General features: G+C 37.8%; 1 protein-coding gene, 1 long non-coding RNA gene and 4 other non-coding genes across 7 annotated transcripts; 1 reads left to right on the forward strand and 5 right to left on the reverse strand.

The window, feature by feature from the left end:
• Nucleotides 1–11,797: 11,797 nt before the first annotated feature.
• Nucleotides 11,798–86,947, reverse strand: Smim14 (small integral membrane protein 14). Of its 2 annotated transcripts, none has more exons than XM_027938585.3 (5): nt 86,644–86,947; nt 57,083–57,192; nt 33,954–34,002; nt 18,179–18,321; nt 11,798–15,084 (listed from the first exon to the last, which is right to left on the reverse strand). In XM_027938585.3, the coding sequence occupies exons 2-5, from the start codon at nt 57,155–57,157 to the stop codon at nt 15,052–15,054; spliced, it is 300 nt and encodes a 99-aa protein (XP_027794386.1). In that variant the 5' UTR covers nt 57,158–57,192; nt 86,644–86,947; the 3' UTR covers nt 11,798–15,051. The 2 variants fall into 2 exon arrangements, with proteins under 2 accessions (XP_027794386.1, XP_027794380.1); XM_027938579.3 differs by lacking the exon at nt 86,644–86,947 and adding an exon at nt 81,409–81,988.
• Trnas-cga (transfer RNA serine (anticodon CGA)) lies at nt 16,488–16,560 on the reverse strand. The gene has a single exon. It is a non-coding gene; the product is annotated as a tRNA-Ser (tRNA).
• LOC114101000 (U6 spliceosomal RNA) lies at nt 39,740–39,846 on the reverse strand. Its single transcript, XR_003584199.1, has one exon. It is a non-coding gene; the product is annotated as a U6 spliceosomal RNA (small nuclear RNA).
• Nucleotides 52,205–52,312, reverse strand: LOC114101063 (U6 spliceosomal RNA). The gene has a single exon (XR_003584212.1). It is a non-coding gene; the product is annotated as a U6 spliceosomal RNA (small nuclear RNA).
• LOC114100806 (small nucleolar RNA SNORA31) lies at nt 67,775–67,899 on the reverse strand. The gene has a single exon (XR_003584140.1). It is a non-coding gene; the product is annotated as a small nucleolar RNA SNORA31 (small nucleolar RNA).
• Nucleotides 86,948–87,119: 172 nt separating the features above from the next.
• On the forward strand, nt 87,120–88,879 carry LOC139706403 (uncharacterized). Its single transcript, XR_011707965.1, has 2 exons — nt 87,120–87,302; nt 87,527–88,879. It is a non-coding gene; the product is annotated as an uncharacterized lncRNA (long non-coding RNA).
• Nucleotides 88,880–123,819: the final 34,940 nt, after the last annotated feature.

Here is a 123,819-nt window from a genome sequence, read left to right on the forward strand (position 1 = left end):
AGCTTTGACAAAAACACAGAAATCTTAGAGCAACTACTCCCGTAAGACACAATGATGATGGTACTCAGGCCAGACACAAAGAGGAGCTCCATGGACAGAGCTCAGTGGTATTCCTGACTTCTCTGCAAACACTTTATCCTCCATCTTAATGAAACAACAATAACGAAAAAAAAGTTATCTTTCCCACTCTATGTCCATATCTCACTTAAATGACTACCTGTTCTCTGCTGTCATTCACTGTAAAACTCCTCCAAAGAGTTGCTTGTATTGTCTCTCCTTTCTTATCCCCAATACCAATTCTTGCTAACTCTTCCAGTTGGGTTTTCATCTCCATCATTCCACTGACACAATTTATTAAGTTCACCAGACAAAATATTCTATTATTTTTTTAAAATATTTTTTTCATAACATCTTTATTATTTTTTAAAAACATTTATTTTTTAGTTGTCGGTGGACACAATACTTTTATTTTATTTTTATGTGGTGCTGAGGATCAAACCCAGTGCCTCACGCATGCTAAGTGAACACTCTTTCCTCTGAGCCACAACCCAATCCCACAACACCTTTATTCTATTTATTTATTATATGTGGTGCTGGGGTAAAAAACCCAGGGCCTCACATGTTTTAGGCAAGCACTCTACCACTGAGCTATATTCTGCCCCAAATACTCTATTCTTTATCCCCATTATTTGATTTCCCAGCAGAATTTGACAAAGTTAAACCTTCCTTTGGAAATTTGCTTTCTTTTCTGGACTCCCAAGACATTCACTCTAATAGTTCTTTTCTTTCACTGGCCATTTCTTCTTAGTCTACTTGTTTGGCTCCTCTTCCTTACCAGAGTTGTACATATGTAGCAACTCAGGGCCCAGTCGAGGGATTTTTTTCTCTTCTCTGTCTTAACTCTCTCCTTAAGTGATTTTGTCCCATTTGAGATTCAAATACCATCTAACTTCTTTTGGTTCTTAAATTTACTGAGTTCAATCCCCAGTACCTCCTTCCCCCTAAAAAGAAGTCTTGTTGAGTGCAGGGGTGCACCCCAGTCTGTAATCCTAGCAAGTCTTGATGCTTAGCTCCACATGTCTCTATCCAACTCCCTACTCGTGATCTCCACTTGGATGTCTGGCACTACAAAATCATCATAGCCAACACTGAATTATTGAAAGAGACACTAGTCACTTTCTTCTTTAGTAATAGATTTCCTAAATTTTAGCTGAGCAGGTGTTTCCCAGAATGAGAATTACATTGTGCAGCCTCCTTTAGGTTTGTTCTGAAGTTCTAAGTTCTGGCTAAGGTGATGTGAATCAAAAGGATATGCACAGCTTCCAGAACAAACACAAACATTGAGGCAGGTTCACCATGTCTCCTCTCCCTACCACACCTCAGGCTGGAGTACTGACCCCGTGGGTGCTTGTGCACTGACCATGATAGAAGGGCAACATTGGCTGGAACGTACAGCAGTTTGGGAAGCACTGCTCTAGGGGTTGGTAGAGAACCAACCAAGGTAGAAAGAATCTGGATTCATTTCAGCCCTAGATCACTTATATTCTTGGCCTGTCACATGCAAGAGAACTTAAGTCTATGTAGTTTAAGTCATGGGGTCTTTTTATTCCAGCAAGTGAATCTGTGTTCTAACTCATATTTACTTCCGGTTTTCTCCTCTAACCCCTCAGTCTCTTTCCATGAAATTTTCCCATCTCAGCTTGTATCAGCTTCCACTCAGTTGCTCAGGCCCCAAATCTAGATATCATTCTTGTTCTCTCTTCCCTTTCATTCTTCACTAGGCCATCATTGTGACCTGTTGGCTCTATCTCCAAAATATATCTCACATCTGGTCTTTTATAATTCATAGTTCCACAACCTTAGTCAAAGCCATTAACAACTTTTATCTGAACTCCAAAAGGTTTCCCACTTTTCTTTTTTCTTTTTAATTTTTTTGGTACTTGTAGATAGACAGCATATCTTCATTTTGTTTATTTTTATGCAGTGCTAAGGATTGAACCCAGCACCTCACATGTGCTAGACAAGCACTCTGCCACTGAGCCACAACCCCAGCCCCTTTGCCCTTCTCTTGATTCATACAATTCATCTATATAGCAATCAGAGTGTGATTATAAATTTACAAACAGATGATAAAATCTCCACCCCCTGCTCCAATGGCTTTCTTATATACAGAATAAAGTTCAGAGTCCATATTTGGCTTCCAAGATCCTATAAGATGCAGACCTTACTTCTTTTCTTTTTAATAGATTTAGTTGTAATAACTTTATTTATTTTTTTAATGTGAGGCTGAGGATCAAATCCAGTGCTTCATGTGTGTTAGGCTCTACCACTGAGCCACAACCCTAGACTGACTTCTTGGGTATCATTCTCATGAGTTCAAAGCAGCCGCAGCAAAAGTGAGGTGCTAAGCAACTCAGTAAGACCTTGTTTCTAATAAAATACAAAATAGGGCTGAGGATGTGGCTCAGTGGTTGAGTGCCCCTGAGTTCAATCCCCGGTACCTCCTTCCCCCTAAAAAAAGTCTTGTTGAGTGCAGGCGTGCACACCAGTCTGTAATCCTAGCAAGTCTTGAGGCTGAGACAGGAGTATCACAAGTTTATGGAGGATGGGCTCAAATAGAGTTCTCTGAAATATAGGGCTCTTTGTAGTTTAAAAAAAAAAAAATCTTGTCATGGTTTAGATGTGAAATGTCCCTTGAAAGCTCATTTATTGAAAGGGGAGCTTCATTTATGAACAATGAATCAAAAAGCTTTCTGCTGATTAGAACTAATAAAAATAAAAGAACAGATATGCATGTATTTACTTGATGCTATAAATTAAAAAAATGCTGGGGGGGAGGTGGTATTGGATCACGAGGGCTCTAATCTCATCAATGGGTTAATCCACTGAAGGATTCCTAGCTTACAAGGCTTTTGGGAGGTGGTGGAAACTTTAGGAGGTGGGGCTTATTTGGAGGAAGTAGGTCAGTAGGAGCATGACCTTGAAATGTATATTTTGCCCCCAGTCCTTTCAATAATCCTCCTCCCTTTCTGCTCCCAGCCACCATGAGATGAACAGTTTTGTTCCACCAGAAGTTCCTTGCTATGATGTTCTGTCACGTCACTGGCAAAAAACAGAAACAATGGAGCCAAGCCCCCTGTGATGGCACACACCTGTAATTTCAGCAATTAGGGAGGCTGAGGCAGGAGAATTGCAAGTTTGAGGCCATTCTTAGCAACTTAGAGAAACCCCATCTCAAAAAATAAAAAGGACTGGGGATGTAGCTCAGTGGTAAAGCACCATTGGGTTCCATCCCTAGTACAGAGAAAAAAAGAAAGAAAACAAAGGAATCAAGCGACCATGAACTGAACACTTCAAAACTGTGAGCCATAATTCTGTAAAGTATTTTGTTACAATATAAAAATGACTAAATAACTTCTGCCTTTGCCTCCATTCCATTATTTAGGTGTGAAATACAATTTTGGGATTAGATACATGAAGTAATTTTTAGAAAATGGAAGCTTTTCATGCTTATAAAAAACCTCTCTGGAATCTTATAATCATTGTTATTTCAGTTCTGCCAAATTCTGCTTCTGTGAACTTGACTTTATTTCTGCTTTGGGTTCTGTGCTTCAGTGGTTATTTCTTAGCCTAACAACATATCAGAATCAACTAGGATGTTATTTTAATTTTTTCAGAGCCCCACCCTCCAGAAATTGTGATTCAATAGTTTGGAGTTGAATATTTTCCCTGAATTTCTTTTTATTATATGCTTAAACATTTTTCCTTTTAAATTTTTTCTTTGTAAAATTAAACCAAGATTTAGATTTACAGAAAATAGTACAGATATTATAAAAGAGAATACAGAGTTCCCATATATTTCATGCTGTTTATTTTTAATATCTCATGTTAGTATAATACATTTGTTACAATAAGCCATATTCTTTTAGTCAGCTATTCATTGCTGTGGTGAAAATACCTGACAAGAACAATCTGGAAGAGGAAAAATTTATTTTGGCTTAAACTTTTAGAGGTTCAACCCATGATTGATCATCTACATAGCTCTGGGTCAGAGGTAAGGCAGAACATCATGGCAGAATGGTGTGGAAGAGGAGAGCTGTTCAGTCCTTGACAGCCAAAAAGCAGAGAAAGCTTGAGTATAAAGAGTCAGGGATAATATAATATAATCCCCCAGGGCAGGACCCCAATGTCCTACTTCCTCCAGCCATGCCCTACCTGCCTACCTACCTACCTACAGTTATCACCCATTAAACCATTCAAATTGTTAATATAACAAATGGATTAATCCACTGATTAGGTTACAGCTTTCATAATTATTTCATTTCTGAACATTCCTGGTTTATCTTACGCATGAGCTTTCGGGAGTATACCTCATATCCAAATCATAACACATACATACACAACTAAAACCCATACTTTATCAGATTTCCTTAGTTTCCTTTCTTTGTTTCAGATTCCCATCCAGAGCATCACGTTACATTAATAGTCTTGTCTCTTTAGGTTCCCCTTGGCCATAACATTTTTTCTGATTAATGAAGACCTCAACAGTTTTGAGAACTGGTCAGATATTTTGTAGAATGTCTCTCAATTGGAAATTTCCTGATATTCTTATGATTAGACTAGAGTCATGGTTTGGGGGAGGAAGATCACAACAGTAAATTGCCATTCTCATCATCTCATATCAAGTATACATGATACTGACATGGCATGGCAACTCTTTTTGTTTTACTCTTGATTATCTGGCTGAGGTAGCATTTGTCAGGCTTTTTCACTGTACAATTACTCTTTTTTTTTTTTTTTTTTTTTTACAATACTGTACTCTTTGGAAGGAACTCACTATGCATTTAGGGAATTATGTTCCACCACTTTGTGGGTAGAGTATCTACATAAATTACATTTCTGCACAGGAGACTTCTCTGCTATTTTTAAATTCAATTATTTAGTTATATAATATGGGTTCATGGATATTTATTTTGTACTTTGGGATATGACTCTATACCACCTTATTTCAATGTTTAAATTGTTCCAGATTTGGCCATTAAGAGCTCTTTTTTTGTTGACTCTTATGTTCTTTTGGCATTCCCTTATTAACATAGGGTTTCTTGTTTTTTATTTTTGGTGATTGTTTCCTCACTTCCTGGCACTACAAAAATACTTCAGGTTCATCTTGTATTATTTCCTGCCCCAGTCCTAGAATGCCTCTTCTCCAAAGAGAGTTGGTACATTTTATTAGAGAATTTTATCAGAAGCCCAAATCTGAACATGAGATTCAATCTGTATCTTTATAACCATTGCAGATGAGTTTGATGCAGCCAGGTCTGGGTAAAACTTGCCTTTGTGAACCACTGCTTTTGGTAACTTTCTTCTTGGAAGAGTTTTTAGTAGACAGTGAGAAGTGGCTGCATTATTTTGCTTGCTTTCTTACTGTCGTCCCAGGAGTAGAGAGTTCTCAGTAGAACCCAGAGCAAAATGAAATCCTCAGTGATAAGCACAATGGGGTCCTTTTGTACAAGGTGGAATTTTAGAGAAAGGAAGAGATATTATTGGCCACTGGACATGATGAAAAGACACAGGGGCAAGGGGTAAAGCTCAGTTGTGGAGAATGTGCCTAGCATGTGCAAGGTCCTAAGTTCAATCCCCTGCATGAGAACCACAAAGAAAGAGATGCTGAACTTTGAACTATATTATTGAGCAGGCAGAAAATATCTAAAGAATTTTGTTCTTATCAGTGTTGGGAATGTCTCTCACTGCACTTACTTAGCATGCAGAAGGTCCTGGGTTCAATCTCCAGCACATAAAAATAAGAAAATGAGCTTTCTATAGTGGAAAACAGACTTGGTTCAGGCACAAAATATAACAATATCTATCATTCTCTCAATTTTTTGCATTTCTTCCCTTTGGGTTCACTGAGGTTTGCAGCTCCTCCAAATGTTGGCCCATTTAATTTTACAACACAACATGGGATTTATTATACTACATAACTGACTGGTGGGGTGTCCAGTTGTGGTCCACGTTCTTGGGGTCCAGAACAAAGAATTGAGCAAGGCACACAGAAGTAATAGGCAGAGCTTAGATTTATTGAAAGTGAAAGTGACGTTCTATAAAGTAAAGCAAAATGGGGGGAAGAGGGAAGAAAAAGGGGTAGGAGGAGGGAGAGAAGCTCTAAAGGTCCCATGTCTGAACAAGTCTTGTCTTTTATATATTGAGCTGTGCCTTGTTCCTCTACCCACAGAGAAGGGAGAGATTTGATTGAAGATCTTGCCACATTTGTTCCCATTGGTTACTTGATTTTTGCCGGATTAGAATACAGAACTTGTGGTGGGAGTTTCCATGGCAATAAGCCTCAATGGTGAGAGTTGTCATGGTAATGGGAGTGATCCTGAACAGGGACATGGTGATTCATTTCTCTGTCTTGTACTCCATCATATGTTTTTCTTGTATCCTGCCTCTGCCATCTCGATGCCCGTGAACTCCTACCTCACTACCTCATAATCAGACACTGACCTAAAGGTGAGACAGAGATCATCCTGGGGATAAAGGGCAAAAGAACTCCTGGGCCTTAACTTATGGCCTGACAGCCATTAAAGATAGTTACAAGCCTTTTTTCTCTGCTGTCTCATCTTAACTCTTAGCCTGTTAGGTATGTGCCTTAAACAATCTGATCAACTTCAGAGACCAGATGCATACTTAGGGCCAGGATGTTCTTACCAAGACAAACATAAAGGATAAAAACTGTTGCAGAGCCATCAAAATGGCAGATTCCCATGATTTGTGTTCTCTTCCATTTCCACCTAGTATTCACTTAATAGCTGCAGCAATTCATCCTTACCACAAGGCCAGAGATGTGAATGCAGAATGCTGCATCCAAATTACATTTGGTCCCAGGATGACGAACTGACCTTACCTTCCTCAAAGTTAAAAGTGCCCGCCTAGAAAAAGAAAATCACATCTTTGACAATTATCATTCCTAAAAGTGCACTGCCCCCACCTCCCACATGGGCAAACAATTCTTTCGCATGAATAAACTTAGCTCTCTACATTTGTTAGGGGAACCAGCCTTACACTCTGGTTAGTGCTGCATCTATCTCCCTTCTCTTACTAGAAGCTCTAATAAAAGCCTTGTCTGTATGTTCTCTTGCCTGACTTGTTTTCGTTTCTACCAACACCAAATCAAGAGTTCTCTGGCATCAAAGGTGCCATTGTCCATTCCTAGTTGGGTGAGTTCCTTCCAATAGGAACTCAAAAGAAGTGTCTTGACTCCATACAACTTGGGTTTTAAAAATGGAAGGGGTTGTAGCTTAGCGGTAGCCTAGCATGTGCAGGGCCCTGGGTTCGATCCTTAGCACCACATAAAAATAAATAAAATAAAGATATTGTATCCAATTACAACTAAAAAATATTTTTAAAAAAATGGAAGGGGAGTTGTTTTTGGGATGGTGACTGCTTCATATAACAATACAGTTGAGTGCATTGGTGCACACTCCTGTAATTCCAGGTACTCGGGAGGCTAAACAGGAGGATTGCCAGTTCAAGTCCAGCCTGGACGACTTAGCAAGATCCTTTCTCAAAATAAAAAAGTACTGGGGAGTGAAGCTCAGTGGTAGAGCAACTCTGAATTCAATCCCCAAGAAAATAAAAACAAAAACCCCAATATTTATGTAGGGGTTTACAAAATATTATTTACGAACATTGTAATTGATTTTCAGTAGTATTAAATGCTGCTCAAGGGTCACATAGTTATTGGTGAGTCACGGTATGGGTTGCTCAAAATACCAATAGTCTTTTTTTTCTTTTTTAAAAGTAAGCAGGGTGACTTTTTAAATTTTTTAATATTTTTTTAATTGTAGATGGACACACAATACCTTTATTTATTTATTTTTATGTGGTGCTGAGGACTAAACCCAGTTCCTCATGTGTTCCAGGTGAGCGCTCTACCACTGAGCCATTACCCCAGCCCCATCAATACACCAAGTCTTTTAGTATTGACAACTAATGTATAGTTTCATATGAAGAGAACATATTGCAACAGACTGATTGCAAAATAGATGATTATCCAGCTGTTGTACAGTAAGTCAGAAATCTGCAAAAATGTAAAATCTGCCATGAACATATATTGGGTTTATTGTTATTTTAAAATACTTAATAATTTCACATGTCTTCAGTTTTAATTTTGGCTATAGTAAATACTGGATAGATATAACCAAAATAAACAAAAGCTCTTTGGGGTACTGACATCAAAGAGGTTTGAGATTCATTGAGTCTTTGGTATTAAATACATTTTTATTATTTTTATGTTTTCTTCTTTGTAGTGCTGGGTATCAAACACAGACCCTTGCACATGCTAGGCAAGCACTGTACCACAAGTATATCCCAAGTTCTTTTGGTGTATTTTTTAGTTATGAGAAAAGCTAAAAACCTGAATGAATTATTTACATTGGTGATTAGGCCTGGCTCACATAAAGCTAACTTATTTTTGTCCCAAGTCTAAATAATATTGATAACATTTAAAAAATGTTTGGTACTAGGGATTGAACCCAGGGGTGCTTTACCACTGAGCTACATCCTCAGCCCTTCTTCTTTTTTTTAATGTTGTCAGTGGACCTTTATTTCTTTTGTTTGTTTGTTTTAATTAGTTATACATGACAGTACAATGATCTTGACATATCATACAGTTGAATCAGATGGGGTATAATTTCTCATTTTTCTCAGTGTACAGGTTGCAGAATCACATTAGTCATGCAGTCATGTATATACATACAGCAGTAATAACGTCTATTTTATTCTGCTGTTCTTCCTTTCCCCCCTGGACCTTTATTTTTTATTTATTTGTATGTGGTGCTGAGAACCCAACCCAGCGCCCCACATATGCTGGGCAAGCGCTCCACCACTGAGCTACAACCCCAGCTCCCTCAGCCCTTTTTTATTTGGAGACAGAGTCTAAATTGCTTAGGGTCCCCCTAAATTGCTGAGGCTGGCTTTGAACTTGCAATATTCCTCCAGAGTTGCTGGGATTACAGATGTGCACCATCATTCCTGGCAACAAAATTAAACATTATAATGTACATGACAAGATGGCTATGATGAAAAAATAAGTTTGAGAACTACATGAAGAGTTGATTATGGGGACTGAATCATTGTGTCAGGGTATTTATCTTATGAAAATTACAGGATAATAAAGAACATTAAGCCGGGCACAGTGGCACATGCCTGTAATCCCAGGGGCTAGGGAGGCTGAGGCAGGAGGATCGCAAGTTTAGCCTCAGCAATTTAGCGAGGCCCTAAGCAACTTATCAAGATCCTATCACTAAGTAAAATATAAAAAAGGACTGGGGATGTGGCTCAATGGTTAAGCACCTCTGGGTTCAATCCCGATATTCCCCCCCCCCCCCCGAGAAAAATAATCATCAGCTGTCTTTCTTTAACCCAAAATTCTTTACATATATTTAATGTTTTCAGAGATTACCATCAAGAAAATTTAATATGAGAGCACAAGGAATTCAACCTGTTGCCAGTGGGCACTTATCTATGTGACTTGCCGCAGTCTGGCTGGGCACAATCAGGAGCCACTCACTTGTCAAAAGAAACTAACTTTATTTTTAGAACCACATACGCCAAACAAAACAGCCTCTCAGGAAAAACCCTCAGAGCCTCAACTGCCACCACCGGCTTTCCACAAGCCTCTCTCTCCCCCACAAGCTTCTCTTCACCTCCCACAATCCTCCTGCTCTTGAGGCCGATTGGCTGGGTCACGTGGGCGGAGCCAAAAAAGTCCCCCAATGAGCAGCTCCCTGGTCTGAAAGGGCAGGGAAACAGCCCAATGAGCATCACCGCAGAGGAGCCAATCAGCTAGATGTTGCTGGGGCCGCTGTGAGCCAATCATCAGCCGGCAGCTGGAAGTTTGCTGGGGCCCCTTCCGCTGTGGCTCTCAACAGTGACTGTTGAGTTCTTGAAATACTGGGACACAATAACAAAAAAGAAAATCCTGGGATGTTGTAGAGGAGAAAATTGTAGCCTTCCCAATCTTTTTTATTCTGTAGTGCTAGAATTATCCCATGAAAGTTGCTTTATTCTCTTCTTAAGAAATATTTTTTAGTTGTGGTTTGACACAATATATTTATTTTTATGTGGTGCTGAGGATTGAGCCTTGCACGTGCTAGGCGAGTGCTCAACTGCTGAGCCACAACCCCAAACCAAGCTGCTTTATTCTTCAAACTAAAATTGCTTTTCACTTTTACATATGCCCTTGCCTTCCAGACATCTCCCTACCCCTTCAATAGACATCCATTTTGGCATGTGAGTTTCAAAATTGTTTCAGTAATCTAATCCTGAATAACATCCATTTTAAAATATACATAGTTAAGCAATAATCAAACAAATGTTGAAATGTTTATTGAATGAATATAATCCATTTGAGAAGATATTCACATTAAAGTTTCATGAAAACCAACTAATGGGAAAAGATTTCACTGTTAACCCATTTTATTTTTAACTTTTTGGTACTGGGGATTGAACGCAGGGGTGCTGTGCCACTGAGTTACATACCCTGCCCTTTTTATTTTGAGACAGGGTCTTGCTAAGTTGCTGAGGCTGGCCTTGAAGTTGCGATCCTACTGCCTCAGCCTCCTGAAATGACTGGGATTACAGGTGTGTACCATGATGCCTCGTTTTTAAAAAGTCTGGTTGTGGGGCTGAGAAATAGCTCAGTGGTAGAGTGCTTGTCTAGCATATGTGGAAGTACTGAAAAGAAAAAAAATCTGAATGTGAAAAAGAATCCTGGCTGGCACAGAAGCTAACATCTGTAATCTCAGTGACTCAGGCTAAGGCAGGGCGATTTTAAGTTCAAAGCCAGACTCAGCAGTTTAGTAAGGCCAACAGCAATTTAGTGAGACCTTTTCAAAATATATTTTAAAAGGCTGAGGATGTAGCTTAGTGGTAAAGCACCCCTAGGTTCAATCCCCAGTACCAGAGAGAGAGAGAGAGAGAGAGAGAGAGAGAGAGAGAGAATATCATGGTTGGTGTTTGTGTAACATCTTTTAGGGAGTGGTGGGACTTCACAAATTGAGATACAGAACTGAGAAAATCATCAGATGAAATGGCAAGAAGCAAAAAATTTATTCTATTTGAATTTGATTTTCTGAGAGAAAAACTATTATTTCAGAGTCATTTAATGAAACCTTAAGTTTTATCATGAATTCCTTTACCCACTGACATGTAATGATAAACTTCAGACTAAAATTATTTCACAAATTTTGCCATTTTAAGTAACACTGAAGATATTGCACAGACATTGACACTAGAATGTCACAGCAATTGTACCATTTTAACATGCATCTGGATATTAATGATCTTTAGTATCTGGACACATTCCAGGTCAGAGCAAAAGCATATCATCATTTTTGTATTTTCTCTGTATAATTACAGGTCTCACTCCTTTTAGGTAACATGTAATTACATGTATAATTATGTATATTAACATATAAAAGCATATAACAAGCTCAAATATTTAACACTATTGAATATTACTCCCTAAAAGCAAATGTCAATTTGACTCTGTATTCTAGGAAGAAAGAAAATAATGAAGAAATGTAATTGTAATTTAATATCCTGGGGATTCTTATAATCTCTTCTGAATACTGGCCCTATACCGCTATTATATAAATATTGTTTCTTATAATTTAAAGTTCTCTCTTTAGTTAGGGGTAAGCAGTCTTACAAAAAAACTTTAACATAAATGTTAACATTTTACTAAATGAAAGTGCTTCTCTTTCCACAAAAGCCAAACAGAAAACAAAAAGCGTTACTAACATTTTCTATTTATTCATTGATAAAAAGTGCATAGTACAAGCCCTTAATCCCAATCCAAGTACTCAGTAAAAGATTAACAATAAATCCTGGATGGCACAGACATAATTTGTTTGGCATGATTTAAACATTTAAAAACAGCAATTTACATTTAGTATATCACATGACCACTTTTGCTTTTAACAAAGTAATCATCAGACATGGTAACAATACATATGATTTTTCATTTAGAAATATAAGACTAACCCTACTGTTACAATAATAAAATTTAATCCATTAATTGTAAACTCTCTTCATTTTTCCTTCTTCAAGTTGCTGTTTTGTGTCTTAAACTCAACTGGTCAAATTTGAGCACATACCCATTTAGAGTGACAGATTTTCATTCAGAGCAATAGATTTTCAATGTTCCTTTGAAATTTTAAGATGTTGGTAATTCCATACACAGTATCATATCACATACCATAAAGATACTAATAGAAAATCTCTGCAAATTGTAAAATATGACTTGCTGACAATGGGGGCAGTGCTTAGATAGATACATGATAAAATCTTTCACTATAAAGAGTTCCAACGTTAACTTTTTCCATATGAAAAGCAAAGCCAAAATTACCATTGATTTAAGAACATTAAATGACTCTAAAACACAATAAACTCTTTTTTTTTTTTTCTTTTGGTGGTGCTGAGGATAAGCCCAGGGCCTTGTATATGCTGGCAAGCATTCTACCACTGAGTTACACCCTCAACCCTCAAAATAAACTCCCCTTAATAGCATTTGCAGAATGTTTAAGAGTCCAAAGTAATAAAAATGTAAGCCTCATCTTTCTTTTATGCAGATTATTTTAAAAGTATTATAGCCATATTTCAAGTGAATGTTTACAAGGTAAGGAATGATTTAAGAATGTGCTCAATTTTAAAGGCCACATGTTGAAGCTTTAAGAATTAAATATAATAACATAAATCACTAGTTAGGTTAACAAGAACACTTTATGTGCAGTACAATGACTTTTCAGAAATGCAAAGAAATTTTAAAAGCAAAAACCCCAGGACTAAACAGTTCACTAAGAATTTCTATTACTAACTTAGTAGTAGATTCATATAGGAAAAGCCTAATGTATTTAGATACAATGCCAATTAAGTGTATGTGACAAAAATGAAAGAATTCAAAAATTTCAGGTCTCTAATACTAGACATTTTTATCCATATTTTGGCCACTTGAACAGAAGCCAATTTTAAAATATGATCCACAGACTCAGTGAATATATTAGCATCTCTCCCGGGATTGGTTTTCTAGTGAGTTAGGAACAGATGTTAGGATATATGGGTGAGCCTTCTATGTTCAAGAGGCACAGCAGATAAAGGACTGCATCAGGCAGTTAGCTGATATATGCCATTCAACACCTTTCTGCTTTAAATACTTTACTAGCTATGGATAGAGATGGGAAAGCTTCCAGTGGGCCACTGCAAGACAAATCTTTACTCTGTGGTGTTCATTTATCCAAGATTTAACTTACCTGTGTTAATATTACCACTTTATCAGCATAAGTAATTAAGAGCTGGTTATATTATTTCAAGAAGTTGAGCACAAAACAAAGATGCACAAGAAGGAATGCAAGCATTCACATTAGATTATATAATGAAATGATGCCTTTACAATGTTTATGGCCTCTAATGTAATCATAATAAAGGGGGAAACACCCTATGAGTGTCACACAATTGTATCAGAGACTATTAAACAGTACAATAATATAGAGAAGTTTATTTAGTTCACACAAATAGTTTCTCAGATCTGTACAATGAAAAGCTAGACTGACCTAGGTAAAAATCCTTACATTTGATAACAAAGTATCTTCTAGCCCCATAAATCATATGTAATCACTTGTTAAGGAAAAAAATTCCATAACCACATGGGTTGTGCAGACATTTTTTAAAGCAATTTGTATTTACTTTTTTGCCAAACTCAGCAAAAACAATGTAACCTTTTACTTTTTTATGCATTTCAAACTTCACTTATATCAATGTTCTTTTCCACCCCAATCCATCCCATTACCAAACAGGAATGAGGTAAGGGGTGGGAAAATATTCTTGATTGTTTCTAATTTTCTTCCTTTTCCCTTGGAATAAAACAAAACTTCATTAAAATTTTTTTGAAGTTGGAAGGATAACAAAAGTCTCAAAATTTTCTTCAAATAGAGTAAATAAGTAAATAGGCATTCAAATGTCAGTAAGCTATTAAGCCCCGATATAGATGTAAGAAAATTTCACTTTAACAGGGAAGTGTTAGAACAAAGAGAGGTGTCCTGAGAGGCACTCATTTACAAAATAAATTATAGTTTAAGTTATTACTAGATAGATTATTCCTGGCAAAGAGAAAAAGAATAAACTTTTCCCCTCCTTTCACATGAACCTTGTAAGGCTAGGGTATGGCTTGCAAATGTCATACTGGACTGTAAATTATCTACCATATTGATTATTCATGTTTATTTAAAGTATTCTTGGGCTAGGGAGATAGCTCAGCAGTAGAGCACTTGCCTAGCATGTACCAGGCCCTGGATTCAATGCCCAGCACCGCAAAAAAAAAAAAAATTAACATTAGACATTTTTAAAGGGAGTAAAAAAATTATTAAAACAACCATTTCACTTCTCCTCCTGGTCTAGCCACATAAGTCAGTTGCAATATATGATACAGATTTCAGCTATAATTTGTAAAATATTCCAAGAGTTGCCACAGTTCCAAGAACTAGAGAAAACTGCCACCCACTAATAAACTACCAAAGTAAATGTAAATACAGTGTGGTTCTCATTTTCTTTCATATAATCCCAGGTAACCCCAAATAACTTTATAAATACCTTATGAATAAAAAAACCTTAAGAGCCTATCAAAACTATTTAAAATATTTAAATGCAGAAAACTCAAATTTCCTTCAATCAGGTCACACATCACCCAAAAATTATGGTCACAGTTACAAACAGAATGAGTGGAATGTTTAAAGTTTAGGACAACCAAAAAAGCCACATGTGACTTTTTAAATATAATCATTTACTCAAATATACTGTAAATGGGAATGGTGATAAACACAGGAAGCAAAAATAAGTTTGCAAGTGAAATTTCTAGAAGCTCATGAAAACAATACCATCCCATATTGCAGATGCAAAAGGAAAAACAGTTCTAATGGGGTTAAAAGTACTCTGGTCATCTTCGTTCATTTGGTCTTGCAAGGTGTTAACTATTTCACTTCCCATATCACAAAGTTAGTCCACAGGAGGAGCTGGTGGATCCTGTCCCTGGCATTGAAAAAAAAAAAAATTATTTGAGGGACTCCTTAGATCCTAGTGCAACCAATCTAACACAAATAAGTAAGAACTGAGTAGCAATGCTCCCACCCTCCAATCCCAAACTATAAACTTATAAACTCATTTGGACTCTTCATATGTTCTGCAATGTTTGTCTCATTCTTCCCTGTGGTGTGGAAGAAAGGGTGATCTTCAAGCTAATAAAGTTAGTTTGATTCTTCTTGCTAAAGTGATGGGTTCAGTTAGTGCATTCATTATGAAGCTTCAGACTTTTGTTTCTCATTACAGGATCTCATTGAAGAAGCTTGAGGCTCTATTTGTTCCTGGCAGCCATCCTGTAGCCACAGGGAAGCCCACCTTGGAATAAGCTAATGATAAAAGAAACTGTTAACCTTCTAAACACGGAACCTATCTTTGGATTTTTTATGTGTAAACTAATAAAGTCACTTATTCAAATCACTTTGAATTGTTTTTTGTTATTTGAAATACAAAGTATCTGAACTAAAGAGAATAGAGAGCTTTTACAGTCTTCAGAAAGATTTTATTTATTTACCCTGACATACCCAGTTAAGGGTGATCAATATTTCTATCTGGAATCAGAATTAATATTGTTCTTGCTTATTACTAGGACAGAGGGACTACTATTCCTAGAACCTGCAGTCTTTAAGGAACTGAGGTTAAGGCGTTTGTCATTTTTAATGGCTTCTACTAAGTCAGGTTAAGATGGATTTTTGGGGGCTGGGGCTGTAGCTCAATGGCAGAGCCTTTGCCTTGTACATGTGAGGCACTGGGTTCGATCCTCAGTCCCACATAAAAATAAAAAAATAAAGGCATGCTGTCCATCTATAACTACAAAAACAATTTTTAAAAAAAAAAAGATGGATTTTTTTTTTATTTTTTATTTTTTTAGCTCCAAACACTGGGAAAGTTACTTTTTGATACAAAAGTAAGAAAGCTGCACACACAGTATAAGAAAAAAGTCTATGGAGTATAATATGCAAATTTTATGAACTCTTCCCTCTCTCCAAGAAAAAGTACACTTAAAACTTTTTATATGTGCTATTTTTTTTTTGGTGGTGCTGAGGATTGAATCCAGGGGCATTCTATTATATCCACAGCCCCTTTTTAAAATTTTTTAAATTTTGAGACAGGGTCTAAGTTGCCCATGCTGGCCTCAACTTGTAATTCTTCTGCCTCAGCCTCCTGAGTTACTGGGATTACAGGTGTGAAACCTGGTGCTGGTTTTGTCTTCTTTCTTAAGACAGCATACAATATATCTAAATGTTCTGCTCCTAAAATCAAAGCACTGACCTATTAATACTGCACATTTGCTTTCTCCTTATATACAAAATTAGTCTTAACTGAATTTTTTGTTTGTCATTTGTTTTTTGTTTTGGTGGTGCTGGGGATTGAACCCAGGGCCATGTGCATTCGAGGCAAGCACTCTACCAACTGAGCTATATCCCCAGCCCTGAATTTTTTTTAATACTTATTTTTTAGTTGTAGTTGGACACAATACCTTTATTTTATTTATTTATTTTATGTGGTGCTGAGGATGGAACCCAGAGCCTTGTGCGTGCTAGGCGAGCACTCTACCGCTGAGCCACAACCTCAGTCCTTAACTGAATTTTTAATATTAATACTACAATATTGAGGAAAATTAGCAATTATTTTAGGAATTCAATATGGTGAAGTTTGAAGAAGAGAATTTAGCATTTAAAGTGAATCTATCATAGAAATTTATTTTGAAACAAATTTCATCCTATAGATGTTTTTACATTTTATTTAGTAAAACTGACAAACAAAAATTGTATATATTTATCAGATACAACAAGTTTTGAAATGGTATATGACTGTAGAATAGCTAAACTGATCTAATTAACATGTGCATAAAATTTTTAAAGAGATTACAACATATCAAATGAAAAAAAATAATGCATAAATACTTGTTCTGGTAAGGATTAAAAAGAATCCTTTAGTGAAGCTTTTATTAAAGATAGTAGGGAAAACTCTCTGTTGAGTCACTTTATATTTTTCACTTAGAAGATTCTACAAATGTTTGCAATCATGACTATAAAGATTCATCAACATAAGGAATTCCTCTAAGTTAATTTACTGTGATGCTAGAAAATGGGGTTGAAAGAAAAGGATAGGAAAACAGGATGTAGCCAGATATGCTCAAAATCTTTATTGTATTTAATATCCAGAACAGAAGAGGGTAAAACATTTGAAATGAAGCTGGTAAGAGTGTTTCTGGGGCTAGAGGGGAGAGATCAACTGAAATGGATAGAATGGGCAATGCAGGACTGAGATTTGAGCAATACTGCTGTGGATTAGAAGCTGGATAAGAGTGTTTCTGGGGCTAGAGGGGAGAGATCAACTGAAATGGATAGAATGGGCAATGCAGGACTGAGATTTGAGCAATACTGCTGTGGATTAGAAGCTGGATTGTTTCTGATGTTCCTTATATAAGGAAAGATTGGAATTCAGACAGGCACAGTAGTGCACACCTGTAATATCAGTAACTCAGAAGGCTGAAGCAGGAGGAAGGCAAGTTGGAGGCCAGTCTCAGCAATTCAGTGAGACTCTTTCTTAAAATAAAAAACTAAAAAAGGTAGTTTACTGGCAGAGTGCCCTTGGTACAAAAAAAAAAAAAAAAAAAAAAGATAGGAAAATTTTTAAAAATTATTTTTGGACTACTACTATTTCTTTTTTCTTTTTTTTTTTAATAAGTATTTTTTTAATGAAAGCATCTACATTTTTTTTTTTGAAATTTTAATATTTGTTTTTTAGTTTTTCGGCGGACACAACATCTTTGTTTGCATGTGGTGTTGAGGATCGAACCCGGGCCGCACGCATGCCAGGCGAGCGCGCTACCGCTTGAGCCACATCCCCAGCCCCTGGACTACTACTATTTCTATGTTTAACTCCTCAAAAGGCAAAATAGCAACATATAGGAAAAACTCACTCCATGAATTGAGTCTTCCTTTTATTAATAAAGATATTTTAGCCAAAATACTTTTCCTCCTCCCCACGTCACATACATGCACTCAACCAAAAAGGATTTATAATTCATATCACTTACATTATGAGGACTGGTTGGCTTTCCGGATAAGTTGGATCCTCTTAGATTAGGAGGTCTCAGCAAGAACAAGATCACTGCAATAACCATCCAGGCCATCAAGATCATAGTAATACTGATGCCATTGTCACCAGAGGGTCCTGGTACTAGAGATAAACAAAAAATGCATTTGTAGCAAAACTGTGGCCTGATTATACTATTGTTAAATCAATGTAAAAACAAAGTCTAATGTTTAAGTACAGCTTCAAAATTCTACTAAAATAAAAAGTAATTTAGAGAAGAACAATTGTGGAGTATATCTTCAATTTCCTTTTCCTTTTTTAAAAAATATTTTTTCTTTAATTGTAGTTGGACACAATACCTTTATTTTATTTATTTATTTTTGTGTTGTGTTGAGGATTGAACCCAGGGCCTTGTACGTGCTAGGCGAGTACTCTGCTCTTGAGCCACAACCCAGCCCTAATTTCCTTTTCCATCAGTAAGAAAAATCTACATGGCACATGATGTTAAATAGTCATAAACCAAATAACAATATATATATTTTTTATTTGGGAAGTACTGAGGATTAATCCCAGGGGTGCTCTACCACTGAGCTATATCTCCAGAACTTTTCGTTTTATTTTGAAATAGATCTTTCTTAAAAAAAAATTTTTTGTAGTTGTAGATGGACAGAATGACTTTATTTATTTTTATGTGATGCTAAGGATCGAACCCAATGCCTCATTTATGCAAGGCAAGTGTTCTACCACTGAGTGATAGCCTCAGTCCTTGAAATAGCCTCAGTCCTTGAAATAGGATCTTGCTAAATTGAAGAGGCTGTCCCTGAACTTCTAGTCATCCCGACTCAGCCTCCTGACCTGCTGGGATCATAGACATGCTCCAACATGCCAGACAACAAATAAAGATTTTGAATAGTGTGATAGTTCTTAATATTTTGGGGTAATAATCCTCTGAGAATATGATAAAAATTAAGGACTTTGTCCACTATAAGATTTAACACAATATGCACATTCAACAATTTTGTATATCATGTGGAAGGTTCATGAACCCACAAGGCCACCAATCCATAGACTTGCTGAAATCTATAACCCCCTCCCCCAATCTACTTTTTTTTTTCAGTATTGGGGATTGAACCCAGGGCCTCATACATGCTAGGCAAGCACTCCAACAATGAGTTACAGTTAAGTTACAATCTTAAAAACAGGATGTGGGACTGGAGTTGTAGCTCAGTGGTACAGCACTTGCCTATCATGTGTGAAGGGCTGGGTTTGATTCTCAACACCTCATATAAATAAAGATTCAATGACAATAAAAAATATTTAAAGGGGCTGGGATGTGGCTCAAGTGGTAGCGTGCTCGCCTGGCATGCGTGCGGCCCAGGTTCGATCCTCAGCACCACATACAAACAAAGATGTTGTGTCTGCCGAAAACTAAAAAATAAATATTAAAAATTCTCTCTCTCTTTAAAAAAATATTTTAAAAAAGAAAAAACAGGATGTAAGGAAAAGGGAACATCTAGGTTGTATACTATATAAATTAAAATGTCCCTTTTATGAAAGATTATTTTGGCCTTCTTTTTCAGAAAAAGTTGAAATCTATGTATTTATCAGGAGAAAGAAGAGAGGGGTGTGTGTGTGTGTAGCTCTATTTCTGAGATCCTTGAGGCAGCCATGTCTTATTTAATAAGTGTCTAGCACAGTATCTGGCTTGATACAAGGTGAAAACATAAATGAAACAGATATTTAAAAGTGAAATTATTTTTATTTATTTATTTATTTAATTTTGGTACTAGGGATTAAACTCAGGGGCACTCAACCACAGAACCACATCCCCAGCCCTATTTTGGATTTTATTTAGAGACAGGGTCTCATTGAGTTGCCTAGCGCCTCACCATTGCTAAGGATCACTTAGAACTCAATGATGCTCCTGGCTCAGCTTCCCAAGCCACTGGGATTACAGGTGTGCACCACCATGCCTGGCAAAAGTGAAATTATTAAAGATCTCAATTTTTAAAAATTGAAAGTACAAAAGATTAGCTATCTAGAGAAAAACACAGTATCTCTAGCCTATTAATACTACATTGGTTTTGGTTTCCCTGTATTAGAAGAAGTAAAAGAAATCCAGACAAGATGCTGAAACTATGATGATGCACACATTAGGGTCCAGAGGCCCAAGGCTGACTTCTGAAAAGAGAAGGGATCAGTGGCTATACTGAGGCCAAAGGCCTCAGTAACCAAAGGAGACGGAATCAGCTTGAGAGCTGGGCTGGCCAAGAATTGACCAGATTGGAATAGAGCTTCTGTTCCAACCCCAGTCATTTTACTAGAAACAGCCAAGGTACCTAGGGTTACCTAATGTCATGAGAATTTTCTACATTTACTGTCTACATCACCTTTGTCTTATGTATCATTATCACAACTGCCTGGTTTTCTTTCTAATACTTGGGCACTTCTTTACATGCACACTTTCCAAGTATTCCAAGTTTTAAGATTTTAGAATTTGCAGGGTGCAGTGGTACATGCTTGTAATCCCAGCGGCTTGGGAGGCTGAGGCAGGAGGGTTGTGAGTTTGAAGCCAGCCCCAGTAAGACGCTATCTCAAAATAAAGTATGAAAAAGAGCTGAGGATGTGGCTCAGTGAGTGGCTGAGCACTGCTGGTACCAAAAAAAAAAAAAAAAAAAAGAAAGAAAGAAAGGAAAAAAAATTTTAGAATTCTTCAGTCAACTTTTCTTCTCCACACACTCATCCTCACCTATGCCTTCATTTACATTCTGCATGTAGACTGCAACTAAATTTACATCTAGCCTCACTCAACTCTTCTGAACTTCAGACTTCAATATCCAACTGTTTACCTACATTAATATTTCTCCTTTTTCTCCCTATGTCAATATTTCTTAATTTGTACTGTACATTAGAGTCATTCAACAGCTTCTTTAAAAATGTAGAAATCCCATCTTACGCTTAACATTCTCAATATTTCAAACTAAAACTATTACCATCTTCCCTGTCCCACTCCTCTACCAAACCAGGTCTCCATTCATCCAGTTGCCCAAGCAGGGAAGTTCTTTCTCAATAATCCTCCATTTTGTATTTTATGAGAGTCCTATCAATTTTACTTCCTAAATATCACTCAGATCTGCCCACTCCCCCCACTCACCCATGTGTTGAAGCTATCACCACCTCTTATCTGATCTCCCTATATCTATTCTTGCCTCCTTTTTCCTCTCTACTATTGCATGAATATTTTAAAATAAATATTTTTTATTATTAAAAATAGCTAAGACTTGAGTTGCTACTTTGAACTAGGTACTATCTCTTAATCCTTTTTAACAATCTTACTCTATGGTGGGTACTATATCTTTTTTTTTTTTTTTTTTGCAGTTGTAGATGGACAGAATGCCTTTATTTATTTTTATGTGATGCTAAGGATCGAACCCAGTGCCTCACATATGCTAGGTAAGCGCTCTGCCACTGAGCTCAGCCTCAGCCCCTACAATCTTTATTTTATAGATTAAAACTGGGAAATAGGGAACTAAATCCCAATCTCATATAACTGGTATATGTCAAAGATGGGATTTTGATGGAGGCAATCTCATTAATTGTTTGCTGTCATAATCTCTGACAATAGCACATAATGACACACATTCCTGAAAATTATTAGTTCTGTGGGTAGTAAAATAGAAAAACATGGATTCAAAAAGGGATAAGCAAGTTTATAACTAGTTATGTAAAACTAGATTATTTAAGGCTAGTCAAAGAAACATAATTATGCTTTGTATATACTATCACTACTACTACTTTTTTTTGGGCGGGAGTCAGGGTTTGAACCCAGATCCACTTAACCACTGAGCCACATTCCAAGTTCTTTTTATTTCTTATTTTGATACAGGGTCTTGCTAATTTGCTAAGGCTAGCTTTGAACTTGTGATCCTCATCCCTCAGGCTCTTGAGCTGCTGAGATTACAGGCGTGCACCACCATGCCTGGTTTATATTATCACTAGTGCCCTGGCTCAGAAATAAAATGGTTAATTACTTATATAGACTACAAGTCTACCCAAAGTCAATTCATGTTTTGCAACTTAATGCTTTGTTTTTTCATATTCTTTGAAAGTCCTCACATTGCAAGTTCAACAAATTCTTATTTATAGACAAAACATCCTTTAAGATGGGGAAGGGAATATGATGTTGTAATGAGAAAAAGGAAAAAAAAAGTGTGTCACATTAGATTGGATAGAGAGAAAGGATGGGAGAGGAGGGGAGGAGTAGGGAGGATAGGAAGGGCAACAGAATAGAATAGACAATATGATTGATGTATGTACATTCCATGTATGTATTATATATCAAAATGCATTCTACTGTCATGTATGACTAAAAAAATAAATAAAAATTAAAAAAAAAAAAAAAGATGGGGAGGGGAATGGTGGCACAGGCCTGTAATCCCAGTGACTGGGGAGGCTGAAGCAGCAGGACGACCAAGTTTAAAGCCAGTCTCAGCAACTTAGTGAAGCCCTAAACAACTTAGCAAGACTATCTGTAAAATAAATAAATAAATAAAAACAAAAAACTGCCAGGCATAGTTGAGTTGATATAAAAACAGTTCAATGTTAATTTGGGAGGCAGCCCTGCCCAAGGGCTGAGCATCCTCTCTCACCCTTGAGTAAGGGGGGTGTTTGGTCTGGCATCGCACATGCACTGTGGGAAGCAAGTGGCCTCCACCTTCAAAGGAGTTTGCTCTAGCCCTGGACTTGGGCGTTATCCAATGGGATTGGCAACCCCACTTTGAAACTTTATCCCCTGCCTTATTTGGTGAAGAACATTCCACTGAAGCTCCTTTGTGTGTCCCCGTCTCCACTATAAAAATAAAGAGATTCCGGGTGCACATTCTCTTGCCTTCCAGAATGGGAGAAGACCCATGAGGTCACAGAGCAGTCCCACCCTCCATCTGAGAAACTCATGTCCGTGTGTTGTGTGATTTCTTCGTGGTTTTCTTAGTTTAATGTTGCAGCCAGCTCCTTTAAACCTAGCTCATCTCGTCAGAGCAGGTTGATGGTGAGAGTTGAGGAAATAATTATTTTTCCTTCCTGTCACATACATTAAAAGAATATTTGTGCTGAGCCTGCGTGGTACATGCCTGTAATCTCAGCAGCTGGGGAGACTGAAGCATGAAGATCCCCAATTGAAAGCCAGCCTCGGCAACTTAGTGGGGCCCTAAGCAACTCAGTGAGACCCTGTCTCTAAATAAAACACAAAATAGGGATGAGGATGTGGCTCAGTGGCTGAGTACCCCCAAGTTCAATCCCCATAACCCCCCCCCCAAAAAAAAAAGAACTGGGGATGTGGCTCAGTGGTTAAGCGCCGCTGGGTTCAATCCCATCCCAACCCACCCCCTGCCAAAAAAGAAGCCCAGTATCCTTTGAAAGAAAAAGTCTGCTCCTTTTTGAGGCTCTCTATTAGTTCCCTGTGTCTCCTACTCTCCTACTGTGGTTCTATCACAGCTTTCCTCCTTCCTGCATATTGCGGCCAGAGGCTGGTTAGCCACCATTCTGAACATTCTCTGCTGATTTCACCTAATGACTCTTTCTCCACTGCCTACTGCTTCAACTCCAAGTTCTTCAGCTTGGCCTTTGCTTGTATGATTTGGCTCTACTCATCTAACTGTATCTCTCACCACTTTTCAGAAAACATGTCCTCTGCTCTAGTCACTCCATACTTCTTTAGCCAATGGTTCCCTGGCCTGGCTGTGTATCAGAATATCCTGTGACCAAGATTACAGATTCTGAGGTCCTGCCTGACACCATGTGATTCCGGAGCAGCTTAGGGGTGTGGCCAAGAAATACCAATATCATTTAAAAGCCTTACAAATGAATCTGATATAAAAATAGTTCAATGCTAATTTGGTTGGCAACATATACCAACTACACAAATTCAATTCTTCTGGGACACCCATCATCTCCCCCCATCTGGCACACTTTTACAACTAACCTCTATTTATTCACCTATATCCCTCTCTTTCCTTTAAAATCTCCATTTTCTCTGCCATTCTTTCCTCTGCTTTCTCTAAAATAATATAGCATTTATAAATTATCTAACTAAAAGAGAACTTTTAAATTCTCCTAAATTAGGTTATAATTTTTAAAGAACTTAGACCACTGGGTGAGATGTCATACAACTATAATATCAGTGACTTGAGAGGCCGAGGCTGGAGGACCTCAAGTTTGAAGCCAACTTCAGCAACTTAGCAAGTCCCTATTTCAAAAAACAAAAAGGATGGGGATGTAGTTCAGGGGTAAAGTGTCCCTGGGTTCAACCCCCAATACCAAAGGAAGGCACTGAGACCATCCCTTAGCTGTTTGATTCTACTACTTATTAGTAGTATATAGTAGTAGGTACCTTTGTGCCTCAATTTCTTAACTATGAAACAAATATCACCATCATCTCACAGAGTAGTTGTAAGGATTTAAATGGTCAATACACAAAAAAGAAGCTAGCACAGTGCTGGTACACAGTAGATATTTGATAAACTATCCTGTACCAGTAATAGGATCAATTAGAACATAGAAAAGAATGAATGCAGACAGATCCTGGTGTGAAATAGCAGGCTAGATACAATGGTAAAGTAGGAATGGAAAAGGCACAAATATAAATGGTGACAGGGTGGAAGAAGGACAATAACTGGTAAATAATTGAACAGGTGGCAGGAGGAGATGAAAAAAAAAAGTGAAAAGGGGCTGAGGTTGTGGCTCAGTGGTGGAGTGCTTGCCTAGCATGTGTGAAGCACTGGGTTTGAGCCTCAGCACCATGTAAAAATAAATAAACAAAATAAAGGCATTGTGTTCATGTACAACTGAAAAAAAAAAAAAAGAAAAACAAGAGAAGGATGTCTCCAAAATTCCTAAAGTATGGGTGTAGGCATAAGAATTTCTCTACTTAAGAGTCTAAACAGGGGCTGTATAGCTCAGTGGTAGCATGTGTGAGGCACTGGGTTTGATCTTCAGCACCACATAAAAATAAATAAAGGTATTGTGTCCATCTACAATATATATATATATATATATATATATATATATATATATATTTTTAAGAGCCTAAACCAGGCAGGACATGGTGGAACATGTCTATAATCCCAGAGTTGCACAGGCTGAGGTAGGAGAAACACGAGTTGGAGATTAATTAGCCTTAGCAACTAAATAAGACTTTAAATAACTTAGTGAGACCCTGTTTTCAAATTAAAAACATAAAGGCCTGGAGATATAGCTCAATGGTATAGCGTTCCTGGGTTCAACCCCTAGTAAATCCACCCCCAGCCCAAGCAAAAAGGCTAAAATGGATATCATTTTTGTGACCTCCAAGGTTTGATAAGATCATTTCCTTTTTACCTACCCAGTGCTGGGGATTAAACCCAGGAGCCTTGCACATGATAAGCAAATACTCTCCCTCTGAGCTAATCCCCAATTACCTTCCAATTCTTCAATAACTCAAGGCCCATCTCAATAAATAATAACTGAGCTGGGCACAGTGGTGCATGCCTATAATACCAGCTGCTCAGGAGGCTGAGGCAGAAGGATCCCAAATTCAAAGCCAGCCTCAGCAAAAGCAAGGCACTAAGCAACTCAGTAAGACTCTGTCTTTAAATAAAATACAAAATAGGGCTGGGGATGTGGCTCAGTGATAGAGGGCTTGCCTAGTATATATGAAGCACTGGGTTCAATTCTCTGCACTGCATATAAACAAACAAAAATAAAGGTCCATTGACAACTAAAAAATATTTTTAAAAAAGAAGAAGAAAATAAAATAATAGCTAATGTTTTTCTGTTTCCAGCAGTCCCACAAAATTAAGAATGGCACTAGAATTGACATAGTGTGCAAGCTTATTAACAAAAAATTGGAAACAAACCTCAAGAGCCCTGATTAATCAAGAGCCCCTGATTAATAAATTATGGTACATCCATACAATGGGATACTGTGAAGATACAAAAAATGTTAAGTCTCTCTGAAATATGCCTTTTAAAATTTTTATTTTGGTTATTAGGATAAAACCCAGGGCCTTGCACTTACTAAGGACACACTCTACCACTGAGACATGGCCAGCCAAGATTTGCTTTTTGGGGGGATAGAAAAAATAGCAGGTGAAGAACAGTGTGTAAAAGGAAGCAGGATGGAGAATATATATATTTATACATATATGTGTATTTATATTTGCTTGTACATGAACAAAACCTTTGGAAAGGTGCACAGGCTAATACCTACACAAATGACCTGGGGAGATAGAAAATGTGAGTAGGAAGACAACTTTTAACTGTATTCTGATTAAGTTCTTTTTATTTTATTTATTTTTTTGTATTAGAGATTGAATTAAGAGGCATTCTACTACTAATGTCTAATTCTACTACTAATTCTACTATTGTCTACATCCCCAGACTTTTTTTATTTCTTTGTTTAAGACAGGGTCTAAGTTGCCCAGGCTGCAATCTTTCCACTTCAGCCTTCCAAGTTGCTGAAATTGCAGGCATGCATGTACCAGGTAAGTTCTTAATTTCTGAACCATATGTAAATATGTAAACTTATTCACAACACCACCACCAAAAAAGGTACCCTAAAATATCATGGGATTGAAGAACACTTAATATCTAAACTGATTCAGACTCCATAAAATATTTACAAACAGGGAACCAATGAGGTAACTATAGGTTTTTTTGTGATTATTTGCATCCTTTATGACAAGCTCTATTTTATAAAGTGTCAGAACAGGGGAAAATCAAGGTTAGACAGGTTTGGAAAAGTATGCTTCTCACACTTTCCAACACTATATACAGCAAATAAACACAAATAACGAGTTACTACTTTAAAATTAGTTCAGAGAGTTCAATGGGCCAAATTATGTGCCCACTATGCTTTGTTTAAAGGGTTCTATTAAAAAAGAATAATAACTTTTTGGCACTTATAATTGTGAATGCACGCACACAATCATAAGGGGGATAAAAATCTTTCCCTAAGAATTCCCTGTAAATTATTTGACTTGAGTATTTCTCATTCTAGATCTGGTAAGATACCAAATCAAAAAATACAGCATTTCCTGTTTTGCTTAAGCATGAAGTCTTTGGTTACAAGCAAATGAACAGAACTGATACTCAGAGCTTTACAAATAAGGTGCCAAGTGGACTCTGTACAGTAGTGCATGCCTGTAAAGCCAGAGACTTGAGAGGCTAGGACAGGTCTGTAAGTTTGAGGCCAACCATAGTGAGACTATATCTCAAAATAAAATACAAAGGGTTGGGGAGGTAGCTAAATGGTAAAGCAACCCTGGATTCAATCCCTAATGCTGCCCCCCCCCCCAAAAAAAAAAAAAAAACTCACAACACCAAGTGGAATATTCACAATGAAGTTGTTAGAAATCACGAAGATGAGCGAGAGGGAGACTCCCTGAGTTGAGAGGTTCTGAAGGATTTTTCACTATAAACTTAGGAAAGTTTCCAGTGGGAAAAGTAGAAATAGAACAGCACTGAAAGTGGACAGGTACCAGTAGGATTTAACCCTATAATTTTTGGTTGCATAATCATGTTATCCTCAGTACAGTTATCAAATTTCAAGCTGATTTACTCCAAAATTAAGTTAACCATAGAGCTGAAATGCTCCATACAACTCTTTCTCTGAAATGCAGTCTTTTGAGAGAAGGAGCAAACCTGTTCGATATATGTTTTTAAAAAGCAAAACTGTGGTTAGACATCACAATAAAAGTGGAATTTAGCTCAATATAAGGAATCATGCAACATCTAGAGCTGCTAACAGTGGAACTGCTACCACGTGAAACAAATGAATTCCACATTCAATTAAACCATCTCAAATACATGCAACACTCTATAGTGACCACAAAGGGTATGAAAGGTACAAATGCACGTAAGCCATAGCCTTGAACAAGTTCAAAATCTGAAATACAGTCATCACAAAAAACCATAATGCAATCTGAGACAGGCCTCAAAGATGATTTGGCGCTCATTAGCCAGAAGACTGGTAGCAATGGGTTGAGGAGAAGATGGAGAAACATGAGCAAAGGCAGAAGCATGTTGTCTACTGGGAATGTCATGAGCACACAGAGTAGATGTGAGGAGTAATGGAGATGAGCTGGACTGTGAAAAGTCTCCCATGTCATGTTAAGTTAGAACTGCCTTTACAGGTGATGGGGATGGGGGTGATACTAAAGGCTTTAATGGCAGGAATGTCAGACTCTGGTCTGGAATTTCAGAAAGATGATGATGGTTATTGTAAGAGAACTAAATTTGGAACATAGGAAACCAAGTAAGATTCTATAGGCAGAGCAAAGACAATAGATGAAGAGGACACAATTAAGCATCCCCAGCAAAGGTAGAGATGAAGGGAACAATATTTAGATGTTAAAAATAAAAAACCAAAAGGATTTAAGGAATGAGAAGTCAAAGGTGATATCCATAGTTCCTTAATGTTGTCCTGCTATTCTACCATTTTCAAACTGTGTTCTGTGAGGGTATTCCATGGTTTCAGTTTAGTAGATTTTGGGGAGATAGGCTGAATGAAAACCATCCTCCGCTTTGTTTAAAGGGTTCTATTAAAAAAGAAAAAGAAGGTTGGGGGCATAGTTCAAAGGTAGAGTTAGGCTTGCCTAATATGCCTGAGGCCCTGGGTTTGATGCCCAGCACCATGAAAAATAAACAAACATTAAAGACTCTCAGGCTAATTTTCTGATCATTAACAAACCACAGTGCAATAAACAGTAATGCGAGATCCTATTAGAAAGGACAAAATGAACTATGTCTTTATTTATTTATTTTAGTGCTGGAGATTAATCCCAGTGCCGCCTCATGTCAAGCACTCACTCTGCCACTGTACTACACTCCCAGTCCCTGAACTGTCTTCAAAGGTTGTTCTGCGAAAGGCAGAGCAATGTTCTTCACATGGTTGCTTTCCATGGTAGGAAAACATGATGACAACAAAATGTGGTGACTTTAAGATATAGCAGATTAAGGAAGGAAATGTTGAAAGAAGATGGCATGGTTTAGACTTGGAAACTACCAAAGCATACAGGGAAATAAGAAAATTACTGCCTTGGTGCTACAAATACAGAAAACAGATGAAAAGAGTTTCCACCCACTTCTAGCTATCTTTGCCCTTGAGGAACTTACAATGGGGATTGACCTAAGTAAATAAAATATATAGTTGCGAGAGATAGGTGCTAAATGGAAAAATGTAAAGAGGAATGGGGTATGGGGAACAAAAGGCATTTTATACGGCTAAGGGAAGTCTCACTGAGACAGTGAGCTGTGAGGCTATTTGAAAGAACATCCCAGGTAGAAAAAAGTAGCAAGTATTCCTGATCAGGAGCTTATGGGATATGCAATGGAGGCCAATATAATTGTAGTGAAGTGAACCAGAGTTCAGATGTAGAGTAAATTTGGAACATAACAAAGTATTAAATAAAAAGAATATCAGAGATAGGGTTGTAGTTCAGTGGTAGAGCTCTTGCCTAGCATGTGGGAGGCACTGGGTTTGATTCTCAGCACCACATATAAATAAATAAAAGGTCCATTGACAGCTAAAAGAAATATTAAAAAAAAAAAGAATATCAGAGGTCAGATCATGTAGACCTTATAGGTCATAATAAGGACTTTGGCTTCTATTATGCATTAAACAGAAAACCTCTGAAGAATTTTGGGCAAAAATAAGAAAACATCTGTTTCTCATTTTTACAGGACCACTGTGAGTATTTTTAAAATTTAATATTTTTAAAAGAATTAGGGCTGGGCACAGTAGTGCACGCCTGTAATCCCAGCAACTCAGGAGGCTGAAGCCTTAAGCAACTTAGCAAGACCCTGTCTCCAAATCATGGGAGAGTGGGGGGAGAATTATAGGCTCATTGGAGAAATTAGAGGAACCTACTGCTCTAACTATTTAAAAGCATGACTCCAAGAAAGGATTTTCCTCAAAAGCTAAAGGAACTTTAGGGAGGAAATAACTTGCTAATATGGCTAAATGAATATTCAAGCTCAAGAGTTCTGCCTTTCTATTTGTAGTAATGGAATGACATTTTGTCCACAGGAATACAATATATTTGGTTTTATAGGTGGGCTGGATCCAAGAGTCACAAAAACCGCACATACAATAAACACTTATTATAGAAGTTCCATAAGATTATTTTCAACTTAGAAAAGCGGGGTTTAGCTTCCTTGCTGAGGCAAATATTTGAGTTGCACATTTTAGATTAATGGATGCTACTAAAGAAGCAGACTAAGAAACATGGAGTGGGGGAACCACCACCCTAACACAAATGTGCGTCACTACTGCTTTAGTGCAGACCACCGATTTCATGTGTTACCTAGCTGCACTAACAGTCTATATTCTAACAAAAATTCTACTTTATGCTAGGCACTGTACTAGTTCATACTTCTCTAGCTGTTGCATTTATAGGAGTTGGTGGGACACCCAATTCACAAAGCAACACAAATAATAATGAGGGGTAAGGAGTCTCTTTACATTGCTACCTTATTATCTTATCTTAGATTCAAATACAAAATAAAAGAAAGCCTGACTTCAGAGATATTAAATATAAGTAACTAACCTATTAATAAATGTAATTTAGGGACTTGAGATACAGCTCAGGGCAAAGTGCTTGCATAGCATACACAAGGTCCTAGGTTCACCACACACAAGAGTAAAAATAATTTGGTCATGTGTCAAAAGCCTTTAAATGTGTGAAGGAAACCTCAGAATATGTCACTCTAAAATATTCCTCTTTGACATAAATATTATTTTTGAACTCAAGATAATTAAGAAATAGCAAATTAAAGAAAAGCTCTCCGTATATCCTACCATTTTCTGCCAAAGGACAGGATATAAATTCTTTGCTGGAGATAATTTCTAGACTCTTTCTTTCTTTTTAACTTTTATTTACTTATTAGTTTATTTATTTATTTGCTGGAGATAATTCTAGACTCTTTCTTTTTAACTTTTATTTATTTATTTATTTTTACATGTTGCTGAGGATCGAACCCAATGCCTTGCACATGCGAGGCGAGCGCTCTATGCTAAGCCATAACTCCAGCCCCAATTCTAGACTCTTTATCAGCACCAGAGGAATCTTCAAACAAACCTTATTCTATAAGTTTTGTCCTATATTTTCCTTCCCACGCTTTTCCATTCGTGGAAGCCTAAAACCTCCTTCTATTAAGTGTCCTGTCAATTTTTCTGCAAATTTATTGATCCTAGTTGAATATGCTATATAAGTAAGATTTCTAAGCTATTGCTTTAAGAGCTACTTTTCACTGAGGTTTCTCCCCCGTGTGTACTGCCTGTACCAATAAACATGTTTTTCTCTTATTTATCTATTTTCTGTTATACATATATACGTATTCCAGCTAAGAACTATGAGGAGTTGAGGAAATAACTATTTTTCCTTCCTGGCATCTACATTAAAAGAATACTTGTGCTGAGCATGGGTGGCAAATGCCTGTAATCCCAGCAGCTTGGGAGTCTGATGCAATAGGATCACGAGTTCAAAGACAGCCTCAGCAACTTGGTGAGTCCCTCAGCAACTGAGTGAGACCCTGTCTCAAAATAAAAAATAAAAAAAGGGCTAGGGATGTAGCTCAGTGGTTACGTGTTCATGGGTTCAATCCCCAGTACAATAAAATAAAAATAAAAAATTTAAAATTATTTGCTATTGTTTATAATAGCAAAAAATATATTAGTAACCCAGGACTCCAACAAAAGGGAATCACTTAAATACTAGTTAGTGCATCCTCACAACAAATTATTAACTTTTTTTTTTTTTTGCAGTGCCTGAGCTCTACCACTGAGCTATACCCCCAGACCAATAAATATTTTTAAGGTCAGATACTGATATATTTATAATATCGTAGTGAAAAACCACAAAGTAATCTCATTTCAGTAAATGTATATGAAATCCAACTGTGCTGCACTTCACCATCCTGTGAATGTCACAGTTCCTTACAGTCTTAGACTATATGCTGTTTTATTAGTTCCCCTCAAGATATTCTTATTTCTGAGTCTCCTAAAAAAGGGATGTGTCACTAGCAATTAGAGAAATGCAAATTAAAAGTACACTGAAATTTCATCTCACTCCAGCCAGAATGGCAATTTTCAAGAATATAAGTAACAATAAATTTTGGCAAAGATGTGGGGGAAAAGGTACAATCATACATTGCTGGTGAGACTGTAAATTGGCACAACCACTCTGGAAAGCAGTATGGAGATTCCTCAGAAAACTTGGAATGGAACCACCATTTGACCCAGTTATCCACTCTTCGGCTTATACCCAAAAGACTTAAAATCAGCATACTTTAGTGATACGGCCACATCAATGTTCATAGCAGCTCAATTCACAATAGATAAGCTAGGGAACCAACCTAGGTGCCCTTCAACAGATGAATGGATAAAGAAAATGTGGTGTGTATATACACAATGGAATATTACTTAGCCATAAGAATGAAATTATGGCATTTGCCAGTAAGTGGATGGAAATGGAGAATAGCATGCTAAGTGAAAGAAGCCAATCCCAGAAAACTAAAGACCAAATGTTTTCTCTGATATGCAGATCCTGACTCACAATGGTGGGGGAGAGTAAAAGTTCACTGGATTGGACAGAGGAGAATGGGAGAAAGGGAAGAGGGATGGGAATGGGAAAGACAGTAGAATGAATTGGACATAATTTTCCTGTGTTACATATATGAATATACTACTAGTGTAATTCCACATCCTGTATAACCACAAGAATGGGAAGTTATACCCCATGTATGTATGATATGTCAAAATACATTCTATTGTCATGTATAACTAAAAAGAATAATTTTTTTAAAAAAAGAAGGTGTCACATAATGGTCACCAAGTCTGTCAATTACCATATGAGATCCATCTTCCTGCTTTGATTCTCACTTACAATCACTTTTGTCCATAAAGCCATGTGGAAAAACCTCTCTACTGCCCATCTCTCTTGGGAATGATAACATAGAGCCAAAAGAATCAACTCCCCCAAAGCTTCCAAACCTGGGAAAGAATGGCCTCCTTCCTTCCCTCAAATTTCCCATGCCTGCCAAATAGATGCTAGGAAAAGAGTAGAGGATGTGAGCTAGCAGTCTAGGTGTTCCAGTAAGTAGCTGAGGCCAGACATGAATTTGTGATCCTCCTGTCGTAGCCCCCAAGATGCTGGGATAACAGGTGTGTCCCACTGTGCCCGGCTAACTTAGTATTCTGAAAGTCTCTCCTTTTTTTTCTTATTTGTGATTTTATAACTTTATCCAATGACAGGGTTATGTTTGTTTTTTGTTTTTTCAGTCCTAAGGATAGAATCCAGGGCCTCATGGCCACTGAGTCACAACCCCAGCCTGTTTTTTTTTTTTTTTTTTGTGGGTGGGGGTACCAGGGATTGAATTCAGGGGCACTCAGCCACTGAGCCACATCCCCAGCCCTATTCTGTATTCTATATAAAGCCTGTCTAACTGAGTTGCTTAGTGCCTTGCTTTTTGCTGAGGCTGGCTTTGAACTCGAGATCCTCCTGTCTAAGCCTCCCAAGCTGCTGGGATTACAGGCATATTCCACCACTCCCGGTTGGGTTTGTTTTTGAGGAAGATAAAAATCAATGTGTAAGTTAAAAAATGAAATATTTAAGTAGCAAATACATTACTGAAAACCATTTCCTTAAAGAGCAAATTGCTGGAACAACTTTTGACAATATTCATTCAACCTCTAATTCTGCTCCCAAGGCCAACCCTCCTCCTGCCCCTTTGGTACGTACATTCCTGAAGACATTCTGTGTCCGTGCAGTAAGACTGGGACTGCCGCAACTGAAGCAAATAAGAAGAAAGAAAAATTAACTATTAGACTTGACCAAAATTGGACAATAATTATTGGAAAGACGTTTTGAGCTGAGGGTGTAGGTGAGTGCACAAAGCACTCAGTTTGATCCCCAGTACCACAGAAAATACATATATATGTATATCCATATATATCTCTGTGTGTGTGTTTGTGTAGATATATCTCCACACACACATATTTTTTTTTTCCAGTGCTGGAGATTGAACCCAGGGCCTTGGGCAGGTTAGATGTGTACAGTACCATTGAGTTATATCTACAGGCCTTTTTTAAATTTTTGAGACAGGGTCTCACTAAGGTAGCCCAGGATGATCTCCAATTTGTGAATCTCCTGTTTCAGCTTCTCAAGTAATTGGGATTACGGGCATGTGCCACTGTGCTTGGTTTACTATATTTCACTGCATGAAAGCATCATCACTGCATTAATGTACATTCCAAATCTTGCACCAAAGACACATTAGTAATAAATGACTTTTAAGTGATAAAAAGCTTCACATAATGGTCACACCTCATTTTTTTGCAAAAAAAATTGGCATAAAATATGTAAAGACTATGTGGTAAAATATAGTATACATACTAGAAATCTTAAAAATATGCACTTTTCCACATACTTTTAATTACTATAACAAATATTTATTGAGAACTTTCAATGTGCTTGGTACAAGAAGTTTAACTTATTATTTTGTTTAATCTTTAAAATCACTGGCAGGAGGCAGATACTATTATTCCGACTTACCAAATGAAGAAACTGAGTTTTGGAAGGTGTAGGGGTACAACTAAATTAAAGAGACAAGGTCTCACTAAGTTGCCCAGGATGACCTTAAATTTGACATCCTCCTGCCTCCACCTCCCAAGTTGCTGGAATCATAAGCATATAGTACTGTGCCCAGCTCCCCAGCCCTTTATAATTTTTTATTTTGAGATAGGATTTTATTAAATTGCCAAGACTGGCCTCAAACTTGTGATCCTTAAGTTAACAATTTTTGTTAACATATCATTATCATTATGAAGCATTCGCTCAACCACAGTTAGAGGTTACAAAATATTTTCAATGAGTTTCTGTAAAAAGTAGAATAGAACTGGTAATGAAAAGGGTAATGTGAAAATGACTGAAGGTACATAATTACTCAGTAATCACTAAGACCAACACAGCCATATTTTCCTAGACACTAGGAGACCTCTTTTAGTGTCACCAGAAAGGATTATACTTTAAAAACAAAAAATAGAAATATATAACTTAACTTGTCCTGCTATACAAGTTTTATAAACCCATTTAACTCATATACAAATTCAGAAATTTTATCAGTTTAATATGGAAATTGTATCAATTTCTAGGTAAGGGAAGTCAGAAGAATGGCAGTCAAATTATCACTTTCAGCAAGAAAAGCTTTTCTTCACTGACTGCTACGCAAAAAGGAGCCATTTTAGCTTTAAGAAAAAGAAAAATGATTAGTGGTTGCCTAGCATGTGCGACTCCCTGGGTTCAGTCCCAAGTACTTCAAAAACAAAGATAAGAAAAATGAGTAAATACATACACTCGTAAACACACACAACCAAGAATGTCAGAAATTATTCATCATGGGGCTGGGGATACATATGCTAAGTCCTGATTCAATACCTAGTATTTCAAAAACAAAAATATATAGAAATTATTCATCATTCATCAGGAGCCTGGCTTAGACTAATCTGCAGTGAGGCTTTGGGAATCCTTCTGAGAGCAGGTATTGGATCTTGACCATTTATGGGTTCCTGGCTATATTTTTTCTTTTTTGGTTTTTTTTTTTTTTTTTTTTTTGGTCCTAGGGATTGAACCCAGAGCCTTGCACATGCTAGGCCCATGCTCTATCACAAAGCTACACCTCCAACCCTCTTACAACCCCTCACATTCACAGGCAAGCTGTACTGTAGGCTCTGAATAATGAGGCGCCAAAGTATCATGACCACATTCCTAGTATAGGGTGCAGAGTTTTTTTCCAAATGAGAGTAGGGTAATGCATATATTCAATGTGTCAGATTCAAACACCTAATTTGATTGTCTTTATTTTTATTTTTTAGTTGTACATGAACACAATAACTTTATCTTTTTTATTTTTATGTGGTACTGAGGATTGAACCCAGTGCCTCACATGTGCTAGGCAAGCACTCTACCACTGAGCCACAACCCCAGCCCTGATGGGTGTTTTTTATAAATTAAAAAACAATATATTTAGTAAAATGGGAGAATCTAACTTTTTGCTTTGTTTTTTATTACTGGGGATTGAACCCAGGAGTGTTTTATCATTGAGCTATATCCGCTGACATTTTTATATGTTTTAAAATATTTTTTTAGTTGTAGATGGACACAATACCTTTATTTTATTTTTTTAATTTTTACTTTGTGCCAGGGATTGAACCCAGGGCCTTGCATGTGCTAGGTAAGTGCTCTACCTCTGAGCCACAACTCTGGCTCCTTGTATGTATTTTTTGAGATAGTGTCTTGCTAAGTTACTGAAGGTAGGCTTGAACATGCAATCTTCCTGTTCAGCCTCCTGAGTTGCTGGGGTTAGAGCCATATGCCACTGCACCCAGTAATCTGTTTTGATGAAACTCTTTAAGCAAGGAAGCCTAATTCACAATGCATCTTGGGTTTTTTATTGTTGTTGTTTTTGTTTTTTATTTGTTTTGGGAATACAATTGTACTACTGATGCTGATTTGGCTACTCCAGGGAAAAATCACTTGTAAATATAACAGAGAAAAACCAAGGATAACATGTACTATGAAGCAAATAGGCATGGCAATATCTACAACATGGAACCACAGACAAAATATTTTCTGCATTGTGAGGAATGGGGACCCACATGTGGACTATCTACTGACAATAACTGCCACCCAGTTTTTTTTTTCCCAGTACTGGGAATTGAACCTAATAAATTAAAAAATAAATTTTATAATAAATTAATAAATTAAAAAATAAAGGCATTGTGTCCAACTACAACTAAAAAATAAATATTTAAAAAAAGAAAGCTAAAAATAATCAGGTTAAGTCTAAATATTTTAAAATATTTTTAAATGTCTAACACTAACAGGTTGAGCTATTTTGCCTAAATGATATACAAGTATAGCAACCACTCCTGATTTTCTCAAAAAACTTCCCTAACCCTACAAAATACTTTTTTTTTGAGTATAATTACTTTATTGAACCAAGAATCATCATGCAAGTTACTGACAATGAAAAGACAACAGCATAATTTACACTTACAGTACAGTTTACTGTGATTACATATAAAGGAAGATCAGTGCATAAAAATGTGACTAGAAGGTCCACAATGTGAACAAGTAATAGCAGCCAAGAGTTGCAATGGGTCGTGAGCGGGGAATTGGAAAGGGGGATGTTAACATTTTGTTCCATATATCTACATTACTTCAAGCTTTCATAGATAGTCACATATTACTTGCATTATTAAAAGACAAAATTTCAAGGACTGGGGTTGTAGTTCAGTGGTAGAGCACTGCTAGCATATGTGAGGCAGTGTGTTAGATCCTCAGCACCACATAAAAATAAATAAATAAATTAATTAAATTAAATTAATTAAACAAAAATTTTTTTAAAAAGACAAAATTCCAGTACTACAAAAAACAAGCCTGACATTGATTTGCAAGTATGAAAATAGGTTAAATTAAAAAAAAATCCCTCCAGTTGTAGAAATGCATAGTTTTAGTTTGGGCTGCTACTACAACTCCAAAAAGCTCTGACCCCAAGGTTTTGGTGGGTGTAAAGCTTTGGGCAGAACCATCGTGTCTGTTGATAGGGAGGTGATGGAACCTCCCCTTTGAAACTATGGAGGCAGCTCTAAGGATACTTGACTCATTATTCCCTTGTCTTGAAAAATAAGGCACATTTGCAACCAAACAGCTCTATGGTCCTGTCCTGTAAAATCCAAAAAGTCCAAAAAAACACTCCTTCATTCCACCCTGTCTTTTTCCCTTTCAGTTCTACCTGGCATTTTCCTGCATGAGTTGCTGACTAATGCTATGATTCACACATACAATAATCTTCTTAGCAAATGGTAAGTCTACCACACCCTTGATGTTCTCTAATGAACTCACTTTCTTATTTTTTTTAATATGGATAGGCTGCAAATTTTCTAAATCTTTTAAGTTCTCGTTCCTTTTTGCTTAATTCCATTTTCAATTCATTTTTCTCTTTTCAAATATTCCTATAAACAGTCAGAAGAAAACAATTCACTTCCTTCAATACTTTGCTAATAAATCTCTTCACCTCAATATCCAATTTTGCCAGGTACAATGGAGCACACTTGTGATCTCAATAATTCAGTAGGAGAAACACAAGTTCAAATCCAGCCTTAGCAACATGGCAAGGCCCTAAGCAACTTAGTGAGACCCTCTCTCAAAATAAAAAATGAAAAGGGCTTGGGATATAGCTCAGTGGTAAAGCACCTCTGGGTTCAATTCCCAGTACCAATAAATAAATAAATATCTAATTTTATAATTGACAAGTTCTATTTTCTATAATAGATCACAAATAATTCAGCTAAACTATTTGCCACTTTGTAACAAAGATCAACTTTTTGCATTGTCCAAAAATACACTCCTCATTTATGTCCAAGACCATATCAGACCTTACTGTATCTCTACCAAAATTATGTACTTGATTATTTATGTATTCTTTAAGATAGAAGCTTTCTCTATAACTCTGCTTTTCTGAACCTCTCCAAATTATCTATAAATCCACATTTCTACCCAAAGTCCCTCACAGCAACATCAATCTATTCTGTCATGTACCTAAAAACTCTACAGCCTATATGCATTACCCAGTTCCAATGCCACTTCCACATGTCTTAGGTATTTGTTACAATAACATGCTAATTCTCAGTACCAATTTCTATCTCAGTTCAGGATAAAATTACAAATACCATACACTGGGCAGCTGAAACAAACATTAATCAACAAGGTATTGGCTAATTTGGTTCCTGACGGAGGCCCTCTTCCTGATTTGTAGATGGATATCTTCTCGGTATATGCACACAGGTAGAGAGAGAGATCTCTTTCATGTTTCTTCTTATAAGGGCACTATTCCTATTAGAAGGGCTCCACTATCATGACTTACCTCTAAAAAGCTCCACTTTCAAGTATCAACAAATTTGAGATTAGGGGGTTTAACATATGAATTTGGGGGTGACAATCCACATAATGTATATGTAATATGATCCCTTCTATGTAAATTAGAGATAACCTATATACATAGAAATATGCATATAAAATTTCTAGAAATATATAGCTGGTTTTTCCAGCAACAGCCACAGTATTTCCAAGTCACACATGCTCTTCCAGAACTTTTCTTTTTAAAAACTATGGAACACTTAGGGCTGGAATTGTAGCTCAGTGGTAGAGCACTTGCCTAGCATGTGAGAGGCACTGGGTTCAAACCTCAGCACCATATTAAAAAAATAAATAAAATAAAATAAAGGTATTGTGTCCACGTACAACTAAAAATATTTTTAAAATATGGAAGCTGGGAGTAGTGGCGCACACCTATAATCCCAGTGACTCAGGAGGCTGAGGCAGGAAGATCATAAAGTCAACCTCAGCAATTTAGCGAGGCCCTAATCAACTGAGTGAGACTCTGTCTCCAAATAAAATACAAAAAGTGGGGGATGTAGCTCAGTGGTTAAGCACCACTGGGTTCAATCCCTAGTACCAAAAATAAATAAATAAAAGAATACTTCACAAATTTGTGTGTCATCCTTGTGCAGAGACCATGCTAATGTTCTCTATATTTTTCCAGTTTTAGTTTACGTGCTGCCGAAGTGAACACTCTTCCAGAATCTTGCTACTCTTCATGAAGAGGTAGAATCTATGGGCTGGAGTTGTAGCTCAGTGGTAAAGCACTTGCCTAGCATGTGTGAGGCACTGGGTTCAATTCTTAGCCCCACATATAAACAAAATAAAGGTGATCATCAACTAAAAAAAAAAAAGAGGTAGAATCTATTTGCCTTCCTCTTGAATATGGCCAGGCTAGTGATTGCTATAACCAATAGAGCAAAAGTGCTATATATGAGTTCTCAAGGTAGGTCATAAAAAGCTGCTGCCTTGAATAAAATACACAGAGACATACCGACAAAAATACAGTTCTCTCCTACTAGACAAAGGCGCCATAAAATCAAATTGGAGAAAAGATAGACTCTTCAACAAATGGTGCTAGGAAAACTGCAAACCCATATGTAGTAAAATGAGACCCCTATCTCTCACCCTGCACAAAACTCAACTCTAAGTGGATCAAGGACCTAGGCATTAGACCAGAGACCCTGAATCTACTTGAAGAAAAAGTAGGCCCAAATCTTCATCATGTCAGCTCAGGAACTGAATTCCTAAATAAGAATCCTAAAAAGTAAAATCAAGAATCAATAAATGGGATTGTATCAAACTAAAAAGCTTCTTGACAGCAAAGGAAACAATCAAGAATATGAATACAGAGCCTACAGAATGGAAGAAAATCTTTGCCACCTGCACTTCAGATAGAGCATTAATCTCCAGGATATATAAAGAACTCAAAAAACTGAACACCAAAAAAACCAAATAGCCCAATCAATAAATGGAACTGAACAGTCATTTCACAGAAGAAATATGAATGGTCTCAAATATATGAAAAAATGTTCAACATCACTAGCAATTACAGAAATGCAAATTAAAACTACACTGAGGGGCTGGGGTTGTGGCTCCGTGGAAAGTGCTCACCTAGCGTGGGTGAGGCACTAGTTCAATCCTCAGCATCATGTAAAAATAAATAAATAAAAATAAAGGCATTGTGTCCTCCTACAACTAAAAAAATAGAATATATTTAAAAAAGCTACACTGAGATTTCATCTCACTCCAGCCAGAATGGCAATTTTCAAGAATATAAGTAACAATAAATTTTGGCAAAGATGTGGGGGGGAAAGGTACACTCATACGTTGCTGGTGAGACTGTAAATTGGCACAACCACTCTGGAAAGCAGTATGGAGATTCCTCAGAAAACTTGGAATGGAACCACCATTTGACCCAGTCACCCCACTCCTCAGCTTATACCCAAAGGACTTAAAATCAGCATACTGTAGTGACGCAGCCACATCAATGTTCATAGCAGCTCAATTCACAATAGATACGCTAGGGTACCAACCTAGGTGCCCTTCAACAGATGAATGGATAAAGAAAATGTGGTGTGTATATACACAATGGAATATTACTTAGCCATAAGAATGAAATTATGGCATTTGCCAGTAAGTGGATGGAAATGGAGAATAACATGCTAAGTGAAAGAAGCCAATCCCGGAAAACCAAAGACCAAATGTTTTCTCTGATATACAGATCCTGACTCACAATAGTGAGGGAAAGTAGAGGTTCACCGGATTGGACAGGGGAGAATGTGAGAAAGGGAAGGGGGAAAGACAGTAGAATGAATTGGACATAACTTTCCTATGTTCATATATGAATACACAACCAGTGTAATTCCACATCCTGTATAACCACAAGAATGGGAAGTTATACTCCATGTATATATGATATGTTAAAATGCATTCTACTGTCATGTGTATAGATATACATGTGTGTATGTGTGTGTATATACACACACATGTATATCTATACATATGACAGTAGAATGAATTTTGACATATATACATGGAATATATGTATGTGTGTGTATATATGTATATATATGTGTGTGTGTGTGTATATATATATATATATAAAGCCGCTGCCTTTTTTTCCCCCCTTCTTCATCTTAACTCAGGATGGATGCCTGACCTTGGAACCAAGCCACCGTACTGTGAGGAAGGCAAGCAGCCACATGGAAAGGCCATACATAGGTACTCTGGCTGACAGTACTAGTTAGGGTTTCAGCTACTCACCAGCCTCAAGTAGTAGGGAATGAGCAAGCCTTCAGATGCTTCCTGCCCCGACCCTGAGTTTTCCAGTCAAGAACAAAGACATTATACACAAACAAGTTGTGTGAATTCCATCTGCACAATTTTTAAGCTTAATAAATGGTTGTTTATGGCCACTGTTGCTTTTTTAACTAAAACAAAAATTAATTACATGATTAAGTCTTCATAGCAACATGAAAAATTCTCAACATTATTATTAAATTGGGTGAAATAGAGATATACTGTAGTATCTAAAAACATATTTATTAGAAAGGTCTGGGAAGATACAAATAAAATTCATCTAGGAAAGCAGAGAATATGCCAGGTGTGAAAAAGTGTAGAGGGAGTTAAGTCTTATTTTTTAAAGAACATATCCATACATTAATTTGTTAAATAATTAAATAGCATCCAAAATTTTATTTACTTATTTATTTTGGTAATAATGATTGAACCCCAGGGTACTTAACCACTAAGCCACATCCCCAGCCCTTTTTGAAGGTATCCCTAAGTTGCTGAGGACCTCACTAAGTTGCTGAGTCTGACAATGAACTTGTGATCTCCTGCCTCAGTCTCACAAGCCACTGGGATAATAGGCATTCACCACTATGAATAGCTGTATAAAATTTTAAAAACACACTTAACAAAAATACTGGATACAATGTGTGCTGGGTACAGAGGTCTCATGTGAAACTTCTAGCACACATATTCTTCTTCCAGGGAAGATCCAGGAAATCTTTTCTTTTTTTTTCCAATATTTTTTTTAGTTGTAGACGAACACAATACCTTTATTTTATTTATTTTTTATTTGGTGCACAGGATTGAACCCAGTGCCTCGTATGTGCTAGGCAAGCGCTCTACCACTGAGCTCAGCCCCAGCCTAAAATCTTTCTTTTCCTTTTTCTTTTTTTTGGGGGGCGCTGGGGATTGAACCCAGGGCCTTGTGCATGCAAGGCAAGCACTCTACTGAGCTGTATCCCCAGCCCTAGCCCAAAATCTTATGTGATTTATTTAAGTGTAGTAGACATCAGGTATACTTCACAGGGTCATTCAGCCTATAAGGAAGAATCTGAGCATGGGTCTCTCAGATCAGATGCTTACAGTACATTAATACAGAGGCAAATTTCAGTAAATTAAAGATGCAGATTTATGCGATTTGGATTAAGCACTGAAATGTAACTCAACAATTTAAAAGAAATAAAAAAAGGAGGATTATGTACATTCCAAATTTTAGGTTTTAAAGAGAAGAGGAAAAATAATTCCAGTAATTCAAGTTCAAATGTCTATAACTGTTCTCTTTCTGGAACTTCTATCACTAATAGAAGAAATTATATACCAAGAGACAATTAGTTAAAGAGAAGAGCAGAAGAAAAAAGTAGGTAAAAAGGAAGACAGTAAACCAGAATAATTCTTCAAATGAATTTAATTGAAACAGAAATGAACTGTCTCTAGAATGTTTTCATGGTTGCAAAGAAATGGATGATTTTCTCCACCAAATGAATACTACATAAAGTAGCTACATGGATATACCTTGGACTTCTCTTTGTCCTTTTTTTCCCCTAAAGGACACCAAACAACTTAAAAGAATGATTTATGATTAGACCACAGTTTGGTGCTGGCACTATTTTTTGTATGTGGTAGGGTTCTACTAGTATATCACTAAAACTCCAAATTTATCACTGGGTATTCTCCCCTATTAAATAAAACAGAACAGCTGGTAAGACGGCACATGCCTGTAATCCTAGCTCCTTGGGAGACTGAGGAAGGAGTATGCAAGCTTGATGCCAACCTTGGCAATTTATAGACCCTGTCTCAAAAGAAAAAGAGCTGGGGATGTAGCTCAATGATAGAGCACTCTTGGGTTCAATACCACAAAAGAAAAAAAAAAGAATTATATGTAACATGACAAAGAGTCTGATTTTAATTAAAAGAACTCATTGTATATCTGCTCTTATTTACCTCTTTGAGTCCTTTTAGATAATATTGAACAAGCATTAAAACTCTGAAGTAATAAGCTAGAAAAGAAAAATGTCCATGATTTAACATATCCATTTAAAAAAATGTTTCTAAACATTCCTGTAACAAACATGTATCTGGAAAAATACAACTGCATTAAGACTAATCCAACACTTTTGTAATTCAATGAGAAAACTAAAATCAAAGTAAACCTCTGTCACAAGCACCCTAAAATGGGCATTCTTTGTACTGCAGTCATGTCAGTCTTGAACTTAAAGCCCTGTTCATTTACAACATGTAATTTGGAATAATCCTATCATAAAACACAGAGATGGTCATCTGCTCTACATTTCATATTGCAGATTGATAATAAAATGAATGAAAAACAAGTTTTATTCTTTGTACTAAACTTACCTAAGAACTGATCAGGCAGCAGTGGAGCCTTAGCAGACACAAAAGTGCTTTCCTATTTTTATAAACAATGATGAGAATGATTCCTATCAATTTAGACATCAAAGGTAATAAAAGATCTTATTAAAATTTCCAGGCTTGGGCCTAGGATTGTGGCTCAGCGGTAGAATGCTTGCTTGGCATGTGTGAGGCACTGGGTTCCATCTTCAGCACCACATAAAAATAAATAAATTAAATAAAGGTATTGTGTCCATATACAACTAAAAAAAATTTTTTTTTTAAAAACTGCCAGGCATGGTGGCACAAACCTGTAATCACAACTACCTGGGAGGCTAAGGCAGAAGGGTTGCAAAGTCAGCTTGGACAATTTAACAAGATCCTGTCTCAAAATAAAATTTTTAAAAAAGAGCTGGGATATAGCTTGATGGTACAGTACTTGCCTAGCATGAGCAAGGCCCTGGGGTCAAGCCCTAGTTCCAAAAGAAAAGGGAAAAAACAAAAAAGAGTTGAGTTTTATTAAAACCATTGAGGGCTGGGATTGTGGCTTAGCTTTAGAGCGCTTGCCTGGCACGGGCGGGACCCGGGTTCGATCCTCAGCACCACATAAAAATAAAATGCATTGTAAAAAATATAAATAAATAAATAAAATTAAACCATTGAAAAGCTTGGTGGGTACCATGGTGTGGCAAGCCAGCCATGGGCTGTGTGTGCGCTGAGAGCATTTTGAGCGCATAAAGTGCACTGGACTCATGATGCTGCTCTGTCTGGGCTGTGCACGTAGGTGTCCCTTTAGCTTGCTCTGCCTTTGATGATCACATAGCCCATGAGATGGGTGTGACCTTCCAAGATGTTCACAAGCAAGACATCAGGAAGCTAGACTCAACCCCCTGAAACCTGACCCCTTGCCTCATTTGAATGGCTTCTCCCTAATAAATCCAGGTTCAAAGCGTGTTCCTTCTCTTTTTTGCCTGCCTTACCCCTCTTGTGGGAGCTGTGGCTGAGGAGCGGTCACTGAACACAAAGAAAAGGTACTTTCTGTGTCTATGTCCTTATTTAGTCCCCAAATTCATTTGGAGTGACCCTGACTAGTTTAGTTGTGTGTCACAACACCATGGTACACATGTGTACCCTATCTAAATAAATCATTTACATTTACTCATTTTCAGTAAAAAAAAAAAAAAAAAAAAACTTCTGTAATTATTAATTTTATGTGTAATTGTACTATTATAATGCCTTTGAAGCAGATTATGAAATGTTTATTTCATTTAAATAGGTAAGGCATTCATGCATTCACATTGTTCTAAAATGGAAAAACTCAATGTCTCTCTCAGGATCCTATTCCTAACCCTCATCCTCACATATGTCCCCACCCCCTGATCACCTATGCACTAACTTATAGGTGCTAGAAGAGCAGAACATGATACTCAAGTAGTAGTTCAGGGCCTACAATGAAACTTCTAGCACTGAATGTGCATCTGCCAGTCTCTAGTCAGCTTCAGAACCTGGAATAATAACTTCATCTCTGTACTTCAGTTTCCTCAGCTATAAAGGAAATCCTAATACTTGCATCAAGTCTTTTCGTGGGTTAGGCTCCTTTAAGACCCTCCCTATAATAACCACTGTCTGAGGTACAGTCCTTTTGACCTTTTTAAAAATACATTTACAAACATACAAACATCTCAAAGACATTTCTGACTTTTATGAGCATTTCCAAAAATCTAAAATCAGTTTCCCTTTACACTCACAATAGTGTTTATATTGTTGTTCAAGAAATAACAGTTCGAATTTAATTTAGGGAAGATGGCGGCAAGGGGAGTGCATTGCCCCCGTGTGCCGCGTCACTGTGTGGGAGTATGACAAGTCAGGACGGCTAAAGGCTATCTTGTTAGGAATTTCCAGCAATAGTGGGGTGCTCCGGAACCTGGAGGAAGGATTTCCATCGCACGAGGATCGGCTATGGGGACTCAAACGCGAGAGATTTGTCGCACGGAGGATAACACTGCTTATTCAGCAAATCGCCCCGCGGCTAGAGTCTGCAGCGAGCGCTGGGAAACGAGGAGGAGATAGTGGCGCAGGGATACAGCGCTGCAGTTTCTGCCAGCCGTGCAAGCACCGTACTCAGTGCTGAATTCTGGGTTCGAGACGGGGAAGGAAGCGGTCCATTTTGGTTCTCCACACCAGTCAGACCACAGAGGAGGCCAGCGGCCACCATCTTGGAGAGCTGACGTCACCATCCCTGTTTTCGACTGACCGCAGCTCATTCAGCCATAGAACAGGTAATTTCAGGCTGCCATTCGCCTGCGGCTTGCAGACAGATTACTCAGGCTCAGTGCCTGAGTGCTTCTTGGAGCCTGCTCTTATCAGAGCATACACCGAGCACAGAGCGACCGAGTTCCGGCTCCCGGAACTGCCCTGGCCCAGGGCTAAGGAGCCCGCGGAAACTGCTTCTTGGAGCCTGCTCTTATCAGAGCATACACCGAGCACGGAGCAGCTGAGTTCCGGCTCCCGGAACTGCTCTGGCCCAGGGCTAAGGAGCCCATGGAAACTGCTTCTCGGTCCGGGTCCTGCTGAGGGCCGGTCAGGACTCACCCGTTGCTTTGGTTACCTGGCAAAGGGAACGAAATGCTGCCATTCGCATAGGATACCAACATGGCAGAGATCTGATGTCATCAGAAAGCAGCAGAGGAGAGAACTTCATCAATACCAGCGGCGACAGAAACAGTTGGCCTCCTGGTAGGGAGGGTGAGGCACAGACACCCGAGTCTCTCTCAATTTGTCGTTGAGCCAGAGGGGAGGAGCCAGGCTGCCGCCCGCGCCCGGAGCAGGCCCAGCGGCTCGCTGGCATGGTGATCGCGTGACCCCAACTGGAGAGGGGGCGGAGCGGAGCCGCCACCCGCGCCCGCAAGGTGGGCAGACATGCGACCCAGTGGTACACGGGCATGGTAGGAGGGGCAGGGCAGAGCCGCCGCCCGCGCCTGCAAGGTAAGCAGACCTGCGACAGACTGGCGGGTCAGGCCCAGCGGCCTGCCAGCGTGGTACACACGGCACCCCAACTGGAGTAGGGGCAGAGCAGAGCCTTCGCCCGCGCCCGGATCAGGCCCCGCCAGTGTGGTGGTCACGTGACCCCAATTGGAGTGGGGGTGGAGTGGAACCGCCACCCGTGCCCGCAGGGTGAGCAGACCTGCGACCAACCTGCAGATCAGGCCCAGCGGTCCGCAGGCATGGTAGGAGGGGCAGGGCAGAGCCGCCGCCTGCGCCTGCAAGGTAGGCAGACCTGTGACAGACCGGCGGATCAGGCCCAGGAGCCTGCCAGCGTGGTACACACGTCACCCCAATTGGAGTAGGGGCAGAGCAGAGTTGCCGCCCATGCCAGGAACAGGCCCAGCGACTTGCCGGCGTGGTAGTCACGACACCCCAATTGGAGTAGGGGCAGAGCAGAGCCGCCACCTGTGCCCGAAAGGTGGGCAGACCTGTGACCGACCAGCGGGACAGGCCCAGTGGCCTGCCGGTGCGACAGACACGTCACCCCATTTGGAGTAGGGGCAGAGCAGAGCCGCCGCCCGCGCCTGCAGGGTAAGCAGACCTGCAACCGACAGGAGGATCAGACCCGGTGGCCTGCCGGCGTGGTACACTCGTCACCCCAACTGGAGTAGGGGCAGAACAGAGCCGCCGCCCGCGCCCGGAACAGTCCCAGTGACCTGCCGGCGTGGTAGTCACGACACCCCAATTGGAGTAAGGAGAGAGCAGAGCCGCCGCCCGCGCCTGCAAGGTAGGCAGACCGCCGCCCGACCCTGCAAGGGAGACTTTTCAACTATACAAGAGCAATATAAATATATAGGAGAAAAAAACATTTCAAAAACACAACAGTTTCACCAAGCAGAAAGAAACGCAAGCAGTATAAAAAGACAAGGAAAGAAAGGACCACAAGCAATGCAGGTCAACTCAACTTTAGAAGAGGTAACAGCTGCAGCAGATGGAATGTCAGATAAAGAATTCAGGATATACATGCTTCAGATGATCTGGAGTATCAAGGAAGACATTAGACAGCAAAATCAGACAATGAAAGATCACTTCGACAATGAATTACACAAATCCAGGAAGCAAAGGATCAACTATACAGGGAGATAGAGGTTATAAAAAACAAACAAACAGAAATCCTAGAAATGCAGGAAGCAATAAACCAACTTAAAAACTCAATGGAGAATACTACCAGCAGAGTAGAACACTTGGAAGATAGAACATCAGACAATGAAGACAAAGTATTTCAACTGGAAAAGAACATAGACAGCTCAGCAAGACTGTTAAGAAACCATGAGCAGAACATCCCAGAAATATGGGATAACATTAAGAGACCAAACTTAAGAGTCATTGGGATACAGGAAGGTACAGAACTCCAAACCAAAGGAATGAGCAATCTATTCAATGAAATAATACGAGAAAACTTCCCAGACTTGAAGAATGAGACAGAATCCCAAATCCTAGAAGCCTACAGGACGCCGAATGTGCAAAATCATAAGAGATCCACACCTAGACACATTATAATGAAGATGCCCAACATACAGAATAAGGAGAGAATTTTAAAAGCTACAAGAGAAAGGAAGCAGATTACATTTAGGGGTAAGCCAATCAGGATAACAGCTGATCTTTCAACACAGACTCTGAAAGCTAGAAGATCCTGGAATAACATATTTCAAACACTGAAAGAAAATGGGTTCCAACCAAGAATTGTGTATCCAGCGAAATTAAGCTTCAGGATGGAAGATGAAATTAAAACCTTCCACGATAAACAAAAGTTTAAAGAATTCGCAGCTAGAAAACCATCTCTTGAAAACATCCTCGGCAAAACATTACAGGAAGAGGAAATGGAAAATAACAATGAAAACCAACAGTGGGAGGTAGGAGAGTAAAGGGGGGGGAAATAATCAAAGAGGAAAACAAACCATGTTTAGTAACAGAAATAAACAAATATGGCTGGAAGAACAACCCATATCTCAATAATAACCCTAAATGTTAATGGCTTAAACTCACCAATTAAGAGACACAGGCTAGTAGAATGGATCACAAAACAAGACCCAACAATATGCTGCCTACAGGAGACGCATTTGATAGGAAAAGACATACATAGGCTGAAGGTGAAAGGTTGGGAAAAATCATATCACTCATATGGACTTCGGAAACAAGCAGGAGTGTCCATACTCATATCAAATAAAATAGATTTCAAGCCAAAGTTAATCAAAAGGGATAAAGAGGGACACTACATACTGCTTAAGGGAACCATACACCAACAAGACATAACAATCATAAATATATATGCCCCAAACAATGGTGCAGCTATGTTCATCAAACAAACTCTTCTCAAGTTCAAGAGTCTAATAGACCACCATACCATAATCATGGGAGACTTCAACACACCTCTCTCGCCACTGGACAGATCTTCCAAACAAAAGTTGAATAAGGAAACTATAGAACTCAATAACACAATTAATAACCTAGACTTAATTGACATATATAGAATATACCACCCAACATCAAGCAGTTACACTTTTTTCTCAGCAGCACATGGATCCTTCTCAAAAATAGATCATATATTATGTCACAGGGCAACTCTTAGACAATATAAAGGAGTAGAGATAATACCATGCATCTTATCTGATCATAATGGAATGAAACTGAAAATCAACGATAAAAGAAGGAAGGAAAAAGCATACATCACTTGGAGAATGAACAATAGGTTACTGAATGATCAATGGGTTATAGAAGACATCAAGGAGGAAATTAAAAAATTCTTAGAGATAAATGAAAACACAGACACAACATATCGGAATCTATGGGACACATTGAAAGCAGTTCTAAGAGGAAAATTCATTGCTTGGAGTTCATTCCTTAAAAAAAGAAAAAACCAACAAATAAATGATCTCATACTTCATCTCAAAATCCTAGAAAAAGAAGAGCAAAACAGCAGCAAAAGAAGCAGAAGGCAAGAAATAATTAAAATCAAAGCTGAAATTAATGAAATCGAAACAAAAGAAACAATTGAAAAAATTGACAAAACTAAAAGTTGGTTCTTTGAAAAAATAAACAAAATCGACAGACCCTTAGCGATGCTAGCAAAGAGAAGAAGAGAGAGAACTCAAATTACTAGCATACGGGATGAAAAAGGCAATATCACAACAGACACTTCAGAAATACAGAAGATAATAAAAAATTATTTTGAATCCTTATACTCCAATAAATTAGAAGATAGTGAAGGCATAGATAAATTTCTTAAGTCATATGATCTGCCCAGATTGAGTCAGGAGGATATAGACAACCAAAACAGACCAATATCAATTGAGGAAATAGAAGAAACCATCAAAAGACTACCAACTAAGAAAAGCCCAGGACCGGATGGGTATACAGCAGAGTTTTACAGAACCTTTAAAGAGGAACTAATACCAATACTTTTCAAGCTACTTCAGGAAATAGAAAAAGAGGGAGAACTTCCAAATTCATTCTATGAGGCCAACATCACCCTGATACCTAAACCAGACAAAGACACTTCAAAGAAAGAAAACTACAGACCAATATCTCTAATGAACCTAGATGCAAAAATCCTCAATAAAATTCTGGCGAATCAGATACAAAAACATATCAAAAAAATTGTGCACCATGATCAAGTAGGATTCATCCCTGGGATGCAAGGATGGTTCAATACACAGAAATCAATAAATGTTATTTAGCACATCAATAGACTTAAAGATAAGAACCATATGATCATCGCAATAGACTCAGAAAAAGCATTCGACAAAGTACAGCATCCCTTTATGTTCAAAACACTAGAAAAACTAGGGATAACAGGAACTTACCTCAACATTGTAAAAGCTATCTATGCTAAGCCTCAGGCTAGCATCATTCTGAATGGAGAAAAATTGAAGGCATTCCCTCTAAAATCTGGAACAAGACAGGGATGCCCTCTATCACCACTTCTATTCAATTCAATATAGTTCTCGAAATACTGGCCAATGCAATTAGACAGACGAAAGAAATTAAAGGCATAAAAATAGGAAAAGAAGAACTTAAATTATCACTATTTGCAGATGACATGATTCTATACCTAGCAGACCCAAAAGGGTCTACAAAGAAACTACTAGAACTAATAAATGAATTCAGCAAAGTGGCAGGATATAAAATCAACACGCATAAATCAAAGGCATTCCTGTATATCAGCGACAAAACTTCTGAAATGGAAATGAGGAAAAACACCCCATTCACAATATCCTCAAAAAAAAATAAAATACTTGGGAATCAACCCAACAAAAGAGGTGAAAGATTCATACAATGAAAACTACAGAACCCTAAAGATAGAAATAGAAGATCTTAGAAGATGGAAAAATATACCCTGTTCATGGATAGGCAGAACTAACATCATCAAAATGGCGATATTACCAAAAGTTATCTATAGGTTTAATGCAATGCCAATCAAACTCCCAATGGCATTTCTTGTAGAAATAGATAAAGCAATCATGAAATTCATATGGAAAAATAAAAGATCCAGAATACCAAAAGCAGGAAGTGTGAATCAGACGGTATAGCGATACCAGATTTCAAACTATACTACAGAGCAATAGTAGCAATATCTTTTTTTAAAAAACAATTTTAGTTTTTGGTTACAGTTGGACACAATACCTTTATTTTATTTATCTATTTTTATGTGGTACTGAGGGCCTTGCACATTAAGCGAGTACTCTACCGCTGAGTCACAACCCCAGCCCCATGCACCTGTGGCAATATCTTAATAAAGTCTTTTCTGTTTAAATTAGCCAGAACTTCTTAACTGTCATCATTACTAAATCAGGAAAAGAAGTTAAACTGTGAATTAATACAGCTTTTAAATATTTAAATTGAGGTGCAAACTGTGCACAGGAGTAGATCCTCTGGAATGTTTCACAAATCAGTGTGTCATCCTTGCTCAAGAGCCATTCTTCTCTGTATCATTCCAGTTTTAATATATGTACTGCCACAGCAAGCAAAAATACATATTTATTCTTTTTTTGGTACTAAGGATTGAACCCAGGGGCACTTAACCACTGAGCCACATACCCAACGCTTTTTGAGATGGGGTCTCACTAACTTGTTGAGGCTGACTTTGAACTTGTGATCCTCCTGCCTCAGCTTCCTGAACATCTGGCATTACAGGTATGCACCACCACACCTGGCTTTTTTTTTTTTTTTCCTGAGATGAAATCTTACTATGTTGCCCAGGCTGTCCTTGAACACAGGATCCTTCCACTTCAGCCTCTTGAGTGGCTGGGATTATGGATGTGTGCCATTGTGCATAGCTAATTATAACTTTATTAAAAAGCACATAAAAAACACATAACTGCTGGGCATGGTGGCAGCCACCTATAATCCCAGCAGCTCAGGAAGCGGAGGCAGGATGATTATAAATTCAAAGCCAGGGCTGGGCTGGGGCTCAGTGGTAGAGTGCTTGTCTTGCATGTGTGAGGTCCTGGGTTTGATCCTCAGCATCACAAAAAAATAAATAAATAAAAATAAAGATATTGTGTCCACTTACAACTAAAAAATATTTTTTAAAAAAATAAATAAATAAAATAAATTCAAAGCCAGCCTCAGCAACTTAGGGAGAGCCTAAGCAACTTAGTGAGACTCTGTCTCAAAAATTTAAAAGGGCTGGGGATGTGGCTCAGTGGTTAAACACCCCTGGGTTCAATCACCAGTACAAAATAAATAAATAAATAAATGGAATTCATAACAGATTTATGAATAGTTCTATTTGCTTTAGTATTATTTATAGTAGTATATATTTTATTATTTATGAAAAAGAACTAATTGTTAAATCCTAACTGCAAAGCCCATCTATTTCCACAAAACAGGCAAATATAAATCACAGTCCAGTATGCAACTAACCAACCACACACAACCACTAAGATCTTCAAGTTTCCCCAGGTTTACACAAGTTATTAGCACTTTAAATCCTTAGAAACTGATGAAACAATGGGCTACAAGAAAATCTGATTTTATTACATGAGATAAAAAAATAAAAATTCCAAATTAATACTGAGATATTACTTTATTACAAGAATAAACCAATGTCCATTTTTAGAAAATGAGACCAAACTGCTGTTCTGTAATTATATTATAACATAAGTTTCCTGAGAACACAATTACATTTTGGTAATTGTAATTAATAAAGAAAAACTATATGCATGATACATGGCACTGAATTCAATACCCAGCAACACGCGCGCGCACACACACGCACACACACACACACACACAAACTTATCCTCAGATAACTTACATTTAAAATAGAGGGGGAATTAATTTAGAATTCCATATATCTATCAGATCATAGGTGCTCAGAAAAAAAGTCCTCTGAGGGCCGTGTGTGGTGGTGCATCCCTGTAATCCCAGCAGTTTGGGAGGCAGAGACAGGCAGATTAAGAGTTCAAAGCCAGCCTCAGCAAGGACGAGGCACTAAGCAACTCAGTGAGAACCTGTCTCTAAATAAATTATAAAATAGGGCTGGGGATGGGCTTAGTGGTCAAGTGCCCCCAAGTTCAATCCTTGGTACCAAAAAAAAAAAAGAAAAGAAAAAAGGTCCTCTGAAGTAAGAGTAGAAGATAATGGAATCTGAGATGTAGAAAAGCCTATTGTATGATAAAAAAAAATACTGATGGTGTTAAATGGATAGTTTTTGTTAAATAACCTTTTCCTGATATAATATATATATATATATATAATCACAGGAAACTACAAAAAAGAATTCCTACCCCATCTCATATATGTATTTTCCGAAATTAAACATTCTTTAAAGACATCATCATTTTTGGTAAACAGTAACTTAAGATTCCAGCACATGCATATGCCATGATCTAACCACTGCCCTACTGATAGGCATTTAGTTTATAATTTTTCACTACCATAAATACTTCTAAAGTAAACAACAGTAGTATACACAAATCATTGAATTTACAAATTTAAAGACCTCATTTAAGCCAAGTGTGATGGCACACGCCTATAATCCCAGAGACTCCAGAGACTGAGGCAGGAGGATCCCAAATTCAAGGTCAGCCTTTGCAATTTAGTGAGGCCCTGTCTCAAAATAAAAAAATAAAAAAAGCACTGGAGGTGTAGTTCAATGGTAAAGCACCCTGGAGTTAATCACCAATATCATAAAAAGGAAGCATGAGAAGCTGGAGTAAAATAAAGGAAAGGAGGAGGAAAGGACATCATAAAGAACCATTCAGGGCTATAGCTATAGCTCAGTGGTAGAGCTCTTGCTTAGCACACGTGAGGCTCTGGGTTCGATCCTTAGCACATGAAGATAAGTAAATAAAATAAAGGTGTTGTGTCCATCTACAACTAAAAAAATATATATTAAAAAAAAGAACCAATCATACAAATTAATAGACAAGCAAAAGGAAGTCTAGTAAACAAACAATGGGAGAAGGAGAACAGGAGAGATGGAACAGCAGGAGATCATGAACAGGAACTGAATTCCATGCATGTTTGAGTTTGTTGGGACGAACCCGACATACTATGTATAACTATAAAGCTCTAGTAAAAGAAGACTATCTTTAGTAAGTGTCTTACACCAAAATAAATAACAAATGCATAAAAAATGTAAATGTAAAACTTAAAATGTACATACCATAATTAAAGAGAAATGTCACATTAAAATATACATTAAGGGCTGGGGCTGTAGCTCAGCGGCAGAGCACTTGCCTAGCATGGGTGAGGCACTGGTTTGTTCCTCAGCACCACATAAAAATAAACAAATAGAACAAAAGAATTCTGTCTATCTACAACTACAAATTTTTTTTAAAATATACATTAAATAAAAACTAAAAGTAAGATTCAATTTGAAGAAATGTTTATCAAACTCAATCAGCAGGTTTTCTTACTGAATCAAAGTAGTTTCTCTTTCTCTTTGGAATCTTTTGTTATCACCACGTTATACATGAAACACCTTCCATAGATAAACTTTTAGGGCTGGGATATAGTTCAGTTGGTAAAGTGCCTCCCTCACATGCACTAAATTGCCAAGGTTGTCTTCAAACTTGCAATCCTCCTGCCTTAGCCTCCCAAATCATTGGGATTACAGGTATGCACCACCACACCCAGCGTGTTTTTTAAAATTTTTGCCTTATATTTGATTAAATTTAGACTTGAGGGGATAGGGGTATAGCTCAGTTGCTTATTAGGCAATAGGCCCTGGGTTTGATTCTCAGCATTGAAAAAAAAAAAAAAACCCAAACCTCAGTTTTTTACTTTATAAACAAACAGGAGAAAATATCTTTTAAGAATATTTTTTTCCTGGTTCAGGTATGATGATATGCACCTATAATGCTACTGGAAAGACTGAGTGAGATGGGAGGTTCAAATTTAAGACCAAGTTGGGCAACACAGCCAGACCCAGTATAAGAAAAAAAAAAAAAAATCTCCCTGGGACCCATGTATTTTCACATCCATTTATCAGAGATTGAGATTGATATTCCCATTATATTTCTATACCTTCAAGAGTCTAATTTTGGGGAATAAAGGGAAAGAGGGTTGGGACTAGGAAAAACAGCAGTATGTTCATATATGAATACTCGACCAGTGTAATTCCATAACCTGTACAACCACAAGAATGGGAAGTTATACTCCATATATGCATAATATGTCAAAACACATTCTACTGTCATGTATAAAAAGAATAAAAAGTTTTAAAAGAGTCTAATTTCATTTATAAGTATATACTTTATTCAGACACTCTTAAGGATTAAAACTGATAGTACATGCTAATTCTACAAAAAGCATACTTCTAATCACTATATAAAGAAACACTGAATTGATAGAAAATCTACTTATTATCAACAATTTATTTGAACAAATGTTCACACCTGCTTTAAGTGGCCCATGAGAATATACACCTATATAAAACTGTTTTAAAAACAACCAACTGGCTGGGCACAATGGCACACACCTGTAATCCCAGCATCTTGGGAGGCTGAGGCAGGAGGATCATGAGTTTAAAGTCAGACTCAACAACTGGCTAGAGGCACTTAGTAAATCAGTGAGACCCTGTCTCTAAATAAAACTCAAAAAAGGGCTGGAGATGTGGCTCAATGGTTAAGTGCCCCTGGGTTCAATCCTTGGTATCAAAAAATAATAATAATAAAATAAATAAAACAAAACAACTGTTATAATAGTAATGAATATATACTTTGGGCTGGGTGTATAGCCCAGTGGCAGATACTGGCTGAGCATAGGCAAGGCCCTGGCTTGATCCCTAGTACCACACACATAATACAAATCCATAAACAGGAACTGTGGCTTTTGCCTGCATCTTAGCAGGCAAAGAAGTTCTATGAAACTAAAAATAATTGTATGCTATACAGCAACAAAGGCTGTACATGTTTATTTACCTATGATAGCTAATTTCACCAACATAAACCTATATAAATAAAGGTAATAATGGAAAGAACTGCTCTAATTAAGAGCTTTAATTGTTATAATTCAATCCACTATGGAATTTCAATTATGAAATACTTTTTTTAGTGCTCATCAGATGAAAACCTCCAATAACCAATATTCTCACAAAAACAGAATAGGAGGGGCTGGGGATGTGGCTCAGTGGTAGAGTATTTGCTAGTAGGTGTAAAGCCCTAGGTTAAATTTTCAGCACCACAAAAATAAATAAATTAAGTAAAACTATGGAATCAACTAAAAAAAAAAAACAACACACAAACAAACAGAAATACAGATTGTTCTGAATGGGACTGTCCTGATTATCTCACCAGATTGATCAGCCTTCTCATCGCATGTTCATGAGAGCAAACACATTCACAGGGATCGAATCCACCTTCTGCCATGATTACCCAGCTTGATTTTACTTGACTGTTTAAATCTAGGAGGAAGGAAAAAATAGTATAAGACTACTATTCAGTTACTCATTCTTTTGAGCCTTAAAAAATTCATTGTATAGATTCATAATAGATTTAATTATATAGTTCATATTTATTAATGACCTATACCTGTGTACTTATTGCTAATTCTATAAGATTATGAATTTATCATATGAATTATGAATCTATACAAGTGAATTTTACTCCACCTGCCATCAGACCAATTTCCTAAAAAGCAAACATCTTCAGATGCTTTTAAACTGGGCCCACTTAGGATGATAGTGCCTCTTCTGAATTACTTTTTTATCTTTTATTAGTTCCAGTAATCAAAATTTAAAGCAACCTTTACCTCATCAAGAAAGTAGTCTGAAAGAAAAAAAATTAAGGTATCTTTAATAATACCAAGTTTGTTTGTTTTTGGTGCCAGGAACTGAACCCAAGGGTGCTTAACCACTGAGCCACATTGCCAGCCCCTGTTTAAAATATTTTATTTAGGGACAGAGTCTGCTAAGTTGCTTGAGGCCTTGCTAAGTTGCTGAGGCTGGCTTTGAACTCATAATTCTCCTGCCTTAGCTTCCATAACTGCTGGGATTATAGGCATGTGCTACCACACCCAGGTGATACCAAGGTTTACAGAAGGAAATTAATAATGATAGTTAGGATATAGCTAGGTTGATTCTGAAAAACAGAGAGGCCGAGATGGAGTACTAGCAACCAGATTTAACCTTCTCTTTAAAGCAATTTTTGAAAACTGAATAAATGAATAGTGGTTTTAAAACCTCTGAACATCAGGCAATAAAGATGACAAGATTCCTGAGAGATGGGAGAACAAATGAAATGAGTGCAATGATTGATTCAGTTTAGTGCTTGGAGGAGTTTTTTAGGCAAAGTACAGGGAGAGGAAATGGTCTGAAATAAGACCAAAGAAGTTAGGAAGAGGCCAGGCCACACAGAGTCTTTCAGGCCTTGTTGGGGATTATGTCTTTACCCAAAGAGCAATGCAAAACCCATAGTTTTATCCTGGCACACTTTGAAAAGATCATTTGGCTGCAATATGGAAAACTGAGAGAAGTCTGACTAGATAAAGGGAACCTAGTTAAAATGCTCTTTCAATAGGACATTGATAATGGTGCATGTTGTAGAAATATATAGATTTTGATGACAGCATATAAAATCACTGGGAAGAAAACAAAGTATTCCATAAACTGTGTTCAGATAATTGGCTCTCCCACTATCCTCATTCTTTAATCTAAAATAAATTTTAGAATCCATGAATGATTTAACTTTTTAAAATGAAGTCACACATAGAAATAGTCAAATAAAAAAGGATCAGTATAATGTCCACAAACTAACCCACACATACAACTGCAAGAAAATGACTAGGGTACACACAGAAGGACAAAAAGCTAAGAAACCATAAAGGAACATATCGAGTTTAACAATCAAAAACAGTAAATAAGGGGCTGAAGCTGTGACTTGGCAGTAGCCCACTTGCCTGGTATGTGTGAGGCACTGGGTTTAATTCTCAGCACCACATATAAATAAATAAATAAAGGTCTATGAACAACTTAAATGTGTGTGTGTGTACATACATACACACACATATACAAAAACAGTAAATAATAAATAAAATACACTATAAAATGAAAAGACAAACTTAGAAAAAACATCTACATTATATATCAGGGCTAATATTTTCATACTGAAAAATCAGTATAAAAATAGCAACCTAACAGAAAAATAGGCAAAGACCATGTTCACAGAAAAATACAGCCAATAAGCAAACACAAAATGAAAGAAATGTAAATCAAAACAGTGCCATTTTTACCTATCAGAAGATTGGTGACACGTGTTTATAATTCCGTCTACTTGAGATGCTAAGGCAAGAGAATCACAAGTTCAAGGTCAGCCTGGGCAATTTAACCAGACTATCTCAAAAATAAGAATAAAAAGGTCTAGGGATGTAACTTGCCTAACAAGCACAAAGCTCTGGGTTCAACTCCCATTACCACACAAAGAGAAAGACTGGTGAAATTAATTTGGATATTCATATCAAAATACATATCAAATTTGATGGCAGGGGTAGGGTGAGTGATTGCTGGGGATTGAACCCAGAGCTTTGTGCTCTACCACTGAGCTACACCTCTAGTCCCCAAAAATGCAAAAATTTTTATAAGAATGTTCACTAGAATATCATAAGAGAATAAAAAGGTTATGCAAAGTGTCTATCAGGGTTGTTCTGATGAAATAAATGATAGTATATGAAATCCTATACAGGTGTTGGAAAGAATTAGATTTATATGTGGTGATTTGGGGAAATATCTAAGTTGCAGAACTATCAGGGCAAATCTACCTCCCACCTAAAACCTGTTTGTCAGAGCTAAATAGAAGGGAGGTAGAGCCTAAACTGGAGAGCCCTGTCTTCCAGAAGCTAGGAAATACAATATACAAATGTGATTAATTCATGTTTTTGTCCAAGACTATTCTGTCCCTTTTCTTTTTTTCTTTTTTTTTTTTTTGGTACCAGAGATTGAATCCATGGGCTCTGAGCTACAATCCCAGCCCCTCTTATTTTGAGACAGGGTCCTGCTAAATTGCTGAGGTCTCAGTAAGTTACTGAGGCTGGCTTTGAACTTGCAATCCTGCTGCCTCAGCCTCCTGAGTCTCTGAGATTACAGATACACACCACCATGCCCAGCCTCTCATATCTTTAAAATTGATTAGCTTTCGAGCTGGGGTTGTGACTCAATGGTGGAGTGCTGGCCTAGCATGCTTGAGACACTGAGTTCAATCCTCAGCACCACATAAATGTAAAATAAAAGATACTGTGTCTACTTAAAACTAAAAAATAAATGTTAAAAAAACTGACTAGCTTTCATGTTAGTGAACTGTGCACATACAACACAGAAAGCTCTCAAAGTAAATATAATCTACCTTGATGGGTAGATAAAATTCACCCTTGAAATTTCTCAATAGGGTAGAGACTGCTGACGTGGATATAATCAAGCGGAGACTAACATTGGTCCTTGGTCCTCCATATCTGTAAACCCCCAGACCAATGGTATTGGTTAAAATTAAAAGAAATTTTACTAAGATTTAAAAAAAATAAATGCAATTACAAAATGCTGAATACCTACCCAGTTCCAAAGCCTCTGAGCATGGAAATTTTAAGAAAGCACTAGAATGACTTTGCTAAAGAAAAAAATGTTTAGGGGGCTGGGGTGGTGGCTCAGTGGTGGAGTGCTTGCCTAGCATGTATGAGGCACTGGGCTATATCCTCTGCAGCACATAAAATCAAACTAATATGTATCCACCTAAAACTAAAGATACATAAATAAATAAATATTTAAAAGAAAGAAATGTTTAGCCAGGCACAGTGTAACACTCCTGTAATCCAGCAGCTTAGGAGGCTGAGGCAGAATATCTCAAGTTCAAAGCTACTCCCATATGTATATATGTGACTGCATGACCAATGTGATTCTGCAACCTGTACACTCAGAAAAATGAGAAATTATATCCCATCTGATTCAAATGTATGACATGTCAAGATCATTGTACTGTCATGTGTATCTAATTAAAACAAATAAAAAATAGAAAAAAAAAAAAGCTAGCCCCAGCAATTTAGCAAGGCTCTAAGCAACTCAGAGAGACCCCCATCTCAAAATAAAATTTTAAGAAAGAGCTGGGGATATGGTTAAGTGCCCCTTAATCCCTAGTAGCAAAAAAAAAAAAAAAAAAAAAGTTTGGTTTTATCACTGTACCATACATTAAAATGGTAAAACACAGTTATTTTCAATTCTCTGCTTATTTCTAATCTGTTTGATTAACAAAATTAGGTTTTATTCCTCTCCCCTGGGGGGCGGGGGGGAGATTCTTCAGGACAGGAACCTTAGTTGTTACCATCTCCAAACACCTCATTTACTGTTTCAGCCACTGTATTCCTGAATAAATATTAACTGAATTATTGACAATGTTTATTCTCTATATATCTATAAATGCCAGGAACAATGTAAACAAACTAGAATTTTTAATTATATTCCAGTCTTGACTAATCACAAGTAAATGAAAAAGTACATTTATAAATATGACATTCCTGAGATTTAGTGCTGAGCTTCTGAAGAACTTCCTTCAAGTAAACTCAAACTGTTTTAATTACTACTTAGTTTCCAGTTAACAGTTTCCATTTTAAGATCACCTTTTATCTACTCAGAGAAATGAAAAAATGCTCCAGAGAACTTGGAGCAGGCTGTCTATTCCCTACAACCTTTTTTTTTTTTTTTTTTTAACACAATGGACACAGCTGGTGAGACCCAAGAACAATCTCAATATATATCTGCAGCTAAAGCACTAGAGCAAAAAGAAAAAAAAAAAAAAAGCAGTCCCACCCACCCCATATTTAAATCTCTTGGTCTCCAGATAGGACAAGAAGCTGCTCTATCCTGAGAGAGAACAGGGTTACTGAATCAGAACTTGGTAAATCTGCCTCAAAGAGGTCTTCAATAGAAAGAAATCTGAAATAATGATTTTACCCTTCCTGATTCATAGAGTTGTTAGCCTCCTCTATATCCCTAATTTTAGAAAACAACGCTAATATCAAAAAGGCATGATCCTGGCTAGGTGCAGTGGCGCAAGCCTGTAATCACAGAGGCTCAGAAAGCTGAAGCAGGAGGATTGCAAGTTCAAAGCCAGTCTCAGCAACTTAGTGGGGCCCTAAGGAACTCAGTGACACAGTTTCTAAATAAATTACAAAAAAGGGCTGGTTCAGTGGTGGGAGTGCCCCTGAGTTCAATCCCCCCCCCACACACACACAAAAGGCATGTTCATTAAGGATAACTACCTTTACTACTTTTTTTGGCACGAATTTGTAACTCAGGGGTGCTTTAATATTGAGTATATTCCCATCACTAGTCCCTTTTTTGTTTTTTAAAGACAGGGTCTAAGTTGCTACAAGCCTCACTGTGTTGCTGAAAATTGTAATCCTCCTGACTCAGCCTCACCAGAGTGGTTGGGGTTAGAGGTGTACACAACCACACTCAGCTACTATTTGTTTCTTAAAAATGTGTAATATGGGCTGGGGTTGTGGCTCAGTGGTAGAGCACTTGCATAGCATGTGTGAGGCACTGGGTTCGATCCTCAGCACCACATATAAAAAATAAAGATCCATCAATAATAACAACAAAAATTTTTTTAAATGTGTTAATATATTGTTACAAATAGTCATAAAACCATGGATATGCACTTAAAATTTTCAAAATTTTAAATAATTGGGGGAGGATTGTTGAGGATGTAGCTCAAAAAGTAGAGCACTTGCTAGCATTCAAGAGGCCCTGGTTGTAATCCCCAGTACTTCAGAAAAACCATCATCATCATCCAGGGGGAATAAGGGAATTAGATATTGGCTTAGATGAAAATAAACTAGACATGAGTTGACAATGCAGTTATGTGATAAGTACTAAGGAGTTCCTACACTACTCCTTTATATTTTCATATTCATTTGATTGATATTTGACACCAATATATCAGCATCTTCCTAATATAACAAATATTTATGATAGCAATGTGACTCTAGGTATACTAACCAACACAGCTCATAGGTCATTTTTAATGTAGTATTAAGTAAAATAAGTACACATATTTAAAGCTCTCAAACCCATCCACTCTTAAACAATTCACAGCACAGAAACGAAGTGAAATAATGTGCTCTGTATGTTGAGAAGGCAAAAACAATTCCCCTTATTTGCTGATCTGGGTCATTTTCTATCTCTATTACAAGTAATATAACCTTTCCTCGTAGAGTTTGGAAGTAATAAATTAGTTGAGTCACCTGTTTCTATATGTGGTGAGGGAATTTTCCAAAGCTATTAACCAATTTATCATTGGCTATTAGAACCTTAAAACACTTCACCTCATGATAGGGTGTTTGATTTATGTAATTTCAGCTTTGGAGAATCAAATTTAGTTTCCTGCTTACAATTTTGGTTAAAAAGGAGATATCGTTCTTCTACTACAAAGTGCTTTTAGCCTGGCATGGTGGAGTAAGCCTGTAATCCCAGTTGCTTGGGAGGCTGAGGCAGGAGGATCATGAGATCAAAGCCAGCCTCAGCAAAAGTGAGGCGCTAAGCAATTTAGTGAGACCCTATCTCTAAATAAAATACAAAATAGGGATGGGGATGTAGGTTGAATGCCCCTGAGTTCAACCCCCAGTACAAAAAAAAAAAAAAAGTGCTTTTAAAAAAATTATTGTTGTAGAATTAGGCTTAGAATGAGGACTTGATTCCTTAAAAGCAGTTCATAAGAAGGTACCAGGTATTGTGATGCACACCTGTAATCCCAGCTGCTAGAGAGGTTAAGGAAGGAGGACTGCAGATCCTAGACCAACATGGACAGCTTAGCAAGATCTGTCTCAAAAAATAAAAAGGGCTGGGAATGTAGCTTAGTGGTAGAGCACCCCTGGGTGACATCCCCAGTGGGCGGGGTGGGGGTAGGACAGGACTGGATCTTAATAAGGCCAAAATTCTTAGTAAGAAATAGTAACAACAGCAAAGATAGTCCTTTATATTTTTATCAGATCAATTTCAGTGGGTCACCAGAGTACATAAAGTACAATGGAAAATATCAAACTTCCTATTCTCTCCATAATTCTTCCTTTCCCCCAAAGGTCATCACTTAACAGTCTCAAATGAATACCTTCAGGTCTTTTTTAAAATATTTATTTATTTGTAGATGAACACATAGTATCTTTATTTTTATGTGGTGCTGAGGATAGAACCCACTGCCTCACACATGTGAAGCAAGCGCTTTACCACTGAGCTACAGCCCCAGCCCCTACTTTCAGGTATTTTAATACACATTTATACTCACACACACACACACAGGGGTGTGTGTGTGTGTGTGTGTGTGTGTGTGTGTGTGTAGTTTTATGAGGTGTTTGGTATGTGTTTTATATGTTCTGCATCTTGCTTTTCTGTAACTTAAGTCTTGGAGACCTTTCATTTCAATATATAAAACTCAGCTGGGTATGGTGGCATAGTTCTTAATAAGGCCAGAGGCTGAAGGCAGGAGTATCACAATTCAAAGCCGGCCACATTTCTGAGGTCCTAAGCAACTCAGCAAGATCCTATCTCAAAAAATGGGGATATGGGAGCTGGGGTTATAGCTCAATGGTAGAGCGCTTGTCTAGCATGTGTGAGGCACTGGGTTCAATTCTCAGCACTGCATGTAAATAAATAAAGTTCCATCAACAACTAAAAAATTATATATATTAAGGCTGGAATTGTGGCTCAGTGGCAGAGCACTTGCCTTGCATATAGAGACACGGGGTTCCTCATAACCACATAAAAATAAAAATAAAAAATAAAGGCATTGTGTTCATCTACAACTAAAAATATATTTTTTAAAAAATAATATATATATATTTAGGCCAGGCGTGGTGGTGCATGCTGTAATCCCAGCGGCTGGGGAGGTGGAGGTAGAAGGTGGAGGCAGGAGGATCACTAGCTCAAAACCAGCCTCAGAATTTATCGAGACACTAAACAACTCAGTGAGACCCTATCTCTAATAAAATACAAAACAGGACTAGGGATGTAGCTCAGTGGTCGAATGCCCCTGAGTTCAATCCCTGGTATCCGCCTCCCCACCAAAAAAATTTATTTATACATTTATTTATTTATTTATTTATATCTATCTATCTATCTATTTATTTTTTTTTTTAATGGGGATGTGGCTCAGGTAAGATTCCTGGTACATATACACAAAAAAACAAGGCTCTATCTCACTTTATAATGGCTATATAATACTCTAAAACATGAATAAATAAAATAACTTAAGCACTCCTTCATTGGAGACTAAGTATTTATGGCATTTTCAATTTTTAAAAAATATTGCAACAACCATCTTTGTACCTATATTTTGGAAGACTGAAAAAGAAATCTCCAGATTTAAAGGAATGCATAAAAAGGCTTTACCATTTTATTTTTGTGGTACTGGGGAAGGAACCCAGAGCCTTGTGTATGACGCTAGACAAGCACTGTACGAATAAACTACACATAATCCATCCCTAGTTAAAACAATTCTACCAAGAGTACATAGTACATATTACAAATTATAGAGTACAACTACAGATTACTAATTATATAGTAGTATGTAGATATAATCAATTTTTAAAACTCTGTCAGTATGTCAGGCTCAAAGAGTATCCCTGTTTTTATTTCCCAATTTTAACAAAACTGAGTGAGCAGTTTTTCAAATTTACCAGGATTTATATATCTTCCTGTTCAAATTCTTTTTTCTCTTACTGATTTTGGGAGTACTTTATATTACTGGCTTTTTTTTTTTAAACCAGGAATTGAATTCAGAAGCACTTAACCACTGAGCCACATACCCAATCCTTTTTATTTTTTGAGACTGGGTCTAAGTTGCTTAGGGCCTTTCTAAGCTGCTGTGGCTGGCTCCAAACTTGTTGATTCTCCTATCTAAGACTCCCACATCACTAGGAATACAAGCAGGAGCTACCAAGCCTGGCAATATCTTCAATTTTTTAAAAAATTACAATGTAAAAGCTCCTTAAAAGGATATATCCCATATGGGTGTGGAGGCTCATGTCTGTAATCCCAGTTCTTCTAGAGGCAAAAGCAAAAGGATCAAAAAATTTGAGGCCAGCCTGTATGGCTTAACAAGACCCTGTCTCAAAAAATAAAAGTTAAAAAAGAACTGGGAATGTAAGTCAGTATAGAATGCTTGCCTAGCATGCCCAGGGCCCTGGGTTCAGTCTTCTACACACACACACACACACACACACAAGGATACATATCAACCAGGTAACCAGGTATTTTTTCATCAATACAACTAATGTGAACTCACACTCGCTTACCATCATATAAACACTTTCCTCCCTAAATATTTAATAGACTTGGAAGACATTTTTCATTATATATCAAATAAAGAGCCTCAGCCCCTCATAGCCACAAAAAATCATCTCTGAAAAAGGAAAAAAGCTGAAGGAAATTGTCAAAAGAAACCCTTCCCCCAGATAATGAAAACCCAAGGTTTATTATCACTCTTTAATTCCGTTAACATAACTCTGGAAGATACTGGCATATTTATTAAAATAATAAAGCAAATTAAAATAAACCAGGTAAGGTGTCACATGCCTGTAATCCAGCTACTTGGGAGGCTAAGGCAGGAGTATCACAAATTTATCAAGCCCATGTATTTAAATAAAAAGGACTGGGATGTAGCTCAGTGGTAGAGTTCTTGTCTAGCATGCGTTGGCCCTGGATTTGATCCCCAGTACTGCAAAATAAATAAGTAAACCCTTCCCAAATATTTCTTCAAAAACATTGCTTTCAGTGCTAGGGATTAAACCCAGAGCCCTTTGCCCATGCTAGGCAAGTGTTCTACCATTTAATTACCTCCTCAACCCAATTTCATGTTATTATGTTATTTTCAGTTTCTGTCTTGGATTTGAACTATTTTTCTATGATTTATAGTTTCATTAACTCGTTAACAGTCTGAAATGATAGTTATTTTAGTAGAAAAATATGTGAAAACAGAATTTTAATTTCACTTTGAAGATATCTAGATGAAAGAAAAGCAAATAATCTACAAAAAGTTCTCAATCTTATTGCAATAATAGTAGATTAAAAGCCAATAATAGGGGCTAGAGTTGTGGCTCAGCGGTAGAGCGCTCACCTAGCACAGGAGAGGCCCTGGGTTCAATCCTCAGCACGACATAAAAATTAATTAATTAATTAATGATTTTGTATCCACCTACAACTAAAAAATAAATATCTTTAAAAAAATAATAAAAAGCCAATAATAGAGCTGGACACAGTGGTGCACACCTGTAATCCCAGCGGCTAGGGAGGCTGAGGCAGGATAAAGCCAACCTCAGCAATTTAGCAAGGCCCTAAGCAACTTAATGAGACTCTGTCTCAAAATTAAAAATAAAAAGGGGCTGGGGATGTGGCTCAGTGGTTAAGTGCCCTGGGCTAAATTTTACTAATTCCTAGGGGTAACAAATATGCTCAAAACATAAAATGTGATCTTCAAGATCATAAAAATAATTTTCAAAAGGGTTCGCTATTTTTGTAACACAGCAATGCAAAATTGTAAATATTTCAAAAATGTTTTTAAAATAAAATGCTTGAGATAATCAGTCATGAATTTTTAAAGCATATAATACAACCACAAACTAAATTAACTCAAAATAGTTCTCATATTAATTTGGATGGAACTACCATTATCTGATTTTTACCTAAAATGGCCTTATTTCTTCTTCTTTTACTAATGGCTAGCAACTTTTCCATATTTAATAAATTTAACAGGCAAAACAAAATTTCTAAAGAATACAACAGGATTAACAAAGTCTTGGTCATGAGATTTACATAAAACAAAACCCTGAAGATGACTAAAAATCAAGGGCTAATGAGCAGAAGGGTAAATAAATCTCTTAAATGTGAAGAGAACAGTTAAAACAGCCGGTAGTGTCTCTACTTGTCCCTCTTCCCAGTACTGGGAATTAAACCCAGGGGCACTTTACCCCTGAGCCGCCACCAGACTTTTTTTCTTTCTTTCTTTTTCTACAGATGTGTTCCCCAATTCAATCTGGACTGTTACAAAGACAGAAAGCACAGGGATTATTTTCTTTTGCATCCTAGTGCAAACCAAAAGAACACAGCAAATTGTTCAAGGTCTATCAGTGGATGTTGACCACCAGAGCTTTTTATTTTTAGACATAGAGTCTCACTTAGTTGCCCAAACTGGCTTCCAACTTTTGATTCTCCTGCCTCAGTCTCCAAAACCTCTGGGATTACAGGCATGTACCACCATGCCCAGTTCCACTAAATTTTTTTTTAAATAGGTAAAGCCTAAGGGAAAAGATAATTCCCAAATGAGTCAATACAGCTAATTTAAAAATTAGAGAAATGAGGGGGAAAAAATTAGATAAATGGGCTGGGGATGTAGCTCGGTGAAAGAGTGCATGTACAAAAGGTTCTGGGTTTAATTCTCCCAACAGTGTGAAAAAGTACCTTAGTTGCATCATTAATTAAATGCAATTAATATAAATTTTAACCTAAAAACAAAAAATTCAATAGAAGTTTAGTCATATATTATTAATCCTATAATGAACTGTTACAACTCTCAACCCTCTGGGATGCAATTTGGCAATAGGTATCAAGAACTAAAAATATTCAGATCAGTCAGGCATTGTGGTATACACTACTTGGGAGTCTGAGACAAGACAATTACTTGAACCCACAAGTTCTAAGTTAGCCTGCATAATATAGCATACTCATTTTAAAAATAAAACAAGAGCTAGGAGAGGTGGCATGCACCTGTAATTCAGCCACTCAGGAGGCTGAAACAGGAGGACAATAATTTCAAGGCCAATCTTGGCAACTTATTGAGACCTTGTCTCAAAATAAAATTAGAGCTGGAGATGTAATTTAACAGTAGAGTGCTTGCTCAGCATGTGTGAGACCTTGGATTCAAGTGGTAGTATTAGAAAAAAATATGTGGACCAACTATGAAAACTGAACCACTGACTTTGTAATACATTCTGTGTGATGCAGGCTTGATAGTATGTGCCCGCAGTCCCAGCTACTCCAGAGGCTGAAATAAGAGGATCACTTGAGTGCAGAAGTTCAAAAAAAGCCTTGGTAACATACATAGAGAGACCTTGTCACAAGAAAAAAAACCTGTATTTTTGTTTGTTTGATTAAAGTATACCGGTTTCAGAGTGAGAAAAAAAAATTGTAGTAAAAGAAAAAGGTTTATGTATTTAGTGAACAAACATAATTAAGCAGAATATAAAATGGCACCTATAAAGACAGTACTTTAAAAAAGAGGGCTCATAAAAAACAACATAATAGAACTGGATATAGTAGTACACACCTGTAATCCCAGTGTCTCAGGAGGCTGAGGCAGGCAGATCACAAGTTCAAAGCCAGCCTCAGCAACATAGCGAGGCACTAAGCAACTCAGTGAGACCCTGTCTCTAAATAAAACATAAAAAAGGGCTGGGGATGTGGCTCAGTAGTTAAGCACCCCTGAGTTTTTTAAAAAAAAAAAAAAAAAAAACATAGTAGGAAACTCTGGGTTGAGCAACTGGAAAATTTATGGGAACTTTGGGTTAGAACATTAGTTCCAGATGATATTAGGAAAACCCTTTTAAAGTGATATAAAGAAAGATTACTGACATTTTATTTATCTTGAATTAGTAATAACAGGCAATTGTTATTCAACATTATCCACTGATTTCCAGAATCTTCTTGGAACCACCCATCCTGTAGTTGTACCAAAAGTCTACTTTTTTTTTTTTTTTTTCTTTTTTTGGTACTGGGGATTTAACCCAGGGGCTATTTAGCAGTGAACTAAATCACTAGGATTACAGGCCTGTGTCCCCATGCCCATCTAGAGGCTAATAAATTTTGATTTGAGGCAGAATCCTGTGCAGCAGTCATTTTTATTTTTTTATCCAAACACTCACTACCTTTATATTTTATGATTTTGAGTCTTTGACTTCTGTTGCTCAGACTCCATTGTGGTAGTAGATATAGACTGAACTTAAGACTTGGAAAGTTTTTTCTTTCTTTTCCTTTTTAAATAAATCCTCCATGATACTGACCATCAAAACATGGAATAGTAAAATATAACAAATGGTGTAATCTGACTATCAGCTTATCCTCTCTACATTTCCAATTAATCCCTTACTTTAAGAAAAAGAGCTGGAGGTGTAGTTCAGTGGTAGAGTGATTGCTCAGCATACACAAGGCCTTGGGTTCAATCCCTAGCATCAAGTAAATGATAAATAAAAGTTTTTAAAAAACAGTTCTAAGGATCCACAATTACTGCAAGTTGGGTTTTTGCCTTAATTTTTTCTTAAGCTGTACTATAAAAATATGTATCCTTATTTAACCCCTCTCTAATCACTAATTCCCTTTTCCTCTTCAATAGAGGGTAGTTCTCTGCTCCTTCTTACAAGAAAAACATTTACTAATTTCCTTTCCCTCATAAAAAGGATGTTAGAAATCCATCACGCTCCATGTGAAATTCTTGTGGTTAAAAAAGTATTTAGAATTACTATGTACCCAGAATTTAAACTTGGAAAAGATTATTCTACCTTAAAATGATTACACTAGGGCTAGGGTTGTGGCTCAGTGGTAGAGTGCTCACCTAGCATGTGCGAGGCCCTGGGTTTGATACTCAGCACCACATAATAAATAAATAAATTAAATAAAGATATTGTGTCCAACTAAAAAATAATATAAAAAATGATTATACTAGTTACTATTGTGGTGATCAGATAACGACTTTTTTTTTGGTTTCCTAATTTTCTATACATTTTACATTTTGAATCAAATTATACATTTATATATGCGTACAAATGTTTATATATAAATACAATTTACCCACATGTAAACAAAAACTATTACCCAAAACAAAAATCAAATGCTGATGTGGAAATTCCCACACAATAGTAAAATAGTGGTGTTCATTTATAGATAGTTCTAAATTCTAAACCTTAAAAATTTAATACTTTAAAATAATTATGTAACTAGCTGACTATGGCCTATGTGCCTAGGAGCAGAAATAGAAGACTTTACTGTGTATACATTTCTGTATCTTCTGTAGCCAGGAATATCCCATGCCTGTAGTCTCAGCTACAAGGAGGAGGAAAAAGGATCTCTTCAGTCCAGGAATTTGGGATTAAGGAATCCTAGTCAACATAACAAGATCTCAGCTCTTAAGGAAAAAAAAAGGAGGGGGCATTTGTTTCTTCTGAATTTATACCATATGAATATTTCAATTATTCAAAGAGTTTTAAGTTTTTATTTTTTAGGCGTGGGGACACAGGCCTGTAATCCTAGTGATTTAGTTCACTGCTAAATAGCCCCTGGGTTAAATCCCCAGTACCAAACTTTAACTTTAACTAGTCCTTAACTTTTATATACATACATGTATGTGTGTGTGTGTGTGTATATATATATATATATATATATATATATATATATACACATACATATATATATATCATTTGTAGATGCACACAGTACCTCTGTTTTATTTATTTTATGGTGGTGTTGAGCATCAAACCTAGTGCCTCACACATGCTAGGCAAGTGCTCTAACACTGAGCTACAACTCCAGCCCTAGTCCTTAACTTTTTAAGAGTAACTTTCTTCCCTCTTTTAAACCCATTGGCTTTAAGGACAAATAATTATACATCTATTTTCTCTTGAAATGAATATGCTAAATTATCTGGACCCTCCATCTGACCCTTTAATCATTACCAAATTTGCTGGTTAAATAGTTAATAGAGTAGTACTCCTTATCTGCATACCTGAAACTGAGGATGGTATCAAACCCTATATACACTATGTTTTTTCCTATATGTACATATTTCTGATAAAGTTTAATTTAAAAATTAGGCACAACACTAATAACTAATAATAGCACAACAAGATATAATAACAATGTACAATAGCTGAGCACAGTGGTGCATGCCTGTAATCCCAGCAACTCGTGAGGCTGAGGCAGGTATATTGTAAATTCCAGGTCAGCCTCAGCAATTTAGCAAGGCCTTAAGCAACTCTGAGACCCTGTCTCAAAAAATAAAAAAGGGATGGGGAGGTGGCTTAGCTTTGGTTAAGCACCCCTGGGTTCAATCCCTGGTACCAAAAAATCAAAACGAAAATCAATATACTATTAATAAAAGTTATAAAAATGTAGTTTTTCCCTCAAAATACATTAATGTTTTCTTTTATGAGCTATTGTACCATAATATTTTTTTGCACTTTGAGATGTCAAAAGTAAACTAACACACAGTTCTTTGTCCTTCACAATTTCATAGATAGAAAACTCCTTTTTACCACAGATCCTAGCAACCTCTGCATATACCTTTTTTTTTCCCTTTCCTTATTAAGTGGAGAAATTACATTTTTTCATTTTAAGGTAACACTATGGCTTCTCTTTGGCACTTTCAAATGGCCACCACCAGACTCTTGCACTTTGGGGGTGTTATTAAATAAAAGTTTCTTGAACACATTCTGAGAGACCATCTGACACCCTAGATGATAACCAAGTGACTGACAGGCAGCATATACAGTATGGACGAATGCATTAGGACAAAGAAATGATTCACTTCCTGGGTGGGACAGAGCAGAAAAGGATGAGATTTCATCATCATTCTCAGTATGAAACACAATATATAACTTATCATTTACTTATGGAATTTTCCACCTAATATTTTCAGGACTTCGTTATCTACAGGATAGGGGGAACTGCTATATATAATAAAAGGTATTCTAATTCTGTAATTACCAAATTTGCTGGTTAGAGTTAATAGTTAATACAGTACAGAATGAACTAAATCCCAATATCAATGAAGAAATTATAAAGTATATAAACAGACCCTAAAATTGACACTTCTAAAGTCAATTTTGTTCTTTTGAAGGGGTGGGGGATACCAGGAATTGAACTCAGGGGTGCTTAACCACTAAGCCACATCCCAACCCTTTTTTAAAAAAATATCTTTTGTTGATGAACCTTTATTTTATTCATTTATTTATATGTGATACTGAGAATTGAACCCAGGGCCACACACGTTAGGCAAGCACTCTACCACTCAGCCACAACCCCAGCCCACATCCAGCCCTTTTTTTAATTTTGAGATATGACCTCACTAAGTTGCTGAGGCTGGTTTTGAACTTGTGATCCTCCTACCTCAGCCTCTGGAGTTGCTAGGATTACAGGCGTGCACCACCATACCCAGCCTAAAGGTTTTTTTAATCTAAATCTGAACTAATCATTTATTGCAAAATGAGTTTTTAAAAATTTACCATTATCCTCCCTACTCACTCTCTTGTGTAAGCCTTAATAATTAAGAGTACCAAATTAGAAATGGTGTTTAGTTCAGCTATTGAGCACTTAGCATGCATGAGGCACTGGGTTCAATCACCAGCACTGGAAAAACAGAGAATTACTAGAATAGTTAGTTATGTACCACCAACTATTAATGCAGGTATAGTATTTTCTTAGTTTTGTGGGCTTTATGTGGTACTGGGGATCAAACCCAGGGCCTGGCACATGCTGGACACTTGCTCTACCACTGAGCTCCATCCCCAGTCTTTGAATTAGTTCTAAAATAAAAGCCTGGGGCAGTGGCAAATGTTTACAATACCAGTAACTTGTCTGTAACCCAGCAACTTGGAAGGCTGAGACAAGGGGATTTCAAGTTCGAGACCAGCCTTGGCAATTTAGTGAGACCCTGTCTCAAAAAATTTAAAAAAGGCCATGGGTGTAGTTCAGTGGTAGAGAACTCCTGGATTCAAACCTCAATACTAAACACACACAAAAAACAAAACACACATGTTAGACAGAACAAAAAAGAGAAGGCCTAGACTAGTTTTGTTTTAGATCTTTTCCCAAAGTATAGCCAGAATCAAAGATATCTGGATGCTTATCATTACTGGAACAGCAAGCAGGAAAAAGGTGGTGGATGAAGAAGTAGTGTAAGAAAATATTATAACCCACTATATAGAAAGCAATCTTTTTTTCTAATTTTTATTTTATATAAAAAATTGGGGGGCTGGGGTTATGGCTTAACGGTGGAGTGCTTGCCTCGCACATGCAAGGACCTAGGTTCGCTTCTCAGCACCACATAAAAGTAAATAAATAAAATAAAGGTATTGTGTCCAACAACAACTAAAAAATAAATAAAATTTTTACTTCCATATAAAATATGAATAAAAAATATTTCAATAAATCATCCTAGGAAAACTCACTAGCAAAAAAAAGAAAAAAAAAAAAAAACAAAGATTGTAGCAATTTTTTTGTGTATGTGTGGTGCTGGAAATCAATATTAGTGTCTCACACATGCTAGGTAAGTGCTCTATCACTGAACTACATCCCAGCTGTAGAGATAATTTAAGTGAATATTTATGCGACCTTTGGAAAAGGACTTTCTAAAGATATATACAACAAAACAAGCTCAAAAAAATTATAAAGCAATTAGAAAAAATTTTTTACTAATATTCAGACATTTAAGAAAACTTTTTAGTTATGGATGGACACAATACCTTTATTTTATTTATTTTTATGTGATGCTGAGGATTGAACCCAGTGCCTCTACCACTGAGGTACAACACCAGCCCATATTCACACATTTTTAAAAATATTTATTTATTTTTTTTTTTAGGTGTAGATGGACACAACACAATGCCTTTATTTTTATATGGTGCTGAGGATCGAACTCAGGTCTCGCTCGTGCTAGGCAAGCACTCTACCGCTGAGCCACAATCCCAGCCCCAGATATTTTAATAATATACAGATTCTTAAAAATATGAAGGAGCCACATATAATTGCATTTGAGATTATAAACTATAATAAATTTTCTGACAATATGAATCCAAAAGTTTAAAAATGTTCACATCCCCTGAATAATTATATTACTATATCAAGAAAAATAATCTGAAATATGAAATTTTACATACAAATTATCATAGCTTTAAAAAGTGAAAAACAATTAAATGTCTCAAAGGGAATGTTTAAATTATGACACATACTAGGGATGGGAGGGGAAGGCAGGGAATTAGCAAGGATGTGGAATGTGATGGACATCCATTATCCAAAGTACATCTATGAAGACATAAATTGGATGTCAACCTACTTTATATACAGAGATATGAAAAAAATTACACACATATGTGTAATAAGAATTGTAATGCAAAAAAAGTACATGTATAAAGATATGAATTGGTGTGAACACACTTTATATACAGAGATATGGAAAATTGTGCTCTATATGTGTAATAAGAATTATTACACATATTTATTATTTAAAAGGATATAAAAATAAACAGCACATGCACACATTTTAAAAGGTACAGGAAAACACTCAAGAATAGAAAAGTTGGAAAAAATAAAACTTGAACATCATATCTCTGGGTAGCAGGATTTTACCTCTTCCTTTGTACATTTACTACAGAGTTACATCCCAAGGAGCCTCAAACTTTCCATTTCTTCTTTTAGCCTCCAGAGTAGATGGGATTACATTTATGTGCCACACTATCATCTCAACTGGTTTTAAATGTTTTTATGTAGATGCCAAACAATCTCCTCCATTTCCCTCACACCCTACAAGGCTCTTCCTGTGAGATAACAAAGGCTAACTCAAGGTCAGAAAATTAACAATTTAATGTATATTAAGTACATGATTTATGATGGAATCACTTTTTCACATAGCCAGCTGAATCTTTACAATGAAGAAGAATGATATAAAAATTCTTTCAACCCATAGCAAGAGAAGTAACAAATTAGAATGCATGCAATTTTTTTGTTTTGTGGGACTTGGGATTATGGGGAAGGGGGATTTTATTTTTGGAAAAATAGGGTTGGAGGCTTAGCTCAGTGGTAGAGTGCTTATCTACCATGCAAAAGGCTCTGGGTTCCATGACCAGAACCTCAAAACAAAACAGAAAACAGAACTCAGAAAAAGTATTCTAATGCATTTTTATAAAAAATAAAATAAAATAAAGCACCAATTTTACTGAATAAAGTTCCAGTTTTAAAACTAATAGTGAAACATTTTAGAAACTATTAGAATTGCCACCAGCATGTTCTATTTGAGTTTACTCTATTCATTTTTTTTTTTAAGTACTGGGGACCAAACCCAGGGCCTCACATACCAGGCAAGCATTCCACCACTAAGATTTACCTCTAGTCCTACTTTATTCTTTTTTTTTTTTTTTTCTTTTTTCAGTACTGGGGATTGAGTCCAGAGATTCTCTACCACAGAGCTACATCCCCAGCCCTTATTATGTTTTATTTGGAGACACTAAGTTTGTCTAAGTTACTGAGGCTAGCCTCGAATTGCAATACTCCTGCCTCAGTCTACCAAGTAGCTAGAATTACAGGTATGTGCCACCATGACCAGTTACTTTATTTTTTATCAGAGATTGGGCTGAAACAAATATAGCTATGCCTTAATAGTTTTTTATTAGAATGTAGCTTTACTAGCTGGGGAGTGATATTGGTCAAATTACATTGTTATATTGACTCAATATGTACAAACATAAGGCACCAATAAAAAATGGAGAATGAGAAAAAATGATATCTCAATAAGTTAAAAAAAAAAGGAATGTAGCTTTACTAGTTACTTTCACATATAAACAAAAACCCTTCTGATAACATCAAAACAGGAAAATTATCCATTTTAAAAATGAGGAAAACTGGGGCTGGGGATGTGGCTCAAGCGGTAGCACACTCTTCTGGCATGGGTGCGGCCCGGGTTCGATCCTCAGCACCACATACAAAACATGTTGTGTGTGCCAAAAACTAAAATGTAAATAAAATATTTTTTTTAAAAAATGAGGAAAACAAGGCACAGTGGCACGTGCCTATAATCCCAGCAGCTCAGAAGGCTGAGGCAAATTCAAAGCCATCCTCAGCAACTTAGTGAGACCATGTCTCAAAAATAAAAGGGCTGGGGATGTGGCTTAGCAGTCAAGCAACCCTGGGTTCCATCCCTGGTACAGGAAAAAAAAAAAAGAGAGAGAGAGAGAGAAAAACAGTTAGGCACAGTGGCACATCAACAAAAAAGGATGAGACAGGGGAATCAAATGTTAGATGCCAGCCTCAGAACTGAACAAGGCACTGAGCAATTTAATGAATTCTAAAATAAAACATTAAAAAAGGGGTGGGAATGTAGCTCATTATTAAAGCACCCCTGGATTCAATCCCCCCCCAAAAAATAAACATGAGGAAAACTTTTTCAGATAAGGTAGTAATTTGACCAGGATTGCATATATAATGTGACAAAGTTTGGACAGGAAGTCACAGTTAAATTCCCAATCAGATCTTATTCCACATCTGCCAGTTATGACCAGCCATAGACTGCATAGCTTATAAAAAACAGAAACTTATTTCTCACAATCTGGGAAGCTGGAATGTCCCAAATCAAAATGTGTACTCAGTGCCTTGGGGTGGGGGGGGGGTGCTTTTTTCTGTGTCCTCATAAGGTGAAAGGAAGCAAAATAGCCCTCAAGGGCTTTGTTCGTTTATTTGTTTTGGTACCAGGGACTGAATCAGGGGTACTCTACCACTAAGCCACATTCCCAGTCCTTTTTTTTTATTTTGAGACAGGGTCTTGCTAAGTTGTTCAAGACCTCAGGAAGTTGCTAAGGCTGGCCTTAAACTCACAGTCCTCTGGGCCACTGGAATTACAAGTGTATGCCACCATGCAAGGCATCTAGGGCTGCTTTTATAAGGGAATTTGTCCTATTCATGAGGAGCCCTCATGAGCAAATCATCCCCAAAGGCTCCTACCATATCATAATATTATCACTTTGCCAATTAGAGGGTTTTTTTTTGCTTCCTTTTCATTTTTCTTCCTTCCTTTTTGGTACTGGGGATTGATGCTTTGCCACTGAGCTACAGCCCCAGCTCTTTTATTTGGGACAGGGTCTTACTAAATTGCTTAGGGCCTCATTAAGTTACTGAGGCTGCCCTCAAACTTGAGATTCTCCTGTCTTAGCCTCCCTAGTCACTGGGATAACAGGTGTGTAACACTTGTAGGTTTAATTACAAATTCTGGGAGACACAAACATTCAGACAGATCATTGTGTTAAGTCTTAGATATTACCTCTTCTTTCCTCAGTGACACTTTACATCCTTACCTATATTTGATTCACATTCTAGGATTACTTTGAACTTGCAAAGACAACATGGGATAGCAGAAGGAAAATATTCTAGATAAAATTCAAGTAATAGCACTACTAAGAAATGAATAATCAACCTCTCTGTAACTTTATCTATAAAAGAGAAATGATAGCTAAAACTATTTATTTTAAAAGGTTACATAAAGACTGAGTAAGGGGTCTAGGGTTGTAGCTCAGTGGCAGAGTGCTTGTCTAGACACTGGGTTCAATCCTTAGCACCACATAAAAAAATAAACAAATAAAATAAAGGCACGTGTCCATGTTTAAAAATAATTTTTTTTTAAAGACCAAGAATTTGTAAGGTTGCTTTATAAGTGAAAAAGTAATGGGCCAATTCGAATCTAAAGTACCTTTAACACTCAGGCCTATACTGGAGTGTTTTGTGTTCCCCTGGGACCATAGCTATCATTCCTCTACATAAAAGGGAAGAAAGGCACCTTGTATTCTGAAGCTCAGTTCTTCACCTACTAATTTGTCTTTTCCTGGTTGTAATTTACTCATGTATGATACCAAAGATTCTTTCTACCTGGTCAAGGTCCAGGGGTAAAATTTATCACAAATGAGCTGAGCATAGTGGCACACGTCTATAATTCCAGCTACTCAGAAAAGGCTGAGACATGAGGATCATAAGTGAGGCCCTGGGTCTTTTCAGGCAACACAAAAAATAATATAGGGATGTATTTAGAATATATGAGAACTGGGTATGGTGGCACATGCTGGTAATCCCAGGTACTTGGGAGGCTGAGGTAGGAGGATTAAGAGTTCAAAGCCTGCCTGGGCAACAAAACTCCATCTCAAAATAAAATGAATATCTGAGGTTGGCTGCCATTGTAGATCACGATACAGTGCTTGCTGAGCATGCACAAGGCCCTGGGTCCAATCCCCAGCTGGGAGTGGGAGGATATATGGTTGTGTGCACATATATATGTGCACCATAAATACTACACCATGTGTATCTAAGAGACTTGGACTTTGGTGTCTCTGAAGGTCCTGGCACCAAAGGACAATCATAAATTCATGTTTTAACAAACTGTTGTATTGAGCATAGTGGCGTACAACAGTAATCCCAGTGACTCAGGAGGCAGGAGGATCAAACATCAGAGGCCAGCCAGCCTTAGCAATTTAGTGAAGCCCTAAGTGACATAGCTAGACCCTGTCTCAAAATATAAAAGGATGGGGTATGTAGCTCAGGGGTAAAACACCCCTAGATTCAATCTCCAGTACAAAGAAACAAACAACAACAACAACAAAACAGACTATGTTGTAAGACAAAACACAACAGCCAAACACTGACTTCTAATTCTCATGTGTACCACTGAAGATGATAACTGCATCCCTAACTTGATGTGGAGTACCTTTATTAGGTGTTAAATTTTGAAATCTTTGCACTTATAATACTTGTCAATAAGTGCAGGCAAGCATAAACTAGCTTTATTTTGTACTTTTACAAAGCTGATATATTTGTGCTTTGACCTAAATTTAAAAAAAGAAAAAAGGGAAGTGAAAATTCAATATGAAAATAAGCAACGAGAAGGAAACTTTCTCCAAAATAAAAATAGTAAAATTTAAAATGTTACTAAATATATGTATAGGCTCTACTATCCACTTAAAAATTGTTTTAGCTTAGAAAACATACTTTCCTAAGATGATTATTTTAAATCAATAGATATTTCAAGTTAAAATGTTCAAATACCATTTCCCCAACCCCCCCCCCAAAAAAAAAAAAACAGAAAAGTAAGTTACTTTCCTCAGAGACACCTTCTACTTTCAGATCATAGTGTTAAGTCTTAGATATTACCTCTTCTTTCCTCAGTGACACTTTACATCCTTACCTATATTTGATTCACATTCTAGGATTACTTTGAACTTGCAAATATATGAAATATACTTTCATATATTTTCTAGGCATACCTGAGTACATGTACACTGTTTATAGCTGTTGAATTATGATTAAAATCCTTTGTTTCAAATCATTAAGGTGTCTTTAATATGGCATATATTAAAATTAGACTATGTAATTCTTCAGAGCTTTGATTAACTATTTAAAGCAATGGACCATCACAGTATTATAATAGTAATAAAACCATTCATGTCCAACCTTAACTGAGCTCCAAGCCAGTTTATTCAAAATATCTTATAATATACAGTCAGTTAAAAATCAGGTTTAGGGGACTGAGGTTGTGGCTCAGTGGTAGAGTGCTCACCTGGCACATATGAGGCACTGGGTTCAATCCTCAGCACTACATAAAAATAAATAAATAAAGAGATTGTGTCCACCTACAATCAAAAATTTATTTTTTAAAAAAATCATGTTTAGGCCAGGCGTGGTGTTACATGCCTGTAATCCCAGCTATTTGGGAGGCTGAAGACAGGAGGATTGCAAGTTTGAGGCTAGCCTACACAAATTAGTGAGACCCTCTCTCTCTCTCTTTTTTTTTTTTGGTACGGGGATTGAACCCACTGAGATACATCCCCAACCCATTTATTGAGACAGGGTCTCATTAAGTTACTTAGGGCCTCACAAAGTTGCTATGGCTGACCTTGAACTTGGGATCCTCCTGCCTTAGCCTCCTGATTCACTGGGATTACAGGTGTACCCCACTGTACCCACCTATAAGACCCTGCCTTAAAATAAAAAAATTAAAAGGGCAGGGAATATATAGCTCAGTGGTAGAGTGCCCCTGGGTTCAAGATCTAGTAGTTCAAGAAAAAAATCATATTTAGGGTCCTGGGTTTAATCTCTAGCACCATAAAAATCATGTTCAGAAAGTCTCTAAAGGACAAGCTGAGAAGCTCACTGTATTAAACAAAACAAAAGTATATAAGAATATGTGGGTAGGGGCTGGGATTGCCTCGAATGTGTGAGGCACTTGGTTCGATTCTCAGCACCGCATATAAATAAATAAAATAAAAGTCTATCAACAACTACAAAAAAAAAATCTTTAAAAAAATATGTGGGTATATACCCTTTACATCAATTTTATTTTTCTTGCAGCATTGAGAATGGAACCCAGGGCCTCATAATGTTAGGTAAGCACTCTATCACCAAGTTACATCCTCAGCCCCCACTGGAATTAAAATTAAAAAAAAAGACAAGGAAATACATATACAGAAAGTACTTCTAAGATGATTATGCATTCATTGTTGGTTTTATACATTACTTCTTTTACAACTTTTCAATTTTACAAGTAGGTAAAGTGATAGGAGAGAGCCTGGCTGTTTATAGAAGTCTAAAGTGGGTTAGGCTAGAGCTCTGGTAAAGGACTGAGTCTCCACAGAAATAGACGTGGCCAGTTTGAAAGACTATAAAGGAAAACTATAAAACAACCAGTACTTCTCTGGGTTGAAGTCTCCCCCAAAATCAATGTAACAATCAAATTTAACATTATTTTCACTCATTTGGAAAGAAGTCTTACATTAAAAACTCTCTGTAGTTTATGATCATCCAAAAGCAGTCCAAAAAGTAAAAATCAATAAAGAAAGAACTCAAATGACTTACCAAGAGGTAGAAGGTGATAAGTGATGTGGAGCAAGGGGAAGTACTGGGGATCAAACCCAGGGACTTACACATGCTAGACAAGTGCTCTACCACTGAGTTACACATATAATCCATTTAATTGGATGTTTAGACAAGTATCTGTCACTGAGTTATACCAGGGTCATCTTGAATTTACAATCCTCCTGCCTCAGGCTCCTGGTTTTTTGTTTGTTTTTTTGGTGATGGTAGGGGTACCTGGGGATTGAACCTAGGGGTACTTTACCACTGAGCTACATCTCCAGTCTTTTTTATTTATTTATGATTTTGGTACCCAAGATTGAACCCAGTGGTGCTTAACCACTAAACCACATTCCCAGCCCTTTTTTAAATTTTGAGACAGGGTTTCACTAAGTTGCTTAGGGTCTCACTAAATTGCTGTAGCTGGCCTCGAACTTTTGTTCCTCCCACCTCAGTCTCCCAAATTGCTGGGATTACAGGCATGTGCCACCATATCAGGCTCTTATTTTTTGAGACAGGATCTTACTAAGTTGCTTAGTGCCTTATTAAGTTGCCAGGCAGACCTCAAACTTGAGACCCTTCTGTCTCAGCCTCCTGAATCACTGGGATTACAGGCATGGGCCATCATGGCAAGCCCAGCAAGAAGAGTTTCTTTTTTTTGGTGGGGGCAGAGCGGGGGGTGGGGGTGGGGGGGGTGGGGTGGAAACCAGGGGTTGAACTCAGGGACACTCAACCCCTGAGCCACATCCCAGCCCTATTTTGTATTTTACTTAGAGACAGGGTCTCATTAAGTTAGTTAGCACCTAGCTGTTGCTGGGGCTGGCTCTGAATTTGCAATTCGCCTCTAAGCCACTGGGATTATAGGCGTGCACCACCACACCCAGCAAGTAGAATGGTTTCTGATATGGGGAATGCTATGTAATATACATGGAAGGAAAAAATAATCTGAATTTATTTTTAGCTCAATAGACTCTCAGAACTCAATACAAAAAAAGCAAGACAAACTGGGAGTCTATGTTTTTGTTTTTTTTTTTGACACAGTGTCTCACAATATTGCTCAGTCTGGCCTTGAATTTCTAAACTCAAGAAATCCTCCCATTTCAGTTTCCCCAGTAGCATAGAGTGTTTCTGAAGGCCATTTCCCAACTAAACAACTTCAGGCTAAACCAAACAACAACAACCAGAAAAAAAACAAAACAAACAAACAAAAAAAACCATGGAGCCTTGAAGACAGGATCAGAAATGAAGCAGAGAATATATCCTGTCCTTTAACAAAACATAGCCTATCTTAACCAAAGTACTGTGTACAGTTCCAAATGCTGTAGTTCAGAAGCAGTAGGGTACAATGATAAAGATCACAGATTGAGGTTTAAATCCAAGCTTGTACCACTTACTATGTCTGAACTTCATTTGTAAAGGGGAATAGGAATTCCTCATCTGTGTTGCTTTGCAGTTGAACAAAAAATACATGAGAGTAATTTTTAGCTTAGTAACTGATAGTGTTAAAAAAAAAAGGAGGGGGGCTGGGATGTAGCTTAGTTGGTGGTATGCTTGCCTTGCATGCACAAGTCCCTGGGTTCAATCCCCAGCACCACCAAAAAAAATAAAAAATAAAAATAAAAGAACTTATCATTACTACTATAAAGCTAAAAGTAATCTCCCAGAAAATATTAAAATATTAAGAGACATTTGCAAACTTTAATGTATATTACAGTCACCTGAGGAGCCTACATTTCTCCAGGGCTTAATTTCATTGGTTTGAAATATGATGAGAGTGTTCTCTTGCCCAGATATCAAGAGTTATTGAAGGCTTGGGATGTAGGTCAGTGGTAGAGTGCTTGCCTGGCATGCCTGAGACACTAGGTTCAATCCTCAGAACTGCATTAAAGAATTATTGAAGAGGGGCTAGGGCTCAGCGGTAGCACACTTGCATGACATGCATGAGGCACTGGGTCGGTTTCTCAGCACTGCATATAAAAAAATAAAATAAAGGTCTATCAACAACTAAAAAATAAATTTAAAAACTATTGAAGAGAATTCAGGCACTATCCCATAAAAACAGGCTAAAATTAGATTCTTTCATAGAAAGGACTGGCCTAAAGCAAGAATAAAAGAACAGACAAGGCCCTCATTCTCAAAGAACTAATCTCCAATGGAGACAGACAATTTTAAAGGGGGGAATTCAGGATAGTGAAGTGTTGTTATAAATAACAGAAAGGAAAGACAGGGTAATCTCCTTGAATAGCCAACATCTGAACTGCCACCTGAATGGCACCACAGAATCAACAAAAGCAAGATCTCAAAGAATTATGAAACCCACTTGCAAAGGCCCTGAAGCAAGATCTAGCTTGGCAAGTTCCAAAAACAGCAATGCTGAAGAGAACAGAAACTAAAAGACACATAGGTGACTAGACTCCAAAGCACTGAACTAGGCAGAGGGTTACAAAGTAAGAAAGAAAGGCAATGTCAAAACATGTAGTACCTGGCAAGTTCTATATGGAGTTTGCTTTTTATTCTGAATTGGAATAGGACACTTTCCACAAGAAGGTGATACAATGAGTTTCAAGGATCTCTTAGGCTATGATAACAGGAATATATAAGCCCAAATGAAAGGAGGGAGACCATAAGGTTATTCAAGAGGATCAGGTGAGAGATGGTGACAGTGTGGCAAAGTGGTGGCAGCAGAGATGGGAAGAAGTGAATACATATTGAATGCTATAATTTAAGGCAAATCAAGGTGAAAGAATTAAGTCACATAACAAGTAGTAAGCACCTGGAACTAATTATTCAAGGAATAAAAATGAGGGCTAGGGATGTGAATCAATGGTAGAGCCCTTGCCTAGTATTCATGAAGCCGTGGGCACACTCCCCAATACTACACAAAGAAAAAAGAGAAAGAATGAAAATAGACATTTACAGGTTTTAGCTAAGTTTATGAGAAATCCATCCCAAGGAGGTTATTAGCATATTTAGGACACTTCATGGTATTTATCCTTTGAAGCTGAGGTGAAGAGAACATTACCTTCCAGAGTAGGTTATTTTGGTGCCAATGTTGAAAACTAGACTAAATGGGCACAGCCCTCAGATCCAATGTCAATAAACACATTAAGCATGTTGTGTAAAGTAAAATCTTCCAGGACATTCCTACTAAGGTCCTGAACAGTTGATTAGAATTTGGAATACAGTATAACTGAACTTAACCTCAATGAAACCATTAAATAAACATTTTAAACTTCCATACTGTCAACTCAGGCCTGTGCCTGATTTCCCAAGAGTTAAGCTAAGCCTTACTTTGTCACACATAATGAAGATTAATTTCTTAAATCTTAAATAGCATCATAGAGATTTGGGAAGTAAACTTTTCTTTTTTTCTTTTTTTTTTTTTTTTGAGGGGAAGGGGGGGTGGTGAGACAAATTTTTAAAACCACTTTAATAATTAGTTTTTCCAACACAGAAAATATTCCCTGAAAGTTAAGGTCCAAAGTTTAAATCTGCAAAAAATTTTATTACTCAAAAAAAGTACACGTATGTGAAAAAGCAAGTTGCAGAAAAGCATATTTGGTATGATACCATACTTTTCTGGTGACGTATTGATTATTCTTTTTTGGTACCAGAAATCAAACCCAGGGGCACCTAACTAACCACTGACCCACATCCCCAACCCTTTTTGAAATAGGGCCCCACTACTCCCTAAATTGCTGAGGTTGGCCTCAAACTTGTGATCCTCAGCCTCCCCAGTCACTGGGGTTACAGGCATGCAACACCACACCTCGCTGATTATTTCTTTTTGCTTATCTGCTTTTATCAATGGTGTCTCCAAGTATAACAAAGCATTTTGTTTAAGCAAAAATATTCAGTCCTAGGTTAGCATACAAGGTCAAAAGCTAAAAAAAAGAGAAAACAGTTTTCTTCATTCAACATCTGCATGATTCTAAATCACAGGATGAAAGGTTCAAAGAAGTTCATGTTCCACCACAAGGACATACTCTTCAAGGAAGAAACAAACTCCTAAGAGAACTCATCCTGGATTTGATAGGGGGCAATTGATTACGGTTTTGTTGGTCTTTCTTGCTGTTTACCACAGAAACAACTCCACTAGTGAGTTATCTGAGAGGATTATGTTCATTTTTTGGAATCGCGTTAGGACGCGAAGGTGGTTTGGTTTTCTGATGTCTTTTATCACGAAGGGAAGCAGGCTGGGAGCAAGCTACACTAAAGGAATCTGCGTAAGCAGTCACCTGAAGTGGGAACACAAGCATTCTGTTATCTTCCCTGGATAGTGAGAACGCCTCCTTAAGGGTCTCAAGACTAAAATACCTGGAAGGTTTTCTGCTTTCCAAGTTGCTGTATGTAACAGTTTGACAAAACAACACAAAAATTGGAAGGTCCTTTCCACAAATGTAGATATTACATGAGTGGAGTTCATCCCACTCGTATGATGCAGAACGAAAAAAAATTCTATTAGTAAAGCCACATCCTTGATTTTGCTAACGGGGGCAAGTGAAAATAGCTTACCGATTCTATGGCTAACAAATGCCATCTTGGCTAAAATCCTAACATGTTAAACAGCCACTCACTCTGGCGAACTTTGGCTTTAAACAGCAACACGGGACTTATCGTACAGTATTCGTTCCAATACCGGGCGCTACCTCTTTACCGTCTGCCCTGGTCCCACTTACTAAACGAATAAAATGGGAATCCTTAAAATTCGCAACAGAACAGGGGTCAAAAAGCTCTCGCTTCCAGGATGGCAGATTTCCTGTATCCTCAATCACAACAAAGGACGCATCCTAGTGACTTCATCATATCCAGAAAGGGCTGAAGACGGGTAAACGAAATAGTGTGGATTTCAGGGTGGCTGAGTTTTTCCCTTCCAGCTACGACTCTCTACTTTTTACTCCATTATATGCCTCCACCCGTGTTGACTGTCTGGCCCTAAAAATAAAACCACCCGTGGCTCGCGTTCACTTTCTCGCCCAGCCCCGACTCGGGCTTCCTGCAGAGAAAGCCGAACAGCAAGCGGTCTGCCTGGTTGCTCTCCGGGGCACGCACGCTCGGCAGTAGCGGGCTTCTCCGGTGCTGAACCGCCAGTCTGGCGGCCGGGAAAGCACCGACCCAGAAACAGCCCCTCTGTGCCGCAGCCACCGCAGTCCCCAAGAGCTTGAGGAGTCCCCAGGAAAAACCGGGGTGAGGGGAAGGTGGGCCGGCAAAGGGCGGTGGGAGAGGGGAGACACTCACCCGCCCAGACAACAACCGACGGGGCGGGGAGGGTGGGGGCCGGGACCTAGTCTCGGCAGAAAGACCGCCTGGGGCTTCCGGAACGTTGCGGCTGCTCCGGACGCCGCTGCCGCTGGTGCTCTTGGCTGCCGGCGTCCTCCCCCGCCTCTGTTTGGATTCGATTGACCACGTCACTCTTAGCCACGAGACCCGGATCTGCCGGCTCCCGCGGACGACGGCGCAACAGATTGCAGCGCCTCGAGACCCCAGAGGCCCCGCCCGCCGAGCATGCGCCCGCCCAGTGCCTGTCCAGGGCGTCGGTGGGAGGCTGCGAGGGCTCGAGCGGCTTCGGGCGCTCACGTCACGCCATGCGTGGGGGCGCGAAGCGCGGGGATGTGGTTCCGGTCGGGAAGGGTGGGGCAGAGGACTATGAAGGAAGCAGGGTGAGGCCACACGTTTGTTGATTTATCTCGCGGAGCCCGTTTTCTTTGGTAGACTTTGTCTTCTCGCAAGGCTCTCTTTGCTGAGCTAGAGTCCCTCCGTGACCATAGTCTTTAGAATACCGAGGTAGAGGTAGAAGTAAGCACAATTTGATCTCAGCTGAAACCCGGTACAGCTGTAGAGAGGGTGGTGTATTGGTAACAAGCCCAGGTGAAAATTGGAGCTTGAGGATTAAAGAAGTATGTGACTCCCTTTACCCTCTAGAACACTTTTGTACCACAAAACCAACGGGAATATTAAAAGGACTAGGTGACCAAAGATGAGCTGCTCGTTAGGAGGTGGAGGGGAACGCTTTTGTTAGGCAACCAACCCAAGCTTTTGTTGCTTTGGTTTTAAGGAAATGGAATAAGGATGCTGTTTGTGGATTAAGAAATTCTTTTTTTTTTTTCTTTTCTTTTTAAAGCTAGGAGCTGTGGAGCATGCCGGTCATCCCAGGTACTTGGTGAGACTGAGGAGGGAGGATTGCAAATTCGAGACCAGCCTGGGCAACTTCGGAAGACCCTGTCTCTAAAAGGGAAGGGCGGGACTTGGTGGTGCTCGCCTGTAATCCCTGCAACTCCGGAGGCTGAAGCAGGAGGATCCCGAGTTCAATGCCAACCTCAACAGATTAGCGAGGCACTTAGCAACTCAGTGAGACCCTGCCTCTAAATAAAATTTTAAAAGGGGGGGAAGGGGGCGGTTGGGGATGTAGCTCAGTGGTAAAGCATCCCTAGGTTCAGTCCGCAGTCTCTCAAATAAAAACTAAATTTTATTTTGTAGACTTAATTGGTGCTTCCTACTTTCCCATTCTAGCCTCAGTTTAATCGCTAAAAGAGGAAAGTTGGCAAAATTTAGGACTATGCTTTTGTTTTCTTAGGTCCGTGAATTGATGAACTTTGATTAACTGTAACCAGTACCGGGCTTGGTGGTGCGTGTCTGTCTGTAGTCCCAGCTACTTGGGAGGCTAAGGCACGAAAATCGCTTGAGCCTGGGAGTTTGAGGCCGTTTGGGCAACAAGTGTGAGTCCCAAAGATTTTACAGAAGTACCTCTTGCCCTATCCTATAGGAGAGGTGAAAGCTATAGTTGTCTTTCTTGTTCTGACTTGGTAATCTTTTCACCTACCCAGCTTCTCCCTCAGTTTGGTTAATTACTCCTCTACAAGCTGAATCACCTTAAGCAAATTACTATAATCTGCATGAATTTTTTTGTTTTATTTTGTAATAAAGTAGATATTGAACACCGGTAAAGGTTCCTAGAAAACTAAAGATTTCTGGTAAAACTCCAAGTGTTTCCTTAGTTAATTGTTATTAGGAGTTGGTACAAAATAAACTTCTTACCGGGTGCTGTGGCTCAGGCCTGTGGTTTGGGAGGCTGAGGCAGGAGGATCCAGAGGTCAAAGCCAGCCTCAGCAATGGCTAGGCCCTTAGCAACTCAGTGAGACCCTGTCTATAAAAAAGAAGAAGTAGTACAAAAAAAGCACTTAGGATGTATGTCAGTGGTTAAGTGCCCCTGAGTTCAACCCCCTGTACCCCAAAAAAAGCCCTTCTTGGCCCTTACATGCAATCCTGACCTCTACTTATTCAAATTCAGACATTTTTGAAGTGGAATCTATTGCCTTTATGAAGTTCATGAGCTGACACTGTAGCAGAAGGTCTCTAATTTGTGGAACTCTGTAAACAGAAAGTTTTGTGTGCTTGGGTGCATCCATGTGCACATGTGATTGAAAACACAGCTGTTTTTAAGAGTGTTGAACAAAATTAAAATGTACTAGAATTTTGTGCTGCACAGAATTCTTTATAAAGTACGCTGCAAAAAAATCAAAAGGGTGGGATTCTGTGACTGGCCACCAGTGATTCTTAGCTCTCAGGATTGAGTCTTTAGTCATTTGTGTCAAGGTTACTTTAACCAAGAGAGTACAACAGGAAGATAATATGGCTTCTGAAGCTGTCATAAAGGCACTGATAACAGCTTTCTATCTCATTCTCTTGGATAGCTTGCTCTGGGGGAAGCCAGTCATCTTGCCATTCTATTCAAACAGCCCACAAAAACTCTACTTTGGAGAGGAACAAAAGTTTTTAGCAAAATAGGGCACCCACTTGCCAGGCATGTGAGTGTACTCTCTTCACAGATCCTGCAACCTTAATTATGCATTTGGATGATTCCATCCCTGTTCAACGTTTTACCACAATCTCATGAAAGCTAGAAAGGGCAACCTCTGACCCACAGACTCTGTGCTATAGCATCTTGTGTGGGGTTTTGCTTTGATCTTTAAGTTCAATCTTTATAAACTTTAAACAATGGATGAACTAAAGATTCAATATGTAAAGTAACTTAATGATAATTCCTACCACAGTACCTGAAGCATAAAGATAGAATAAATATTTGTTGAATGGGCTTAGAGAATTAAAAGAAACATCAATTATAAATGGAACAAATCAGTATTTACTGATAAAGAAGTAATATACTATATGAAGGGCTCATAACAAATCAATAAGGTTGATATTAACACCTCCAAACATGTAGATATAAAATATGAATTGTTAATACACAAAAAGGAAATACAAATGAGTAATATTTGAAAATTTTCAATATCAGTAATTTAAAAATGTAAATTAAAGCAAGGTTTCTTTTTTTGACTACCATATTATGGAAATATTTTTAAAAAGGGGTATCTCATGTTAGTCTCTGTTAGCATTACTGATAGAAATGTAAATTGGCACATATCTTTTGGGAAACCAATTTTTGGCAATATTTCAAGTTCCATAAAAATACATTCATTGATACAATTTCACTATTAGGAATTTATCCTAATGAAATAATCTTAAATGAGAGTAATATAGCATAAAGATACTAATTTTCATTTATATAATTGGAGAAATACAGAAATAAACGACATGTAAAATGATAATGGGAAGGATAAATGTTACATTGTGTCTTAGGATCTAAAAATCTTGGTGATATATAGTCATAGTTTGGAGAACATATTCCCCAAAACATTTATGAATACATAAAGCATGCATGTTGACAAACTTTTCTTCTTCTAAAGCCAAAATTGACATTACATTGGTCATTCTTGAAGGGAGTAAAAGAGTTCCTTATGACTTTTTTTTTTTTTTTTTTTTTTTTGGTATTGGGGATTGAACCCAGGGACATTAACCACTGAGCCACATCCCCAGCTCATTTTTATTTTTTATTTTGAGACAGGGTCTTGCTAAGTTGCTGAGGCTGGCTTTGAACTTGTAAATCCTCCTACTTCAGTTTTCTGAGCTGCTTGGCTTACAGGCAAGCACCACTGTATCCTATGACTTTTTTAAAAATATTTTTTTAGTTGTTGATGGACCTTTATTTATATGCAGTGCTGAGATCAAACCCAGTGCCTCACATATGCTGGGCAAGTGCTCTACCACTAAGTTATGATCCCAGCCCTCCTGTGACTTTTTGACCTTTTATATGGTTTGAATTTTTTCACATCCATATGTTTTTTTTTTTTTTAGAATAAAAAAGTCATTATTTATTTATTGTACTGGGATTGAACTCAGTACCTCATGCATGCTAGGCAAGTGTTCTGCCAATAAGCAGAACACTCCCACCTTTTTTTTTTTTTTTTTAATTTTGTTTTGAGATAGGGTCTGGCTAAATTGCCCAGGCTGGTCTTGAACTCACAAACATCATAAATAACTGGAATTACAGGCATGTACCACCACACCTGTGTTTTTGGTTGGTTGGTTGGTTAGGGTTTTGGGGGGGGGGCAGGGGTTTGGTTGGTGTCTTTGTTTTTTATTTTTTTTATTTTTAAAAAAAATGGTTGTATTAGTCTGCTCAGATTTCCATAGAAGAATATCACAAGGGGCTGGGGGTATAGTTCAGTGGTAGAGCACTTGCCTAGCATGTGTGAGGCCCTGGGTTCGATCCTCAGCAACACATTTAAAAAAACTAAATAAACAAACATTGTGTCCATCGACAACTAAGAATATTAAAAAAAAAAAAAACATATATCACAGGGTTGGGGTTGTGGCTCAGTGGTAGATGCTCACCTAGCATGTGCAAGGCCCTGGGTTTGATCTTCAGCACTACATAAAAATAAAGAAATAAAATAAAGGTATTGTGTCCAACTACAACTAAAAAATAAATATTAAAAAAAAATATATCACAGAGCCGGGCACAGTGGTGCACACCTGTCAGCAGAAGGATTGGGAGTTCAAAGCCAGCACCAACAAATGGGAGGCACTAAGCAACTCAATGAGACCCTGTCTCTAAATAAAATACAAAGTAGGGCTGGGGATGTGGCTCTAGCGGTAGCGCGCTCGCCTGGTATGCGTGCGGCCCGGGTTCAATCTCAGCACCACATACAAACAAAGATGTTGTGTCCGCTGAAATATTAAAAAAATTCTCTCTCTCTCCCTGCCCCTCTCCCTCCCTCCCCCCCCCTCTTTAAAAAAGAAAAGAAAAATCACAGTATAGCAGGGGCCTAGATAACTGCACCCACCACCACACATACACAAGCCCATATAGATGCAGTGCATATTCATAGCAGCTACATAACAATTTTCAGTTCAAGCAATCAAAAGAGACTTCTGGAGTTTCTTGATCACAACTCCAATTTAGGAGAGAGAAGCCAGAGAGCCCATCTTGGTCCACTCCAGGTCCAACTGACTACAGCTAGAGGGGAATATGTTTGAGCAAACTTGGAGAAGGAAGGACTGGCAAGCTCATTTGAAGCAGAGGAAGGGTGAAAAGAAAAAGAGAGGTATCTAGCACAGTTATCTGCAATCATGTTTTTTTTTTTTGTTTTATATCTTTTGGGGTGTTGGGGATTGAACTCAGAACCTGTGCAAGTTCATCAAGTGCTGTGCCGCTGAGCTATATCCCCATCCCTGTAACTAATATTTTGACGATAACATCAAAATTTTGAACCAGACCCATTGTAAAAAGAAGGCATGTTTCATTTCTTACTCTAATCTTCCATTTAAAAAAAATTTTTTTTAGTTGTATATGGGCACAATACCTTTATTTTATTTATTTATTATGTGGTGCTGAGGATTGAACCCAGTGCTTCACATATGCTAGGCAAGTGCTCTACCACTGAGCTACAATTCCAGCCCCGCAATCTTCCATTTTAAGGACAAAGAGAGATGGGATGGGGTTGTGACTCAGCAGTAGAGTGCTTGCCTAGCATGTGTGAGGCCCTGGGTTCAATCCTCAGCACCACATAAAAGTAAATAAATATATTGTGTCAAACTACAACTAACAAAATAAATATTAAAAAATAAGGACAAAGAGAGAAAGGTTCATTTGGATTAAGTGTAGTTTTACTTAATGATTATGTATGTATACACCCATGTAATTACTATCTGTAACAAGAAATAAAACATTTCCAAAGGACACTTTTATTCCCCTTCAATAATTGGAAAAATACCTTTTGGCTGGGAATGTAGTTCATCTGTACAGCCCTTGCCATGTGCCCATGTGCTGGATCCCCAGGACCACAACACACACACACACACACACACACAAGAACACTAGCTTCTCTATAATTTCCCTATAATATCAAAGCCTTGTAGATAGTAAGGAACCAAGGTAGATTCCTGCTTGTCCTCATGGATTTCCATTTGTTCTTGTTCTCCATTCATGTCTTTTCTTCCCAGTTGTCTGCCACACTAACATCAGGCCCCGCACCAGATATTGAAACAAAACCATACATAAACTATTTAACTAGTTCCAATAATTGTGTAATGTCAAATTTCTATAATAAAACTTATTCATAGTGCTACTCTTTCTTTGATCAAATCCTAACTATAGCATTACAAATTTTATAATCCTTTAAAACTCTTCCTACCAATAAATGTTCAAGGATATTATTAATGGAGAATCAATGCAGTATTCATCCCTAGTTCAAAACTGTTTGGAAGTTATTTCATCTAGTCATCTGTTAGTGTGTTCTTGTTTTTTGCAATATTCAGCTCAAGATTATTATTTAGATTTTCCCTATGTTCAGTTTGGGTATATGAGATGAACACAAGACTGGATGAAATAACCTGGCTGAAACTTTCAGGTCTATTGAATATAGTAATTCAATGTATAATACTGGTTAGACTTGCTAATGAGCACTTTAAAGTGATAGAATTGATTTAAGTGATACAAATTTTAAGTGATACAAATTGAAATACAGTTAAGGGACTGGGGTTTTGGCTCAGCAGTAGAGCACTCACCTAGCACATCTGAGGCCTTGGGTTCGATCTTCAGCACCACATTAAAATAAAGGTATTGTGTCCAATTACAACTAAAAAATAAATATTAAAAAAAATACAGTTAAGGGCTGGGGTTGTGGCTCAGTGGTAGATTGCTTGCCTAGCATGCGAGAGGTACTGGATTTGGTCCCTGGAACCACATAAAAAAAATAATAAAGGTATTATGTCCATCTACAACTAAAAAAAAAAGTTAAAATTTAGAATTTATGATCACACAGGGCAGAGGATGGTGCTGGGGATCAAACCAGGTTTTTGCACATGCTAAGAAAATACTTAACTCTTCCACTGAGATAACCCCTCACCCGCTAGAATGTATTTTTTTTTTAAACTGTATGCTATGTAGGAGTCTCCCTTACTTGAATGTATTATTGGTATACATATAATGTTAGAATGGAAATCTTTCCCCATCAAGTAAATTTGTGTGTGTGTGTGTGTGAGAGAGAGAGAGAGAGAGAGAGAAAGAGACACTAGAGATTGAACCCAGGGGCTCTTCTACTGAACTACATCCCCCGCCCTTTTCAAATAATTTTTTACTTTGAGACAGGGTCTCACTGAGTTGCCCAGCTAGACTCAAACTTGTGATCCTCCACTTCAGCTTCTCAAGTAGGTAGGATAATAGGCATAAGCCAACACAACTTTTCTGCCTCTCAGGTAAAATTTTAAAAGGAATAATATATTCATCTACTCTTTGATCACTTCTAGTTGGAAATACAAAATGAGAACCTTCAGAATTACTTATGCCAGGCCTTGCCTACTGCTGTTTCTCTTCTGGGATCCTGATTTCAACAATTTGTTCAAAGACATTAGGATATTGTCCTGATTCACTGAAAATAGTTCAGTATCAAGAGTCATGGCTCAGTATGCAACCAGTGTAACTCCATAGCATGTACAACCACAAAAATGTAAAGTTATACTCCAAGTATCTATGATATGTCAAAATACATTCTACTGTCATGTGTAACTAAAAAAAACAAACTTTTTTTTAAAAAAAGGTCATGGTTCAGTATGGAAAGCAGCTACACTGTACCTAGTATATGGTAAAATTTTTCATGAAAGAATATAAAGGCAGGCACAGTAGTTTACACTTGTAAACCCAGCTACTTGGGAGGCTGAGGCAGGAGGATCACTTTTCATTTGAGCCTAGGATTTTAGGCCCGGCATGAGCAACACAGACCTATCTGAAAAAGAAGAAGAGAACAAGTTGGACCCAGAAGCTGAATTATAAGTTTGTCCCTAGCAATAACAGAAGAATCAGTAATTCTCACTAAAGGAACCCCATGCAATGCCTGAAGGTGATTGGAATCAACAAGTTGATGCCCTAGTTTGAACTCTTAAAATGGCAACCTAAGTCTATGAAATAGGTTGACATAAAAGAACTCAATCTATGCAATTGGCCAGATGACCACATCTACCAGTGGCAGTCACAGAAGCTCAAACCATTAATAATAATATTTATTTATTTATTTATTTATTTTGCTACCAGGGATTGAACCCAGGAGCATCTAACCACTGAGCCACATCCCCAAACCTTTTTCAATTATTTTTTTTTTGAGACAAGGTCTTGCTAAGCTGCTTAGGACCTTGCTAAACTGCTGAAACAACTTTGAACTTGAAATTCTTCTTCCTTAGCCTCCCAAACCTCTGGGACTACAAGCATGCATGACCTCACCTGATAATAATAATTATTCTATTTGCCAATAGAAAATACAATGTTTGCGATTAGACTTTGGAATTATTCCCAGAAGGAAAAGTCCAACCCATAGCTGGCAAGTACATTATATTATATTGGCCTGTTATTACTTCACATGTACTTAAGTGGATACAGACAGAACTTGATACTGAAGGAGTTAAGGATACACCATCCCAAAATATGTCAAATTGTTATATTGATTATTTCAAGCTGAAGTCACTTTAGGAACTGTAACTGCAGAAAAGGGCATTTGGATGCTAAAACTGGTGGTATATACCTATAGTCCTGCTATTCAGGAACCTGAGATGGTTTGAGAGAAGGAGTTGAGGCCAGCCAAGGCAACATAAGACAGACCTGTCTCAAAAAAGCAAGCCATTTGACCGTCTCTTCCTATATGCAAAAAGCCACAAATATTCCTTTATGAGGGGTATTCTCCCCACACAAAGGCAGGAAAATAGCCATTATCACCAGACACTGACAATTGAGACTGTAATGAACCTGAATTAACAAACTCACTGAAGTAACCTTTATCTTCCACAATCTTTATTTTCCTCATATATGTCTTAGTGATTTCCCTAGGATTTTTTACTGTCCAGAGATCCCTTTGTCCTATCATTCACATTTTGTTGTTTTTTTGTATAACCATGGTAATAACTGCACCATTTTGTTTGTCACCTTATTCAAGATCAGCTTTACCTTGCAAAGTCTTTTTTTTTTTAATTTTAAGAAACAGCTTTATTGAAGAAAAAGCAGGGCTGGGGCTGGGGCTCATTGGTAGAGCGCCCGCCTCGCATGTGTGAGGCACTGGGTTTAATCCTCAGCACCACATAAAAATAAAGATTTTTTAAAAATCTGAAATTCATCTGGAAACATAAGAGACCCAGAATAGCCAAAGCAATCCTTAGCAAGAAGAGTGAAGTTGGTAACATTACTATTCTAGACCTTAAACTATACTACAGAGCAGTAGTAACAAAAACAGCATGGTATTGGCACCAAAATAGACCTGTAGACCAATGGTACAAAATAGAGGATACAGAGACAAACCCACATAATTACAGTTATCTCCGATTAGACAAAGGCACCAAAAACATATATTGAAGAAAAGATAGCCTCTTCAACAAATGGTACTGGGAAAGCTGGAAATCCACATGTAAATGGATAAAATCAAACCTCTATCTCTCAAGCTGGGGATATAGCTCAGTTGGTAGAGTGCTTTTCTTGCATGCACAAAGCCCTGAGTTCAATCCCCAGCGCCACACATACACACACACACACAAAAAAAAAACCCAACTCTCTATCTCTCACCATTCACAAAACTCAAAGTGGATCAAGGATCTAGGAATTAAACCAGAGACCTTGCACCTAATGGAAGAAAAAGTAGGCCCAAATCTCCATCATGTTGGATTAGGCCCCAACTTCCTTAATAAGACTCCTATAGGGCTGGGGATGTGGCTCAAGCGGTAGCGCGCTCGCCTGGCATGATAAATATTAAAATTCTCTCTCTCTCTCTCTCTCTCTCAAAAAAAAAAAAAAAAAAAAAAAAAAAAAAAGACTCCTATAGCCCAAGAAATAAAACCAAGAATCAATAAATGGGATGGATTCAATAAAAGAAACAATCATTGAGGTGAATAGCCTAGCCTACAGAACGGGAGCAAATCTTTAACATAAGCACATCAGATAGAGCAGTAATCTCTAGGACATACAAAGCACTCAAAAACCTTAACACCAAAACAACAAATAACCCAATCAATAAATGGGCCAAGGAACTGAACAGACACTTCTCAGAAGAGGATATACAATCAGTCAACAACATATATGAAAAAATGTTCAACATCTCTAGCAATCAGAGAAATGCAAATCAAAACTAAGATTTCATCTCAGTCCAGAATGGCAGCTATCAAGAATACAAACAACAATAAGTGCCGGAGAGGATGTGGGAGGATATGCTCATACATTGCTGGTGGGACTGCAAATTGGTGCAGCCAATCTGGAAAGCAGTATGGAGATTCCTTGGAAAATTTGGAATGGAACCACCATTTGACCCAGCTATCCCACTCCTCGGTTTATACCAAAAGGACTTAAAAAAAGCATACTACAGGAACACAGCCACATCAATGTTTATAGCAGCACAATTCACAATAACTAACCAACCTAGATGCCCTTCAGTAGATGAATGGATAGGGAAACTTTGGAATATTACACAATGGAATATTACTCAGCATTAAAAGAGAATAAAATCATGGCATTTGCAGGTAAATGGATGGAGTTGGAGAATATAATGCTAAGTGAAGTTAGCCAATCCCCAAAAAACAAAGGCCGAATGTTTTCTTTGATATGAGGATGCTTGCTTATAATGGTGATGGGGTGGGGAAGAGCATGGGAGGAATGGAGGAACTTTATATAGGGCAAAGGGGAGGGAAGGGAAGGGAGGGGGCATGGAGATAGGAAAGATGATGGAATGAGTTAGACATCACTACCCTAAGTACATGTATGAAGACCCGAATGGTGTGAAAATACTTTGTGTACAACCAGTGACTTGAAAAATTGTGCTTATCTATATATGTAATATGAAATGAATTACATTCTGCCATCATATATAACAAATTAGAAAAAACTAATTTAAAAACAGTTTTAGGGGCTGGGGATGTGGCTCAAGCGGTAGCACGCTCGCCTGGCATGCGTGCAGCCCAGGTTCGATCCTCAGCACCACATACAAACAAGGATATTGTGTCTGCCGAAAACTAAAAAATAAATATTAAAATTCTTTCTTTAAAAAAAAAACAAAACAGTTTTATTGCGATACAATTCATGTTCCATACAATTCATACATTTCATTATTTTTACTTTTCTTTTCCATACTTTTTTGGTGCATTATAGTTGTACATAACAATGGGATTTATTGTTACATATTCAAACGTGCACATAATAAATCATTGTTTTTAGTTTTGCTCAATGTTGTAACTTCTAAAATAAAACTGCCATTAATTAATTAATTTGCAGTACTGGGGATTGAACTCAGAGATGCTTTACTACTGAGCTACACATCTCAAGCTCTTTTTATTTTATTTTTAAAAACATTTATTTTTTAGCTGTAGTTGGACACAATAACTTTATTTCACTTATTTATTTTTATGTGGTGCTGAGGATCTAACCCAGGGTCTCACATGTGCGAGCCACAACCTCAGCCCTTATTTTTTATTTTGAGACAGGGTTGTTAGGTTGTGCTGAGGCTGACCTCGAACTTGGATCCTTCTGCCTCAGCCTCCTGAGGCCCTGGAATTATAGGCATGCACCACCATATCCAGAAAAAAACACTTTAAATGGTTAAGATATTAACTAGTAGTGTCAACTATTCCAAGAAATGGGGACAAAGATAAAAAAAAATGGTGCTTGAAACCCCTAATCAGTAATATTTCTTTAGTTTTTCAGAACTGGATCACCTGGTGGTCTTCAAATGACATCAAAATGTGGGCCACAAACTTTCTAATCTTGTTCTCTAATCAAAAGAATAGGAGCTGGGGTTGTAGCTCAGTGGTAGAGCACTTGCCACTGGGTTTGATTCTTAGCATCACAAAGGTCCATCAACAGCTAATATATATAGGAAAAAGATATACAGATAGATAACACAACTATATATATACATATATATGTATATATATGAACAAGAATGTTTAACTTAAATGAAAAATGATATAGTTATCTAAAGAATTACAGAACTGCCTCAGGAGCTAAAGATCTTTTGTAATCACAGGAATATCTAACTAAGAGAAAGAAAAACACCCTCTGAAGATATACAACTCAGAACCCAGCTTTCCTGTCCCATACCTTTTCTTCCCTCCTCATAAAAATCTTTTCACCACTTGAATTCTTTGAAATGGCCATTAGAACAAGGTTTTGGCCATTTTTCCTTCCTACTAACTCATCTCCGAAATATTGGCTGTTATGTAACCCGCAGAACTGAGCCTTGATAAGTAATGATTAAAACGCATAAAAACAGGGTGCAGTGGTGCATACCTGTAATCCCAGCTAATTAGTAGGCTCAGGTAGGAGGATTGCAAATGAGGCCAGAAAATTTAGTGAGACCCTATCCCTCTCTCACTCCCTCCCTGCTTGCAAAAAAAAAAAAGTATAAATGTTTTAGCCATTTCTTCAGATTTCACTGTTTTGTGGAAATCCTCATGTATATTTAAAATTAAATTTGCTTTCTTCTTATTAATCTGCCTTGTGTTAATTTGGTTCCTAGATCCAGCCAAAGAGCCCACGTAAGTATTAAAGTGTAGACTAGGTGTGGTGGTGTACTGCCTAGAATTCCAAAGACAGAGGCAGAAGGATCACAAATTCCTAGACAGCCTCAGCAACTTAGTGAGACCCTGTCTCCAAAATAAAATTAAATAAAGAAGGGCTAGAGATATAGCTTAGTGGTACAGCACCCTGGTTTCAATCCCCTGTACTCTGCTCTCCCACCCCATACACAAAAGGGAGAGAGAGAGGCATTAAAGGGTGGGGGATTTGAGGGACTCTTCTTCCTGTATAATACATTAGAGTTTGGCTTTGCATACCTAGTGACTGAAGCCAATACTATTAAAAAACTGCAACTAAAATACTGGTCATCTAAATTACATTTCCTTAAATAAAGACATTAATTTCTCTGCCCACGTGGTACAACAAGGGGGAAAATTCACATTCAATGACTAGACATCATATTCCTTATCTCCCTCAAATTAGTGAATTAACAAATTAAGCCAAACAATATGCAGGGTGTCAGGCACAGTGGTGCATGCCTATAATACCAGGATGAGGCAAGAAGATTGAAAATTTCAGGCTAACCTTGACAGTTTAGCAAGACCCTGTCAAAATAAAAAAAATGTCTGGGTGTTGCAGAGAAGAACTGCCTGTGGAACTGAAGCAGACATGGGGGTCCAAAAGCCACTGGCTTGGGCTGGGGTTATGGCTCAGTGGTAGAGTGCTTGCCTCATACGTTCAGGTCCCTGTGTTCGATCCTCAGCACCACATATAAATAAATTAAATAAAGTTATTAAAAAAATAAAAATAATACATAAAAAAGCCACTGGTTCTTGCAATTTGGCAAGAAGTATTTTTCAAATAAATTGCAGATAACAAGCAGGAAAGTAACAGTTCCACATTATGCTTTGAATATAGCCCTTGCTGCTCTGCCACTGCAATTTATTTCTTAAATGGACATGTTTCTTTTTCTTCCTCTTCCTCTCTCCCTGCTCCTCTCTAATCTCCCCCCCCCCACCTTAATCTCAGGGGAAACAGGAGTTGGAGATGATGGAACATTTAAGAGGTGGAGCCCAGTGGGAGATCTCAATCATGGGATGTGCCCTTGAAGAGGGTAGTGAGATTTCAGCTCCTTCCACTTTTTTTGTTCCCAGTCATGAGGTAAATTGTCTTTCTCCACCACATGCTCCTATAATAATATACTGCCTTACCACAAGCTCAAAAGCAATGGAACTAACCAACCATGGACTGAAACCTCCAAAACTAGGAAAAAACAAACGAACAGAAACAATAAAAACACCCTTTTCTTTCTTTTTCCCCCTAGTACTTGGGACTGAACTCAAGACCTTGCACATGATAGGCAAGTGCTCAACTTCTGAGCAATATTCTTAGCTTTATCCTTTCCTCTTTTCAAGTTGATTATCCCAGGTACTTTGTTGTAATAATGTAAGCTGACTAACATATTAGATGAACCCCATTTAACTACAATTATTAGTATGTGCATAGAGATTAATCTTAAAATATTCTAAAAGAAGCCAGGCATAGTGATGAACACCCATAATCCCAACAGGAAGACTGAGACAGAAGGATCATTAGCTCAAGACCAGCCTTCCAATTGCTTAGCAAGACCCTCAGAAAATAAGATGCTATTTCAAAATAAAAATTTAAAAAGGGCTGTGAATGTGACTCAGTGATAGGGTACCCATGGGTTTAATCCCCAGTATCCTCCCTCATACACATAAACACACACACACACATACACACACACTAAAAAAAAAAGATGTAATATTACCTAATATAGGAGGGAATTGAGAAAAATTAATAAGCAGAATATCTTAACTCCAGAATCTCACTACTTAAGAATGGGGTCAAAACTGGCTACTCCAATCCCAATTCCAACAAGTCTCAAAACATAGCAGTTTATCCGAAATTACAATACTTAACCACATGGAAGTCTGGCAGGAGGATTGCTGGAGCCCAGGAGTTCAAGGTTGGCCTGGACAACATAGTAAGATCCTAAGTCCAAAAAATACACAAAACCTTCATTTGGTATGATATCAGGGTGCGGTTTGTGAAGAGTATGGTCAGATTCCAACAAATGATGTTATGATCATTAAATACAATCTGATGTGCATCCCTAATGCCAAGCTAAGGACATCATAGTTAATAATAAAATGAGACTGTGAGAAAATCCATGGAGAGGCGTTCATGGATAAATTGTTATATTTTATTAAATAGTTTTGGTGGTGGTGGTTGTTTGCAGTGCTGAGATCAAACAGAGCCTAGACTAGGCGAGCACTTTGACTCTAAGCTATACCCCCAGCCCTTTGTGAAATATTTTATAACATCCAGCATAAGTTGAAATTGGAAAGAAGTTTAAAACTTCCAGGTGTGGTGGCACATGCCTGTAATCCCAGCAGCTTGGGAGTCTGAGGCAGGAGGATTGCAAGTTCAAAGCCAGCTTTAGCAACTTAGTGTAGGCCATAAGCAACTTAGCAAGACTCTGTCTCTAAATAAGATATAAAAAAGGGCTGGGTGTATGGTTCAGCAATTAAGTATCCTGGGGTTCAAGTCCCAATACAAAAAGAAGAAGGAGAAGAGGAGGAGGAGGAGGAATTTCTCATGGAAGAATTTTCAGGTTTTTTTTTTTTTTTTTCAGTATAAGTTAACTAAGGCCAGGGCGAAAGTTGTGAGAGAGCATAAGATCAGTTGGGTCCAACAGATAATAATGAAAAATAGGTAATTTTTGGCAATATTTTAAAAGTACAACATATAAGCAAATAATCCCTACCCTAAAATTTTAGAAAGCAAGGTATTTGTATCTGAGCTGGAGACAAAATCTAGGACAAATGTTTCTAGACAGGATTATCTATATGGGTGGAGGCCTGCTTTTCATACTGGAAAACTGACTCTAGTTAGAAACATAATTTAATACCAGATATAATTTTCAATGATTAAGTCATAGAACTCCCAAGAAATATAAGGCCAAACACAAACACTGTGATTATTAAGTGTTTGAATAAACATAATATAGAAAGAGAACACGTAGTTCTTGGCTTTGATAAGCAGTTCTCCACCCAAATACTGGAAATCACATTAAGCAACAATTGCCATTAAATCATGGATGACTCTCTCTACCAATTACTTTCAAGCAGAATAGATAGATTATTGGGGACAGGCTAAAGTAAAACCAATAGTCATTAGCCAGCAATATTTGAGCACTTTTGATGTGCCAGATCTTGTGTTTTGTGTAAGACACAGTATGTAATTCTCCAAATAATGCTACCAATAACATTATTATTACCTTTTTACAGATGAGGAAACTGAGAATTATAAAGTCATCTCAGCTTTGATTTCAGAGCCAGAATTTTTAAACACCTTCCTCCAAAACTCTAGTCTCCATAGGCCAATGTTTAATGACCTATACAGGGTGATTAGTGATTAGTGATTTTTGAAAGTGGAAAAGCAGCTTATGCTAGGTTCGGTGGTGCATACCTGTAATCCCAGCAACTTGGGAGGCTGAAACAAGAGGATCACAAGTTCAAAGACAGCTTCAGCAATTAGCGAGGCCCTAAGCAACTTAGTGAGACTCTGACTCAAAAAAATAAAAAGAACTGAGGATGTGGCTCAGTGGTTAAATATCTTGGGCTCAATTCCCCACCCCCACAAAAAAGCTCATGAGAATTCAACCCAAAATGATGACCCCAAATGAAAACTTCATAAACTGTTTTTCTATAAATTATATAAATTAAATTAAATTTCCACTGTGGGGCTAGGGTTGTGGTTCAGCGGTAGAACACTCACCTAGAATGTGTGAGGCCCTGGGTTCAATCCTCAACACCACATATAAGTAAATAAAATAAAGGTATTGTGTCCACCTACAACTAAACAAAACAAAACAAAACAAAAACTGAGTTTAAAAAAAAAAAAGTTCCACTGTTAAGCAGTAGTCAGTGCATGGTACTAACCTGATACTAAATCTTTCAAAGAACCACCCAATCAAAAAGTCTTTATGGGCTGGGGTTGTGGCTCAGAGTTAGAGCGCTATCCTACCATGCATGAGGCACTGGGTTTGATCCTCAGCACCACATAAAAATAAAATAAAGATATTGTGTCCACCCATAACTAAAAAATAAATATTAAAAAAAAAGTCTTTATGCTTCCTGGTGTGTTGGGGATTTTTTAACAGATACTCACCCACTTTCAATGAAGCAAAATAATCCCACCAAAATAAATTTCCAAAGAACGTTGCATGACAATTAAAATAATGGAAAATCAAAGTGTTAAATTTAAAACAGAGATTGAGCTGAATGATAAAGAGGTGATACTTTGCTGGGCACAGTGCTGCATCACTATAATCCCAGCTACTCAGAAGGCTGAAGCAGGAGGATTGCAAGTTCTAGGACACCCTGGGCATGACACCCTGTCTCAAAATACAAATAAAAAGGGGGGGGGGGGGCTGGGGTTATGGCTCAGTGGTAGAGCACTTGCCTAGCATGTGTGAGGCACTGGGTTCGATTCTCAGGACCACATACAAATAAATAAAGGTTCATCAACAACTAAAAAATATATTTTAAAAAAAAAGGGGAGTGGATATATCTCAGTGGTAGAACACTACTAGGTTCAATCTCTAGTACCAAAAAAGAAAAAGATGATTCTTTGCCTTTATCTTCTCATAGCCCAAACACATACATTTAAACTTTTTCTGAGAGTATACACATAACAAGAGAACAACTAAATTGACATTATACAATGTAGACTGTTTCAAATACAAAAGACAAGCATTTAATATTTTAAATAAAAATTTTAAATTTTATTTATTTTTATTTATTTTTTAGATGTAAATGGACATGACACAATGCCTTTATTTTTTTATGTGGTGCTGAGGATTGAACCTGGGTCCCTCCTGTGCTAGGCGAGCGCTCTACCGCTGAGCCACAATCCCGGCCCCCCCAAATTTTACATTTTAAATATATTTGTTATATTATTAGTAAATATATTTTTATTGATTTTATTTTTTAAATACACAACAGCAGAATGTATTACAATTCTTATTATACATATAGAGCACAATTTTTCATATCTTTGTATAAAGTATGTTCACACAGTAAATACATTTCAAAAAAACGTATCCAAAGCCACAGGTGTGCTCCAGAAATGCTTCCTTAAAAACCTTAAAAAATTGGGCTGGGGATGTGGCTCAAGCGGTAGCACGCTCGCCTGGCATGCGTGTGGCCGGGGTTCGATCCTCAGCACCACATACAAACAAAGATGTTGTGTCCGCCGAAAACTAAAAAATAAATATTAAAAAAAAAAAATCTCTCTCTCTTTAAAAAAAAAAAAAAAAACCTTAAAAAATTGGGGCTGGGTGGTAGAACTCTTGTCCCTCATGCATGAGGCATTGGGTTCAATCCTCAGCACCACATAAAAATAAATAAATAAAGGCATTGTGTCCATCTACAAATAAAAATATAATTTTAAAAATATTATTTATTTTTAGGGCAGTGTGTACCTCAGTAGTAAAGAGTTTTGCCTAGCATGCATAAGGCCCTAGGTTCAATCCCTAGCAACAACAATGAAAATTTATATATATATAAAATTTGCAGTATTGGGTATTATATATATAAAATTTGCAGTATTGGTTATTAAACCCAGGTCCTTGTACATGCTAGGCACGATCTACACCACTGACCTACATCTCCAATCTAGTTCTGTGGTTGTTGTTGTTTTGTTTTGTTGAGATATGGTGTCACTAAATTGAGCAGACTAGGGTGAAACTTGGGATCCTTCTGACTCTCTGCCTTCCAGGTAGCTGGGCTTATAGGCATGTAGGCATGCCTACATGGAAGATTGAGGCAACAAGATCCCAACTTTGAGGCCAGCCAGGGTAACATAGTAAGACCCCGTCTCAAGAAGAGACAAGGAAGTGAAAATCCAGAGTTCTTGCTTTTGGTTATACTTCTCCTAATACATTCATACAATTCATATTCTTGATCATATTTCCCATCATCAGCAGAAAATCAATCAATAGATGATAACAGAGCATTTGCCGTGTGTTCAAGAAACTTTGATAGATATTGTGTGAGAGAAAAGGAAATAAATGACAGGGCATTGGTCTATGAAGAACTACACTGAATTGGAGAGATAATGGATAATTGTCACTACCCTGATTCCACAAACTGCCTTTCTGGCCCCATCTCACTTTCTTTTGCTGGCTCCCATCTCTCAGCATTGGCCCTTTTAATGTAACTCTTCTTCATTGTTCTCTTGTTCTTCAATACACTGTCACCCTAAGTAATCTCAAATTCTCCCAAAGCTTCAAATTAATGTCACTTCAAATGACTTCCAAATCTGTATTTTAGAATCACATTTCCACCTGCTGGCTGGGCTCACTAAAGTGAACTTTGTAATCTTCTCTACACCCTTTACATCCTAGTTCCTACTACGGTGTAATGGATGGGAAGGTCTATAGATCCTGTCCAACCCCCTTTGCTAGTGATTTGTTAAATGAGCACAGAACATTCCTTCTACCCTCAAAGAATATTTTAGTCCTGAGCTAAGTGAGATCCAACCTAGGCATCGACAAGTTAGTAAAGAGAGATCTACAGGAAGTGATAACCTCTTTTTTCCCCCCAACATAATTATGTTCAGGTGTGAGGCCAAAATAGTTGTAGCTTCTTAAAAAAACAGTTTGAGATTAGATTGGGGATACGGCTTCATGGTAAAGCACCATTAAAAAAAGAAAGGAAGGAAGGAAGGAAGGGAGGGAGGGAGGGAGGGAAAGAAAAAGAAAAAATCAAAACAAAAAAATAGTAAAGAAGAAGAATGCCCAAAGAATCAGTGGGAGATAGAACTGGGGACACCTTAGGTCAACCATTCCACCTCTGGATTTCCAATTTGTGAGCTCAATATTAACCTTAATGTTTCAGCCCATTTGAGTATGGGTTTATTGTATTCCAAGTCATACTAATTGATACACCAATCTAAATAGATCCATAGAACAAAACTGGAAGAACTGACTCATCAAAGTTTCTTCCAAATCTGTTCCTCATTATTTCCAGTGTTGGTTAATAGATACATCATGAACCTATTTGCTTAAAGTAGAAATTGGAGTCATTTTGTGCATCTCCCTCTTTCAGTCTCGTTGCCCCACTATCCCTGCCCCCATGCTCTATCTTATTTCCTTCTTTTAATCTCCCAATTGTCATTTTCCCATTGTCATCACCTCTCTCCTACAACATCACAAAACTTTCTTACTGGAGTCTAATTTTTTCCTCTTCCTTCAATGTGTTCAACCTGTTCTGCCAGCAATCTTTTTTGTTTGTTTGTTTGTCCTGGGATTGAACCAGGGGTGCTTTGCCACTGAGCTACATCCCCAACCCTTTTTATTTTAAGACAAAGTCTAGCCAAGTTGCTAGGCCCTTGTTAAGTTGCTTAGGGTCTCACTAAATTGATGAGGTTGGCCTCGAACTTGCAATCCTCCTGAGTCACAGAGATTACAGGTGTTCTACCTCTTCCATCTGCTAACAATCTTCTAAAGCATGCATCCATGACATAACATTGTAGAAGCTTCAGTGAATTTCTGTTACTTATAACAGCATTTCCTAAAATGTGTTCCATATAAGAAGTCACAGGAAATTATCATCAAAAGAGGTTTTTGTGCTAGATTCAGTGACACAAGCTTGTAATTCTAGCCACTCAGGAGGCTGAGACAGGAGGATCATAAATTCAAGGCTGACCTGGGTAGTTTAGCAATACTCTGTATCAAAACAAAATACAAAAGAGGTCAGGAGTATAGGAAAAAAACAAAGGCAGGGAGTGGGATTTATATTTAGGAATTTCATCTGTGGTGGCCAAATTTCAAGACAGCCCCTAAAGATCCTTGTCTCTTGGTATTTATTCCCTCTGTGTACTTTTTTAAAAAATTTTTTTCATTTTTTAATTGGTGCTTTGTAGTTTTACTTAAAGGTAGAATTTGTTGTTATATATTTGTAATGCAATCTTCTGTGTGTTTTTTCACTGTATTAGCATTGATCTGTATGATCAATAGAATATGGTTTATGACTGACACTAGGACACACAGGCTGTCTTCTGTGCTGGTATCTCTTGAATCATACATTCTGGGAAGCCAATTTCCATGTCACAGAGGTCCATGTAGCAAAGAATTGAGGCCTCCAATCAATAGCCGCAGTCTACTTGATGAGTTTAAATCTTTTTCTTTCTCTCTTTATTTTTTGGTACTGGGGATCTAACTCAGGGGCACTTTATCACGGAGCTACATCCTCAGCCCTTTTTTATTTTATTTTTAAATTTTGAGACAGGGTCTCACTAATTTGCTGAGGTCTTGCTAAATTGCTGAGGTTGGCCTTAAACTTGTGATCTTCCTGTCTCAGCTTCCCAAGTCACTGAGATTATAGGTGTGCATCATCACACCTGGCTTAAACCTTTTTCTCTATTGGGATGCTTAAAAGAAATGTGGAAGAGCCCTTTCCTCACCACCCTGTCCTTTCAGTGTCTACAATATTAGCACAAGACTATGCTGGGCAGGAAAGTACTTATTTACAAGAGAGAATTATAATATAGAAAGGACAAGGATTAACAGCTGCTCTCTTGAATTTTACCATGCATTCCGTAAGGGAAAACACCCAAAGACTTTATTAGGAGAGAGTCCTCTCTGGGCCCTCCTTCCATTAATAAATGGAAACTATAGGCTCCTATTCATGCTTCTGCACTGCCTCAAGCACCTCTGGTTCAACACATTCAGTTGCGCAACACTAGTTGTGCATTCCTGGGCAGGGAAAAAAATCCTGCTCCTGAAGTCAGAAAAGATTTCTTCCCCTAGGTCCTTCTTCCTTGATCTGCCCAGTCTAAGCCCTGTGGTTTCAAACAGGGACTATAAGAGGAGAGGGAGGTCAGCACAAATCATTGTTAAGAAGGCTGACTATGCTGCAAAATAATATTATCCCTCCTCCTAGGCGGACCTCTTAAGAATTTTTCACCAGAGGTATATATATCTTCGATGTCTGGCTGTGGTCTTGGGTAACATTTTGAACTTCAAAATTCCTTGGTTTTATATAAGTCTATTTCTCAAGGACTTAAATTATGATTTTCCTTTTCTTTTTTTCTCCTTTTCTTCTTCCTCTTCCTCCTCCTTCTTTTGCAGCGTCACTGATCTATATCCCCAGCCCTTTTAATTTCATTTTGAATGTTGCCCAGCCTGGCCTCAAACTTAAAATCCTTCTGCCTCGGTGTCCTAAGTAACTGGGATTAGTGATTTTTCTTTTTCTTTTCTCTTTTCTTTTTTTTGAGAGAGAGGTAGAGAGAGAGAGAATTTTAATATTTATTTTTTAGTATTTGGCAGACACAACATCTTTGTTTGTATGTGGTGCTGAGGATCGAACCCGGGCCCCACGCATGCCAGGCGAGCGCGCTACCGCTTGAGCCACATCCCCAGCCCCTAGTGATTTTTCTTGACGATATCAAGGTCTAAACCGAAGAAAGAATATCTTCAGTCATCAGAACTACCCTATTGAGTTTAATAAGTTCTCAATGGTTTCTCGCCTCCAAGGAGTTTGGGAACATCACAAAATTACTAACTGCTTGTTAAAGTTTCCCCCTAATTCAGAGATTAACACCACCCTCAATTATGTTCTATGGACTCCTCCTAATATGAAGTGATAAAATAGGGCTGGGGATGTAGCTCAATGGTAGAGTGCTACCAATCTAGTGCTCAGTTCACTAGATGGATCATTTTGATTTTTGACTTCAAACCACAATTAGCACCATTTCCTAAGTCTCCAACTATGACTGCCTGGGCTTTTCGGAGTCTCGGTATTCTGAGAGTCAGATACAAGTCAAACAATCAATGACTGATTTGGACAATTCTGTGATTTTCAAGTCTGTTTCCTAAAAGGTTAAATTAATAGAAGTCATCTTCTAGATCCTTCTTTAAACCCAGATCAAATCTTAACCAGCTCTCTGGCTCCCCCTGGTTTCCTTTAATTGTCAAGAATAAAAGAGGAGAGGAGAGGGAGAACTTGTGGAACCTAAAGTCCCATAAATGTTTTTTTTGTTTTTGTCTTTTTTTTAACCCTCGAACACAGTAACCCAGGCCAATCTATTTTCTGTCTTTCGGAATCTCTTAAATCCCTTTATAAGTCTCATTCAAGTAAGTGTTCAGATGTAATCATTTATGGAGGGATAAATGTCCTAATTTGTCTACTTTACTTTACCAGCCAGTACTATCAAAACAGCTTTGCATTTCCATGGTAAATCCAAACTCCTCATCCTTGTCTCCCTCCATTATAGATCCTTATGATTTCTAGTATCCTCCCTGTAAGTTTCAGTTGAGAGAAATGGAATGGGCGAGAAGATTGGAAAAGGAAACCAATGCAGAGCTAGAGAACCACTAATTGATTATAAATTAGCATTTTCAGTATAACATGACAAAGGGCTATGATGTGGAAAACAATCCCATATATTATGTTGTATGAAAGAAATTTGCTTTGACCTCATTTTCTTCTCATTATCCCTTTTGCAGCTTTTTTTCTCTGTTTTATTGGAAATACATTTTTTCAATATATTCTTTAATTCACCAGTCTTCCTTTCCCTTTATATTGCTTAGAGCATTGTAAGAATGTATGTTTTTAAAATTTGTCATAGTGTAATTTTTGTTCTGGGTTTTGAATAGAAATTGGGCTAGAGGAGAAGTTTAAGATACAAGAAATTGGGCTGGGGTTGTGACTCAGCAGTAGAGCACTCACCTAGCGCGTGCGAGGCCCTGGGTTTGACCCTCAGCACTACATAAAAATAGATAAATAAATAAAACAAAGGTATTGTGTCCAACTACAACTAAAACAACAAATGTTAAAAAAAAATACAAGAAATTTGTGTTATATTCCCTTTTTGCCTCTATAGAAAATATTGCCTTCTAGTGTTTGCAATAACATTTTGTATTTGCACAATTTCCATTCATCTGACAAGTAAAATTATATTTTTTAGAAAAAAATGTTTTATACTTTTTGTAGTTCTCCTTCCTTCTTTATCTATTTATTTATTACTTTTTTATGGGTACTGGGGATTAAACTGAGCTATACAACTCGCCTTTTCTTTTTTTTGAGACAGGGTCTCACTAAGTTACCCAGGCGGACCTCAAACTTGGGATGCTCCTACCTTGGCCTCCGGAGTAGCTGGGATTACAGACATGTACCACTGTGCCCAGTTATATTTATTAAGTATATGCTTAGCTCTATTATCCCTGTTTTATAGATTAAAAAAACAAGAATCATAAAGCATTTATTTGCTTGTAAGTTGATGATAACACTTACCAAATGTAAAGGGGCTAGGAAACTGTATTCCATTTTAGAACATTCTCCACTGAGCTGCCATCAGGCACAAACCGAGAAGATAAAATTCATGATATTGCCAAGCCTACTACAATAATGCTAAAGCTAAAGAATTGTAAAAGCTTATTGTTGAAGGGCAACAGCATGAACAAGAAATGTTATCAAACAGGCTGCTCAAACTTTCCATCTCTCAAGATAACCCTTTTAGGGGTGATTTGCAGACATGTTTCCTTGGTTCTGGTGCTCCTCTATTTCTCCTAGAACTGATTATCTTTTTCTGAAGACCATCTGTCTCAAAGAGGCAGATCTATTCCTTCAGAGATTTACCAGATGTGAGAATTCAGTTGTAGCTCAGTAGTTCCAGCTTTCTGGGTTTGAACAAGCATTTCCCTAAAATAATGGATTCTCGTTTGTCGACTATTACAAAAATGTGGGAAATAGGTATATGTATGTTTTTTGGTTTTTGGTTTTCTTTGGTACTGGGGATTGAACTCAGAGGCTCTACCACTGAGCTACACATTTTATTTTTGGTCTCAAAGTTGTGCAGGTTGACTTCAAACATCCCCCCACCCCGTACCAGGGATTGAACCCAGAGTGCTTAACCATTAAGCAACATCCCAAGTCCTTTATTTTTATTTTTAATTTTGAGACAGGGTCTCACTAAGTTGCTTAGGGTCTCCTTAGGTTACTAAGGTTGGCTTTGAACTTGCAATCCTCCTTCATCAGCCTCCCAAGCCACTGGGATTATAGGTTTGTTTCACCACACCGGGCTGGCCTAGAACTTTCGATCCCCCTGCATCCTGAGGACAAAATTAATTTCTTTACATCTGGACTCCGAAATCTTCACAAGGCTGCATTGTACTACAACCTTGATCACTGCTTTGTGTCTTGCACTCACCATCTGGGCCTTGGGTGTTTTGGGTGCCTGGGATGTATTTTCCACCTTGACTTCTTGTTCCATACCTATTCATTCTTCCAAATCTGCTGACTGCAACAGATCTGTGACACTTTTCTGAACCTCAAATTCTTATTTGATTCTTCTTCAGCACTACTTCGCTCCCTTTTACATACTTTGGTAATTTCATACATGACACACTGTTACATTATTTTTTAATAAGGCTGTGTTTCCAATTATGCTGTTAGTGCATTAAAGAAAGAGATTGACTCACAGTTATAATCCAATGGAAAGGACAGGACTAACATGTGCTGGCTATTTTAGAACAGTTTATTGGACTGAACTGAAAATCCTGCCTCATTGAGAGAATTTAGGATAGACAGAAAAGTGATGAAGCAATGAAAATGCTAAACATAAACTTTGTAGTGGCTAAATATTAAGATGCCCATTTAGAGTCAATCTGAATCACATTTTTTGAAGTTCAAAATACAAAAATGAAGCAAATGAATGTAGAATTTAACCACTAACCAAGGGTTCTTGCTAATCTTTCAGAGAAACACAAAATGATGGAAGCATTCTTTTAATGGGAAATAAATGGAAATTCAAATCAAGTATTAAAATGTAAGGTTGTGGGGGAGATGGCCTAAACAGCTAGGAGTAGTGGTGAAAGACTGTAATCCCTACTACTCAGGAAGCTGGGTAATATATAGAGAGCATGTCTTAAGAAAGTGGGGGAATTTGGAGATGTAGCTCAGTGGTAGGGTACCCCTGAAATCAATCCCTAGCACTGAAAAAAAAAAAAAGTCTGAATAGAATTTCTATTTTTAAGATGGCTACAGTGGTACATGCCTGTAATCCCAGCAACTCTGGAAGCTGAGGCAGAAGCAAGAAGATCACAAGTTTGAGGCCAGCCTGGGCAATTTAGCAAGCCTGTGTCTCAAAATAAAAAGTAAAAAGGGCTGGGAATGTGGGCTGAGTTTGTAGCTCAGCGGTAGAGCATTTGCCTTGCATGTGTGAGGTCCTGGGTTCGATCCTCAGCACCACATAACAAAATAAATAAATAAAAATAAAGATATTGTGTTCACCTACAACTAAAATATCTATTAAAAAAAAGGGGGGCAGGGGGGCGGGGGATGTAGCTGGCCCAGTGGCGCACACCTGTAATCCCAGCAGTTTGAAGGCTGCCACAGGAGGATCATGAGTTCAAAGCCAGTCTCAGCAATTTAAGGAGGCACTTAGCAACTCATTGAGACCCTGTCTCTAAATAAAGTATTAAAAAATGGCTGGGGATATGGCTCAGTAGTTAAGCAACTCTGGGTTCAATCCCTAGTACCAAAAAAAAAAAAAAAAAAAGGGCTGGGTATGTTACTGGTAAAGTGACCCTGGGTTCAATCCCCAGTACCAAGGGAAAAAAAGTAGTTGAATTACTATGTGAAACTCTACATTTTAGATAAAATAATACAAATAGGAGACTTCATGAACTGTAGATATTATTTGTTACATAAGAGAACAGCAATAAAAATGCTTTGGAGTAGTTAAAATATTTTCAAAAGCCAAGTTTTGTATAAAATGGTCTGTGATCCTGGGCATGGTGGGGCACACCTGTAATCCCAGCAATGTGGGAGGGGGGAGATCAAAAATTTGAGGCCAGCCTCAGCAATTTAGTGAGACCCTGTCTCAGAATAAAATATGAAAAGGGCTAGGGACATGATTCAGCAGTTAAACACCCCTGGATTCAATCCCCAGAATCAAAAGAAAGAAAGAAAGAAAAAGAAAGAAATGGTCTGAAATATATTTCAGTAGGTTAGTCCAAAAATACTAACTTGTAATAATGGTGTACTCTAGCAGTAAAATATAAAGGCAATATGAGGGAAATTGATGTTTCAAGCAAGAACAAGGAACAGAAGGTGTAATGATAACACATGATAGAGGAAAAAGCAGAATTAATCAACTCCTACTTTGCTTCCATTTTCCATCATAGAGAATTTTCTTCAAATTAGAAGAGGTAGGATGTACATGGTAAGGAGGAATTTAAATCTGCAACAGGTGAAGGGGTAAGAGACCACCCAGGCTCTTAACAAAACTTCACCTCTCTAGTTTTCTGAAAGAACCTGAAATGTGGTGGTGACTTCGTTGGGAACAGGAGAGGTGCCATATGATTGGAGATGGACAAATGTCCTCATTTTCTAAAAGAAGAAACTATATGCCCGTAAGCATATTTTCCTTGGCAAAATTCTGGAATGGATAATTAGACAAATGGCTTGTAACTCTTCAGAAAAATGGTGAAAACAGGGCATTGCATGAATTTGCTGAAAAAGAAGTTGGATTTAAACTGAGTGCTCTTGGCTGGGATGTAGCTTGGTGGTAGAGCACCATGCTTAGTACACCTGAGGCTCTGTGTTTGATCCCTTGCACCACAAAATAAAATAAATAAGCAAAATAATAAAATTAATAAACTAAGTGCTTTTCTTCTCTTATATGATCTTACATTTCCTGATCAGATGCTAAGGGAAGAGCATTGGCATGGGAATCGGATGAGACTGAATTCTAATCTTGTTGTGCTACGTACCAAAAGTGAGACTTGGATATTCTACTCCTCTAAGCTGCTCATGTAAAACACGTGTAATAGAACTTCTTTGGGCTAGTTCTGCCCTCACAAGGACTTCCTTGAGACCGATTTCACTCAGAATCTTATTACAACAAAACAATAACAACAAAAATTCTAACTTTGAAGCCAGTGATAAATAACAGGGATTATAGTATACATGACACAGAAAGACCCGATTTTAAAAAATCCCCATCAGTAACATAACTTTTCCCCCAAGATTGCTCCTCAGGAGATGCATTTCATTCCCTTCATTTCTAGCTCCATTAAAACAAAACAAAATAAAACCACTATCAGCACCACTACCACCACCACCAAAACAAAACAAAATACCAAAATGGAAACGCAAACACTTTCTCTACAAATTCTCCAAGTACCTTCTACTTTCCTCCCAGTCAATAAAACAACAAGTGGCCAATAATATTTAGAAAAATGAACACATGATCTGGGGTGCAGTGGGCACATGCTTAAAATCCTGGCTACTTGAGAGACTGAGACAGAATAGAAAGCTCAAATTAGCAAATTAGCAATATCCTGTCTCAAAATAAAATAAACAATTTAGAAGGGCTGGGGATATAGTTCAGTGCCAGACACTTCAATCTCTAGTACAACAAAAATAAAAGTTAAAAAATTAAGTAAAAAAAAAAAATTTAAGGGGTGATAATGTTGCTTAGTGGCTGAGTGCTTGCCTAGCATGCAACAGGCCCTGGGTTCAATCCCTGGCAACATCAAAATAAATAAATAAATAGATGGATAAATAGACAGTTAAAAAAAATTTTTTTTTAAGAGGCTGGGATGTGTAGTTCAGTGATAAAGCATTTTCCTGGTCTGGCTAAAGCCCTGAGTTTGATCCCCAGTTTCAAAAAAAAAAAAAAAGGGAGCAAAGCAATGAACAGGTAGTTAGTTAAAAACAGACCACACTCTCATATGCTGTAAGGATCCTTAGTTCTTCTCTTACAGTAAAAATTAAATAATAATATCTACCGTATAAAGGTTTTGTGTGTATGAGGTGCTGGAGATCAAATACACTGATCTGTTATCACTGAGCTGTATCCCCTACCCTCTCAGAAAGTTTTTGAGGGGACTAAACTAAAAATAACATACAGGAACTAGGGATATAGTTCAGTGGCTGAGTACTTGCCTAACATTTGCCAGACCTCCAGATTCAATCCCCAGCACCAGCAAAAATAAATAAATGAAGTTAATGAAAGAGAAGTCGTGGCCTGGCCATGTAATGAATGGTAGTAATTATTATTCATTACTAATTGTGTTAGCTTTTTGCTGCTGTTACCAAAATACAAAAAAATTTTGGCTCATAGTTTCAGAGGTTTCAGCCCAAGGACAACTGGGTCTATTGCTTTGCACTGGGATGATGCAGAACATCATGGTGGAAGGATGTGGTAGAGCAAAGTTTCTCATTTCATAGGGAGCCCATAAGTATAGAAGGAGAGAGAAAGGGTTCATAGATAAGACACAGTCCCCAAGGACATACTCCCACAGCTCTTCATCTCCTACCATTTCCACCACTTCCAAATAATCCAGCAAAGTTTTGGTTTTTTGGATTTTTTTTTTTTTTTGTACTGTAGACTAAACTCAAGGACAATTTTACCACTGAGTTACATCCCCACCTCTTTTATTTATTTATTTATTTATTTGTTTGTGTATTTGTTTTTAAATAGGGTCTCACTAAGCTACTTAGGGTCTTGCTAAATTATTGAGGCTGGCATTAAACTTGCTATCCTCCTACGTCAGCCTCCCAAGTCACTGGGATTACAGGCATGTACCACCATGCCCAGCCCCATTTGCTTTTTTGTTTGTTTTTGGTACTAGGGATTGAACCCAGGGGCTCTTAATACTGAACTAGTTTTTGAGTCAGGGTCTCCCTAAGTTGCTGAGTGCCTCACTAAATTGCTGAGGTTGTCTTTGAACTTGAGATCCTCCTGCCTCAGCCTCCTGAGTCACTGGATGACAGGTTAAGTGCCACCATGCCCAGCCCCATTCAGTTGTGAATCCCTCAATAGATTAATCCACTGATGAGGTTAGAGCTCTCATGATCTAATTATCACTTCCCAAAGCCCTGCCTGTGAACACTGCACTGGGGAACAAGCAGTCAACATGTAAGCCTTTGGAGGGATCCAGCTCCAATCAATAAAACTACTCTATTAAGGTAGTTAAAAATTTATTTTGTGGCTCGGCATGGTAGAACACAACTACTATAAACCCAATGACTCCGGAGGCTGAGACAGGAGGATAGTAAGTTCAAGGCCAGCAAGACCCTGTCTCAAAATAAAAAATAAAAAGGGCTGGGGATGCAGAGCATCCCTGGGGTGGAGAGAAGAATGAAAATGGTATGGACTTTGTATGTCTGTGGTTTTAGAAGTGTTTGACAAATCCTTGTGGACAAGGAAGGCTGGACAATAGTACAATTTGTTGGAAGCTGAACTTACTTGTGCTAATGTTGAAACAGAATTTTCTAGCAGTTTCTATAAGGCCTCTTTCACTGCATTCTGTTAAAACATTTTAATGAATGGCTAAGCATGGAAGAGCATGGAGGATACATGCTTATCAAATTTGCAGTTTACACAAACTGGAGAGTGGATTAGTAGGTGATAAGATGAATAACAGAATGAAGACTGCATAACATTTATAAAGGCTGATCCAGGAAATAATTTAATGTAAAGCTGAATGTGTGTGCTTAAAAAAATAACTGCTGCTAGGGCTGGGGTTGTGGCTCAGTGGTAGAGCGCTTGCCTAGCATGTGTGAGGCACTGGGTTTGATTCCTGGCACCACATTAAAAAAAAATAAACAAATAAAATAAAGATATTGTGTCCATCTGCAACTAAAAAAATATGTTTTTTAAAAAAAAAAACAACTGCTGGGCTGGGATTGTGGCTCATTGGTGGCGCACTTGCCTCGTACTTGCGGGACACTGTTTTTCAGTCCTTAGCACCACATAAAAACAAATAAAATTAAACAGGGGTGTGTTCATATACAACTAAAAAAAAGATTTAAAAATAACTGCTGCATAAAAACAGAATGGGGCTACTTGGATGTATTTGTATTTCAAGTGATTAAAAAAACCAACATTTGTTGACTACATGCTCAAAATTAGCATTTACTATTGTGTGAAAGCTAAACAGCAAACACAATAAATATGATCCTACATATAGAATGCAAAGGAAAGGTGTTTGTTTTTCACTTATTCTCCCATTTCCCTACAGCATAGAATAGTGATATCATACCCTGAAGATTCCAGGTACTAGTTTTGGCTCCAGCACTTACTACCTGTTGCTGTAGCTTTCTGGAAACTTTCTAACCCTGAAATTCAAAAAATGTAGGGAATTTTGGTCTAACATTTCTTTTTTCCTCTCTCTCTCTCTCTCTCTCTCTCTCTCTCTCTTTGTTGCTACAGATTGAACTCAGAGCTCAGAGCCTTGTGGATGTGAAGCACATGTTCTACCTTTGAGCTATACCCACAAACCCCTGAAACTAAATTACTTCTAAAAGAACTTCTGGCCATAAAATTCTATTTCAATTTTTGGGAGAGATTGCTAAGGATTAAACCCAGGGCCTTGCACATGCTAGACAAGCTCTACCATTGAGCCACACCCCAGCCCCATTTCAATTACATAATTCAAGTCCACTACCTATTTTAGCAGATTGTATTCATTAGCTTTGTGTCGCTGTGACAAAATACCTCAGAGGAATAACTTAAAAGGAGGAAAGGTTTATTTTGGCTCACAGTTTCAGAGGTTTCTATTCATGGTCTTTTGGCCCTATCACTATGGACCTGTGGCAAGGCAGAAGATAATGCAGGGAGCATGTGGCAGAGCAGAGTTACTCACCCCACATTGGCCATGTAGAAAAAAGGGGGCAGGAAGAAGGCACCAAGAACAAAATATACCTTTTAAGGGCACAAGCCCAATGACCTACTTCCTGTAACTGGGTTTCTTCACCTAAAGTTTCCACCAATTCCCAATAGCCTATTAAGTTATAAATCCATAAATGGATTAATTAATTCATGAGATCAGTGCTCTCATGATCCCATCACTTCTGCAAGGATCCACCTCTGAACAATATTGCATTTGGGATCAACATGAGCCTTTGGAGGACATTCCAGATCCAAACTATAATACAAATTAAACAATTTCTAACATATTGTTTATTTATCATGGTACCAGGAGTGGAATCTAGAGGCACTCTACAACTCAGCTACACTCACAGTAATTCTTATTTGAGACAGGGTCTCCCTAAGTTGCCAAGGCTAGTCTTGAACTTGCCATCCTCCTCCCTCAGCTTCCCCAGTTGCTGGGAGTACAGCCGTGCACCACCATGCTTAGATCTTCAAATATACTTTAACCCTACTCTCTTCTCTCTTTCTATAATTCTTATAATAAGAATGTTAGATCTTTTGTTATAGTCCAACAGAGACTGTTAATATTTTTTAAAAATCTACTTTCTAGTGCTGGAGATGTAGCTCAGTGGCTGACCACATGCTTATTAGCATGGGAAAAGCCCTGAGTTCAATCCCCAGATCAAAAATAAATAAATAAAAAGGCATTTTCTCTGGGAGGCTGGGGTTGTGGCTCAGCGGTAGAGCACTCGCCTCACATATGTGAGGTCATGGGTTTGATCCTCAGCACCACATAAAAATAAATAAATAAAACAAAAAGGCATTGTGTCCAACTACCACTAAAATTTTTTTTTAAAAAATCCATTTTCTCTCAGCTATTCGGATGGGCTAGTTTCTACTTTGTTTTATCTTTAAGTTCACTGATTCTTCTATTGTCTTCATTCTTATTTTGAGTCCTTTCATTAAGATTTTTATTTTGGTTATTGAATTTTAGAGTTCTAAACTTCCATTTGGTTCACCTTTATATGTTCTATTTCTTTCCAAAGATTTTCTACTTCTTCACTGAGATTTTCTATCTTTTCACTTGTTTCAAGCATATTCATAATTGCTTGTTGGAGTGTTTTTTGATGGCTGCTTTAAAATCCTTTTAAATCGAGGGGGTTGTAACTCAGTAGTAAAGCACATATACATGCAAGGCTTTGGGTTTAATTCTGAGGCCCCCCCCTCAAAAAAAAATCCTTGTCAAATAATTGTATCATTATTGTCATCTTGACATTGACATCTACTAGATATCTTTTTCCTATTTGATGGGATCTTCCTGGTTCAGGGTATTTTTGTTGTTGTTGTTGAAACCTGGGCATTTGGGGTATTTTAAGCCTGTAGATCTAATTTTTTTTTAAGAGAGAGAGAGAGAATTTTAATATTTTTTAGTTTTCGGCAGACACAAGGATCAATCGAACCTGGGCCGCACACATGCTAGGTGGGCACGCTACCGCTTGAGCCATATCCCCAGCCCTGTAGGTCTAATTTCAATCTTGTGTTTTCCCAGTCCCATTCTGATACGACTCTTGTGGGTGAAGGGGATGTTGCCTTATCATTGTTAAGCACAGGTAAAGCTCAGTTTCCCATTTGTTTATTTGTTGTACTGGGGATTGAACACATGGATACTCTTAGTTATATCCCCAGATCTTTTCATTTTGAGGCAAGAACTTGCTAAGATGCCAAGGCTATTCTTGAACTTGCAATTTCTGCTCAGCCTCCCAAATTGCTAGCATTATAGGCACTAAATTGATTTTTTTTTCAGATTATCATACAAATAGTTAATTCATTTCATTAATTCATTAGAGATAAAAGCCAGTAAAATATTTTGAGTTCCTTGGGAAAAAAAAGAAAAAAAGAAAAAAGGAACTAAGAATAAATAGCCAGTGGGGAAAAGAATGCTGAAATAAGATTGCTAAATTACTTATGAAACTGGTCAGTGGCTCAAAGGCCAATAAATATAAACTTTGGGATCACCTACACTACCAGTAGAAAGAAAAAAAAATCATTTTATCCCTATTCATTTCTATGAATTATGCTGGTTATGTGATCAGTAAATACCTGGTCTATAATTAACTATTGGTGGTTTACTTTCTTTTTCTTTTTTTAATAAATATACCTGCTGCAGTCTGGCTGGGCACAATTCAGGAGCCACTTGTCAAAAGAAACAAACTTTATTTTTAGAACCACACAGGCCAAACAAAACAGCTCCTCAGGAAAAACCCTCAGAGCCCAACTGCCACCACCGGCTTCCCACAAGCCTCTCAACCTCCCCCACTCCTCCTGCTCTTGAGGCCGATTGGCTGGGTCGCATGGGCGGAGCCAAAAAAGTCCCCCAATGAGCAGCTCTGTGGTCTGAAAGGGCAGGGAAACAGCCCAATGAGCATCACCGCAGAGGAGCCAATCAGCTAGAAGTTGCTGGGGCGCTGTGATCCAATCATCAGCTGGCAGTCTGAAAGTTTGCTGGGGCCCCTTGGGCTGTGGCTCTCAACATATACCAGCTTCTCTTTTTTTTAAAAATTTTATTTATTTATTTTTATGTGGTGCTGAGGATCGAACCCAGTACCTCATATTTGCAAGGCAAGCACTCTGCCACTGAGCCATAATCCCAGCCCTCTTTTCTTTTTTTTAAATATTATTTTTAGTTGTAGTTGGACACAATACTTTTATTTTATTTGTTTATTTTTTTTAATGTGGTGCTGAGGATCGAACCTGGGGCCTTGCATGTGCTAGGCAAGCGCTCTACCACTGAGCCACAATCAGTCCTTCTTTTTCTTTTTTCTAGTGTTAGATATTGAATCTAGGGCTTCATAAGTGCTAGATAAGACCTCTACTAGTGAGGTATACCCCCAGCCCAGAGTTATTCTGATGCCAATGATCCTTTTTTTTTTTTTCTTAATTTTTTTTGTGGCTCTGGGGATTGAGCCCAGATCCTTGCTCACACTAGGTAAGCACTCTACTACTGAATTACATGCCCCAGCACTTTTTACTGTGTTGGAAACGGTTTTGCCAGTCAATCCCCAGTACCACAACCAAAAAAAAAAAAAAGGACAGGACAAGAACAAAGAAATTCTTAGGAAAGCAGGCCCTGTGGTGCATGCCTATAATTCCAGTGACTCAGAAGGTCCAGGCAGGAGAACTGCAAGTTCGAGGCCATTCTGGGCAATTTAGCAAGACTGTCTCAACGTAAAAACTAGAGGGGGCTGGGGAGATAGCTCAGTGGTAAAGCACCTGCCTAGCATGCATGAGGCCCTGAGTTCAACCCCTATCACCACATAAAAAATAAACAACAATAAAAAATGATATTAAAAAAATAAAAATAAAAAATAGAAGAGGCTGGGGATGTAGCTTAGTGTTAGAGTGCCCCTGGCTCAGTCCCCAGTAGCACAAAATAAATACCTAGGTAAATAGGTATAAAATAATAAATAGATACAAAAAAATAAAAATCTTGGGATGAGGTGTTCTAAGGAAGTCCAGTGAAAGACAAGCACTCTTTCTCTAAGAAAGTCTTAGAGAAGTAGCTGAGTGATAAGAGTGCCTGCTTAACATGCATGAAGTTTAATCTTCAGCATGCATGCATGCACACACACACAGTGTGTGTGTGTGTGTGTAAAAGTCAGAAAGCCTTGTTTTAATATAAATATAAATCTAATCGTTTAGCATGCGTAATGAGGTTTTGTTTTTGTAGTGGTAGGGATAGCATCCAGGGCCTCATATATGCTAGGCAAGAGTTGTTCAAATTAAGCTACAGCCTCAGCCCGGGTTTTTGTTTTTAGAAAGAATATTCTTGGTGGGGCTGGGGCTGTAGCCCAGTGGTAAAGCATTTGCCTCACATGTGTGAGGCACTAGGTTCGATCCTCGCACAGCAAAATAAATAAATAAATAAATAAATATACTATGTGTTCATCTACAACTCAATAAATATTAAAAAAATAATATTCTTAGTAAGCAATAAGTCTGTGAAGTCTACTTACAGTCTAGATACAATTTTTTTGGAAAGGCGGGGGTACCAGGGATTGAACTCTGGGGCACTTAAGCACTGAGCTACATCCCCAGCCCTAATTTTTATTTTATTTAGAGACAAGGGTCTCACTGACTTGCTTAGCGCCTTGCTAACTTTCTGAGGCTGGCTTTAAACTCACAGTTCTCCTGCCTCAGCCTCCCAAGCTGCTAGGTACATTTGATGCTCTAATTATCATATTGCTTTTGTTTACTTTTTAGTTGGGAAATATGAGAATGTCTTCTCCTTAATTAAAAAATGCAAAATCGTGGAATATTAAATTACCACAAGTTTATGCTATTTTTCTTTAAAATTAACCCTTTCCTAATGTTAACTTAATAAAATATTATGCTAATAGGTAAAGATATGTAAAAATGCATTTTTTTATGTGCTGGGAATTGAACCCAGGGGTTTGTACATGCTAAGTGCACACTTCATTACTGAGGTACACCCAGAGCCCCATATCATTGTTAATACACCAAAAGGAAAAGAAAATGTATTTGTTGTTGTTGTTTTGATACTATGGATTGAACTTAGGGGTACTTTACCACTGAGGTATAACCCCAGTATTTATTTTAAGACAGGGTCCTGCTAAATTGCTCAGGCTGGCCTCAACCTTGCCATCCTCCTGCCTCAGCCTCTTGAGTAGCTGGCATAACAGGCACATACCACCACTACCAGCTAAAATGTATTTGCAAAAAGATTGTTTCATATCAGTTAAAATGAGATTGTTATTTTCTGGAAGGATTATATAATGAATTCTTAGAAGTGGAACTGCAGAGTTAATGTTTATGTGCATTTTAAAAATTACTAAACCTGCTGGGCCTGGTGGCATGTGTCTATAATCCCAGCAACTCAGGTGCCTGAGACAGGAGGATCACAAATTCAAGGCAAGCATCAGTAATTTAGAGAGGCCTAAGAAACTCAGTGAGACCCTGTCTCAAAAATGATTGGGGGGCTGTGGATTGATGTAGCTCAGCTGGTAGAGTGCTTATCTCAAGGCGCTGGGTTCAATCCCCAGCACCTCAAAAAAAAAGGATGGGGATGTAGCTCAGTGGTAAAGCACCTCTGAGTTCAATCCCCAGTACCTCCCCAAATAAAAATTACCAAACCTACTAGGGCATATAGCTCAGTGACGGAATCCCTGCTTAGTATGCAAGAGGCCCTGGGTTCAATTCTCAGCATTGAAAAAAACAATTACTAACTCCCCCCACACACACACCCCGCCAAAAGAAATTATCAGATTTCTCATTGGCCCCTTGTGATTTGAGTATTCCAAGTTTCTTTAGAATTCCAAGATTAGGATTGGGGACTGAATGAGAGTGGTAGGTGTAAAGTATTTTAAAAGAGTTTACACACCTCAAAATAATGTAGTTTAAATATACTGGCACAAATACATATAGCATTGCTTGATTTACATTATGGCAATAATTCATTGTACCATGATCTATGTAGAATATACAGTTGACTCCTCTTAGGACCACTAGGGGGCTCTACTATAAGGGTTTTATCATTTATGTCTACCCATTTGTGGACCTGTTTTGAGATGATGCTTTAAAATTCTGAGGTTTTTAAAACTTAAATAGATCATCAAATCCAACTTCCTTATTTCACAGATGAGGAAACCAACCAAAACTGGCCAAGAGAGATGGTATGGGAGGGAACTGGAATAAAATATTCCTTTTTTTTTTTTTTTTGTACCAGGAACTGAACTCAGAGGAGCTCAAACACCAAGTCACATTCCCAGCCTTTTTACTTTTCATTCTGACGCAGATGCAGAGGCTCACTAGGTTGCTTA

This window comes from Marmota flaviventris, chromosome 7, assembly GCF_047511675.1.
Source record: "Marmota flaviventris isolate mMarFla1 chromosome 7, mMarFla1.hap1, whole genome shotgun sequence".
Taxonomy (NCBI): domain Eukaryota; kingdom Metazoa; phylum Chordata; class Mammalia; order Rodentia; family Sciuridae; genus Marmota; species Marmota flaviventris.

Bases quoted from the DNA above. Each gene is read 5' to 3' on its own strand.
- Smim14 (XM_027938585.3), bottom strand. From the start codon at position 57,157: ATGGCAGAAGGTGGATTCGATCCCTGTGAATGTGTTTGCTCTCATGAA. The intron at 18,322-33,953 runs GTACGTACCAAA...GTTTATCTCTAG, and splicing joins CACAGAATGTCTTCAGGAAT to TACCAGGACCCTCTGGTGAC. The intron at 15,085-18,178 runs GTAAGTGATATG...TTTCAATGCCAG, and splicing joins AGCCAACCAGTCCTCATAAT to GGACAGGATCCACCAGCTCC.